This window comes from Carettochelys insculpta, chromosome 3 (assembly GCF_033958435.1).
Source record: "Carettochelys insculpta isolate YL-2023 chromosome 3, ASM3395843v1, whole genome shotgun sequence".
NCBI classification, from domain to species: Eukaryota; Metazoa; Chordata; order Testudines; family Carettochelyidae; genus Carettochelys; species Carettochelys insculpta.
Genome location: NC_134139.1, coordinates 191,620,544 through 191,764,722, shown reverse-complemented (window position 1 = coordinate 191,764,722; position 144,179 = coordinate 191,620,544).

Genomic DNA, 144,179 nt, shown 5'->3' with positions numbered 1-144,179 from the left:
GACGAGCTGAGCGGCGGCAAGCTGTGTCAATTTTGAAGTGCCGCAGCTGCCCACATGCTAATGAGGTGCTGAATATGTATTTCAGCTCTTCATTACTAAACTTCGAAATGGCCATTTGCCTGGCCATTGCAAAGTTTTTGGCTAGTGTAGACACGGCCCATATGGCCAAAAAGCCACAATTTCAGTTACATAAGTGGACATCATATGTTAAAAGTCCAATCTGGTTTACTGATGAAATGAAGGAAATAGTTAGACATATAAAACAGTACAGTACATAACCCTCCATCCCGCTGCCCAGGCTGGTGCCCGCACAGCCCCAGAGGGCTTGCCACCATTCTGCCCTGGAGGAGGCTGCAGCAACACACACCGCTGCCATAAGAGAGTAGGCGGCTATCCTCCAGGAGTGTCTTCTTCCTGATGGTGGGAAGTCTGGGGTGAGGGGACTGTGGCCCTCCAGTGCCTGCCTCCCTTGCCCCTCTGCTGCAAATCCCACCATGGCATCATCCGGACCCCCAAGGCAGACGGCCCTCTGCAGGATCACATGGTTGATCACCTGGACCACCTGTGTGAGGACGAGCATTGACATTTGGGCCTGTGTGGCTGGGAGCCCTTTGGCTCTCCATGCCCCATGCATCCCCTGCAGGGCCCCCAGTCCTCCTCCCCTGCAGGGCCCCCCAGCCCATGGGCCTGCTCCTTCCTTCCAGTGGTGGATGTGGGACCCTGGCCTGGCTTGTCTCCAGGAGGACAGCTCCAATGGTGGCCTTGCCAGCCCCGAATTGGTGTCCAGATGAATGGTGGCTATCCGGGGGTGGCCAGCTTCCACAGCACAATCCCCACGCATTTCTCAACTGGGAGCGTGGGCTACATGTGGGTGTCCATGTGTTGCAGGGTGGGTGTGAGCCACTGGCACAGCTCCATGAATGTCTTCTTTGACATTGGGTAGTTCTGGAGCCACCTTTCATCATCTCACTGGCCCAGTTCTGGCCTCTCCCACCAGTCCCTGCTGCTGGGGTGGCTCCAAAGGTGCTGTAGGGGTTGGGAGATGGGGTGCGGTGGTTGACCTGTGACCAGGGCCTGCAGGACGCCATTGGGGGGCAGAGTTTATGGGCTGTAGGGCTTCCACCATGGCCAGGATGACCACTGCCATCTGGGCCCTGGGGTCAGTGGAGGCTTCAGCCTCAAGCAGCTGCTGGGGCTCCATGCGCTGCAGCCTTTGTTCTGGGCAGAGTGTCTGTAATGCAGTCCACAGCTCTGCAGTGCTCTGTGTGTGCAGGGTGGGTGTGTTTGGGAGGGGCCCTTTAAGGGGCCATTGGCTGCCAGACCCAGCAGGGCTCGTCAGTCATGTGACCCCATGTGTGGTGTTTCCTGGCTTGTTCTTTCGAAAGGGCTTGCATTGCTGTGCGGCTGCTCCCTTTCAAAAGACTGAGGGCCTCTTTTGAAGTAGCAGACCGGTATGATGATCCACTTTGTGTGTGTGGCTTCATTCTTTCAATATCCATTATTTCTATTTAGATTTTTGAAGCTGTAGCTTTCGAGATTTGTGTGTAGTATAGACACAGCCCAACAAGTAATAGCATCTATTTTGAAATAGGTATTAGAAAAAAAAAGTGCTGTTAAGACAGAGAATAGAGAGTATTTTGAAATAACCCATAGTGTGTCCAATGGCTCTGTTTTGAAATAGTCTCTATGGCCACGCTTCTACACAGCATTTTGTAGTCTGGAAGAACGGCCGTCCAGACTCCAAATCACATGACATTATGCTAATGAGGTGCAGGGAATTTGCATCCGCACCTGATTAGCATATTTCGTTCCGTGTATTAGCATGCCACTTCCAAAGGAAGTGGCCTGTGTAGAAATGGCCTATGTGTGTAGATGCCATATTTTGAAATGCATTTTGTGTGCAGCAGTCTTATTTTGAAATAAGTTCTTCAGCAATAGCTCTGCCAGAATAGCTTATTTCAAAATAAGGTTGTCATGCAGAGATACCAATAGGGAGAAAATACTGTGTTCTAAAGACCTTTTTATTAAGTGGAGAAAGGCTTAACAAGAACCAGTGGCTGAAACCAGGACCAAGACACACATTCACATAAGAAATGAGTCTTAAATTGTAACACTCAGAATTATTGACCACTGCAACTAACTTCAAAGGGAAATGATGGCTTCTCTATCAATTGAAGCCTTTCAGGAAAATATGGGTTAGCCAAACACCAGTGATTGTGCTCAGTTCAGGAGTAACAATTCAGCAAAGAGGTTTAATTTTTGGAATAAACACTAAAATGGAACCTCTAATCAGATTACTTTGGTAATCAGAGACATCTTAGTCATTTTCATAAGAAGTTAGCATATGGGTGTTAACTTTGTTATTTTGTCTCAGTCACGATAATTGTGCATTCATCCGAGCAGAAAGGATTTCCGGAAAACACGTGTGCCTCAGAAATGCAGTTGTGCTTGCGCTAAAACAATATTCCTGGAAACAGATCTCATTTCAGGTTAATGGGTGCTAGGGCAAGGACACATCTCTAGTTGCTATGCAGCTAATTGTGTCATTTGAGACAGGATTTCATTTACAGCTACCAAAGAAACTAAATTATGGTGGAATACAAAAAAACAAACTTTGTATCTTTCAGTGAGGTCATCAGGTATACAGCAGAATTAAATTTATTGTCTTTTTTCCTGTGCTTTCAGACCCATTAATGTGGTACACAGTGCTTCAAAACTGGGCACTGAAAGCAACCTTTATAGGATCTATCTGGCATACTGTAGATGACGACCATTTTTATTATAACATATCATTTCTTTTTGAACAGTAGCTGTGGCCTTTGCTTAAGAAAAGATTAATTGCTGCCTCCTTTAAAACTGTTTTAATTTCATTCTCTTTCAAGAGGTATTGATAATGATTTGCATCACTTCTCCCACTTTAATAAGATTGGTCATCCATAAGGCAAGTATATATTTCTCAATTCACAGCTTTAGAACTGATAACCTCTGAAAATTAATCATCCATACAACACTGAACTGAACAGTGCTTTTAATCTCTAAAAAAGATCACCCGTCTATTAAACTTATGTGTAATAATGAATCTATACATAACAATATAATTTATAAGCTCCAAATTAGATCAATTATTCTTTAGAATGTATAAAAATAGAAAAATTGCTCATCAGATATAAAAAAAGCAAAAAGAGATATTGGCCAAAAGGGAATTTTTCTACCCCATTAAGGAAACAATTAGAATACTAGATTGGAAAAACCAGTGGATTAAGTTGGTGCAATCTTCTCTTCTTTTTACAATCACTCTTACTTACTTATATTGTGACCTTTGCTATTCTTGGAGAAAACTCTAGTTTTCCTCACACTGTTACAAATAAGGTATAATCTCATTAGCTGCATTGGAGTTAATCCAATTTTACATCAGTTTTCCTAAACTCAGCATTGGCTTTTGTAACAATTTACTTCATAAGAAATCAAAATGAGAATTTTAGCACATTGTCTAAACTGTGAGAAAGATAGGACTGTTTATAAAAAACTGAATCACAATAGATTTTTTAGGAAGAAAAGACATTTTACTCTGACAAATTTCAAATCTAACCAGTCTCCAAGATTTTATGTCAGAACAATGCTGTTCAAAGTTGAGCTTGTGAGTAACAAAATATGAAGGTGAAGTTATAAGCATAGAGTCCTAAGGTTGGAAGAGACCTCAGGAAGTCATAGAGTCCAGCCCCCTGCTCAAAGCAGGACCAACCCTAACTAAATCAACCCAGCCAGGACTTCTTGTCAAAACAGGATATAAATAGCTCTAGGGATGGCGATTCCATCACCTCTGTAAGTAACCCATTCCAGTGCTTCAGTACCCTCCTAGTGAAACAGATTTTCATAATATCCAACCTAGACCTCCCCCACATAACTTGAGACCATTTCTCCTTGTTCTGTCATATATGAGCACTGAGAACAGCCTCTTGTCATCCTTTTTGGAACCCCCCTTCAGATACTCGAAGGCTGCTATCAAATATCCCGTCACTCTTCTGCAGACTAAACAAGGCCAAATTCCTCAGCCTCTCCTCATAGGTTACGTGCTTCAACTCTATAATAATTTTCAGTGTCATTCACAGGACCCTCCCCAATGCATCCATGTCTTTTCTGTAGTGGGGCAGAGGAGTTGGGGGTTCAGATTTGGACACAGTACGCTACATAGGGCCTCAGCAATGCTGAATAAAGGGGAATGATCACTTCTCTAGATCTGCTTGAAATGCTCCTCCTAATGCACCTAATATAATATTAGTCTTCTTGACTACAAGGGCATACTGTTGATTCATACCCAGCTTCTCATCCACTCTAATTCCCAGGTTCTTTTTCAGAGAACCGGTGCTAACCCAGTTGGTCCCCAGCCTGAAACAGTGCTTGGGATTCTTCCATCTCAAGTGCAGGACTCCACACTCATCCTTGTTGGACCTAACCAGATTTCTTCTGGCCCAATCCTCCAATTTGTCTGCATCATGCTGGAGCCTATCCCTACCTTCCAACATATCTGCCTCTCCACCTAGCTTGGGGTCATCCACAAACTTGCTTATGGTGCAATCTGTCCCCTCATATAGGTCATTAATAAAGATGTTGACCAATACCAACTCTAGAGCCGATCTTTGGGGCACTCCACTTGAAACCGACTGCCAACCAGACATCAAGCCATTGATCACTACTCATTGGGCCCTATCATCTAGCCAGCTTTCTATCCACCTTACAGTCCATTTAGCCAATCCATACTTCCTTACCTTGAGAACAAGAATTATGTAGGAGACCATATCAAAAGCTTTGCTAAAATCAAGGTATATAGAACCTACTGACTTCCCCTATCCCAAGATCCAGTTACCTCATCATAGAAGGCAATCAGGTTGGTTAGGTATGATTTGCCTTTGGTAAAGCCATGTTGACCATTTCTGATCACTTTCCTCTCCTACTAGTGCTTCAGAATGGATTCTTTGAGGATCCCCTCCACGATTTTTCTGGGACTGAGGTGAAGATGACCCATCTGTAGTTTCCTGGATTGTCCTTCTTCAAAGATGGGCTTCACATTTGTATTTTTGCAGTCATCCAATATCTACAAATTTGCAAAGAGAATGGCTGAAGGTTCTGCAATGACATTTACTAACTCCCCTCAGCACTCTTGGATGCATTAAATCCAGCTCCCTGAATTTCTGTATGCCCAGCTTTTCTGAATTGCTCTTAAGCTGTTGTTTCTCCACTGAGGAATGCCCACCTCCTTCCCATTCTGTGTCACCTAGTGCAGCACTCTGGGAGCTGACCTTGTGTGTGAAGACAGAGGCAAAAAAAACATTGACCACTTCATTCTTTCTCACATTATTTGTTGCTAGATTATCTCCCTCATTCAGTTCCAAGCCAAATACCCTCTTATTCTTAACATACCTGTAGAAACCTTTGTTACCCTTCACAATTCACAACAGTTGCAATTCCAGTTGTGCTTTCGCCCTCCTGATTATACCCCTGTAATATTGAGCAACATAATCCCTAATCATCTGTCCAAATTTCCACATCTGTAGCCAGACAAAGTCTCCCCCTTACAAGCCAGCTTGCTCGCTGCCCCCCCCCCCCCACTGAGGAGCACACAGGGCATGGAAATGGCTGCTGACAGCACAGTCTTTGATGCCCTCATTGAGGCCCAGATATGCTAGCTTATCGTGACCCTGAGAAGCAGAAAGTACAGATGGAAGGCTAACAGGCCACTGTCAACAAGAGGGGGGGGACCCTCAGAAATCACCCCAGCTGGTATTGATCAATATGATGCACACACACAATCACCCAGAAGGGGACGTGCCCCGCCCACACAAAAGAATGTCCTGTACTCCTAAATTGCTTATCTCTTGTCTTACAAGTGCAAACTAAGTAGAAATGCCCTTGTAACAAACTGGCGTCACAAAGACAGACCAGTATGATCTGGCACCATAGATAAGAAAGAGAATACATAACCCAGAAGCGGTATAAAAGATGGGTCCAGCAGAACTCTAACTTTGAGTGCATTCCACCAACTACCTGCTGGTCGGGTCAGGTGATTGCCTCCCGAGGTCCACAGCTGGGGATGCCCAACCTCGTATTCGTCTTTCCGCGGAATTGAGTGACCGATCCGGCTTGGCTACGCTGGTATCGAGAGACGCAGAGAGGGTAAGATACACCCATGCTAGGTCTCTGACTTTTTTTTTGTGCACAGCTAAAGAATTAGAGCTCTGTAACTAGTGTCAAGATATCATTCTGTTAGATGGTAACAGATATCTTTGTATTGGATTGTAACGTAACTTGTTAACACCTGTACTTTGCTAGCATATAAGAAGTAAACAATAGCCTTTTGTAACCGCACACTTATAACTGTAGCTTAAATAAACTTGTAACTAGTTAAGCTCTGAGCCTAACCATTTTGTTAACCCTTTTGTCACTGCAACACAGCCGGCACAACAAAAGAACTTTAACCGTTTGGTTACCACAGCCTGGCCGTGGGTGAGAGCGCTAGGAGCTGCCTGCTCTAACAGTAAAAACTGGGTTGCTTAGGACCCAGGGGAGTACCTCACCGCACATTACCTGGCCACCGGCTAACAACATCTTGTAAACTTCCTTTTTGTGTTTGCCAAAGATTTTGGTGCCATGCCAAGTGGTTGCCTCCTATATTTGCTTTTCTTACAGTGCATCATGATGATTTGTCCCTGTGTCTTCAGTAAGGCATCTTTAAAATATTGCCAGCATTCCTGGACTCATTTCCCCTTCATGTATTCACATCAGGGGACCCTGCCCATCAGTTCTCTGAGGAAGTCAAAGTCTGCTTTTCTGAAGTCTAGGTTTACCATATTTCAACTTTCAAAAAAGAGGACAGCCCTGGGAGGGAGTGAATCTGTATGAGTATCTACCATAACACATTAATACAAGTGAGTACCTCACATCTCACCCTAGAGACAATGCCTGTAGCCAGCATTTTAATAAAGTCACTGAAGATCTTTTAACAAGGAAGAGAAATGAGAATTATTTACAGGTTAAGGTGGGTAAGCATATATGCAAGTAAGTTTCAGTTTGGCTGTGTCTACACTTCCCCCCCCTCCAAGTTCCAGAAGAGCATGATAATGAGTGGAGAAAAAAAAGTGGATTAAAATATCGCAGTCCCCATTAGTATATTCCTGCGAGATCTCATTTGCAGAAGAATGGTCTTCTGGAAGGAGGATTTTCCTCAAAAGAACAACCTTTTCCTTTCAAAAGAGCCCATCTACATGGCAGATTTGCTTTCAGAAGGGAATCTTCTGAAAGCAAGATCTTGTGGGAATATGCTAATGAGGCATGAGATATTTTACTCTGCACCTCATTTTCATCTTCTGTTCCACTAATTACCCCCTTCCAGAAGTTGGGGGTGACGTAGACATGGCCTGTATATTTCCAAATAAAGACAGAGTTTAGAAGTTTGTCAGCACTGAATGTCAGCACTGAATGTCTTTTATTGCTAACCCAGGTTGACCCTAGGGGTTTCTGTTTCTGTTTCATACCTCCAGCCCTTAAATATATATATATATATATATATATATATATATATATATAAAATCAGCTATTTTTATTTCTTTCTTCCAGGATTCAAGCAGATGGGATGAGGCCTTTTTCACAAAGCGTCTTTATGGATATTAAAAAGATATTAACAAAGTCTTTGTATTGTGGTGTCCCACAAAAGCCTATTTAGTTGTGACAGCTATATTGATGACATGGAGATGATCCCTCCTGACAGGTACACAATCCCTGGGGAAACATTTTTTCCAGTTGCAAAGCTAAAAAACTTGAATATTACCTTACAGCATCTCATAAAGATGTTGCCACTGAAATTAATTCATGCAGAATCATACAATCATTTCATAAAGTATAAACAATATTCATACTGGCTACATCTACACTAGCCCATGGCCATTTCGGAGATTTGGGCTAGTGTAGACATGACCCTTGTGTGGCAGACCACAGACTGCATGCAACAAGAGACTGATGGACAGCAAGTATTTTGGGAGCTGGATAAACAATTGTTTATTCCCCACCTAGGCTCATAGTGTATGCAGCCCTGCAGCCCAGGTGAACAGCTGGGCTCATTAGGAATCAGCCTGCAACAGGGGTTAATCAGGCATCTGTTGCCAGTCAGGCCTCCTGACTCACTTCCTGGGCAGAAGGAGAAGGGAGTTGAGTAGTGCACAAGGAGGAGAGGCTGAAGGTTCAGAGGAAGAGAGCGGCAGAGCCAGGTACAGAGGGAAGGTGCTGCAGGAAGTGGTGGGAGAAGTGGCCCAGGGAAAAGGCCGAGGAGTTTTTGGACAGAGGTAAATCCCCATCAGCTGCCCCTTATCTACAGTCCCTTGACTGGAGCCCAGAGTAGTGGGTAGGCCTGGGCTTCCCCCAGCCGTTCCCCTGGAAAGCTGTTCTACTGGAAGGACAGGAGTAACCCAAACCTGCACACAGGAATTTGGTCCCCCCGCCTCCACCTGCTGGGTCCTGCCTATGATGAAAATGCCTCATTAAGCAGAGACCCTCACCTCTGTGAAGACCCAAGGCAGCAAAAGGGCTTCTGTGAGCCTCTGAGGCACACACTAGAACCCCCCAGGAAGTGCAGAACCCTGAAGGGCTTGACTTGTCACAATTGTTATAAGTTCAGTATCCATTAACCATAGCAACATACAGGTGACATAGACTGGTTTCCAGCAATGAATGTTATAGTGCTCAGCTGAGGCCTAAAGCCTTGGCAAGGGATGGCTTCTGGTTTGTCAGCATCACAGATACAATAAGTTGGAGTTGTCATGGCTGAACAGCAAGTTTTGCCTGCTGGCCCTGCTCGCCACAGCGGGGCTGCCAGTGGAGCTCTTTGACCACTGGGTCTTCTTGCTCCTAACCCACAAGCTGCCAGATGTGGGGCTTTCTGACCCAGTGGGGCTCCCTCCCATAAGACCACTGGCAGGGCTCCACTCCCAGCCTGCTCTGCACTGCTGGAGCTCTCTGGTTCAGGGGGTCTCTGGTCCAGCTGGGCCACAGATGTTGTCAGACTAGCGAGTTTTGGACCAGCGAGTCTCTAATATAAATCTGTGTTCAGAAGCCATACCAGAGCTACAATTAAAAGCTATTATGAACACCCAGTTTTCAGTGTCAGTCCTGGACAGATGATGGTCTATATTCCCACTCCCATTGACACTCTTACATTACCTCTGTGAGGAGCTTAGTAGACTGTCTGAAGCAAAACTTTCTGTCCAAGACTTTCCAGGCAGCTTGAACCATGAGCAATTTGTCACTGGATCTGGATCTTCAGTGTTCCTGACCCAAATTTTGCAACTGGAGCAGTGTCCAGTCTATACTGAAAAACAGAAATGGGTGTGGTCTCACATGGGCTTCGGCTCCAGACACTGGAACTCCCTTCCCCTTCTCCCAGGGAAGACAGTGGGAGGAGGTAACTTCTGCTGACCTTTTCTCTTCCACTTAGCTTCCCACTCTGGCTACAGCAAACAGAAAAAAAACCCCACGCTTGCTTTGTCATAGTACCAGTCTTAAAACAGTAACACCACATGTTCTACATTATGATTCCTGGAGTGTAACTGTTTCTTAGAAATGTTCCAGGTGACTTAGGAGTCCAGAAGTGCACTTTTGGGAAGCCCATTATGAACTCAAATAATTATCAGAGCACTCACTCATACATTTTCACTTGCTTCTGATGGTGCATACTTGCAGCTTCCCAGCTGTGCGCTCGGGTTACCTTTTTGGTAAACGCTAGTCTGTTACTTTATCACTATTTCTCACGACTCGCTATTGTCCCTCACTCCAGCTCTCTTTTCACTTTTTTTTTTAGCTTTTCTAAGTGTTATGCAGATTTTTAAAGTACTGTATGCTCTGTTTTTTAGTTCTTCTGTTCTAAATATTATAATGGGATTATTATAACATTTTAGCATTTACAGTTTCTTTTCCTTTTTGTTTGTTTCCTTTTTTCTTTCTTTCATGTATGCTTTGCCTTTCTGTACCTTCTGCCTTTATGGATTTCAAATATAATGAGATAGCTCTATTATTAGATTGTTATATTGACCCCCTCAGACTAGACTTTACAGTTATTGACTCTGTCACATGACTGAAATATCAAATTTCCAAGATAGTCCAATTTTTGTTAGTATTACATTTTGACTGAATTCTTACTGGTATCAAAGCATTTGTTTTAAAGATATTTGTAATGATATTTCATCTTCCAAATTCTTTCATATAAGCTTCAACTCTTGTATTCCACTCATCTCCTTGGATAATATTAGAATACCACAGTTAGTCCAAACAGACACAGTCTCATTAAGGGACTGTTTTGCTTTCCCATTCAGTATGATCTTTTACTCTTTTACTTTGCATTAAACATGATTTTGGTGTTCAGCTCTCTGATCATTATTTCAGTAAAGATAACAATTGTGAAACTGGCAAGAAAAATAAAGCTCATGATGTCTACAAATTGCCAAATGAAAAGTCTTTGCCAGTTCCCACAAAACCTTTTTTCTCCCCTCTCCGGGAAATCCCTCAGCATCTCACCAATTTGAATAAATTCTGCTCTGTGCAAGTGCACTGCAAAAATTCTGAAGTCTAAGTTAAAATATTTCTATCCCTTTGAGTGATCTTGAACATACGGGACTAGATTGTGAGTTGGACCATATGCCCACGCAAGGGAATCAAGGAAAGAAAGAAATTCTCAAGGAGCCCTGTGTGGGATTTCTCAACGTTGGGTTTGTGCATGCATGATTAAGTGTGTGCTCTACATTCATTTATGCAGCCCCTGACGCAGGTGAAAGGGTAGCGGCATGAACTGGGTGGAATCTTGGATGTGCTACATTAGGCTGCTGGCTAAAGCAGGCAAGCCATCTTGTAGGAGGTCATGATTTGCTGATGAAATAAGCCATCTGCAAGTTACTAGTCCCTTATCCCCCAAGCAAAAACGAAGCAATAAGAGGACTGTTCCTCAGAGTCAGTATTCCCTGAATGCTTCTGCGACCACTCAGGAGAGATTCAAATGCAACTCAGCTGATTGGCAGAGCACCGAGTAAGATTTTGTTTCTACTGGTGCTGCACTTTCACACATGCCTCGGTACACATAAAAATTATTCCGTGCGTGGATATAAAAACATCTGCACGCAAATGGAAACAATTAGAAAGAACATTGCTCTGAGTGATGTTTCTGAGATACAGTTCCTTCATCAACTTGTTCCTGGGTTGATGAAGTTTACGCATGCCTCCTTGTTCATGACTAAAGGCACAATCTAGTCTCCAATGGAAAACAAAATAATTCATAAATTTCAGCATGGATGAAACATTTCAGCTAGCAATGACAAATATTTTTGAAAGTTTGATTTCACTTCTGAGCTTAGTTATGCACATTTAAAGCACCAAAAACTCAAATGTGTGCATCCTTTCAGAGCTAATAGCAGCTTCTGTTGCCATGCCACAGCTGATTTGGATTTCTGGGGCCTTCAAAAGGTTTAGTAAGACAGAGGAGCATGCCTAGAAGGCTTGCAGTGGAAGATTCCAATAAAAAGGTACTGTTTCACTGAGAAGTGCTAGATTTGGGCTGAATGCATCAGGTATTTTCATTAATTTATTTCAAAGGAGTGCATTAGGAACTCATTTCATAAGTGAAAAATATATTCAGCTACTCCTGAATCTAGTAGATTTTTATTACCAGATGGGACAATTCTGATGATCTAGTTTGACACCCTGCATTATGCAGACCACAGAATGTCATGTAGTTTCAATGTCTTCTGGGAAAACAAATGCACATGAGCATCTCACAAGTGTATTGACTCCTGAACTGTCTGCCTTTTGGATAGATGGCTTCCTGTATCTGTCAGCTAATTCAGATATCCAAAGGCACACTCTAGTAACCACCTTGCTAAAACTTTCACTGAAGCTCTCATCCTGTGTCTTGATTACTTTCTTTCCTCTGGTCTTGACAAATACAACCCATTCAGAAGCCTGTCTTTTTGACTATGTCACTGATCTCTTCGCATCCCTCCACTTGCTCTCTCTTCTCTATTGTATCAAATGTAAGCTATGTACTTTCACTTACACAACCCTTCACAGCCTCTCTTACCTGAGGTATGCTCTTGTCATTCATATTGACGCTCAACTCTGATTGTCTGGGCCCATGATATCCACCTCTGTTGCCAATTTAAATTTTTTTCGGATAAGCAACATAATGTTTTCTCCAAAATTGTCTGAAGCTCTGGAGATGCGCTCGAAAAACAGTTGCAGAGCTGCCTCGGTATTATCATTTGAATCCCTTTATAGCACACTAATTTGCCGGGATGCCCACAAAACCATCATAAAAGTTAGGTCACTGACTTGCTGAGACCTCTAGCTCTCATGTGGATCAACACTGTCTCATGATTTCCTTGTACTCCCCGATTGGTCTGTCAGAATCTATCTGCTCTGTATCATACTTAACTTACGAGCCAATTTGGGCAGATGCTTTCTTGTTCAGTGTTCGTATAGCATCTAGCACAATGCTGGTCCAGGTTTAGAGCTCCCAGGTGCTACAGTAATAAAAATAAATAATAATATAAAATGAATTTGAAATTCTTTGCTGGGCTTTTGATGCATAAAACAATAAGTGGATTTAAAAAAATCAATGTATTTTTGTTCTCTCAGAGCCATAATACAGGTAATATTCTTCATTTAAAACTATTCAGAATACAATTAAGTTCATTAAGTGATGTGAGTTAGAAACATTTTTGCCTCAATTAGAATGTCATGCCAACATAATTGAATTAAAACTGCTTCTAAAAATGGTGAGAAAGGAAGCAGCATTTTGTGACATCTGCACTTCCTGCTGAAGGGAAAGTCATGTCATATTTTGGTTTCTCTATCAAGGTGCTAAGAATCTTTCCTGTGATGTGTCATTGACAGAAATACCACCTGATGCTGGAGCTCTACTTCCCCCATATTATCTATATTTATTTCGATATCGATATCAATATATTAGTTAGAAATGGAGTTGTGGTTTTGGTTTCACTTAATTGACTTCTTTGCCATTACTCCTGATTTATCCTGGCATTAAGTAATAGTGTAAAGCACACAATATAATTGGGCTATAAGTAATTTGTGTTTACAATAGTTTTGAAAGAAGCTGGGTGAATAATTTCCTAACTTTTGCCATATTTTCTGTTTGTAAATTGTCCAGAGACTCTGTTTTGACTGTTAGTTTTTGCAATGGAGCACACTAGCCTAATAATGGAAAGGGAAGGGTTAAGCTTTCATTATGTGCTGAGGAAGCCATCAACTCTACTGGGCATGCTCCAAATGCACTAGTATAGAAGGGAGGAGTTCTGCTCAGTTGAGACTGACCACTGGAAAGGAAGTACACCTGTTACTGGCTGCAGCCAAGGACCAGCAAAAGTCTGAGGCTGTGGGACCCAGAAATAATGCAACTCAGGTAGACGGCACTGTACCCATGGAAAGCCTGCAGAGACTGGACTCTGGAACAACCAGAAATAGCACACACTGGCCCAGAGCCACTGGCGATGTCTAGTCCACAAAAACAGGTCCCCTGGTAGGAAGCAGCCTAAGGAGATTCGATAGTGGCCTTGTTAATGAACCATAATTTCGAGTCAGCATACTTTGGTTATTTACCCCAGAGGTCCAGTGCCAAATATGCCTGTCATTACCAGCTCCCTGAGTTGGGACCCCAGCCTGGACCCTCACACCCTTTTTTGAGCATGGCAGTTCCCCCTCTCCCCGCAACTAAGGCCACTAGGCCCGGCTGCCCCCTGGGCAGGGCAAACATTAAATTTGGCCTTTAGGCCTTACTGCTCTGCTAAAAGTGGGAAATCAGTTGTCTGTGGCCACTTGGCCTTACTACCCTACTAACAAGGGTGAATCAATAGACTCTGACCACTTACATGCTTCATATTGTCCCACCTTCATATTCAATTTTGCGCAAGGTTAAACTTCCTCCTGTCATAAAGTTGTCACATTTGTGTTTATTTTACCAAGTCCAATAGAATATTCTAGGTGTGAGAAATTGAATGTACAGATGAGGAGGCATGGGTTTTACATTTACTTTGAGTCATTGAACATGGGCAGCATCTTTTTCTAGCCACTATATGACAGAAGTAAATCTCAGAAAGCTATCATCCAGCATAGTCCATCAGGCTCTCAAATGGAACTTGCAAGGAAAATGCAAAAGAGAAAGACCTAGGACAATGTGGAGACAATCTACTGAGACTGAACGGCAACTGGGGTACTACTGGAGTCAGTTAGAAGTTTTGTCCCAAGACAGGATGAAGTGGGTGAGACTTGTAGATGACCTTTGCTTCACTTGGAGCACAAGTGTTTAAGTGGTAGTAGTAACATCTTCCCCTTTAATTCACTTACCCTGTTGCATAGAGATGTGGATGAGCACAGGGTTGGAGTTTAAGTCCATAATTTCTAAAAGGTCATTTATGAATTGTTTTCCTGAGTCTGAAGGTTCGTACTGGACATATCTCCACCAGATGCAATTATCAGAAAATTGGAGGTTGGAGGGTCTCTTTTACAAATTCCCACCTGTATCTATCTGACAAAGGTAAAGATATGTGGTGTAGGTAGTGCAGTCCCATTAGTATATGAGAAAAATTCTATTTACATTCATGTTGTAACTACTGATCTTTCCTCTTTTTATGCATGTTTCCTGTCCAAAATTACCTCAGACTCTCTTTCAGGTGGGAGCTTTTTCTCTGTCTTCTGTCCAACACAATACAAGGTTTATCTGGCCACTGAAATGTAGAATAGTTAAAACATAAGAGAAAGGTAAGTCATGGAAACATTTGCTAAAAAAATTATGAAGTTCTAAGTCTCACTTGTGGTTGATGTCAACAGACTCTTCAATCTCTTCCAGAATTTTGTTTCAGTGTTCTAACAAGTGAATGTTTGTGACACGCTTGTTTGCCCTGGACAACCTGTTGCACATGCTGCAGTATTAAAGTCACAATATTCCAATTTTGAGTTAGTCTAATCCTTGAAGCAAAGGTTAGGGTTTCGTAAATCAGAAGTACTAGTGTCATTTCCATGATTGTGTCTGCTATATTCTACTCTTGCAGTCCCCACAGAATGTTGTTCACCTACTTACTGGGGTAGACATTGCTTTTGTACCTTGATTGGAAGTTCCTTAGCATCCCTCTCCTCAGGAGACAAGATTTATATATGTAGTATATGATGACATATTATATATGCTATTGTATTTTAATACAATGTGCCCAAGTGGCATTAACTCTCATACAATAACACTTAACAATTCTGTAAAATATTTGTTAATTCCATGCGGTTTGGTCAGGACATTATAAGATACTACGGTAGAATACACATTAAACCACAAGTATTTGAAATGCACTGGAGAAAATTTTGCATTTCAAGGTCCAGAGAAAGCTACCAGGGCAGAGGGCATTCTAGATTTCACCTTGACAAGAAGGGAGGAACTGGATAAGAATCTGAAACTGAAAGGTAGATTGCATGAAAGTGATCATAAAATGACTGTTCATGATTCTAAGGAATGGTAGGAGGGAGACAATGAGAATAAAGTAGTTTGCACCAGAGCAAGCTACTCCACTGTTTAGGAAAGATAAAACGTCTGGCAAGACACCATCCTGGCTTAATCAGGAGATTTTCAGTGATCTGAAATCAAAAGGGAGTCCAAAACTAAGTGTAAATTAGGTCAAACTACAAAATATGAATCTAAACAGATAACAAGCCTGGCAAACAAAGCACAAAATGAGATTAAACTAGCTAGCGATATAAAGGGTAACAAGAAAACACTCTACAAATATATTAGAAGCAAGAGGAAGATCAAAGACAGTGTAGGCATGTTACTGAATATGGGTGGTGGTGGGGAGACAATAATGAGAAATGCAGAAATGAGTTTATTGTTTCAATTTTTCTCAAAAAAGGTTAGTAGCAATTGGATATCTAAATTTGGAACTCCAATGAAAATGAGTTAGGATCTGAGAATAACTTGTTCTTTCCCTTTTTTAAAATTTAGACAAGCTATATGTCTTCAAATCATCTGGGGTGACTGAGGACATATCCAAGCCATTGGTGGGTCTCTTCAAAGACTCATGGCAGATGCACATGATTCCAGAGGACTAGAAGAGGGTCAGTACATGAAGTAGAATAAGGACAACCAAGGGAATTAGAGACCAGTCAGCTTAACTTCTGTACCCAAAAAGAAAATTAAGCAATTAATCAGGCAATCAATATTTAAACACTAGAAGAGGTTAAAGGGGTAAATACCAGGGAGCAGAGCAATTTATATATATATATATATATATATATATATATATATATGGAGACTGAGAGAGAGAGAGAGATCATAACAAGCCTTCTGGATGGGGGTGAATTGCTAGATGTGGTACAGATGCATTTTACCAAGGATTTTGATACTTTCTTACATGACCAGCTCATAAAGAAGCTAGGGAAACATAATCTAGATGAGGTTGCTATAAAGTAGGTGCATAGCTGGTTGGAAAACCATTCCCAGAGAATAGTTATGGTTGGTTCAACCTCAAAGATAGAATGACAAATTATTTAAGATCTCACACAGCTCATCCTGGGTGCAGCTCTAATCAATATTTTTCATCAGTGATTTAGATAATGGCATGGATAGTACACTTATGAAGTCTGTGGATGACACTAAACTGGGAGGGGCTCACAAGTGTTTTAAAGTATTTGTATTTTTATTTCCCTCATTTGCATGCCTCTTTCAAAGGAGGAATGGAAGTGTAGACACAGCCTAGGGTTATATCTAGACAGCACAGCTATTTAAGAATGCATCAGTATCCCAAAATAGCTATTCCATGTCTTTGAAACACACCGATTATTTTGAAATAATTAGAATGCTATTTTGGCATCCCTGTGCTCCTTGTTGCAGGAAGATTAAGGGAAACTTTAAAATAGCACATTATTTCAACATGTGGTGCTATTTAGACAGCACCAAATGCCAAAATATCCTAATTCAAAATAAACTTGAAATAAGATACACAATTCGCATAGCATAGACATAGCCTAGAATATATGAAAAATGAAATGCTAGGACAGAAGTGCAGAGACATTGAACAGTCTTATATCTGTACCTCACTAAGTAGCCCCCTAGTCTATAAGTAGTTTCACTGAAGTCAGTGGGACTACTCATGAAATTAAAGTACTATTCAGAAAGTATGAGGATAGTAGAATCTGTTTCCAAAAATATTCATGATATTTAGGAGTCTCAGCAGGACTTGAAAACTGCAGTATTTCTGAAAAGATCATGCCTCCAATTTAAGCACTGAAAATATGGAATGTAAGTCATCAATGTCAACATTCTTGAATATGACTACTGATATTGAATTTCTCAATCTTTCAGTGCCAACCTGAGAGACCTCAAAAAGGGATGGTATAAAACCCCAGGAACTTGCATACCGGACCATATAAATGGTGCACGAAGCACAGTAATCCTGTTTTTAATGTTAGCCAGCATCTCAGCTTCAGGGAGAGTGTAGAGAACAGAGCAATTTCTGGGAGAGCCACACCAGTCTTCCCCTCCTGGCTTTTGGTAACCGTATTGATTGAACTCATCACACTGTACTAGTATCATATGAGAACTAAAAGGGTGCATCTACACTAGCCGACTAGTTTGAAGTAGCTGGCACAACATCGAAATAGCACACGTTGCATCTACATGCGCCATGTGTTATGTCGATGTTGAAATCAACATTAGGTGGCAAGATGTCAAAGTCTTTGGATGGGAATAGTGCCCTACTTCGATGTTCAGTGTCGAAGTAGGGCATATGTAGACGATCTGCATCCTGCTACGTCGAAATAGCGGGGTCGTCCATGGCAGCCATCAGTTCAGGGGTTGAGAGATGCTCTGTCCAGCCCCTGCGGGGCTCCATGGTCGCCGCGTATAGCAGCCCTTAGCCCAGAGCTTCTGGCTGCTGCTGCTGCTGCAGCTGGGGGTCCATGCTGTGTGCACAGGGTCTACAACCGGTTGTCATCTCTGTGGATCTCGTGCTGTGCAGGCCGAGTGTGTCTGGGAGGGACCCTTTACAGGAGCTGCTTGGGGCTTTGCTGGCCCCTTATTTCGACGGGAAGCGCTTGTGTGTGTGGATGCTCTGCATTTCCTCCCGGGGAGGCTCCTTTCGACGTTCTCCGTCACTACTTCGACATTGAATGTCAATGGTACAAGCCCAGGAGGATGTGCAGACGATACGCATTGAAGTAGCCTATTTTGATGTTCTTACGTCGAAATAGGCTACTTCGACGTAGTGTGCTAGTGTAGACATAGCCAAAGTGTTGGAAAGTTCATCAGTATTAATCTTCTTGTGTGTACACTAAAACTCAATCCAAAAAAAGATAGATGAGAGAGTTCTAATGAATACTCCTTCATTAGGAGAATTTAAAAATGCACTTTGTCTTCATGAAAATGAGTGATTAAACATATCCAGCTTTAGTCTGGAGCCAGGGAAAAATCTTTTAAAATCAATACTTTTGACGCATCCCAGTATTTATGGAAGACTAACAAGTTATAGTAGCAAAGATGTGTGTGATGGTTTTAACCGATCAGTTTCTGTGACTCAGAATAGTAGGAACACTTGTACCTACTATTTCAAATATTCTAGATGTGATGATGTAATATCACAAAGAAAGATTTCTTTTAACCAGCATGATTCTAGGTCCAGTAGACAAAAATGAAATTTTTAATTGTGTTTGAAGCTAATGCTGTTACCAAGACTTTTTTTTACCTCCTTTACTCGAGTGTGTGTTGGGGGGGAATCTTTTTGTCAGACCATAGCGGAATGAGGAAAATCCAAATGCATGCCTGGCGGGGGAGGGGGAGGATTCCCCGAAAATTCTCCTCTGCTGTTCTCTGCTTAACCATTGGCTGAGTAAAGGGAACGGGCCTGTTGATGTACTGCTGTGTGCCCCTTCTCATTGCTCATTGAGCACAGCTCAGCCTTTACAAACGACATGGCAGGAACCTCTCCCAGCACTCATTGCTGCTCACAGATGTTGGATTAAGGTTGATGTTGGCCAGGCCAGCAGGTGGATTGCATTTGAACTTCAAAGCTGAAGTCATTTGCCTTTGATGGTATTATGGATGTACCCTGAGCTGGTTCCAGTACCCCATGATAGCTGAGCTACAGCCACCTGTTATCTTGGTTTCTTACGTAGGTGGAAATGATTTTGAGGACTGCACAGCATTAAATTAGGAGACTGAGGGGTGTAGAGTTGATTGCACTTATGGCCTTGCCCTCAGTTGACTTGGTCAGTGATATTCAGAAGCTGAGTTTGGTAGGGGTGTGTTTGAGCCCGTGTGTGTTGACAGGGAAAGGCAGAAGGTGAACCATGAGGTAGCCAGAATAATTTTGAGAGCTGAGTGAGGGGACGTAAGCATGTACCAATAGTATCCAGTACAATGCCCTTGAGGTCATTATAAAGACAAAGCTCATATGTCAGGTGCTGGGACTGATGTTTGGCTCCATGACATTAAGGATGAGATCAGGTAGGAGATGGGTACCAGGCAGAGTGGGTAAGGGTACATCCATGCTAATAGCAGGTGCTCCCAGAGACCAGAATCCAATGTAGGTAAAGGCTCAAAGAGAGATCTCTTGGAGGTAAATGAGACCCAGAAGTCCACAAATGAAACTTGCATTCATGATGTGTGGGAGCTCTTTGTCTTTGTGAGCTGAAGTTCTGCCGAACCATACCTACACTTGTTGCCTTGGTCATTCCATGATTTTAATCTAGTAGGGAGGGCAGGGAGGCTAAATTTTTCACAGCTGAACTAAGGCTGCATAATAGACTGGAACCAATTAAATGAATGATATGTGAAATCTGGATTGGTCAAGTTAGTGCCCTCTCCTTAATTAAGATGTGTCCTGCTATTTAAACATATCCTATGTATCAAAACAAAAAGCAGTCAAGTAGCACTTTAAAGACTAGCAAAATAGTTTATTAGGTGAGCTTTCGTGGGACAGACCCACTTCTTCAGACCATATCCAGACCAGAACAGACTCAATATTTAAGACACAGAGAACCAAAAACAGTAAGCAAGGAGGACAAATCAGAAAAAGATAATCAAGGTGAGCAAATCAGAGAGTGGAGGGGTGGGGGGGAAGATCAAGAATTAGACTGAGTTAAGTATGCAGACGAGACACTATAGTGACTCAGAAAGTTTACATCCCGATTTAAACCATGTGTTAATATTCCGAATTTGAATATAAATGTCAATTTGTCCATTTCCCTTTCTACAAAGAAGCGATAATTTCTTTTCAGTAACACACATACCTTGAGGTCATTGACAGAATGGCCCATTCCATTAAAATGTTGACTAACTGGTTTGTGGATCTGGAGTGTTTTAAAGTCTGTTTTGTGCCCGTTGACCCTTTGTCTAAGGGAGTTAGAAGTCTGTCCAATATACAAAGCATCTGGGCATTGTTGACACATGATGGCATATATGATGTTAGTAAAGGAGCATGAGAAAGTGCCCGTGATTCTGTGAGTAACCTGGTTAGGTCCAGTGATGGTATTTCCAGAGAAGATATGTGGACAAAGCTGGCAGCGGGCTTTGTTGCAGGGAAAGGTTCCAGGACTGGTGTTCCTGGGCTGTTAGTAAGGATCCTCATGAGGTTGGGAGGTTGTCTGTAGCAGAGAACAGACATGTCACCCAGGGCCTTCTGGAGTGTAGCATCCTGATTAAGAATAGGTTGTAGGTCTTTAATAATTCGTTGCAGTGGTCTGAGTTGGGGGCTGTAAGTGATGACCAATGGTATTCTGTTCTTGGCTTATTTGGGCTGATCTTGGAGTTGCTGGTTTCTGGGTATGCATCTGGCCCTGTCGATTTGTTTTTTTAATTCTCCTGGTGGGTAATTCAGGTTTATGAATATTTGGTAAAGTTCTTGTAGTTTTTGGTCTCTGTCAGTTGGATCAGAGCAAATGCGATTATACCTAAGAGCTTGACTGTAAACAATGGATCTAGTCACGTGTGCAGGATGGAAACTAGAAGGGCGGAGATAAGTATAGCGATCAGCAGGTTTTCGGTACAGTGTGGTACTGATCAGGCCATCCTCAATTAGTACTGTAGTGTCCAGGAAATGTATCTCTTGCATGTTGTAATCGAGGCATAAGTTGATGGTGGGGTGTAGATTGTTAAAGTCTCTGTGGAATTCTTCTAGAGCCTCTGTACCATGGGTCCAAATCATAAAGATGTCATCAATGTATCTTAAGTAGAGGAGTGGTAATAGGGGACGAGAGCTGAGGAATCGTTGTTCCAGGTCAGCCAAAAATATATTAGCATATTGTGGGGCCATGCGGGTGCCCATAGCAGTTCCATTAATCTGGAGGTATAAATTGTCCCCAAAACGGAAATGATTGTGTGTGAGAAAAAAGTAACAGAGGTCAGACACCAGATTGGCTGTGGTGGCATCAGGGATGGTGTTCCTGATTGCTTGTAATCCGTCTTTATGTGGAATATTAGTGTACAGAGCCTCTACATCCATTGTGGCAAGGATGGCATTATCAGGAACTTTTCCGATGTTTTGTAATTTCCTCAGGAAGTCGGTGGTATCTCAGATATAGCTGGGAGCGTTAGTGGCATAGGGTTTGAGGAGGGAGTCCACATAACTGGATAGTCCGGTGGTAAGGGTGCCAATACCTGAAATGATAGGGTGTCCAGGGTTTCCAGGTTTGTGGATCCTATGTATGTGTCCATCATACATCTCCTTGTTCTGGTCAGTTAGGCAGTGTCTACATGAGCCCCCTCCTTTCAGAAGGGACATGATAATGAGGGAGTTTGAAATATGCTAATGAGGTGCTGCTATGAATATGCAGTGTTTCATTAGCATAATATTGGCCATAGCGATTCGAATGTGCTGCTTTCGAATCATGCACTGCCTGTGTAGCTGGGGGCCTTTTGAATCAATCCCCAGGACTTCAAAAGCCCCTTCTTACCATTTGTTTTTGGAAGAAGGGGCTTTCGAAGACTGGGCGGTCATTTCAAAAGGCCGCCAGATACACAGGAGGCACACGATTCGAAAATGGCACTTTCAAATTGCCATGACCACCATTATGCTAATGAAGCACTGCCTATTCATGGAAGCACTTCATTAGCATCTTTTGAACTCCCTCATTAACATGATCCTTCCGAAAGGAGGGGCTCGTGCAGACACAGCCATACAGGTAATAAACTTCAATTTGATCAGAAACGAATGCAGGAATTGGACATCTTTTTTAATGCTATCCATGGATACTTGTGATTACCTGCATCTTAATTGTAAGTTGTCCTGGGCTGACCAACAATGATCCAAGTACTGTATGAGAAGTTTGATGTACTTTCTGCAGCATGGATGTTGATGAAGGGTGATGTAAGGAGGTGCAGATGGCCCATCTTTGAGTGGGGAGAAAAACAATGGCTGAAAACTGAATGATGCTGGAGAAGTGAGGTGTTTGAAAATCTCATTGCCTGACCTCTCATTCTCTGTTTATCCATAGTACAGAGGCATCAGTGAAAATATTCTCTTTTCCTTAAATGAGTATTGGAGCAGGCCCCCAAGATTTACAGCAAAAGTTCAAAGCAAAAAGGCTCCCCTGAACACATATGGCACTGAGAGCACCCCTTTTTCCTGTGAGCACCAAAAATCCATTTTGCATCCTCCAAATCCATTTAAAGCCCTCCTCACTAGGTTAGCCAGCCTGTGTCTGAATATGGTCTTCCCCCTCCTTGAAAGGTGAACGCCATCTCTGCCTAGCAGTCCTTCCCGGAAAAGGAACCCATGGTCAAAGAAACCAAAGCCTTCCTGGCAACACCATCTATGCAACCAAGCATTCACCTCCAGGATACACCTGTCTCTGCCTGGGCCCCTACCTCTGACAGGCAGGATTGAAGAGAATACCACCTGTGCCCCAAACTTCCTGACCCGTGCCCCCAGAGCTCTGAAGTCACTCTTGACTGCTCAGCGTCACACCTTGCAGTATCATTAGTGCCCACATGGATGAGAAGCATGGGATAGTAGTCAGAGGGCCAGATAATCCTCGAAAATGCCTGTGTAACATCTTGGATACAGGCCCCTGGCAGGCAGCACACCTACCGAGAGGAAATGTCAGGGCGACAGATGGGCACCTCCGTCCCCCTCAGAAGAGAGTCTCCAACCACCACTACTCTACATTTCCTTCTTGCAGGGGTGGCAGTAGACTTCCCAGCCTTGGGGGTACAAGGCTTCTCCTCTTCTGTACGGGGTAATTCTTGGTCTCCTGAATCGAGTATAGCATAACGGTTTTCCAGTACCACGGTGGGAGGGTTCTGAGCAGGGGTGGGACACTGCCTGCTGTAAGAAGTAACCAGCTGCCAGTGTCCGCCCTGGCCCACGTCCTCCAGTGGTTTATCAGCCATCCTGTGCACTGGGACTGTTACCTCCGCAGTCTCCACCTGAAAACTATCCAGGAACTGCTCATGGACTCGGATACTCCTCAACCTGGCCACCTCCTCCTGTAGCTCCCCCACCCGCTGCCTGAGAGATTCCACCAGCAGGCACCTTCCACACTGAATATTCCCTTCAGCCTGGGTATCAGTAAGTGGGAACGGCAAGCGACAGTCCTTGCAGAACCACACCAGGATCTGGGTAGAAACATCCATGGTCAGGCAGTCTGTCTGGCTACAGGCACAAGTGGAGGAGACAGCAGTAGTACTGGCACCGGTGTTGCAGGTCTTCCTAACCATTATAGTCCTCTCTGTCACACTCCCTCCCAAACTCCCTCTTAAACTTCCCTGTCTGCTTCGCTCCCCTGGTCGCTCCTGCCTGTGGCTTTTAAGCCTGCCGGCCTCTCTCAGTCCCTCCCCCTATGAGTCACACAGGGGAAGACTGATCAAGGGAGCAAAAGGTCAGGCAGGCAGTCCCAGCTGCCACTGAAACTGAAACGGAAACGGAAACTTCCCCCACCCGGAATCAAAATGGCAGTTCAAATGCCAGCACTTAAAGCACACGCTCACTCACCCAGAGATCAGCACTCTCACCTGGTAGCTTCTTCAGGGCAGGCTCACTTGCTCTCCTCCCTCTTAAACTCCCCTGTCTGCAGCTCCCTGTCCGCTTCGCTCCATGCAAATGGCCATTTCGAAGATTAGCAATGAGGTGCTGAATTGAATATTCAGTGCCTCATTAGCATTAGGACACTTCCGGCCGCGGCATTTCGAAAGTGCTGCTTTTGAAAGCATGCGGCTCGGTGCAGCTACACAGGGGTCCTTTTTGAAAAGACCCCGATCATTTCAAAATCCCCTTATTCTCCTCCGCTGAGAGGAATAAGGGGATTTTGAAATGGGCGGGGTCCTTTTGAAAAGGACACCGAGTAGCCGCTCCGAGCTGTGCTCTTTCGAAAGTGGTGCTTTTGAAGTGCCGTGGCCGGAAGCGTCCTAATGCAAATAAGGCACTGAATATTCAGTTCAGCACCTCGTTACTAATCTTCGAAATGGCCATTTGCATGGCCATTTCAATTTTTGGCCAAGTGTGGCCACAGTCAAAGAGATATTCTGGAATAGCTTATTTCAAAATAAAGCCAGTACACACAAAGGCTATGGTTACACTGTGGTTTCTATTTTGGAACATTCCGTATGCTGAAATAGAAACCCCATGGCTAAACACCTTGAGATAGCAGATCTATTTTGAGCGCGGTATTTCATTCCTGCTACCCCACATTGTTAGGAAACTTCAGTGCTGTTTGGATGGCATCCAGTTCAAAATAAGTCATTTCAAGATACGGCTACAGTGTAGCCCTAGCCAAAATGTGTTTCAAAATAGCTCTTAGTTATTTCAAAATAGAGCATTTGCACAACATAGAGACTATTTTGAAATAGAGCCATTGGATGCACTATGTCTTTTTTCAAAATAAGCTCTATTCCTGTCTAAACAGCCCCTGTGTCAAAATAGGTGCTATTCCTATGGCAATGAGGTTTAAATATTTTGAAATATGCCAACCACTGTTTTGAAATTGTTTCAAAATAGTGGTTGTGCTGTGTCTATGTTGGGAAAGGTATTTTGAAATAATGACTGTTATTTCAAAATAACTTTGCTGTGATGACATAATTTTAATGTGAAACATAATGCTAACTACATTAACAGATAGGGATAGTGCAAGTTTTAATTTGTTAATTACTCTACAAGATACTGAAATGGTAAAAAACTAAATTTTCAGCTTAATTTATAAACAAGCTTTAAAAAGATATGACAGTGCATTCACTGGGAACATAATTTTGCCATATTGGGAAAGTGGGTATATACTAGTATATTTGAAGGACTGCAGACACAACAATTTAATATAGAAAACCATATAAACATGGATATAACTGAATTGAAAAATAATGCTACCATCCTAAACCAAGAGAAAGCACAGCTAGAGAATTTTAAAGGTGATTTGGAAGCAAAAGCCTCTTGTCAAATTAAAGAGTAAAAATTCAGTTAGAGACCCTATAGCATAGGAAAGCCTAGTAGAGCTTCTATAGTTAAAGGCTTGTCAGCATTTCCATGACAATCTATTATTTTCTGGTGACTGCAACTCACCTGAAATAGAGTTACTTTGAACCAAATCTTGGCATAAAAATTCTCAGCCACAGAGTAATATAATTTTAATAATTTTTAAAAATACAACTAAGGGTCAACATTAAATTCATAGCAAGTGAGTGTAGGAAACCAAGTCTTCAGTTGTAGATGATATAAAAGGAAATCTTTTATTCCTTCTACATTTTAACCCTGTTTGCAAGTAATTAAGGTATTATAAAAAATACAGAAAATATTGTGTAACAAAGCAGGTACCAGTCTGTTCTCTATTGGCGGAGGAGTGAGTGTGCAAGAAAGAGAGTCTACCCAATAAATTAATAAGGTATACACTGGTATCCTATTTTTATCTTTACACATTGGTAGTAAGGTACCCAGCCCACTTTATTGTAAGAACTGTAGTAAATAAGTTAGACCGTGGAGCAATCAGCAGTCTGGAATACGGACCAAATGCAAAAGGTGGAGGGAATAGACGAACGGGGAAGTTAGGACAATGGGAGGCTTTGATAATCAAAAAACCAAAAATATTTAGTAACAGAGAGTAAGCCGTGCTAGTCTATACACTATCAAAACAAAAAGCAGTCAAGTAGCACTTTAAAGACTAGCAAAATAGTTTATTATGTGAGCTTTCGTGGGACAGACCCACTTCTTCCGACCATATCCAGACCAGAACAGACTCAATATTTAAGACACAGAGAACCAAAAACAGTAAGCAAGGAGGACAAATCAGAAAAAGATAATCAAGGTGAGCAAATCAGAGAGTGGAGGGGTGGGAGGGAAGATCAAGAATTAGATTGAGTCAAGTATGCAGACTAGCCCCTGAGTCACTATAGGGGCTCGTCTGCGTACTTGTCTCAATCTAATTCTTGATCTTCCCCCTCACTCCTCCACTCTCTGATTTGCTCACCTTGATTATCTTTTTCTGATTTGTCCTCCTTGCTTACTGTTCTTGGTTCTCTGTGTCTTAAATATTGAGTCTGTTCTGGTCTGGATATGGTCTGAAGAAGTGGGTCTGTCCCACGAAAGCTCACCTAATAAACTATTTTGCTAGTCTTTAAAGTGCTACTTGACTCCCTTTTGTTTCAAAAATATTTAGTGTAAGCTGTGATTTCAGATCACCACCTGCCTATCCAGGGTCATATGGGAATGTTGTTGAGGTAGAGATGTCTTTTGAGGACAGAATTGAAGAATAGTAATGACTTCAGAGTTTTTTTTTTTTTTTAAGGTAAGTCTGCTAATGTATAAGATATAGTGCTGGAGAACAAACAAAGGAGCTTGTTGAAAAGCACTAGAAAAGCGTTCCCCTTTTCTGGTGGATAACCCATTTATTCAAAATCAAAAACTCAGTGCCTCTTCTCACTTTACAGGAACATTATAAATAAACTTTGGGCAGCATTATCTGTATATATGCAAACAAACTTCTTTGTCTCAGTGGCTATGTCTAGATTACAGCGATTTGTCAACAGAAGTTTCTGTTGAAAGATATCTTCTGACAAAACTTCTGTTGACAGATCACAGCCAAATTGCCAACCTGATAGCAAGAGTGATCTGTTCTGTCGACAGAGAGCAGCTGGACTACTCGGCCACTTTCTCGATAAAATGGCCAACCAGAAGCACAGCAGACAGAGCTGCCTGTTGTCCTGGAAGCCCTGTCTATTGACAGAGGGCCCCCTGGAATGCCCAGACCGGCTTTCTGTCGACAGATCTCTGACAGATGCATTATGCCTCATGGGGAGCTGGATAAGAATGTCAACAAAAGTCCTGCTTTCTGTCGATTTAATGTCAACAGAAAGCCTTGGGAATCTTGGATGCACCCTGAGTTCAGTCGACAAAACCTCTACTGTAGACATAGACAGTGATTGGTTGAACAAGAAGTGGGAATGAGTGGACTTGTGGGCTCTAAAGTTTCATATTGTTTTGTTTTCGATTGCAACTATTTAAAAATTCTCCATTTGTAATTTGCACTTTCATGATGATGAGATTGCATTACAATACTTGCATGAGATAAATTAAAATACTGTTTCTTTTGTTTATCCTTTTTAGTATTCAAATATTTCTAATTAAGATAATCATGTAAAATGAACATTGTACACTTTATATTCCATGTTCTAACTGAAATAAATATATTTGAAAATATAGAAAACCATCCAAAATCATAAATAGTACATTTAAGTTGGTATTATATTATTGTGTTACAGCGAGATTAAAACTGATTAATCACAACTGATTTTTTTAAATCTAGTTAGTATGCTTTGCATTAATCTCTTGAGTTAACTGAGATTAAATGACAGCCTTAATATAGGTTTAAAAAGAATTTTTACAACAAAAGTATAAAACTGAAAACAGCAAAATATATGTGATACTTTCCCCATTATCACGTTTCAATAAGAAAGAAATTGGAGAAAGCATGCAGGCTGACATAAATTAACTAAAGCACTTTGTCTAAATCAAATAACATTAAAGTACACAATTAAAATGAAAGAAATTGCTTTTCCCTCCCAATTTGCATTGTCTGTAATTAAGATTGTCAAGGTTTCCCTATTGGAAATTTAACAGTGTCAGGAACCCAATGCAAAATACTTCAGAGTGAGGGCAAAACTCCCTCTTTTCTGCTCTTGGGGCTGATCTTCTCCCAACCCACAGGTCATATGGCTTTTGCAAAGCAGCTGCCCGGATTATTCACCCTCAGTGGCATCTGAGTCAAACAAAGTAGATCTTTGTCCACAAAAGCTTATGCTCCAATATATCTGTTAGTCTAAAAGATGCCACAGAACTTCTCGTTGTTTTTGCAGGTACAGACTAACACCACTAAAAAATTAATGAACCACGATTCAGAGCCCATCCAAAATCATGAGATTGGCTTCAAAACTGTGAGGTTTTAAAACAGTAAATATTTTGTGTTTTTGTTATTATTTGTCTTAGGGATTTTGCAGCTTTAGGTTGAACTCAGATCACATTTACAAGTTTTCTTCAGAAATATGAGGACAGGAAACAGTGAAAGCTGTGGTTCTCCGATAATCACAGGATTCCAGGAGTTGGGGCTTTAAGAACAATTACAACTATTGTGAGAATCAAGGGTGTTGGTAGCATTGTTGTGTATACGAATGAAAGATCTTGTTGCGCGTGTTCAGGGAAATTTGAAAAAGAGATGGAGAGTAAATGTAAACAAAGCAGAGAAACACAGGCAGACTGTTTCAGAGAGCAGAAGAGGAGTCTCCGCCAGGAGGAGTGGTGATATTACATGAAAGCAGAGTTTAAAGTAAGGGTCTACGTCTACAAGAGAGGCTTTTCTTGGCAAAACTGGGTTTTTGTTGGGAAAAACCACAGACCATCTACATGCAAAATGTACTTTGTCGACAGTTTGACAAAACCCAGCACATCCATCAGCAGCATTACACCTCTCCCCGTTCAGGTATAAGGCCTCTCTTGAGAGTGTTCTGTTGACAAAACAGTCTTGTAGACACTCCAGGGCCCTTTTATCAACAGACAGGGATTCTGGTTCACTGGGCAGCCCTGTTTGGAGAGCTGCCCATCAGCTGTTGTGTGGAGAGAGGCCCAGGCAGTCTGGCCACTCTCTGTTGACAGAGTGGATTGCTCTTATGATCTGTTTTTATGTGGTAGGTGCAATCTGTCGACAGAAGTTTTGCCGGGAAATCCCTTCCAACAGTGACTGCAGTTGACAGAGGCTTCTTGTGTAGATGCAGCCATGAAAGATGGTTCCCACTTCACAACCATGCTTGGAATTATTCACATCAGCACTACAAAGGCTGGCAGGATATACCCCGATTCTTAGGGACTGAATGGTGGCAGGACACTTTCAAGACTCCAACCCCCCAACAACCCTTTTCACTCATTTGTTTCATTTTAAGCAGGGGCTGTGTCCACTACCAGATTTATGCTGAAGATTCACATTGGAGAACAACAGGGAGACGAGTTTATTGCTCCTCTGCTTGTTCCAGAAAGACCAGGCACAATTTGGCTTGCCATGAATATGTGCATTTGTGACTTCTCATCTCACATACTTCTCTTTAGCAAGGAACACAGCTGTTTTCTTCTTGTGAGGGAGAGGAGGAGGTTAAATTTTAGTGAAAAAAGAGGTACTTGGGCTTGGATTACTTTTGCAAAGCCTGTGGAGAGGTGTTTATTATATTTTGGGCCACACTGGATTTGTTCATTTCTCTGTGTAACTATTGGAGAGGTAGCAGAGAACTGTGCTCTGTTATTTCAAAAGACAGAAAGAACCCACTCTGAGTGGGGCATACTAAGCATTATCTTTATTAAATATTGATTTTAAAATCTTTAAGTCACTAAAAGCTTGAAGTCTATGATTAAATTACTTGTTAATCTAGAACGAACTTGTTCTGCTGTAAACAGAATCAGTTCAGATAATCTCAGGAGGTTTTCTGTGTTATGTGTAAACTAAAAAGGCCACATATATTTACCCTCAGATACTGGAAAAGCTGCGGAATATGCAATATTTGTGTGAAGATTTACCACTCTCAGGGACATTTTATAGAAAATAGCAACCTTTCTAAACACAATTTGAACTGACCTATAGAACTCTGAAGCAAAATAAATTTCTTTCCTTAACTCTATATAAAAATGTCATTTTTATAGGGTAGATTATATAGGCTTTTATGTAGCATATGTAATTTATATAGAATGCGCTGTAGGCAAATGGTTTCTTTCAGCAGAAAATCTTTAGTTTTCCTTCTTAGAAGGGTGAAAGAAAAAGACAACTTAAATGTTGTTGGACAAAAATCATTAGGTGAACACTTAAAATTTTGTTTGAGAAATACCACTGACTTGCCTGATATGATATGTAGTTTGGGTGGCATATGCCTTCAGTGGGTTTCTTGGACAAAGTACATTTCCTATGATGCACCATATTCTGTCTTCTACTGAGATGCTGTGATACAATTATGTTGTCACTGGAGGTGTTGGCTTACTGGGGAACATAGCTCTACAGAAGAATTTGGGCATGAGGCAGATGAACTGTAACTCCTGTGAGATATTGCTGTGACACTTCAGGATTGACTACTTTTGCGTGTTGTCTGGCATTTTTCAGTTTTCACCTGTTCTATTTTTAACAAAGTATATATATATTTTGTATTGAGCTGTTTTTTTTTTAAATCATGTTTAATCAAAACTTTAATTTTCCACTGAAATAGGTCTATGATGCAATTTTTTATCTGGCTTTTATGGAACTACTCTTTCAGTACTGTTGAATTTTGTATACTGACATAACAAACAGGACTATTGAAAGCATAAAAGATGTAGGGTAGGCTGTCCAAATGGTGGCAGAGATCCTTCATTTCCTTATGTCTGCAATAGTGCAAATTAATACTGCCCTCTCTATGGCTACGTCTACACTACAGTGATCTGTCGACAGAAGTTACTGTCTGAAGATATCTTACGACAAAACATCTGTTGACAAACTGCAGCCACACATGAAAGCAGCTCACTCTGTCAATTCAGTCTGTCAGCAGGGAGCAGCTGGACTGCTCTGCTGCTCTCTTGACAGAAAGGCCAACTGGAAGCACAGCAGACAGGTCTGCCCGGTGTCATGGAAGCCTGGTCTTTCAACAGAGGACCCTGAAGTGCCCACATGTCTTTTCTGTTGACAGATTCTGTCAAGAAAGACATTCTGCCTCATGGGGGAGAGGCAAAAGGCTGTCAACAAAAGTGCCGAGTTCTGTCTACAGAATTCTCTTTTAATGTGGATGCTCTGCAAGTTTTGTTGACAAAACCCCAGTTTTATCAATAAAACTCTCTAGTGTAGACTTAGCTGACAGTTCCACCTTTCACACCATGCCTGTGACAGTCAGAAGTCAGGCAAATCATAATTCCAGTGGCCATAATATTGGAGAATTTGTGGCATCTCTACTTGGTTCTGGTGGATCCCATGAGATCCATGTTTGATGATGTAGTCACCCCCTCCTTCCACATAGGTTACTGGAAGTGTTTCAACAATCTATTGCAATTTAATATTTATCTTGACTGAGGAAGCAACAGTCTGTGTGAAATTATAATCCTGTTCAAAAGAAGATATTTAAATTCAATGAGGATATTTGAGGTGTTTTCCTTGTGCATGATTTGTTTGTAGAATCAGAGGATTAATTCTATAACTGACTAGAAAATAAATTAATCGAAATCATAACATCTTATGTTAAGTGGACAAAGACAAGGAGCCAAGTAACACAAATAGCCATGCTAAATGAAACACAACTGTATGCAAATACCAGGGATATGCATAAGTACTAAGGTCAAGGATTTAAACAGAGGCAACCATGAGAAAGTATTATTCAGGATTAGTGAAGATTTTGGTATCTGTGGGATTTTGTACATGTATCACAATTAGTATAAAAGAAGACAATTAAAATAACTTTGCTGTCCATAAGATTTGTATTATTAAATCATTATCTCCTTTGCCATGGTTTTACATCTTGGATACATATGTCTCATTTGATTCAATACAGATCTAAGACAATAACAACCTAAATTTAGCTTTAAATCTTTGCAGGCCAAAACAAATATGTAAAACACAATGCAAACAGAAACAAAGTTTCAATCACGTGTGTTGAATGGTAGGTCTCTAAATACTTATACCAATGCAGGAAAAAATAAAGTGCTGTGTACTTGCAGCTCTTACTGACTGCTGTAGGAGTAGGGGTTGTTCAGATTATCTGAATATCAGGCTACTTCTTTTTAGAACACATGATTAGTATTGGTCTAAGCTTCTGGTAGTGCAGAGATCCAAAGTGTTTGGTTGTTATGTTTGGCCTTATATGCCTGCCCAGACATTTGACTTGTTCTATTACCTCAGACATTAAAGAATCATAGAATCCTGTGACTGGAAGAGGTCTCAAGAGATCATCTGGCCCAGTCCCCTGCATTTGTGGCAGCATTAAGCATTAGCTATATCCTGCTGTGTGCATGGGAAATTTAACCCCTTTGGATGTGCACAGAAAGTCATGACCCTCCTCCATCTCCAGTCCCAGGAGGAGACTGCTTATATCTTTATTACATGTTGAAGCTCTCTCATCCAGCACCTTCAGGACCTGACTGGTGCTGAAAAAGAGACTTTACTGGACCACAGGAGATTAATATTGTCTGGCAGTATTACCAACTCTTCCTCTGCTTACTAAGCTCTTAGGAGACATTTGAGGTAAATTATAGCAAAATAACAGCACAGAACACAGAGAGCCAGGACTGGTGGCTGTAAACAAACTTTATGGGACCATGGGAAACTTGGCCACACCCACGGTAAGTGGTTGTTCAGCTATCTAAAATCATGCTGGATGTTACCAGATGAAAGAGTGCCTGAGTAGTGAGGTTCAACCTGTAGAATGTAAATTATTTGGAGTAGCAACCATGGAATGGCTTCTTAGCTGGTGTAAATCAATTTATCTTCATTGACATCATAAGTAGGCATCCTTCAGTCTGCATAGACTATGGACCGCGCCCTTTAAAGTTTCAATTGAGGACTTCATTTACAGCGTCTATTGTGACTATAAAGACCCACACAAGAGTGACAGTCCTTGCTGCATCTCTTGCAGATGTAGTGGGTGTCTGGCAAGTCCTTATTGTGCTTTCTGTGCGCTCGTTTCTCCTCTGCTAGCTGTCTGATCTTCAACTCGCCCTTCTGAAGGCCCTTGTGTAAACCCCTGCCTCCATCTGCTGCGGTCGTCTGCTAGATCTTCCCAGTTGTCCAGCTCCATGTCTACCTCTCTCAGGTCTCTCTTGCAGACATCTTTGTAATGCGACTGGGGGCGTCCAGGAGGTCTTTTTCCAGAGGCTAGCTCACCATACAGGATGTCTTTTGGAATCCTTCCATCGTTCATCCTGTGGACGTGGCCAAGCCAGCGGAGTTGACACTGCCTGAGGAGGGTGTGCATGGTTGGGATTCCAGCTTGCTTGAGGATGGTGGTGTTGGTCACTCTGTCCTTCCATGATATTCCAAGGATGCGCCTGAGGCAGCGCAAGTGGAAGACATTCAGCCTCTTTTCCTGGCGGGCATACAGGGTCCAAGTCTCACTGCCATAAAGGAGGGTGCTGAGGATGCAGACTCTGTAGACTTGCATTTTGGTGTGAGTGTACACCTTGTTGTTATTCCACACTCTCTTGCTGAATCTGGACAGAGTTGTGGCCGCTTTTCTGATCCTCCTATTTAGCTCAGTGTCCAACGACAGGGTGTCAGTGATGGTGGACCCTAGGTAAACGAACTCGTGGACAACCTCTAACGTATAGTTGTCAATGCTGACTGATGGGGATCCAGCAACATCCTGACCGAGTACGTTTGTCTTCTTTAGGCTGATGGTAAGCCCAAAGTCCTTGCACGCTTTGGAGAACTGATCCAGCAGTTTTTGAAGCTGGTCTTCTGTGTGAGACACTACACGCGAAAGGTCCCTGACATCATAAGACCTGTAATGATTTACACTCTCTTGCCAGTTTGCAAAATTTTTATTGTAAGTCTCACCATATTTGCTGTCTTAAACCTCATCTCCTGGAGATAAGTGATTAGTTGAGAAACTGAGTTAACACATTAGAAAAAAATAATGTTTCAAACTTCATGGTTTCAGTGAAAATCTTGGAAACATGACAAGAGCATACTGTAAAATTCAGAAACCAGAAGGTTTTTTATATATATATATTTAATCTCATTTTTAAGACAGTCTGATTTGGGGATCCTCATTCATGAATTCTGAACGCTTAGGATTACTAATTATGTTCATATTAGGAAAAAAGACTGAGATTCTAAGATTCACATATTTCAGCATTTAGATAACAACAATAAAAATCCTTCTTTTGTTTATTATTATTTTTATTATTATCATCATTATTATTATTATTTAAAAATCAGCAGGACACAGTTGACGTCAATTTAACTAGTGACCCTGAAGCTGAGTAGCAAGAATGCAAATAGAATTTTGTCACACCACAGGAGATGTGTGGCTAGGCAAGAGACAATTTCTACCCCTCCACCCTCTCCACACACCCCCTTTCCGGAATGTGAGGTTGACAGTCTAGTGACACATGCTGTTGTGTTTTCTTTGAGGATGAAGACTCCAGGATGGCATATTTGACTACACGGTCTGAGAGCATTCACTCATTTTTATTAAGTAAGATATATTGACTTTCACAGCCATAAACAAGTGGAAATAAGGCAAGGAATTGTCTATTGGTGTAGAAGCTGAATTCTTCATTCTTTCACCTGTGGCAGAGCTCTTTTTCACTTACCTGAGGGGACAGGTGTTCCTGTTGTTTCTGCTTTAATAAGGTAAGAGTAGATGGAGGCATGTTGTTTCTGCACGATTACAAGGAGAAAAAATTGCTAGTTGCTGCATTTTAAGTGTAAAATATATTAAAAGGTAAAAATAATAAACCCATAAATATTATTGTTGTGCTTGATGAAGTGAGGTACTGGAACGTGCCCATAAGAATAAATTAGTTTTGTTGAAAAACTATTGTACAGTCTTACAGAGAATCAAAACTTTACATCAAGTTCTATAAAGGGGGACTCTGAAACAGGAGGATTTTAAAACCACTCGAGATTATTGGTACCTATACCATTCTGTCAAGAATAAGATTAAAAAATCTTCATGGTTGTTCTCAGTTTGGCTCTGAAGAAGAGGATAATGAAGTACCCCACAACCTGTTACAAAAATATGATACATAGGGCTTGATGAAAATATTTTATCAATTTTTGTGTATGGAAAAAATGTCTTTTTTGTGAAACTGAAATATTTGTGAAGAAAAATCTCTTTTCATCAGCCTTTGGGTTTTTGTTAAACCATAAATTCTGAAAATACTACAAAACTAAAAATAATGAAGACCCCCATAACTCTGTTAAAAATGTGTTAAAATCATTTTAGAGTTTTTCCCCTACAGGAAAAACAGAAATTCCTGACCAGCTGTAATGAAACCTGTAGAAAGTTTTTTGACACAGCCAGAACCAACCAGCAGTGCTCAAGAGGTATAGTCTCTGCTGATATAATTCTATTGGTATCCATGGAGTAATCCCAAAACAGAATTTGACTCCAAGTATTTATGAGGGTAGTAAATGGAAATATTTTCACTAATTTCCTTTAATGTGGGATTGGTCTTTATTTATTTATTTATTTATTTAGTATTGCATAGTAACTAGAGGCAAGAATTGAACAAGAATTGAAAAGTTTATAATCAAAGTACATAGGACATGCAAAATGTGGAAGAAAAGATGTTTTACTACCTTCATTTTGCAGATAAGAAATTAGTAGATTTCCTCAAAATCACACTCTGTCAGAGTCTGGAATTGAATCCAGATTACTTGAGTCTCAGCCTTAATCTCAAAACCATCCTTTCCCCATAAAGAAAGGTTCAAGCCTTTAATTATTTAGTGCCAGAGACAAGCAGGAAGCAATGTTGATTAGTTATAATTCAGACCCTGAATGAAGCAGAGTTCTACCAGTCATGGTTGCTGGGTGATTACTGAACACAGTATTGATGTGAGCTGGTTCCACTCTGCACTAAAGTGCAATAAAATGATTCTGACCTACAGCTATTTATACATTACTCAAAAATTGTGTCATCCAGTCTCACATGCTGTAGGATTTAGGAGTGTGTCAGCCTAGTAAAGAAGTCCATGAATATATAGTTCCTTGAACTTATTCTCCAAATGTGGAGAAGCAACAGATTTTCAGTCATCTATAGAACCCAAGTAAAAGAGAGCAAAATACAACGGTAGCTGGGACTAGCACTTAATACAAATAGCTGTGGGTCATGGTCATAAGAGAATAGTTAGAAACATACTCCCAAATACTTCACAGTCTTTTAATGTCTATTACACATTATAACTAGGTGTATATTTTCTGTATATGTGGGGAGGAAAATCCTGTTTTGTGCATGAGTGACTTGTTATCTGGAAAGCTCATTTCTGTACTGCTAGGCATTCTGCATTTCAGTGAAATTTGCAGTTATGAATACACACCAAACAGACAACTCTTGAAAACAGCAAAACATGCCATTCTGTTAAAGGTCTCAAGTGCTGTATAATTCACAGACACAAATCAGTAGATAGCACAGCAGAAGCAGTGTACATCACCCTGTGACATATTCACTGTATATTCTGAATGGCACACAGATAGGGCATGCTACAAACCCACAGAACACTACTGAAAAATAAAAGGGTAATTTACATGGTGAGTCAAAGCTGGAAACCAGTCTGAGGATTCCATTCTCCACATCCCAGAGTTGACAAAATACGGAGGGGTCTCCAGTCACCTCTCTTCTGTTCCAACTTTCATTTAATTTTCAGGTCTAGTACTTTGTGCTTCCAAAATTATGGTCAGCATAAAAGATAATTTCTTATCATGAAAAGATCTTAGCTTTTGAAATCATAAAGTCATAAATCATAAAGTAAAATATCTATTTCATATATAAGGCATGTTGGCTTTAATAATCCTGTAAATCCCATAATATAAGAACTAGGGGACACCAAATGAAATTAATGGGCAGAAGATTTAAAACAAATAAAAGGAAATTCTTCTTCACACAGTGCACAGTCAAAATGTGGAATGTCTTGCCATAGGAAGTTGTGAAGCCTAGGACTATAACAGGACTTTAAAAAGATCTAGATAAATGTATGGAGGTTAAGTCTGTTAATGGCTATTAGACAGGATGGGTAAGAAATGATGTCCCTACCTCTGTTTGTCAGAAGCCTTTGCGGCACCTGGTATTGGCCGCTGTCAGCAAACAGGACACTGGGCTAGATGGACTTTTGGTCTGACCCAGTATGGTCGTTGTTATGTTCTTAAGCTACCAACTAACTGTATGGAAAGTCTTCTATAATTCACACATGAATTATAGGATTTCCTCTTCTTGTTTTCCCCCCAGTCAGTGCCATTGCAATCTCTCATTAAGGCCTTTATGAACATTTCATTGTATTTTCCCAGGCACATTTTCCTCTTGCTACAGGGGTTTCTTTTGGCTTCTCGAGATTCTCCCTTGGACCTTGCTGTGGTTACAGGTAGATCTCTACTATAGCGCTCGACATGCTGACTGTAGTGTGGACTAAGTCACTGGGCACTTGTAACAAAAAATAAGGTCTAAAAGTATGTAGCTATGAACTTTACTGATCATGGGTGAGATCCTCACCATGGCCGCTTAATGTGGGGTAAAAGGACATGAGCAGACTAAAGGGGCTCTAAAAGCCTCAAGCCAGTTGGGCTATACCTACACTGCAGTGATCTTTTGAAAGATGTCCTTCCAGAAGATCTCTTCAGAAAAAAACATCTTTCGAAAGCGCATGTCCACACACAAAAAAAGCAGATCAAAAGATCGATGGGGCCATGAGGACTGCTCTTTCAAAAAACAGGGGCTGCAGAGCATCTACACATGCTTTTTTTCTAAAGAAGCTTTCAAAAGGAGGTGCTCTTCCTGATCTGTGAGCAGAAGAGGGCTTCTGGAAGAAGAGCTGCATTCTTTCCATTTCTGATCTAAAGATTGCATTTTGTGTGTAGACACGCCATGTGTTCTTTTGTAAAAGGGCTGGATTTTCAAAAAGAACTTGCTAGTGTAGCTGCAGCCTTGGGGAAAGATTCCCTGATACAGGCATTGTAGAAGACACTTGCAAGGTTCCCCTTTGAGAAAACCTTTGAAATCCTTCATGGAGCAGATATACTGGTAGCAGGGTGTATGGGACTTCAGCACACCATACTCTGTGGATTTCAAGCTACACCACAGCTTGTTAGGCATCCTGGAGAGGCTTCCATAACAGGAAGATATAAGTTTCATGAAGGCTCTTCAGGCCCCTGAAACTGTTTAGGTTCAGAAGTAAGAAAAGGTGGCTTCAAAACATGTCTGTTTTGTATGGTTATCCACATATTACTGCAACCCACCCTGGACCCCCAGAACTAGAGACCATGAGTGCTATTGAACAGAAGGAGACTGAGAAGAAGTGAGACTACGCAGAAAATAATTACACAGTTTAGACTTAGATTGCTGGATTCTGTTTTCGCACAGTTGCTCTGTTCACTCTATTGGTGTGCCATTGGGCTGTGCTGCAGTATACAGGAAAATATTTAGGTGCTTTGGGGAGCTTTTTTGCATTGGACATAGTCTAGGATCTTTTCCGGCTATTGAAAAGTAATTTTGCCTCTTAGTTCACTCCTTAGTGTGGCACCCTGGATACTATTTCTTCTTGATTTTCAATTAATGTCTTCAAACCCCCTTTGACTGCATTCAATCTCCACACTGATGTGAGGATAAAAGAACAAAGCAAGCTGTGTCGAGGTTTAGTGTGGGATTTTCCTCTGGCAAATCACTGGATTTTGTCCTTCGACTTGTAGTTTAAATCACAGAAGTTCTTGGTGTTGAACATCCAATTGCAGACATTATTTTGCTTGTAGCATTTTATCTTGTGGGGGATCGTTTAAAAATGGAAATTTGCCCTTTATAGCAAATTCTTCCCTCTTTCCCCTTCTCCACCCCAGCAGGGATATCTGATCCACAAATAAGCTGTTATTCTGGTGTTATTTCTTCCCATGTTTCTGTTTTCAACAGTGTAATTGCCTTAGGTGTCTATCTGTGGAGCTCAGGTTCTGTGTTTGATCATTTAGATATCTTCACATTACCATTTGCAAAGAGGTCAATGTGGTATGTAAATTGTATACTTGTTTTCTGTGAAGAATCATTTCTCCTTAGCCTCATTCTCTTTAATAGAATTTAGAATCCTGGGTCAGGGGGCTCCAGGGTGGTTTGATCTGAAGGGTTTGTGTTCAATGTGGCTCTCTAGAGTGCTGCGGAAAATCACTATGATTAGTCCATGGGAAGCCATGCTTAGTTTTTTGTTCATTTTTCTGGTTTCATTTCTGCCCCGTGAACATTTGTCCTTCATGTATCAGAGGAAATGCTCTTTTGAGGAAGATTTTTTTTTCAGCCAAGACTGTGGTCCATAAGAACTGGATTCCATAGCATTTTGCCTTGGATTAAGACTTTTGATCAACCTCATCTATTTATTTGTACAGCTCTTTTTTTGTAATATCACTTGATCAGCCCAGTACAATACTAAAGATGGTAGTGCAGGGACACAAGGGCTACATCTACACGTGCACCCAACTTCGAAATAGCTTATTTCGATGTTGCGACATCGAAATAGGCTATTTCGATGAATAACGTCTACACGTCCTCCAGGGCTGGCAACGTCGATGTTCAACTTCGACGTTGCTCAGCCCAACATCGAAATAGGCACAGCGAGGGAACGTCTACACGCCAAAGTAGCACACATCGAAATAAGGGAGCCAGGCACAGCTGCAGACAGGGTCACGGGGCGGACTCAACAGCAAGTCGCTCCCTTAAAGGGCCCCTCCCAGACACACTTTCATTAAACAGTGCAAGATACACAGAGCCAACAACTAGTTGCAGACCCTGTATATGCAGCACGGACCCCCAGCTGCAGCAGCAGCAGCCAGAAGCCCTGGGCTAAGGGCTGCTGCCCACGGTGACCACAGAGCCCCGCAAGGGCTGGAGAGAGAGTATCTCTCAACCCCCCAGCTGATGGCCGCCATGGAGGACCCCGCTATTTCGATGTTGCGGGACGCGGATCGTCTACACGTCCCTACTTCGATGTTGAACGTCGAAGTAGGGCGCTATTCCCATCCCCTCATGGGGTTAGCGACTTCGACGTCTCGCCGCCTAACGTCGATTTCAACTTCGAAATAGCGCCCAACACGTGTAGACGTGACGGGCGCTATTTCGAAGTTACTGCCGCTACTTCGAAGTAGCGTGCACGTGTAGACGCAGCTAAGATGAGCTATAGCGTTCGAGTTCAATTAAACAGCAGAGACAACCACTTGTTACCTCAGGGAGGTTTAAGACCTTCATTAACTGTTGTTGATGAGTGTCAGAAGACAGAGCTCTGATTTTGTGCTAGAATCTAGAGGTCTGTTATTTCACTGAACCCTACAAAATATATATTAGATATTAGAACACTGTTGAATGTTCAGTACTTTCAAGTAAATGCAGAAGAACCGCCATACTGGGTGAGACCAAAGGTCCATCTGATTCAGTATCCTTTCTTCTGACAGGAGCCAATGCCTGGTGTCCCAAGAAATGAACAGAACAGGTAATCATGAAGTGATCCCTCTTCTGTCACCCATTCCAGCTTCTGACAAACAGAAGTTTGGGACATCAATCCTCCCCATACTGGCTAATAGACAATGATGGACCTACCCTCCATGAATTTATCTAGCTCTCTTTTGAACCTGTTAAAGTTTTGGTCTTCACAATATCCTCTAACAATTAGGTGTCAGATAAGGTAATCTGCTGAAGTTAAAAAAGTCAAAGGACCCAATCTAGTAACAAGCCAAATGACCTGAATCCTCAGTAATTTCTATGCAGAGTTACTGCATAGGAAGCATTGAGCCCTTCACAATATGAGAGCCAAAGGAAGATGCTGGAGAATTCATTTTGATGGTTTGTCTTTGCTGTGTAAGCCACGCTGCCACAAAGTGACTCTTCCTACCCATTAGTGGCTGAACCACATAGAAGTTCACGACTCAACCACAGACTTCAAGTCCTTTAGCTTTTATAATAAAGTGACAATCCGCACAACTAACAAATCCTTTATAGCATCACATCAGAAGTATAATATTGATTGACCTATGATTCATTCAGATTGAAATTGTGTTACCAGTTTGTTCCAGCAAAACTATTTGAAAATGAACTGCAAACAAACATGTAATAATTTATGTGTATTAAGACAGCAAAGTAGGTGAGTGTAAGGGTCCCATTATAGTAGGTCTTATTCATATACCTAGTAAGAAATGTTTCTGCTTTGAAGAGCTTTCAATTTAAACACATAAAGGATAGAGGAAGTTGCTCTCTTATTCCCATTTCACAAACGGTGAAATGAGACAGCGCGTGTAAGTAACTTGAATAGGGTCACAAAGGAAGATTAGGGCAGAACCAAGAACTGAATTTAAGACCCTACTCACAAAATCATCCTTTCTGTCATTCAAAGAACATATTTTCTTCCCTGAATACCTGCTAGTCTAAACATGAATTAATTCAATCCGACCAGTCCTCAAAACTACAACTTGGGTATTTAATTAGCATGCACATTTTTCTTTAGTATTAGAAATAAAACAAGCATAAAGTATTTCCTATGAGTATTACATTAGGGAATCAGTACAATTAATCAGTGGATAGACCTGTCTAAATCACTTATAGTCCCAGTTGTCTGAGCAGGTACCAGTTTTTAATATATTTGTCAATGCAATATTTTATGAGGTAAGGAAGAATGGCAATAAAGATATAAATTAGTCACAGAGGTAATGGATTCTTTGATTTAAAAGACCTCCAAGACTTCCTCAAAAAAATCCATTAATTTAGCCCCAAGTGGTAGGGCTTGGGCTTAAGTCTTTAACTCATCTTTGAGGGAACCATAGTGGCATGCGTAGCTAGGCACCTGCCAGTCCTGGGAACATTTTCCTGATTTTCTTTGTTATTGTCCACATCGTGTCTGTGACTTTTAATAAAATCACCCATATCATCATTTAAGACTTACTTATGAGCCATGCAGAGGGGTGTAGCTAGGGTGACCATCCATCCTGTATTAGGCAGAATGGTCCCTTATTTGGAATACCAAAAAAGGCGTCTCTACTTATTTTTTAAAAGAAACTAATTGTCCCATATTCGGGCCTTCCCCGCATTGACCTTTTCTGCCAGCAGCTGTGCAGGTGCAGCTCCTGGCCAGAGTCACTTCCATGAGTCTCAGGGAAGTGTGGGAGCATGGGTGGCTGCCGCATCCCTGCCACTTCCCCAAGACTCTGCGGGAGGGCCGGCGGCTGCTGCTTCCTGGGGGATCTGGGGCAGGCCAGCAGCTGCTGCTTCACCCAGGCTCTGGGGAAGGGCTGGTGGCTGTGGTTTCCCTGGAGCTCCAAAGGACAGTTGGGGACATGCTGCTTCCCTGGGGCTCCTGGGGAAAGCCAGTGGCTGCTGCCTCCTTCCCAGCTCGCTGGGGCTTGATGGAGCCAGGAGGAACTGCACCTCCCCTAATATCTCTCTGTCTGGTATTTGGGACAGGGAGATACGGTTGCCCTAGGTGGCAGAATGTGGTTTTATCCTGAGTGTCCAGGTGGGACCAAGTTGCAATGAAGACCCGTAACAAATACAAAATAAATATTGCAAACTAAGAAACAAAATGTAGAGCTGGTAATTATTCTGGTCATTTGCATATTTACAAATGAAGGGTATGATTGGAGAAGATAATTAATCAATATTGCTCTGTTGCTTCAGATTAGAGATGGTTACAAATATGTGATTTAGTAGTGTGTTTTTTTGTTTATTCTGTACTGAAGATAAATGATTTAACTTTAAAATTAGGCACCAGTCTGGAAACAGATGGGGTTTGAAATTAACAACAAAATTAACTTCCAGCATGGAATGGCAGCATGTCTTCAGTCTATCTAATTTTTGCAGGATGATTGTTAATAATAATAAATTAAGTTCTAAATAAATACAAAATAAGAACATTTTCACAAGCACTATGCCATTGTATCAGAACTTTCCCTTTTTGTCTTCTATGATGAAAGCTTTGTGGATCAGGCACTTTTGATATCTGTGGATTGTACACTATTGAGACCATTGCTGTTATTTAACACAAAATACTTGTAAAATATTTTGGAGGGTTTTTTACAGGCATTGGGCTGCAGACTGAGGAGGAGAAAGGTGGAGATTATTTCATATTTGAGGCTTTGCAGGCTCAGCTCTTTACATGACTCATTGAATGTCCTATCTTTGTTTGGACTAGTTTGAAGGAGTATGGAGGGCTAGAGGCACACAGAATGAAGGTGGTTTTGGAAGGAATCCTGTCTTTTGACTACAGCTCCTGGAACCCACCTGGTTCCATCTGGATAATGGCCAGCTCCCATTCTGCAAAGTACGTGTTCGTGGGTTTAGATCTACCACTGTCATTTGCCCCAAGAGCTCATTGGTATTCATCATGTCATCGGGTTAAGGAAATGTCTGTTTGATGTAGGCTTGCCAGGTGTTCAGTTGTAGGCTGGAATGCCCAGTTGAAAAGGGACCCTGATGTCTCTGGTGACCAGTGTTGACCAGGCCATTAGAAGTCTGGTCAGCAGAGCAGAGAGGCTACAGCAGGCTTCCTGCCTGCCACCTGCATTGCTCCTGGAAGTGGTGGCATGTCCCCACTCTGGGTCCTACTCTAGTGGCAACCAGTAAGCTCCATACCAGGGGTGTGCAATCATTTTGATGGTGGGAGCACTCCAAGAATTAGGAAAGTGGTCAAGGGTTGCACTCTTCCACAATATTAATGGAGAAGTTGCAGGGTCCAGGATGGATGTTGGGTGAAGGAGGCCTTGTGACTATAGGGCAGGGGACTGGGGTACAGAGTGGGATGAAGTGTCTGGGTGGAAGTGTGGGTACAGACGAGGATTCTGGTATGGAGGAGGGGCATAGGCAGGATTGGGTTCGGTAGGGGTTGTGACCTGGGGAAAGAGATGCAGACTAGGGTACAGAGTCTGGGAGGCGGTTGTGACCTGGTGAAGTTTGTAGGGTGTGGGGGCAGGGGTGACATATATATATATATATAAAATAGAACTGGAAGGGACCTTGAGAGGACATGATTTCAGTTGTGACTGGGGTATGGGACTGGGGTGCAGGGACTGGGAGGGGCATAGAGACAGAGCAAGGGTGGGGCCTTGTAGGAGGGCAGAGCATGGGCATGGCAGTAGTGTTCTGTTTTGTGTGACTAGAAAGTTAGCAACCCGAGTTTGATGGAGCAAAGTTAGACAGTCTTTGGAGCCATGCGAAGAGTGTCACTAGTTTGTTTTCTGTGTGCACAGGCTGATATTCATAAATGCTTCAAACCACTGGTTCAATACACACTTCACACAGGTTGAAGGCTTGACGGAAGCATCTTGTGCTGCTCCAGTTTTTGCATGAGCTTCGGCCCAAATAAAAATCCTGAAGAAAATAAATGATTTCCTGAAGCTATGTCACTGGTCTCCTGGAGAGGACTGTATGAGAACTCTAGCTATTTTTCAACACTAATAACTGCCAGTTTTTTTTTCCTTTTTTTTTAAAGGAATCTAGTGGCATTAGTATCTTCAGCACATACCACCCAAGCTACAAAATCCTTTAACAGACTTACAACTTGTGGAAAGAAGAAGTAAAACAATGGACCGTGGAAATACAAGAACTACAAAAACATGCTCCCTCACCACTATTGAAAGAAAATATTTCTGAAGTGTTATAACAAAGGCAAGCAATGGATCAAAACAAGTATTTTTGAAGAAGAACAACATACTGAAGGAAATATCCCTAGTGCTATATCAAAGCAAAAGGCTGCCTGAATCACCAAAGAATAGCTTCAGCCTTTAATTTATTTTCCAGTCATCTTAAAAAAACAAAAGTCCATAGGACTTTCCACACACAGCAGTTTGTTTGAAAGATTTAACAGCTGGATCTGCAATATGAAAATAACCAAAAAGCTGAATACTCCTGGGTAGCTGCAAGACAACAGAATCTTTTTTGAAAAAAAAATAATGATAAAAAGCAACTTTTAATCAGAAGAAAATTACGATACTTTGGTATTTTCCATGACAGAGAAGAAACAAGTTATCAGCTGTCACTTTAGATGAGGTGAAATACAATTGCATTAACTTTTTTACCATGTTTAGAATACACATTTCCCCAAAAAGTTACTGTGGAGAAACCGGTAGTTTTCTACTGCTACTGGATCCCTGTGTGGAGCACTTTCTGAATCATATGCTCACTATTATCACAGTCTAAAACCTATCTAGTCCTGCACTCGAACGACCTGATTGGTGCTGAACCAAAAATTTGCAGAACTATGGGAGGTCAATATTGGCTAGCAGCATTACCAAGACTTCCACTGCTTACTGGACTCATAGAAGGCTTTGGGGTAAATTAAATCTAAATAACAGCACAGAATACTGACAGACAGGCCTGGTGGCTGTAAACAAACTTTATGGGACCACAGGAAGTTTGTCCACACTCATGATAAGTGGACTTCCAGTTAACTAAAATCATGTCAGACCAGAGATGTAGCCAGACAAAAGTGCCAGACTAGAGAGGTTAAACCTGCATTTATATTACAGTCATGCCTAAAGCCCCCTTGCTATTGTATATAATTGTTTAATATTTGTATTGTTGTGGCACCGCGTCTGTCAGAACTCTCTTGATCTAGGTACTGTTCAAACCTGATCTCTGCCCCGAAGACCTTACAGGCCCAGTAATCCCATGGTACCAGTCACCATAGTAAGAGACAGTTCTAATCTGAGCTCTGTCACTAACTGGTGTGCAGCCTTGAGCAAGTCACCTCATCTCTCTGCAGCATTTCTCCAGCTGTAAATCGAGATGGTAATAATACTCCATCTACCTCATAGGATGTTAGGAGGATTAACTCGTTCATGCTTGTCAGTGCTTTGAGCCTTTAACACTGCATAAATGTAGTGTGGTGTTATTATATGGGTATTATTAGCAACAGCAGTGACAGTAGTTAACGACAGACGGAAAACAGCAATTTTCTTCCCTGATCCATAGCATGGATCTCAAATTGGTTTACATTCCACAGCAGAATGGAACTTGTCTCAAAGGAGAGAGAATTATTTAGTGGAGGAACTCGGGACTTGCTATGCGACTCCATACACTAGTGCCCAAACCACTAGCTTACACAGTCTCTCTGATTCTATCCCTTAACATTTCATCCTGAACCACAGAGCTGTCCTGACAAAATTGTCATGGAAACAGATAGATTTTCACAAAATAACACTTTGTCACTGCTACATCATGGTAAATCAGATCTTACAATGCAATATAATCTGAAGAAATGCACATGTCACATGGCATAAAACGCTAAACAAAAATTGATCTTTTTAAGTGGTCTTGCAGTCACTGTGGTGGTTTTGACATGCCTTTCTTCACAGAAGGGAGATCTTCAACTCCAGTCCACTCAGGATTCACTAGTATAATTGACACACTTGACAAAAAGATATGGACAGGTTGAATCTTTCCAATCCAGAAGTTTCTCATCCAGCAAACTCCATAATCCAGCAAGATATTAGTTAGCTGGATGACCACATACTAGCTGCATGGCTAATCTTGTCTCCAGTTTACCAGTGCTGCACAAATTTGTGCTTGTCAGACAAAGTGAGGAACTAGAGAAAGGAGATGTGGGGGAGCCCTCCTGCTTCCAGTCACTATTCTCTATTTACTTCAATAATTATATGGAAAATTAAATATAATTGATTGTACCCAATTAGTATTGAAAGACCTTTGGTACTTGTGCATCACTACACAGGAAAATCTGAGGTGGAAATTAGCTCCCTGTTCATTGCAATAGACATATATATTAATGTTGAATTTGAGAGCAGTATTATTTATGCACTAATATGAAATTTACATTCTAAATGCTGGGGGGTGTCATTTCACAGAGCAATCAAATTACACTCCTTGCTAAAATACTGGCACGCTGGTATCAGCGACTGCTACTTTGCCTTCTCTGACTTCTCTCACTTTTTTCAGTGATGTTGTGAATGAAAAAAGGAGGCCACTGCTGCTGCTGTTTTCACAAGCACTGTTTTTCTCTTCCCTTGAAAGCAAGCAGACTGTCTGGGTCATCTTATGGCACAAAAAACCCTGGAACTTTTAATTGCTGCTGAAGCACTTGTTCCAAAGGTCACCAAACAATATGAGTTAGAATTACGGATCGTAGAGCAGGGTGCAGCAATTTGTTGATGTACCAGATGTCTGATCCATAGAAAATAAGGCAAAAACGGGATAAACTTAATGGGAGAGGTCAGAAAAAAGCTAACCAGCCATCCATAAAACAGGTGTTCGTGAAACAACTGGAAAGAAATCATTACAACGTCTCCTCTGTGTCCTACAAAATGTGACGAGTGTTATTATTGAGTATGCACAAACTATGCCTAATAGATGGGTGAGAAATGAGCCCAGTCTCCCAGCTTGCACTTGAGGAGGCAATGGAAAACTCCTGCTATGTTGAAATAATCTGCAACACTTTGTAGTGAATGATTGAATGGAAATGAGGACTTGCTCAGTGGTGGGGAAATGAACATACTGTGTATGACAAATGATAGAGCTGAAGATATTTTTACAAACATGATATTTCAAAGAAAGGTGAACTCAATGCTCTGTCTCCTCTTTTGGGGATTTACAGTGTCTTCCACTACTGCTGTCTGAGCACCTTTCATATAAACTGAATAGAAATACTTAAGTCCCTGGTCAACTTCCTGGAGTCTCTTCTTCTCCTGTGTTTTGGGGTAAAAACCCAGTTTGAGGTATTTTTATTGATATAGTTTTTCATTTGCTTTGGATGAGTGACATGTTTGTAACTTACAGGGCTTTTATTTTTTCAAATTTTAGGGGAAAGATTTGGGTGGGTGGGTGGTGTCAGTTTGGATAAGTCATTTTTTCCCTAAAATGCAACGGTTCATACGGTTGGCCCCTCTGCATTTAGGAGCCTCTGACTGTTACTGTGTGCTGCAATCTGGCTCCAGAGACTACAACTCCCATGAGGCTGTGGAAAGAAAAGGGGGCTTTTAACTAGGCTAGAAAAAGAAGATGATGCTGAAGAGTTGAGGCTGATTGAACTAGAGTGCCCATCTGTCCCATATTAGGCAGAACGGTGCCATATTTGGAACACCAAAGAGGCTTCCCTACTTATTTTTTAAAAGGGACTAATTGTCCCGTATTTTGTGTATTTGCGCCCCTCCCCACTGACCTTTTCCACTAGCGCCCCTGCAGCTTCCCTAGGGCTCTGGGGGAGGGCTGGTGGCTGCTGCTTTCCTGGGACTCTGGGGGAGGGCTGGCAGCTGTGGCTTCCCTGGGGTTCTGGGGGAAGGCTGGCGGCAGCAGCTTTCCTGGGGCTCCCAGGGAGTGCTGGCAACTGCTGCCTCCTTCCCAGTTTCCTGGGGCTTGGTGGAGCCAGGAGTAACCTCCCTTCCTCCCGATATCACCCTGTCCCAAATATGGTCGCTCTAGACTGAACAGACTACTTCAAGGCAGGTGTGAAGTTTTCTCCCAGAGAGGAACTGATTTGGGGAGCTTCAGCCTGCTTATGAGAGACCCTACAGGGAAGGAACTTGATCTGTGTCTGTTAACATGCTTCAGAGGCCAGCTCCAGGTCAGAGGGGCTGATCAGTTTGTTGCCTTGCCTGGACTGACACACAGAACCCTCACCAAGCTGTCTGGAATTCAGTGAACAACAGCTGCATGCCAATGTGAGTAAGTAACCGAAACTTTGATCATTAAAAAGTGTACACTCTGGGGTGGGATAACTGATGGCAGTATATATGCTAGTTATAGGTTTCATTTATTTCTCTGTATGTTGTTAATTGATTTTATTCATATTTAGCCTGTACCCCTATTTCCTTAAGTTTTTAAGTAAAGATGTGTGTCAATCCTAATGTGGTCTATTAGATATGTATTTTTTACAATTGCTGTTTGGGAGTTAAACCCAGATGAAAATAGGAATAAGTTTCCTGGAGATTTCAAAAGGCACACGGTTCAGTGTGTACAAGGGCCAGCCAGGTGGAGACACCACCATTTTACAAAGCTGGGGTGGAAAGGGAATTCCCAACTATCCAACATCACCACGAGGACACCCAGGATCTCCTTTAATATTGAACCCATCAGGCACGCAGGCACACAAGTGAGTACTGCCTGCTCCTGAGTAACTCAGGGAGGAAAGAAAAGGGGTTACAATACCGAGATAAAGGTTTTGCAACATTTCCTAAAGAAGTTGTTCCATAGCTGGATTGCTCTACCTAGAACACTTCATCCTTATCAGATGCACTTCATCTGGGGCTTTGTGAACTGCATTTTGTATAGGGAGAAAATCTCTATTCAAATAAAACTCCAATCTGCCTGGAACTCTACACAAGTCTTAATTCAAATTCAGTCTGTACTTTTAACAGGAAAGGCAACAAAATCTTTAATATCTCTTCAGTCCAGTGAGTCAGCTTTGTTCAGAACTGCACCATACACACTATCTACCCTTGCTACATGGACTGAGGCACAGTCTACACCTATGCTTAAGAAGAAGTAAGTTATATCACTCGGGACTGTGTGTGTGGTGAGGTGTTGCAGACTTCCCCTGCCCTAGAAGTGGAGGAACCCCCCAAGAAGCCTCAGTGGGTGGAGCCAGAGCACCCTTGCCGTGCCCCCAGAGATGGATATACCAGGCAGGAAGTGACAGAAGTGGGGTATGGAGCTCATTAAAAGGGTGTCCTCTGAGCCAAACAAAGGACCCCAGCTGTGGTCCTGAGAGCAGGAGCCGAATAGCCTGTGCCAGACCTGCAGACTGGCCAGACCAGTCAGCCAGCTGCCCGGACCTGACCTCAGAGGCATGTCCAAGCCTCCCACTTGCCCACTTCCCAGAGGGCCCCAATCTACTTGAACCCCCTGACCTGCTGCAGGCTCACTACCAGGAAGGCCCTTTCCTGCCCGAGTCTCTGGATCTGCCACCTGCCTGCTAACCAGAGGATGTGGACCTGTTGGAGTCTCTGGACCTGCTGCCCACCTTCCACCTGGAAGATGTGGACCTGTGCAACCTCCTGGATGACCCTTAGTGGGATCCCACACTGATGGAGGTGTAGGTAGGAATTAGCCCAGGGGCACCCCACCACTGCCAACGTCAGTGTGTTGTGGCCTGGATTCCCACTGACTGGCAGCTAGCAATGTCTGCTGTTAGGGCCCCAGGCTGGGGCACAGTGGAGTGGGTGGGCTGGAGCTCCCCTACCCCACCCCACAGAGTGGCAGCCTTTCACCTCTCCAGAGTAAGCTATTTACTCACTGTCTGCTCAGCCCTGCTGCAAGGAGCTGAACCTTGTAATGGCTGCTGTCCGCCCTGCCCCATGGTGAGGTACTCACTTACTGCTTGCCTGCTCAGCCCAGTTAAAGAGAAACTGAGCCCCATAGTGACCACTGCCCTACCCTGAAACAGGTAGCTCCTAGACTGCAGCAAGGTGTTGTGGCCTTCCCCTGCTCCAGAGGGGGCAAAACCCTAGCATAGACCTCTACAGTGTGAAAAACTCACACACACCCAAAGTGACAGAGATCACATCAACGCAATACAGTGTTTAGACCACACATTCAGCTTCTGCCCCTCAGAAAGGTGGAGTACTGAAGTCGACAGGAGAATGCTCTGCCATCCACTTATCACGTCTTTGCTAGACCTGCGAAATCATCAGCACTGCACTGATCGCAGCAGTGCCGATTAGTGTGAGCTCAGAAGGTCTATACACGGGAAATGTGTATTAAAATACCAGCTACGTGGGAAGTTTCATCAACGTCTTTCTTCCTGCACAGGGATTTTCCAGATTACTTGATTGCCAGCGCTAATGCTGGCAGGATGCACATTGATTTCTTTAATGTTAATGAGCCCTTGATTAGGATCTCAGAACCGCAATAACAAGACAAAGATTTTTATTTTATTTTCTCATTGATTAGTGAATTAATTAAAAACATCTACATGGAATTCTCTGGAGCTGTAAATGGGCAATGGTGATTGTTTTTCCCACATTGTGGGAACATTTTCTGCATTAAGTATCCGTTCAATGTTGTTTTCTAAAATAAAGCAATTAATTCACAATTAAATTGGTAAGCAGATATCTATATGTATGTGGGAAAAGAGAGAGTCCCCACCATAGTAAATAAACAGGTCTGCAAAATCCCCAGTAATGGACTGATTTTTAGAGATAAGCAACTGCAATTCCCATTGATTTCTTTGTTCCTACCAGGTATTTACTATCTCTAAAAATCAGGCTATACAGTATCAAAGTCTACAGAGTCAAGTCCATAGCTGGTGTAAACTGATATTACTGAATCAGAGTTAAAAAAGTTATGTCAGTGTACAGCAACTAAGGATCTTGCACATATCTTTGCTTGTAATTGATCCAGGAACACTTTCTTTTTTGGCTGGCTGACTTGAGAGGTTTTGCTCATGTTCCCTTGGCAACAGGCTGCACGTGCCAAATTAACCAACTGTAGATTGAAGAAAAAAGTTGCAGATTGAAGGGAACCCATAAAGTCTAATTTTTTTCTTGTTAAGAGATGAGCCATGCCTGTAATAATTTCATGTGGGAGAACCAAAATAAAACTACATAACTGCTCTGAAAAATTGGCCGGTTGTTTTTGCTATTTTGAAGTGAGATGGTGTATCAGCAGGTGCTAATCTTGCACAGGTAGCTGGCACCTTACCATGACAGGGCTGATTTGACTGTGACATGAAAAAAAAAACGAAGCACCTAAATGAATTTTTATAAAATAATTGAAGACAATGAAAATGAGTGATGGAAAGTCAGCAGCACAGTAAGTTATTTTAAGGGATTTGCTGGAATATTTTAAAGAACATTGTGTTCTCTACACTTGTTCAGGTAAGTGCAACTTTTTCTCTCATTGGTTTGACCATCCATGACAAGAATTCCTTACAACATTTAAAACTTTCCATTTTTCTCAAATTATATTATGTGAAACTATGTTGGTTTTGGTGCAGGCACTGTGGACATTTAAACACATATTGAGTATACAAGAAATTTTCAGCCTTGAAAGGAAATAATTTTTAGTAGGCCTCAAGTCCTCCTGCTTTCTAAAACCACCATAAGCAGATAATAAGGGAAACAAGGACTCATACTGGAAAGGTTAGCTTTTTAAGCTTGCCAATGAATTGTTGAGGCAGAATTTGATTTGTGATTGCACAGTTTCAAGGACGAACAATAGGAGATGACAGACTTGACTCTCCATTGCCTACAGTTGGTGTTGTCATTCATACAAATGCAGTGTGGGCACAGAACACCACCAAATGTTTGCTAGCATTTTGCATTCAGTTTGCATTGATATAAGTTATGATACAAGTTTAACTCAACATTGAATCAGACATGAAGTTTTACATATCTAAGTCACCAGCTAAGCAATATATCTGACTGTGATAGTGGTTACAGATAATGATAGATATTTGTAACTGTGGAATTACATAGAGATTACCCCAAAAGTCGAAGGGTTTTTTCTGTGACTTTTATGTTTCAAGTTTTTGTTACAATTTTGTTTTGTCATTTTTCATTTCCTAAACAGCACCAATTAGATATGAAAAATGCCCATGTATTTTATGAAAAAAATATTTGCTAGACAGTTGTGAGAGCTTCCATGATCATACTGTCTAAGGGCTCAGTTTGACTCCACTTGGAGTAAGGAAAAACTATTTGTAGGACCAAGCATATGCGAGGAGAAGCTATTTCTAGGGCCAGGCAGATGTGGGATTCAACTGTAAAAACAAACTAGGGCCCTGATCTTGGAAAGGCTTATTTCTGAACATGCTTATTTCATATACTTCAGGTATCCTTATGAGATCATGTAACTAATCTCCCTGTGTAAAATTAAGCTCTTGCATAAATCTTTTCAAGGTCAGGCCTAAACTGTGCTTCTAAAAATCCAGAGTAATCATAACGGTTGGGCAAAATGCAAAAGGGGGTGAGGTTGGTTTGGACAACTGGTCAGAATATTCAAATGATTATCCAGATATTCTCTGAATTCTCTGTACCTCCTGAGTGTATAAAATTAAATAAGTAAACCTCACAAAACAGCCCTTCTTGTGAAATGCTTGTCATGCCACTTATGGAATAACGTACAGAGCTGTAGAACAATAATAAATTAAAAATACATAAATGGAACTTTGAAAAGTCATAATTCAGATTTGGTCTGAGGTTCCATTTCACTTACCAATTATTATTATTACTAGTCATATTTTCCATCATAACGTTCCATCGTTGGCAGGTGCCCTTTATACTGGCAAGAAATTACTTACATCCAAAGGCCCTGGAATGGTCATTATAATGGGAAGAGCTTACATTAATGTTTTTGTAATAGAGAACATCCATCTTAATATATTCGTATTGCTTAGTTAGAAATGAGTACTGATGGGACAGTAAAGATGAAACATTCTAATATATTATATGTCTTTAGTACATTACAGACTATGATATAATAACAGTAGTGATTGCTAAAAGAAAAAAGCTAATGTGAAAAAATAAACTTGTTCACATGAGATGATAGATGTCTCTATTTGGCAAGTAGAGGGAACAGCAAATCATTTTTGATTGCAATTGGAGGAATTTTATACTAGTTTTTTATTAATGTTACAATCTTTGTCACCAGTTAGAATAACTGTATAACATTGTCTCTCCTTAGGAATATCAGTTCATATACATGGAGAGAGAGTGAGAGAGAGACAGTGAGGAGAAACACATATACAAGAAGAATGCACTTCCTGTATAAGAAATTATGAATCTCATATGTTCATTATCATCTTGATTATATCTAGATGCCCATACCTGAACTGGGGCCCATTTTTGTGCAAAAACCCCACAATTTTGCAAATATCTGCCCTTCCTTCAATCTCTTGTGATATTAAAAGATCCATTTTGTGCTCTTCAACCACGTCATCAGGATGGACAAAACTTACTTCGTAAACCATGCTCTCAAAATGACAAATATAGGGTGCATGTGCTGACCCTGCTGGCATGCCACATGTCCTACCCACACAAGAGATTTATGAGTGTGTAGGACTGAGCCAGGTCTGGGAGCTTCATTATAAGATGTCTGGTGAAACACGATCAACCATCTGGGAGGGTGCGATGTGTAGCTGAGGTTGATTTTTTAGATTTCTTTTACCATAGTAACTCCTGCTGTCAGACAGGGTGCCAGCTCATGCCATCTTAATTGAGCATTGTCAAATATAGAGGTAAAACTAGTCTGGCTCACTTGTGTGTTGCTATTCTTAAAATAAGTAGTAGGATTGCAAAAATATGGTCAATGTTTAGACTTTACGGAATGCTTGTCAATTTCTGCATGCATTAATCCCACTTCTAATATCTGTATCCTTTGATACATGGTAATATTTAAGTATTTTATCTGTGCCAGTGAATCACCAGGCAAGAAATGAGCATTAATGGTCTTGGAATGCTAGATTCCAACAGAATGTGTTATCTTCTGTCCATCAACACTAGATGAACCACTGTGGAACACCAGAGGACAAAAGACTTTGTTGATTGCTCACCCAGGAACAGCAGACGTGTATCTCAGTTCCTCCTAACAGCTGTATTGGCAAATCAAAGCAGAAAAATAGAAGGGATAAAAAGCCCTAACTCGGAAAAACTGTATCTTTTATGCTGCTTAGATTCTGAGGGTTAAGGGACAAAGCATAAGCCAAAATTCCCTACTGTTTAGCCTAGGCTAGTCTAAAGGGCAGAGTTTGGTTAACATAGAAGCTTCTGTTACTTTTTGAAACTTAAGTCTGGAACACTTTTGCATGCAGAAATGTCTATGTGGTTTAACTTTGTAAATACCTTTCCCATTCTGCATGAGATCAACAATGTAATTAAGGTAAAGGACAAGTCTGGAGTAATCTGAATATGATTGTGATTTTTAGTGTGGGGGACCATGAATAACAAAGACAGGCTTGTTATTATTATCTATATCTATCAGAATCTGTCTGTCAGTGTTATGTTCATTCAAGAATCCCTCTTAAATGGTAAGAGAACAAACACAACATTTATGTCGCTTCCTCTTACCCTAACTTAAACCAAGATCAGGGTTTGATTAGGCCTGGAAAATGGGAAATGCTGGAAATCCCAAGATTTCCCAGAACATGGAAAGGGAGGAGGCAGAAGGAGGAGGGAGGAGAAGGGGAGGGCCACAGACAGGAGGGACATGATACTGAGAATGGCCACTGGGGGTGGTGGCATCACCAAGAGAGAATCCATCAGGGCTGGGACTCTGCCATCTTGCCTGCCACAAAGACTGGGTGAGTAACTCCCCTGCACCAAACCCAGAACCTGTCCCCCATACAGCCTACAGAAGTGGTGTCCAATGGGAAATGAAAGATCGCCACACTTATGGTTGTTGTCCTTCTATATTTGCCAAAGCCCTCTCACCACCAGGCTCCCCAGGTCCCCCTGTAAATAAATGCCCTCCCCCCCAGAGCCAGGCTCCCCCAGTCTCTCTCCAGTAAATGTCCTCCCACTCCGACAGAGACAGGCACCCCCAGCCACTGGTTCTGAATAAATGCCTGTGACTCACCAGAGCTGTTGGAGCCACCACTGGAGCTGCTGGGGCTAGAGCAGTGGCTGGGGCTGTCAGGGTTGGAGCCAGAGGAGCAGCTGGAGCTGCTGGGGCCCCTGCTGCAGGGGTGGCCAGGGCCACCCAGGCATGGGGTATGTGCACAGGATGGCGGCACTCGCATGCTGCTCTAGGAGGAGTAGCATTTAAAGACCCCAAGAGCAACACATGGCTCCAGAGCCAGAATTGCCTCACCGCAGTATCCTGTTCACCATGTGTGGCGAGTGGCAAACATACTGGACACCATGGGCCTACAGGCTGCAGAGGTGGCTGCTGGATAGAGGACAGCCCACAGACAACCTGCAGGCAATGGAAAGTGATGCTGGAGGCCAAGTGTAGCCCCCAGAACTTTGCCCCTCTCAGACAGCCTGCAGGCCATGGACAAGTTACTTGGAGGGGCGGACAGCCTTTCCCAGACAAACTGCAGGAGGCAGGGGGCTGTAAGAGGGGTGTGCAGTCCTCCCCAGCCAGCCAGCCATAAGGGCAGTTAGAGGGGGCAGCCCCTCAGAGCCTGCCTCCCCAGCCTTTAGGCTGAATGGGGGCCACTGGAGGTTAGGAGCAGTCCCCATGGCCTCACCCCTACTTCAACAGCCTACAGGCCCTGGTGGGGTGGAAAGGTCTGCAGGAGGGTAGGGGAGCCCCCAGGGCCTGGTTTCCGCCAACATGCTGTAGGCCTCAGATGGCCCTGGAGATGGGGGGCAGCCCCTAGAGCCTGCCCAGCCCCTGAAGCACCCTAGGAAACAGGCTTCAGAATGGAGGAGGATGCTGGAGGCTTGGAGATAACTCCCAAAGCACTGCCACCCAGACAAGTGCAGAGGGGCTTTCAGATGGAAGCTGGGGTCAGCCCACAGAAGGCCTGCACAAGAGGGCATCCACTATCCCAATTAAAGACCCCCTGGAGAAGCTGCACACTGAGGTTCTGGGGGCTGCCCCAGAGTGCTTCCTCTCCCCCACGGATTGAAGATGGGGGTGCAGCTGGAATCCGGGGCCAGTCCAGAAAGCCCCAGACCCCACCCAAAAACCATTCCGACACAGATCCCTCCCACCTAGCAGGAGTCACTGGACAGGAAACAGCAACGAAGGGTCCTGTGGCACCTTATGGACTAACAGAAAAGTTTTGAACATGAGCTTTCGTGATCACAGACTCACTTCAGCAGATGCTGCATCTGATGAAGTGAGTCTGTGCTCATGAAAGCTCATGCTCAAAACTTTTCTGTTCGTCTATAAGGTGCCACAGGACTCTTCATTGCTGTTACAGATCCAGACTAACACCGCTACCCCTCCGATACTAGACAGGAAACGCAGCCCGAGCCCCCTGCGAAGGAGCCACTGAACAGGGACACTGCCTTGGCTCCCGGGGAGGAGCTGCCACTGTAGCAGCAACACCCACACCACCACAGGTGGCCCTGGTAACCCCACACACTCTGAGCCCCCATCCTGAGACTCCGTCCTAACTTCTGTACCTCCCATCTGTCCTGACTTCTGAAACCTCATCTCTGCCAGGAGCCCCCCACCAACCCACTTCCATAAACCACCCACCTGCTGCCCCTCCTCAGCACTGAACCCTCACTCCAGCCTTCATTCTTCTTCATTTTTGAAAACCAATATCATGGACAAAAGCAAATACATTTTTCATTTATTTTCAAATAATTCAGTTAAAGAGCCAAGCAAGGCCATGTTCATCTGCTAGCATGTTATATGTGTGACAAGATAAAGGAATAGCGGGGGGACTGTCTGTGACTTCATATTAAGGCTCTTATATGGCTTGGCGAGTTTGCACTTTCTTCAGCCCCTACAGAACAGGTTGCCCCCTCCATTTATAGTCTGTATTTTCAGACACAGTTTTGGAATCCCAAATTTCAAACTAAATTTCATTGTTATCTGCAGTAGTATGGGCCATGCATTTTGCAGTGATTCTAGGAATACCCTTCCCAGCTCTGTGTGGCTCAGAAGCTTGTCTCACTCACCAAGAGAAGTTGGTCCAATAAAAGATATTACCTCACCCACCAGGTCAAATTAAATTTCAGACTGTTTCATTTGGTTTCAGTGAGAAATGACGAATCAGGCCAGAGTTATTACAGATTACGCCCCATTTCACAACAGGCAAGAAGAATATAGAAGAACCTGGGCTGCATTTTGTGTTTGGAAGGAAATATAAAACTGATGCCTTATGTCATTTAAAAGCTAAAGTCCTGTACATCTCTACTAAAAAACCAAATGGAATCCCCCAATAGCTGCGTCTACACGTGCACGCTACTTCGAAGTAGCGGCAGTAACTTCGAAATAGCGCCTGTCGCGGCTACACGTGTTGGGCGCTATTTCGAAGTTGAAATCGACGTTAGGCGGCGAGACGTCGAAGTCGCTAACCCCATGAGGGGATGGGAATAGCGCCCTACTTCGACGTTCAACATCGAAGTAGGGACGTGTAGACGATCCGCGTCCCACAACATCGAAATAGCGGGGTCCGCCATGGCGGCCATCAGCTGGGGGGTTGAGAGATACTCTCTCTCCAGCCCTTGCGGGGCTCTGTGGTCACCGTGTGCAGCAGCCCTTAGCCCAGGGCTTCTGGCTGCTGCTGCTGCAGCTGGGGGTCCGTGCTGCATATACAGGGTCTGCAACTAGTTGTTGGCTCTGTGTATCTTGCACTGTTTAATGAAAGTGTGTCTGGGAGGGGCCCTTTAAGGGAGCGACTTGCTGTTGAGTCCGCCCCGTGACCCTGTCTGCAGCTGTGCCTGGCTCCCTTATTTCGATGTGTGCTACTTTGGCGTGTAGACGTTCCCTCGCTGCGCCTATTTCGATGTTGGGCTGAGCAACGTCGAAGTTGAACATCGACGTTGCCGGCCCTGGAGGACGTGTAGACGTTATTCATCGAAATAGGCTATTTCGATGTCGCTACTTCGAAATTAGCTATTTCGATGTAGCGTGCACGTGTAGATGTAGCCAATATGTCCCAGCACATTTCATTCTAGAGACGTTTTAAGATGCTATCTGTGTTACTTGGGTGCTCATATACTATGGGACTGCCTGTAAGTACATACCTAAAAATATATTTAACTTTTAGAGGAAGCTGCTCTTTTTCACTTTTTCATTGTTTGAGGAAACCCTCTATTTTGCTGATGTAAGTAATTCTCTGAGACAGAGCAGGAGTAGTTTCATCATAATTAGGAAGACAAATCCATGATGAGATTCAGTCCAAAGGTCTTTTAAATCTCCACATAATAACTTTGCCAGATAGTTGAAGTCAGCATAACAGCCCAAGTAGTCCAGCCTGTAGGAATCTGTCATTTCTGCCCAGATTATTGCAGTAATAATACAAAAGTGGCATTATGCATGGAAATTAATTTTATCACATTGCAATATATGTTCTGATTCAGCAGCACTCTTCTCTACAATGTAATAAAGCAGGCAGAAGTGTAAATCATTTAGTAGAATATAAGGATAACGAGAGAAAGGACAAACCAATGTGCACGGTGGATAAGAATGACATCAATGTTTCCTCCTTTGACAGATTAAATTTAGTAAAATATTGGAACTCAAAGTTATCGTAAGCGTGATATGATCTCAGAGGGAAAAATGATTTTCTGAAACTGCAGGAAAGAGGTCAGCATGTTATTAGCAGTTTAGAGCTAACCATTGTCCTATAAAAGGAAGAGCATTTAAAGCAAGAGGATTGACTATTTCCTTTTAAAAGACTCATTGTCAGTTCTTGTTATTAATGTTAATTTAAAAATACTTTATTTGCTTAAAAAATTCAGAGAATATAGCTTCACTCCTCATTCTACTCTGTTCAGATCTCCTATGTAGTTAATAAAAGTAAGTTTCAATGCATTATGTTAATGAAAGAAATTCTAATGAGATCATAGGGGTCTATTTAAGACGGCCAACCCCTACAGACCTTACGCGACTAAAGACTTCATTGAGGGCAAGATTGTGGGTACAAGTGATTTAGAAGGCTAAGACCCATTTTTCAAATGTAATTTATGTACTTAAGGAATGCAGCATGTTTTAAAAATGGCTTCTAAGTCACATAAGCAAATGAAGTTAGCTGGTGTGTTTAAAGCACAGCCTTAGGTAGAGGGAGATGAGGGACTGACAGACATGCTGGCCCCTGGGCAAGGCTGGGGGGACCGTCTCTGTGCTCTGAGCCTCAGGCAGAAAGGGTGGGGCTGGGGGCAGCTTCTAGAGTGCAGTGACCGGAGAGCACCATGCCTCCCATATCCCCTGTCACTGCAGCTAGCCCTCAGAGCCCCCCCTGGAACACATCATGTGGGGCTCCAGTAGGAATTTAAAGGGTCTCCAGCCACCGACACTGCTGCAATAACGGCAGCAGCCAGGGTCCCTGGGACCTGTTGAATGGCTGGAGAGTTGCCCCCTTTGCCTCCCCTGCCCAATTGCATTGGCGGAGAAGAACATACACTGAAGTACTGGAACTTGGGAATCACCAGATAGTGCTGTGTCTTGGAGATTCAAGGCCCCAGTCCAGGATAAAGACTGTATTTTATAACAGGCAGACAGTCCCTAGATCAAAGAATTCATTTCCTAGGCTTACGATAAACTGCATCAGGTAGCTGAGAGGAGCAAATGAGCACTCTCAGTGTTGTGGGGGTGGGTTCACCACAGTAGTAAATGAGTTCCTCATGCATTGGGCAATGAGACAGTAGTATTTAGTAGATGTCATGGCAGAGCCAAGTCTTCAGGAGCTTTGTGAAGGAAAGGAAAGTGAGGATTTACTGTTTTTGATATTGATGCCATTTCTGCATTGGCCAGAGGGCTGCTCTGTTGGCTTGTTATCCTGGTTTCTAGGGAAGGGAATCTCTTCCCACAGAGGGCCAGCTTCCGTTCCGTTGCCCATGCTCAGCAGTGTTCTCCTCAAGCATTCCTACTGAGTTCAATGTGCAGCTATCCAAGAAGTAAGTTACTATTCAACGTGATGGTTCTCGAAGTGGGGGGTCGGAAGAGAATTAGACCTAAAGTATTTTAGGGAGGAGTTTCCATGTGGTCTAAAAAAAGGAAAAGCAATGTCCTGTTGAGTCAGCTCCCTCCAGCCACAGGTTTGAACTGTTTGCTACTGATTCATCTGCTGCTTAGCTAAAGTTGACCTTATGGCTCTATGCGATGAAAAAATTGATAATGTGATTTATTTGCTATCCCTAACGGTATTAAACAAGTATAAATGCAATACAGGTGAAGTATAAGTACAACTAAACAAGCATACTGAAGAAAAAATGAAGATGGAATTATAACAAGAGGTGTTAGATCAATTTCCTGGAGATTTTTCAACTGCTATCAAATTGCAAGATCAGAGAAGTCAGGTAAAATATTACAGGATAGAATGGGAATTGAAGCATGGAAGTTAGAAATAACCTACGTATTATATGTAGGCTTTTAAAATATGTATAAAGAACACTAAAACATGCTGACTGTTAGCTATGCACGCCATGCATCTGTTTCCCTACCAGACACTAAGCTCAGCAGAGCAGAATTTTGAATCTGAGAATGCAAACCAGCAGTTCTGCCTATCTTGTGTTTAAACCAGTGTCTGGGTATCTGTTAAAAGCACAGCTCCGCTCTGAAAAGTGATTGTCTTAGGTACTGACATGGTTCCCATCACTATAACATACGTATGTCACATGTGCTTTAATGTATTTATTCTTGGTACACTTCTACTATGTGGTATTCTTATCCTCATTTTACAAACTGGAGCTTATGACACAGGGAGTGACATCTTGGCTCAGCTGACATCAGTGGCAAAGCTGATCACTTCAGTGAGGTCAGGATTTCTTTCATCCAGAGAAACAAAGACCTGGATTCACAAAGGACGTTAGGCTTTTTGGCACTCAGTGACATGTAACACTTTACTTTCAGGTACCTAGGAAATCACAGGAACAATACTAGGATCCACAAATTCAGAGTTAGGTGCCTGGCTTCCTTATACAATAAAGGGAGAAGAAAAGGCACCTAAAATGAGATCCAAAAGAGCCACCACACTTGGATGGGAGCCCACTAAGCTTGCTTTGGGAGATGCTGATGAACAGTTCTGTCCTCCAACAAAACAAAGGAACACAAATGTAGCCCTTTAAAGACTAATATTCTCCGTCATGCCCCTTTCACAGATACAGGTGTCAGGCTGCATGGAAGGTCCTATCTCTTCTAACTCTCCACTAGAATTATAAAGAGTCTTTGGGCCAAGAGAGAGTGGGAATGGCTCTGTAGCTAGGGCACTCAGGTGCAAGGTTTAAAGTCCAACCCCACTTCTTCAATGTCTATTTAATTATGTATTTACAACAACTTCAACAGGGCAGGGAACTGGACTTTCCAGTCTTGTAGGGCTGTTTCCCAACTCTACCTCTTTACTATTCAGCCTGGCCCATAGCTTGGTAGAAGATCCCTGTTCAAAATGTTTCTTCCATGCTAGGGTCAGAAGGAAGTGAACCTGAGCTTCCCATTTCCCTGGCAAGTCCTCTAACCCCATCAGACCAGCCACTCCAAATACGGTAGGTGTTTTCCCATGTGAGTTCCCACAATTCACAGAGTGCTTTGGGGCTTAGGTAGAAGATAGCTGCCCATAAACCTAGAGTGAGGCAGCTGTGCACATGCCCAGAAATGGAAATCTAATTACTAAAGGAGTGTAGGCACTGGCAGGGCTCATTGGGAGTTTTATGCATCATATTGGAACCTAAAACTGTGCAATTAGTGGTTAAGGGACTCCCACCCAAAATGATTCGCCTAAGGTCACACAGGAGGTCAGTGGCAGAGCACACATGTGAACATGGATGTCCTGAGAACTATCAGAGTGCTCCACCATTCTTAAAAGTGAAAACTGGCACAATGAGGTGCCATAGTTCTTATGACTCAGTGGCATAGACTGTTTGTGCCATTAACACATAAAAGGAAGTTTGTTTTTTTTTCATACTGCTGTTCATGGAAAACCAGCAACCATCAGATTGTATTTCTATGCCCTACATTATGGAATGCCACCATTAATAATTTATGGTGGGATGGTGTCCTTGGCCTCTGTTTGCCAGAAATTGGGAATGGGCAATATGGGATGATTACCTGTTCTGTTCATTCCCTCAGAAACATCTGGCACTGGCTAATATTGGACAGGACTCTTGGCTAGATGGACCATTGGCCTGACCCACTATGGCCATTCTTATGTTCTTCTGATTATGCAGGTGGGCCGAATTGGAAGTGAATGAGCCTGTGGGTATTTTTACACTCATTGATGCTGCAGTGATCAATCCACTGGGGATCAACTTAGCAAATCTAGAGAAGACTCACTAAATTAAACACAGATTGCTCTCCCATCCACTCGTGTTCTCCTCTGGAATGAGAAACATAGGATGATATGAGAGTTGCTCCCATTAACCCAGTATGATATGTATACTGCAATATGTTGACTTAAGCTATGTTGAATCCTGCTATGTTACTTATGTATCTGGATTTGCATGACTTATCTTGACTTAACACTGTAGCATAAACCCACCCTGTGAAGAATCCAGCAATTTCTTAGAGAGCTGTAACAATGACTAATATTGCGTCACCTGTTTTTGCAGTGCTATTGGGAGTGAGAAGTTATGAAAAACCTCTTGTAGTAACCATGAACTAAATTGCGCAGCATGGTCACAACCCACAGTAAGGAGCTCCACATTGCTGTCCTGCCTGAGGAATGTCCCATGGAAGGAACTATGACACATTCCCTGTTCTCCTTTTGCTCCAGGAATATCTCTGCAGCCGGTGTTAACTCAGCTTTGCTGACAAGTCCTTTGGGAAAGAATGGAGGAGAGAGGAAGTACTGAGTGACACTGGAGAGGAGGATACTTTTGGGAATCTCCCAAACATATGTGGACACTCGAAAAGTACCAGCCCTCTCAGCCATCATCCCAAGAAGATAAGAATGATCTTGGTGCAACAACTGTTGGGAAAAATGGGCTATGTGGTGAAGAAGAGAGACAGGCTAAGACATGGCTGTGGAATGAGAGCTATGAAAGCTCATCTGGTTCAGATAATCATCACGGGCCAAATGGCTTGTTGTTGTAAATTTGCATTGTTTATTGAAATCAGTGGAGCTGAGGGTGAGGCCTCCAAGCCATTGGGAGCAGTAAAGTAAAACTTAAATCTTGAACTTTTGCAATTTATCGATTGCTAGCTGAAATCTATTTTTATTACAATACTCAATATTTTTGGTTATGAGAAAGATAGGACAAGTTCTTACCTACAGTACTAACAATACAAATACTCCAGCAATAATTTGCATTCATGGAGAGAAAATTAAACAAAAAGTCACCTTTGCATAATTATGGAGCTCTAGCCTTCCTAGTTCACTAGCTAGAGCAACTTTCCTCTTTCTTTCAGTTGCTTCTTTGTCAAAATTCTATCAATGGGAATTGAGGAAGTAGGTCTTAGTCATGAAAGCTCATTACCTAATAATAAATGTGTTAGTCTTCAAGGTGCCACAGGAGTGGTTGTTATTCATGGAGGTACAGACTATCATGGCTACCCCTCTTAATGTATCGATAGGACAGTTCAACTGAGCCATTGGAACAGCCACTCTTGAAATTGGAGACACAATGAATGCATTTCTGTCATTCTGTAATGCACAAAAGTTTACAAAGTGCAGTTCACACACCAAATGCTCAGTTTAAGACTGCATTCTAATAAGGGTTCATGAATCATGAAGGCAACACAATGGGAACATTTGAAATGGTGCTTGCATCTGGTGTAAGACTTAAAATGTAATGGATTTTTATGTAATTAGCATCAGCTATTTATCACACTGAGTTATACCAATGTAGTAGCTGAATATAAAAATAAATACAATTATGATGTGCATAAATTGCTCATTTCTTGCAATGCTATGTTTAATTTAAAAAAAAAAAAGGCAGTGCCTAAATGGGCTAACCAAACTGTCAGAGAGAATATGAAAGAATGTATGTGCTCTTTTAAAATTTTTCTTTTGTCATTTACAAGATGATGGGCTACTTCTGTGCTAGCTTTGAGGGGATATAATGCCTGTGCATCCATAATGTAGCATGTCAAGGCCATTTTTAAAACATATGGAACATGTTCAGCTTGTCTAGGGAGTCTCGCTAAATGATTCCTTCCTTTCATTCTCTATAGACAGCCTACAATTCGTCCATTAAGGCACAACACTGGCTGTCAGGATGTCTGGTTTTCACTTCTTGCTCTGACTTTGACTAAGTTAAAGGGCTCTTCAATTTAGCAAACTAAGGGACATAAAACAGCCAATGCCTGAAAATGAAAGACAGAGAAATTCAAATGAAAACCAAAATATAATTTTAGCAGGGGTTTGATAAATCATTAAAACAATTGATCAGGGCAGTGGTGGAGTCTAAATCTCTCGGTGTCTTCAAATCAAGACTAAGTGTCTTTCTAGAAGATGTCCAAGTCACATTATTGGGTAAGTGACTTTTAATTTGTAAGGTTATAGAATGAAATTCTGTGCCCCATGTTATACCAAAGGTCAGACTAGATGCTCTGTCACTTTTTGACTTAAAGTCTATGAATTTATGACTTCTTGTGGGAAGGGAAGTTACTGATCCTCTCTCTGCATAAGCAACAACTACATTGGGTGTTCTGGAGCTGGAGCACTAATGGAAAAAAATAATAGTAGGGCAGCACTCACTAGCCACAGCTGTTTGGCAGTGCTCCTAATTGCCTCATTGGAGGCTCCACTAAACACCAGTTTGGTGGCTAGGAAAGGAGCTTGGAGGTGGTCTGAGAGCAGCAAGCAGGGGGAGCCTTAAAGAGGGGGCAGACCAGGGCAGTTGCAGGATGAGTGTGGGGTCTTGTGAAAGGAGGCAGAGCAGGGATGGGGCATTAGGAGACCATATGGAACAGGGGCAAGACTTGAGACAGAGCAGGAACAGACTGCCCCTTGGGGAAAGAAAAACTGAGTGCCTGCGGTGCCTTGTTTTTCATCTCTGAATGAAAAAATAGTATATTGGGAAGCTTAATTTAATTCATAATGTTTATGACTCCAATCTGACTTCTTCATGCGTGTATTTGAGGGTGGAATTTGGCACGTAGGTTTTCAGTTAATTTAACATAATTCTTTTCTTGGGCGAGCTGGAACAAATGAAGTTGCAAAGACAACATGCTCAGGCCCCAATGGAGTAAACACCTTGCTCTGCTTTTCAGTGAGCACCTCCGACTGACATCAATAGTGACAGTGACTGAATACTACAGGAGCTATTTCCTTCCTGATCTCCTCAACTGCAGAAACCTTACGATTGTTCTCACTGACCTACAGTAAAGGACTAGGATTCCTTTGGGAGGGATTTATCACTAACTACCTAACACTCTGGGCCTTACAGGAATACCTTGAAAAGAATCTAGCATATGATTTCATTAATCTCTTCATCTCTCCCACTGGAGATTGGATTTTGTTTGCTTGCATCTTTATGTAGTCTACTATGCATTGATATTTTTAGCAATGTCTTAGACGAGTTTGTGGTGACTGTCTGTTGTGATCCACAGGTCTCAAACCTGCATCTACAGGATCAGTCACAGTCCAGTGCTCCATCTGGCAGCCTGCTGATGCATGATCAACAGGGACCCAGGAAGCCCAGACCCACTGTGATTCTCCCCCCCTGCAATCCTATGAGAAAAGACCCAGAGCACCTGACTGGCCTCTTTGCCCTGTTATAGTCAGATAAAGAAATGGGACAACTGGGACCCACCTTGTTCTGGACCCCTAAGAATAGGAATTCTAACCCTAGGATTGAAAACCCTACCCACTGCAATCCTACCTCTTGCTCCAAGTGCCCTGGCCATTGAATGCGTAAGAGGGAGACCCCTTACCATAGAAACTTCAACTCTAGTTCTATGTGCCCTAGTCATAGGACCCACTAAACTTAGGGTGGAGAGAACTACCCCAGGAGCCCTTTCTACACATGTCCTAACCATGGGAATCCCAGCACTAGGCCAGGGAGCCATACCCATAGGAACTGTAAGCTGAGCTCCAAGTGCCCTACCCACAGGAAGCCTATCCCTACAGTGTGGAGCTCTATCCATAAGAACCACAATCTATAGGAACCCTAATATTGTCTCCAAGTGACCCATCCATTGGAACTCTAACCCTAGCTCTGAGTGCCCAACCAATAAGAGATGTAATCCTTGGGGTTGAAACCCTAGCCCCAAGTATCCTTCCCATAGGAATGCTAGCCCTAGGTCAGGGACCCCTACACATATGTATCCTTATCCTATGACAGGGAGCCCTAGCCAGAGGAATCCTTCCCCAACTCAAAGTTCCCTATTTATGGGAACTCTAAACCTAGCCCCAGTTGCCCTACTCATAGAAACCCTAACCCTAGCAGCAAGTGACATACGCACTGGAACCCCAACCTGAGGATATTGAGCCCTGCACATAGGAATCCAAATCCTGTCTCCAAGTACCCTTTCTAGAGAAACCATAACCTTAAGTCCAAGTACCCTACCAACAGGAACCCTAACCCTACCTCTGAGTGCCATACCCATAGAAACCTTAACCCTAGCTCCCATGGTCCTGCTCATAAGACCCCAAACTCTAGGGTGGGGATCCCTAACTTAGGGACTAATGCTAGCTCAAAGTGCCCTACCTATAGGAATCCTAAGGCTAACTAGAAGAGCCCTACTCATAGGAACCTAAACCTTAGGCTGGAGAGACCTAACTATGGGAACGCAACCACTAGGGTGGGAAGTCCTACCCATAGGAATCCTAATCATATGTCCAAGTGCCCCAAACATAGGAACTCTAACCATAGCATCAAATCCCCTACCCATAGAACCCTAACCCTAGATCAAAGTGTCCTGCCTGATGAACCCCAATCCTTGCACAGGGACCCCTACCCATAATAACATGGTAGTTCTGGCAGACAGGTCCTGTTCCTTGTTTTTCTCATTCTGTAGCTTGTGTCTGTTCCTGCTCAAGCCATGTCTGGTCCCTGGATTATCCTGACATATGCTCTCCGGATTCACTCTAAGGCAGCCACCTTTCAACAACGCCGTCTTTAGCACTATGTTTGGAGAACACGCCTGCACAGGGAAGTAAGAGCTCCTCTGAAGCTCCCATATAGACTTCCAAGACGTGGGGATTAGACATGCAGAACAATGTGGCAACCACTCCAGAGCAGATAGATGAGGAATGGGCAGAACCTTGGCTCCCCCCCAGCAATAATCAAACCAGCATCTGAGCATGCTAGAGATTACTACTGTCTTGGGCCGGACAATAACTTTCCCCCTGGAACAAGAAGGAAACAAGGTAGGAGCGATGGCCCAAAGGAAAGTCTCATAGACAAAGTGCCTGCCAAAGCTACTCCAGCCCTAAGGCTGTGCCTAAAGACAAGCTCTAATGGTGAGTTTTGCTATTTCCAGATGGTGATGCTGTTGAAGGATCTTTTTCTTTCAGTGATTTGTAATAATTGAGGAAGGGGCTAGTTGATGGAAAACACATGGAAAAAGCTCAGACACCATGGTGACATGGTGATGGTACCTTATAAAAGCTTAACTAGCTAGATGGCGTGTGGAGTGGCAGAGCTCTTCCATTCTGATCTGGGCCATATCCATCCTAACTGTGACTTTATCTGGCTGATGCTGAAATGTGCTCTGTGTGTGTGTGTGTGTGAGAGAGAGAGAGAATGTGGGAGGTGTTTCTTGTGCTGTGCACACTGCTCACTTAATGTACCTGTGCAACGGTGGCATACCCAGGATGGGACAGGTAAGGGATCCTTGAATTTGGGTGAGCTTGCAATGCCAGGGCGGTAAGAAGGGAGGAAGCTGCCACTCCCACCCATCCAGCTGGCTCTTGCGGATGGGCTGAGGTAGATGCTGTGGCCAGAGGTTCCAGTAAACACCTGGAGCCCCATAAATGTGTGCTCAATGCACGCCACCCACTTTGCCACTCTCCACCTGTCTCGTTCCCCACTCTGCTCATCAGGTGCTCTTGCTGGGGATAGGTATCGTGGGCTGATCCTTCTGAGACTGCAGACTGCTCCTACTGGGGAGTGAGGTGGAGGCACAGGGACATGTCTTGCTCTGCCCAGCACTCCAGCCAATGAGGGGGATCAAGTTCATCCTGCTCTGTTTGTCCCATGCTCCAGCTGTGGAGCAGAATCAGTCTTACTCTGTTCCACCTGCCAGACACTCCTGCCAGGGAGTGGAATTGGGGTGCAGAGGCTTGCAAGCTCCAAACTCCACTTCCTGGGAGGAACACCAGGTGAGTAGAGTCGGACAAGCCCTGATCTCTATCCTGGACCTAGCTAGAGCACCAGCAGAGAAGGTGGGAGCAGATCCAGGGCTGGCCGTGGCTGGGGAAGGTGGGCCTGGATAATAATTTGCAGGCTGCAGAATACAGGAGTCTGGACAAATAAAATGCACTGTGCTTCTGCTTTATGAAACATGACACTCCAGGATCATGTGACTCACAGCCAGCGAATACATTAATTAGGTCAAACTAAACTTTCCTCTCTCCCCCAGCAATCTCCTTTCCTCCCAGGAAGCTGTGCAGAGCAGAGTTCAATGCTTTTTGTTGGCACACAGAATTAGAGCAGCTCTCTTGTCATAGATACTTTCCTCGCTGGTTTTTGCAGTTGTTGCCATAGTAGCAGGGTGGTGACTTTTTTGACCCAAGAGAGAGAGACAAAGAGATGGTAAAGTCTGAGTAGCTCTCTGCCTGGGGTTTGATTGATCTGCTCCCTGTTGGAATTAATGCTTCCACTTATTAGCTTTGTCTGTTGAATTAAAACTTTGAGACCTGATGATCCTAAATTGATTCCAGTTGAATGCAAGGCACAATTAAAAAGATGACAAGGGGCTTGACAGAAATAAAAGAAGAGCTACAATGAAAACAGCAGCTGAACTTAAACCTGAGAAGACCATACACATCACATGATGGATCTAGGGAAATTACTGTGGGAATGTTCTCTTTTTCTCCCCTCTCTACACCAAATATGCTTAAAGGAATATTGTGGGGAGAAAAAAAATGTAGGTCCACATCCAGAGCCACCCTGCACAGCTTTAGAAACTCCAAATACAAGAGGAACAATATGTTTGTATTGCACAGAGCAAGCCAGCGACAGAGGAGGCTCACTCATGGCTGCATACTGCAATGAGGAAGGCTGCTGTGGAATCTGGAAGAAGGGCAGGAGGTGTGCTGGGACATGGTGAAGGCACAGTCAAGAGAGCAGCATTCCACAGTCATAGATGTTAATGCCAGAAGACAGCTTCCGATCATATATTCTGACCTGCATAGCACTGGCCATTACATTTCACCCAGCTGCTTGTGCAATGAGTCCAGTAACTTGCATTTGGCTAAATCATAACTTCTAGAAAGGCATCCAATTTAGATTTAAAGATGGCACAAGGTGGAGAACCCACTACTTTCCTTGGTAGTTTTGTTCAATGGTTAATAACCTTTGCTGTTCAAAATGTCTAATTTTTTATTTCCATTTAACTGGGTTTAGCTTCCCCCACTGGTCCTTTCCTTTGCCTTCTCTGCTCGGTCAAAGAGCCTCAGTACCTGGTATTTTCTCCCCAGGAAGGTACTTATGCTCTATAATCGAGTTGCCTCAGATTCCAAAAGATTTTTCTGTGGATCAGTGGCCCTGACCCAATAAAGGTTCCCCACCCCTGCTCTACAGTTACCTGGGTCATTCCTCTCCTGTTTTGTGAATGTTTGCATAACATCCATGCTCTTTCAGAAGCCTGTATAAATAGCAGCAGTGAGTTTCTAGTGCCTCTCATCTGTCTGCAGAAGGGGCCTACAGGCCACACCACCAACGCAGGATTCTTATCCCTCAGTGCTCTGACTTTTGCAGCTAAATCAAAACCCATTTATTTCAGTGAGAGTTCTTCCATTGACTTCAGCAGGCTTTGACTTGTGCTTTGTGTGCATATCACTGAATTGCACAGCTTGTTTATTCAATTTGTGCAGTGATTTCTGGGAACTGGTGTACATGTGCATGAATGTGTGTGTGTTTCTGTAGGGTTAATCGTCTACTGGATAGAGACAAGATGTATATATTATTTTTAGTAAGGCTTTTACTATGGCCCTGCATCACATTCTCATAAGTAAACTGGGAAAATGTGGCCTAGATGAAATTGCTATAAGATGGCGAGCGCAACTGGTTAACAGATATTATTCAGTCAGCAATTACCAAGGGCTTGCTATCAAACAATGAGGCCATATTTATTAGGGACCCACATTCAGTGTTCCCTCTATTTTTTCCATCCATGTGCAGAATAAATTTTGTTATGTGCACTGAGGCACGTGCAGCTGTACCCCACCAACAGAAACACAGGCTGCTCGTTATGAGCTCTGTGGGTGCTCTGCTAATGAGATGAGTGGCACTTGAATCTCTCCTGGGTGGCCACTCAAGTGCTCAGCCTACAGGGAACACTGCTCACAGGGATCTGTCTTGGGTCAGGTAAAAGTCAATATTTTCATGAATGACTTTGATAATGGAGTGGAGAATATGCTTATAAAACTAGCGGATGACATCAATCTGGAAGGGTTGCAAGCACTTTGGAGGATAAAATTAGAATTCCAAATAGCTGTGATAAATTGGACAATTGGTCTGAAATCAGCAAGATGAAATTCATTGAAGACAAGTGTGAAGTGCGACACATACAAATGAAAAATCCAATGCACAACTACAAATCAGTAATAACTGTCCCTGTAATAATTGTCTTGGTGGTAGCACTGCCAAAAAGGATCTAGGAGTTAGAGTGGATCGCAAATTGCATATGAATCAACTATGCAAGTCAGTGGCCAGAGGGCTAGTATTATTTTGTGGCATATTAACAAGAATGTTGGTAGATAAGATGGGCTGAATGATCTTTCCCATCTAATAACACATGAGGGAAAAGGATTTCAGGAGCAGACAGTATTTGTGCAGGCACAGCTGGTGTTGGCAGACAGACCCGTTTGCCAAAGTGATGGCTGGTTTCAGGTTACAATTCACCTGGTAGGAAGGTTACACGTAATGGTCATGGGAGGTAATGGTCCCACTCTGCTTGGCTCTGGAGAGGCCTCAGCCAGAATATTTAGTCCAGTTCTGGGTTCCTCACTTTAAGAAAGATGTGGACAAATTGGATGCAGCCCAGATGATAGTAACAAAATCTATAGCATGCATAGAGAAGCTGATCTCTGACAAAAGGTTAAATAATTGGGTTTGTTTGGTGTTTACAAGAGCATACTGGGAGCTGGAGGAGGTAGGAAGGGTCTAATCAGAGTCTTCAAATGTGTGAAGGGCTGTTATAAAGAGGGAATTGATCAAATGCTCTCCCTGTCTACTGTAAGTAGGACAAGAAGTAATTGTCTTAATCTGAAGAGGGACAGTTAGAGATAATTAAGCTCTGGAACTGGCTTCAAAGGGAGGATTTTAAATCCCTGTCACTGGCAGCTTTTAAGAACAGGTTATACGTCCACCTGTCGAAGATTGTCCAATATACATCATCCTGTCTCAGCACAGGGCACTGGACTAGCTGATCTTTCAAGGTCACTTCCATTTCTATACTTATATCTGTGTTTACATAGGCACCAACTGTGCCTCTAGCCACGGAGTGCTGGAGCCTCTTGTGGTGCCTCACGCTCCACCTCCATTCTACTCCTTCCCCAAAGCCCCCATTCAGTTTCTTCCTGGCCCTGATCACTACTTTCCCCAACCCCCTTCCAGCTTCTTGACTCTGTGGGCCAGCACCGTGCCAAGGCAATGTAAAGGTGCTGACAGGCAGTTTTCACTTGTACAACAAACCTGAATCTGGCCATGATTTCCATTTCTAGGTGGTGCTCTGAGACACCCCCTGCCTCAGACATCTCACCTTTCCCAGTCCCTGAAACACTCCCTAACTGACATCTCCTTTCGGAGCCTAGAGCGACTGCAGCTATGCCAGGTGGGTGTAAACTCATTGGATCAGAGTCTGTCTCTTGATAAGTATCAGAGAGGTAGCCGAGGTAGTCTGTATCTTCAAAAACAAGAAGTCCTGTGGGCAAAGACCCACTTCATCAGATGCATGAGTTGCAGGGTGGGGTTCAGAGGAGGATTTAAGACCCCCCTCTGTAAATCCTCCTCTGAACCCCCCGTCACTCATGCATCTGATGAAGCGGGTCTTTGCCCACGAAAGCTTATGCTCCAAAATATCTGTTAGTCTATAAGGTGCCACAGGACTTCTAGTTGTCTCTTTATAGTTTGTACAACACGTATTATTACCAGGGCCCCAAGAAACTGCTACAATCATAATAAGTAATCTTCTGGTTCTGAATTGCTGCTGGTTTCTGTCTCTTCAGTGCCTCTTGGCTGGTGCAAAAAAAGATCGATCTGATCAGAAAATCTGACCCAGAGTACTAGCTATTCTATACCTGAATAAATGGATCTCGGGAGGTTCTGAGACTATTTCAGGCAAAGATGAAAGGAATCAGCCATTATTATCAATACCCAAATTTCATCTCCTGCCCCTGATATTTTGTTCCCTTCTTTAATTTTCTTTCTATAGATTCTGCACTTTCACAATAACTTGTGTTCTGTACAGCTTTGCTGTAAGTGCTGAGGTCTCCTTTCTCCCACTCTACACTCTTGTAATCTGCCACTTCAAGCAGAACCAGGGTCTGTGGTGCCAATGCAGCACACATGGAAATGAAAGACTTGTGATTTCTCTCACCCAGGCTTTTTAGCTGAAGTCCATCTGCTCACCAGCATCTATTTCAGAATGCACAGCACTTCTTTCGTCTTTCCTAACAGTCAGAGAATGGCTTGAAATATTCAAATAGAACTTTGGAACTGAACCTTAACTCTTTGTTAAATACAAGGGTTTGTCTCTTTACCTTAAGCTAAAGAGGAGCTGCAAAGGAAAGAAATGGCTATTATCATTATCACACTGAGGGCTAAATTTTCAGTGACAAGCAAACATTTACCTTTATTACTGACTCCCACTGATAACGTCCACAGATCTAAAGTCAAGACCCATGCAAGACTTTGAATATGTCACCTCTGTAGATACCCATTATGCTGTTTGAATAAGAAAATTATATATAATTTTTTGAGCAGAACTCCTCATTGCACGTATTGGGTAATTCTGTTTAAAAACTCCGTGCAGTACAGCAGAATATTTAGAAAGGTTAAAGGGTTAATCACACTCAGCCTAAGTTATTTCTTTGTTTAGCAAAGATATTTTGTATGATGTTTTATCTACAGCTTAATGTGAATTCAAAAATTGGCTGCAGACTATTACTTGGAGTTAGAGGTGCTAGTCAAAGTGCATGCATTTAAACTGAAAACAGGCAGAGCCATGGAAACACTGTTTCTGATGATCACGTCGATCTTACCAGTCTATTGTAGTGCCACAGTGAACATTTTACAGCGCTCATCCAGAAAAAAAAAAGATAATTGGCATTACACAAAGCAGCTGCTAGACACATTCATTTGCTGTCACTTTCATTTCCAATTGCCCTGGGTGCTGTCATATTTTGCTGCTTTTAAAAAATTGTATCTATTGTGTGTCTTCCTTTGCTGGGTTTCTCAGAAGAGATGTAAAACCAGAAGTCCCAAGAGCTTGTGTTTCTGGAAGGTCTTTTAAACCTATATTTCCAGGTGCAACCTTATCCTGCTGCCATTGAGGTTCACAGAAAAACTGCTACCAGTCTAAAGGTTTCTCAGGCACATCTGGAAAGAGCCTGCAACCAGAATATTCTATGCACCCAAATTCTGAAAACCAGCTTCTTTAAGATGTCTTGAGCGGGGCACCAGATGATCAAGGCATCCAAAATCACTAGTCATTTTGAGACTCTTGGCCTTGTTGCGTAATGTCAGACAGCTGAATAAAAATAGGCTAACCTGCTGAAGTAACAATGACCTTCAGCAGCTATGGATTTCTATAGTTGCTGTAGGGATTTGCACTCTTAAGAAGGCCACTTATGTAGTTGATTGAATGTATCTTTTGCATCCATTCAGTCAGTTTAATCAAGACTCTGATCATCACACTAATTTGGTTAGTTCCACGTGGACTTGGACAGACAAAAGAAAATAAAATCACAAACATTTTTTAACATTCTCCATCCAAATGTTCTTTTAACTAAAGTGTTCCAGACAGCTCTCCTACTGTGCCACATGCTAAATCAGTGATCCAAGCATGGAGTTTGAATTTCCAGCCACAATGAACAGATAGAGACCAAGGAACTGCATAGTTCATGATGGCTGCTTGGCTCTGAGTATTGCATCCCATGCAGAATACTTCACCAGAGCTTCTTTCTTTTTCTTCAAGGTAGTAAACAATTTCAAACTCACCTAACTCATTCTTAATTGTAATCCTCCTGGGTTAGGGTCCAATATTTCTTTATCCACCATTTATACTGACTCACCCTGTCCATGCACAGTGCCTCTTTGACTGTCTAATCTTTCCCTCTTACCTTGGGTCCCAGCTAAATCTCACTAACATCAATGGAAAAATGTCCAATGATTGCATCAGTTCTCATATCCTCTGTAGACAAAACAAATTTTCTTTATGCTCCTAATTGAACAATTGAGGCTTACTGCGTTTACATTATGGCTGCCAAAAATGTGACAGTGGAATTATGTAACATGATATGAACTGCTCTTTTATTCTGTTAGAACCATTTTTTCTATGTTCTTCTATGTTAAATGCAAACTGACAACGCAATGACTTGGTTACCATTGATGCCTGACTGACAAAGAAGAGGAGACACATTGCACACAAATAATATTCGGCCTTTGAGGATCATTACAGGAAAGTTTTTGAAGAGAATGTTTTGCATAAGTTACCACTTCTAAAAGGATTTTCTTCTCATGTTACTGTCATGCAAGACATTGTCCAAGTCATCCACTTCATGGCTACCTAATTCACAGTGTCCTGTGCTCTATATGAATGCACATTAACATGGCACCATTGTCCAAAGGGTTGAAAAAAGGTTCTTAGTTCTCAATAACAGTATAGATTACATAGGATCAGATACAGAACAGCAATATCGAGAAGTATGGATTTGATTCTTAAAGACTTCCTTTCTCTCCATATGGCTACGTCTACATGTGTGTGCTACATTGAAATAGCTTATTTCGATATAGCAACATCAAAATAGGCTATTTCGATAAATAACGTCTATACATCCTCCAGGGCTGGTGCCGTCGACGTTCAACGTCGACGTTGGGCAGCACCACTTCGAAGTAGGAGCTGCGGGGGAGCGTCTACACGCCCAAGTAGCACACATCGAAATAAGGGTGCCAGGAACAGCTGCAGAGAGGGTCACAGGGCGGACTAGCACTTCCGGGGCAACAGCTAGCGGCTCCCTTAAAGGGCCCCTCCCAGACACACTCAGCCTGCACAGCACGCGGTCTGCAGAGCCATAGGCACGCACACCTCGGTGACGCAGTTATGGATCCCCAGCAGCAGCAGCAGCAGCAGCAGCAGCAGCAGCCAGAGGTCCACCCAGCTGCCCCTGCAGGAGCAGTGCTTGCCCTGCTCCATGCCATGCAGGAGGCAGCTGATCACCTTCTAGCCACAGAATAGGAGCTGCCCCCAGGGGAGGAGGAAGCAACCCCAGACCCTGCAGCCCCCCGCCTCCCCCCCACTGCACAATCCGCCAGCTGTGGAGCTACCCCAGGAGCACCGACTGGTGGGAGCGGCTGGTGCTCGGCGAGTGAGATGACGACCGCTGGCTCCAGAACTTTCGTATGAGCCGGCAGACATTTCTGGAGCTCTGCCAGTGGCTCACCCCGGCACTGAGGCACCAGGACACTGCCATGCGGCGTGCCCTCAGCATGGAGAAATGGGTCAGCATCGCTGTCTGGAAGCTGGTCACTCCAGACAGCTACCAATCCGTGGGCCAGCAGTTTGGCGTCGGCAAGGCCACCATTGGGGCTGTTGTCATGGAGGTAAGAGGACCCATGGGGAGAGGTGAGGCAGCGCTGGGGGTGGAGGGGAGCCCTGCAGGGGAGAGGAGCCCTGGGGAGGGGAGGGGAGGGGACCCCTGTCAGGGGAGGGCCAGACACACCCTGCACACCCCTCACTGGTGCTCTCCCATGTCCTTCCCCTGCAGGTCGTCCGCGCCATCAACGCCCTGCTCCTCCACAGGCTCGTGCAGCTTGGGGACCCGGATGCCGCCATTGCAGGCTTTGCCACCCTGGTCTTCCCCAGTTGCTTCGGGGCTCTGGATGGGACCCATATCCCCATCCGTGCCCCGGAGCACAGTGGAGAACGCTTCTTAAACAGGAAGGGCTACCACTCAGTGGTCCTCCAGGCCTTGGTGGACAGCCGGGGCCGCTTCCTGGACATATATGTTGGCTGGCCTGGCAGCACCCATGACGCCCGGGTGTTCCGGAATTCTGGCCTGTGCTGCCGGCTGGAGGCAGGGACCTACATCCCCCAGTGGGAGATCCCTGTGGGGGACACCACCATGCCCCTCTGTGTCATCGCAGACACATGCTCCCTGTAAAAGGGGCAAGTGACAGGGGTGGCCCCAGATCGGCTGGCCACATCCCGGGCCTGGGCTTAACCATGCCGCAGCTCCTTAACCTTACTCCTGACATGGTCAGGAGTGTGAGCAGGGTGACCCCGGGTGGCCAGGCCCTCGGCCAGCCGAGCGAACGCATCTGCGTTCCGCCTCTTGCTCCCCATTACCTGGAGCACCTCCTCCTCGCTCCATAGCCCCAGCAGGTCCCAAAGCTCGGCCTCCGTCCAGAAGGGGCCCCGCTGCCTCTTCCTGGGCTGGCTGCCAGTCTGGGAGCCATGGCTCCCCTTGGGGGGCGTGCCTTGGGATCGCTTGAGGGGCTGGCAGGTGGCCATCGCAGTCGGGGGGTGTCTCTGGGCTGCTGTGAGACGTGCAGGCTGGCCGCGTGGCTGTGCTGCTGCCTGCACACTCTCTCAGCTTCCTGCACAGGAAGGCAGGGGGCGGGGAGCTTTAAGGGGCCACTGCACGTGGCGCCCATTGAGCTCAGGGGCTGGAGAGAGCGTCTCTCAACCCCTCAGCTGATGGCCGCCATGGTGGACCCCACTATTTCGATGTTGCGGGATGCGCATCGGCTACACAGGCCCTACTTTGATGTTCAACATCGAAGTAGGGCGCTATTCCCATCTCCTGATGGGGATAGCAACTTCGATGTCTCGCCGCCTTACGTCGACGTCAACTTCAAAATAGTGCCCGCCACGTGTAGTCATGGCGGGCACTATTTCGAAGTTGGCGTGGCTACATCGAAGTAGCCGGCACGTGTAAATGCAGCTTATAAGGGACATTTCTGACTCTTTACCTTTCAATTACTGTGCCAGACTAGTGAAATTCAATCCATATTATTAATTATTATTATTATTATTATTGCCCCCGTTCAAAAGAGTAAACTGAGCCAGAAAACTGAGCAACTGTAGCTACCTGTGAGCTTCTGATGGATTTAGTCATTTATTTCCCAGTTAAGTAAAAACAAAAGAAGAACTAGTATGTCACAGGGAGAAATAAGTCAATCATATTTTATTTGTTGCAGTTGTAGGACTCTCTTGGCATCTGCTTGCAAGCAACCTTTTCACCTCTTTCACCAGACATTAACACCAACTGCTGCCATGCTCTTCGCATAATTTGATTACTCTTATAGCACCTTTTTTTCCTGTCAAACCATGTAGCCTGCTCTGAAACCTTGGTGACTGACTCCATGAGGAGAATCTTAGAGTACTGCAGCTTAGAATTCCAGCGTGTTAGCTTTTACTCAACAAGTCCATGCCAATGGACCTGGGGACACATTTCAAAGTGATATTGGGATAAACAGCTTTATGCAAGGTCTGTTGGTGTAAATGAGTGCATGTTGTACACTGATAGGGAACGAGACTGGGGCATGAAAAGCAATCATGAGGAAAATGTAAAAGAAAGCCCTTTTGCATGTTGTTTATCTTTGTCAAAAGTCAATTCGCCCATCTCTGCAGCATGTCAATTTCACTGTAGTACTGAAACATAAACTGACTGATGGTGAATGACACCATCCTTTTGACTTGTAGTTGATACCAACATTTATGTGACCTTTGAGTTTGGGTTTTAGTATCACACCATAGAATCATAGGGAGCAAAAGGTCAGGCAGGCAGTCCCAGATGCCACTGCCACTGCCACTGTCACTGAAACTGAAACTGAAACTGAAACTCCCCCCACCTGGAATCAAAATGGCAGTTCAAATGCCAGCAGTTAAAGCACACGCTCACTCACCCAGAGATCAGCACTCTCACCTGGTAGCTTCTTCAGTGGCAGGCTCACTTGCTCTCCTGCCTCTTGAAGCAGCTCCCTGTCCCCTCTTCCTTTCCATCTTCTGGGGGGGAAACTGCTGGCCCCCCCCCCTCATCCAGCAGCTGCTGCATCCTCACCACCCAGGAAAGGTAAGGGGCTTTCTTAAAGTGGCGGTTGGGCTCCCTCCACAGCCTCCTCCTGTGGAGTGGCTTGGGGAGGGGTGAGTTTGGGCAGGGCCCCTCTTCACCGGGGCTCCAGAGGGGTGGCTGCATAGCCAGGGGTGGGGTGTTAGGGTGTGGACCCTGCCCCACCCCTGCAGCCACCCCCTCCCTTACTGCCCCCCCCCATCTAGCTGCCGCTGGGGGCCCCCTGCCCCACCTGGGCCCCCTTCTAACCAGTTGCCCCTTCCTTCCTCTCCTGGTTTCTTGAGGCTCTGCAGCAGCTGCTGTGGGCCCACCCCTCAGGTTCATGTGGGCACACCCCCCATTAGCCCCCCCCCTTCCCCCCAGGTTGGCTGTGCCACCCCTCCTTCCCCCCCAATGTGCCTACGCCCCTCCCCACCCTTTTTCTTTGTTCCACCTGAGCCCCCCCGCCCACACACACACACACACACACACACACACACAGTTTGATCCTTCACATCCCAGTGCAGAAACAGGAGCCATCTTACCATCTTGTGCTGGGAGTAGTGGCCATTTTTGCTTTCTCCTTACCCTGACCTCACTCCCCTCGCCCTGCCCTTCCCCCATCTGACTGGGTCCTCAGCCCGGCCAGTGGGGGAGGGGCAGCCACGCCTCACCCCTTCCTTCCCCTCCACTCTCCTCCCCCTCTCCCGTTCTTTCTTAAAGGCCACCACCCCCAATAAACTTCTCCCATCTTAAAACCCACCAGCATGACCCCCACACCCACTGGAGGGTCATCCAGTGACCCCCTCCTCCCTCCGCCTTCCACTGTCACCCCTCCCACCCCTGAAACAGCGGCCCACTCGTCCAGGGCCGCCCACAACTCTGCTGCCATGTTGGCTGAGGGCGCGGGCTCCGGGGCTCCTACCACTTCCGCCGCAGCGTCCTCCAGCAACCCGGCCCCGAACCCACCCCCCCAAAAGGGCAGGAGGGGCCGGGGGAAAAGAAAGAACAAGAGCCCTGCCCGGAAGGCTAAACCACCCCATGGCAGGGACTCTCCCCCAGGCTGCCCAAACACTCGCTGCAGCCTCCCCTTCTTCCCTTCCCCCTGCTCCCTCCACCACTCCTGGGGGCCCTGACATCTTGGCCCCCAGGTCGTATACCCAGGCGGCGGCTGCCGCCCTGCACCCTGCTCCTTCCGCCTCCGCCAGGACTACCATCCCCGACAGTCACGGCCCCCTCCCCGCGCTCACCAGGAGGCACGGGGTCCGCTGCCTCCTGGTGGCTGCCTCGCCCCACGTGGAGACCTACGTGCGGGCGTTGGCACGGGTGGTGGGGCCCGCGGCCGTGGTGGTGGCCTCCCGGATGTTTGGGAAGATCATTTTCTTCCTGGCTTTGGAGGCCACTGCCCAGGAGGCGGTAGAGAGGGGCCTGGCAGTTGGGGGCGTGCACGTGCCCCTGGAGCTGCTGGAAGACCTGGGCGTGTGGGTGGTGTTCTCATCTGTCCCACCCTTCCTTCTCAACTCTGCCCTTCTGCCTTTCCTCACTGCCCTGGGCTGGCCTTTGAGGGTCCTGAGTCCCCTCCCCCTAGGCTGCAAAGACCCCGCCCTACGGCACATGCTCTCTTTCTGCCGGCAGGCCCGAGTCCAACTGCTGCCGGTGGCAGCACAGGGTGGGGTGGCCCAGGAGGGGACTATACTGGTGCCCTATCAAGGGGCCCAGTACCGGGTGTTCTACACGCTGGGGGAGGCCCGGTGCTTTGGGTGCCGGGCGGCGGGGCATGTTCGGAGGGATTGCCCCCTGGCCCAGCACGAAGAGGAGCCCGGGACCTCCTCCGACCTGGGGGGCGTCAGCCACGAGACCGGTGGCGCCCCGACCGTGACAGGCCCTGGGACCGCCCCTCCTCCTCTCGACCCGGACGGATCCATCACCGCTTGGGCGTCGGAGGGCGCCCGGCAGCATGGTGCCGGGCAAGAAGAAGCGGGTGCCAGCGCCCGAGCGGGCACAAGAGCCGGGCCTGCGGAGGAGAGGGAGGCAGGGCCCGCGGCAGGACCAGAAGAGGGCCCACCCCAGGGTGGGTTGCCCCTCTCCCTTGCCGCCCCACCCCCCTCCTACCTCCCTCCCTCCTTGTCGGCCCTATACCCTGGCCCCTCCTCCTCTACCGCCCAGCCCGCCTCCTTGGAGGGCTGGGTACTGGTGGGGGCGGGGGGGAAGGAAGAAAGGGAGTGCGCGTGTCTGGCACCCCACCCCGTCGGAGGACGGGGAGGAGGTGCTGCGCAAGGCACCCAAGAGATCTGTTATCCCCGGTCCACCCGCCGAACCCCCGGCTACCAACCATCTGCCAGGGGTGACAGAGGCCGTCATGGCGGTGACCGAGGAAAATAATACCCTCTCGGCCCCGGAGCCAGAGCCCAAGGAGGCCGAGACGGCCCTTCCTGCGCCCGCGCCCTCCTCCGACACCCCTCCGGCTGCTACACAGGCAGCTGCTGTGGAGAGCCTGGAGGAGGTGGGCCCCGGCCTCGCCCTCCTCTCGCAGGAGGTCGAGGCCTTGGGCCTCACCCCAGTGGCCCTGGATATAGAAGGCTTGCTATCAGAGGCCTGTGGGCCGCCTATTAACTCTCCACCACCCCTCCCACCAGTGATCCCTCAACTGCCACCTCCTTCTGCCCTGAGACGTCCCAAGAAGTGACCCCTCCCTCAACTAGGGACGACCCCCCGTGGAGGTTGGCCAGCCTGTGGACGCCCCAGGGGAATCAGAGTTTCCCTTGCACCCCCCTTTGCCCCCAGGACCGAAAACCCTGACACCCACCCCCCCGACCTGCCGGCGCCCCCTGCCGAGAGTGCTGGCACCTCGTCCTCCCCCCCCCGCCAGTGCCCGAGGAAGCCCCCCCTCTGGAGACCCCCTTGGTCCATATTTCCACCCTTGCTCCCACCTTGGCCTCACTGCTTGCCTCCCTCACCATACCTTCTCCCAGCCAATGCCCTGCTCCAGAACCCTCAATCCCCCCCCAACCCTCCCCTTCTTCCTGTCCCCCCCACTCCCTCCCTTCCCTCCCTCCCACGACCCCTCCCTTCCCCCACTGATCTCTACCTCCCCTGCCCCCATCCCTCCTCCTCTTTTCTACCCCTGCCCACTCATACCTACCCCCAAGGCTGTAACCCTTCAGGAGGCCTCTCTTGTATTGCCCTCTCCCAGCACTTCCGGGGCTGCTCTCCCTCTGCCGCTCTCATCCCTCCCAAACTCAGACCCCAGTCCCTACCCCAATCTTTTCTCTGGCCGTGGGGCCCAAAAGAACACGAGGCCGACGGGTTCCCGAGACCCTGAGGCCTCGGCACCCCATGCAGTGGCGGGTGAGATGCGCCAGTTCTTGGAGGATGTCCGCGGCTCCAAGAACAAGGTTGCTCTCGCCCTCCAGCGCTGGGGGGACTTTCGCTCTGTCCTAGAGTCCATGAGGGCCCTTCTGAAGGAGGGCAAGGGGACCGGGAAGAGGGACGCTGCGGTTTACCAATGGGCCCGCGGCTTCCATGACGCCCTCGTCACCTTTGGGGTTGCTCACGGGTTGCTGCGTGGCCCCACGGGAACTGTCGGTGCTCCCTCTGGTGAGGATCCTCCCCAGCCCTCCAAATGGCGCCGATCATCATTGCCACTTTAAATGTCAGGGGCTGCGGGTCAGGTCTCCGCAGGTGCTGAGTGCTCTCCTTCCTCCGAGAGGTGGGGAACTCGGTCACCTTTCTACAGGAGACCCATACTACTCCGGCTGCCGAAGCCAAATGGTGGCTGGAGTGGGGAGATGGGGTCCACTTTAGTCACCTCTCGGCCCACCAGGCCAGGGTCGCGACCCTGTTCTCCGCAGACCTGCAGCACGAGGTGTTGGGGAGCGTCAAGGTTGTGCCGGGCCACCTACTGTATCTCCGGGTGCGGGTGGAGGGGCTGCCTCTCCACCTTGTCAACGTCTATGCCCCGACACTCAGCCCGGAGAGAACACCCTTCTTCTGGCAGGCGGCGGCCTTCCTCGACGCCATTGATCCTCGCGAGTGCCTGGTCTTCGGCGGGGACTTCAACTGCACCTTCGAGGAGCGGGACCGCACAGGGACCGAGCAGTGCCAGGCCGCTGCGGACGTCCTCAGGGAGCTCATTAACCTTCGCTCCCTGGTGGACGTCTGGCGCAGCCACCACCCGGACAAGGACGCTGGTTTCACCTACGTCCGGGTGGTGGGCCATAAATCTGCACACTCCCAGTTGGACCGCATTTACATCTCATGGCACCATCTCTCCCGGGCCCACGCCTCCTGTGTGCGGCCGGCCCCCTTCTCGGACCACCATCTGGAGGCCGTGAAGGCCTCCCTCTCACCGGGGAAGCGGGGGGTCGGCCTACTGGCATTTTAACAGCCTGCTGGAGGATGTGGGCTTTGTGGCGTCCTTCCGGGAGTTCTGGCTGGCCTGGCGCGAGCAGCGGCGCACCTTTCCCTCGGCACGGCGGTGGTGGGATCTGGGAAAGGTGTGCGCGTGGCTCTTCTGCCGCGACTATACTCGGGGGGGCCAGCCGGCGGCGGGATGCATTGATAGGGCAGCTGGAACAGGAGGTCTTTGAGCTGGAGAGGCGTTTAGCCGCCAGCCCCGGAGATCCATCCCTCTGCGGCACGTACCAGGAGAAGCGGGACGAGCTCAGGGCCCTCAACACCCTCCGGGCACAGGCGGCCTTGGTGGGGTCGCGAATCCAACTCCTCCGGGAGATGGACCGCGGCTCCCGCTTCTTCTACGCCCTGGAGAAAAAGAGGGGTGCCAAAAAACATACCCTCTGCCTTCTTGCGGAGGATGGCACCCCTCTTACGGATCCGGTGGAGATGCGCGAGAGGGCTCGCGCCTTCTACGCCATCCTTTTCTCCCCGGATCCGACCGACGCTGACGTCTGCAGGGTGCTCTGGGACCAACTCCCTTTGATCAGCATGGGCGACCGGGACCGGCTAGATCTTCCTTTCACTCTGGCCGAGCTCTCGGAAGCCCTCCGTCTCATGCCCACCAATAAATCCCCGGGCATGGACAGGCTGACCGTGGAGTTTTACCGCGCGTTTTGGGACGTCCTCGGCCCAGACCTGCTCAGCGTCTGCGCTGAGGCCTTGCAAAGCGGGGTCCTCCCCCTGTCGTGCAGGCGTGCTGTCCTCACCCTGCTGCCCAAGAAGGGGGACCCCCGCGATCTCAGGACCTGGCGTCCCATCTCGCTCCTCAGCACGGACTACAAGATCATTGCTAAAGCCATCTCCCGTTGCTTGGGGTCTGTGCTGCAGGACGTGGTCCACCCCGACCAGACCTACACCGTCCCGGGCCGCACCATCCTCCACAATCTGTCCTTGGTCCGGGATCTCTTAGAGCTTGGGTGTAGGGACGGCCTGTTGTTCGCCCTCCTGTCCTTGGACCAGGAGAAGGCGTTCGACAGGGTGGACCATGGGTATCTCCTGGGCACCCTGCAGGCCTTCAGCTTCGGACCCCGCTTTGTCAGGTTTCTCCGGGTGCTGTACGCTGCCTCGGAGTGCATGGTCAAGCTCAACTGGACCCTGACCGCTCCGGTCAGCTTCGGACGGGGAGTACGACAAGGCTGCCTGCTCTCAGGACAGCTCTATGCCCTGGCCATCGAGCCCTTCCTCTGCCTCCTTCGTCGAAGGTTGACGGGGTTGATGCTTCCAGAGGCAGGGCTACGGCTGGTCCTCTCGGCATATGCTGACGACGTGCTTCTCGTGGTTCAGGACCTGGGAGACCTGGCGCGTCTGGAGGCTTGCCAAGCTATCTACTCAGCAGCCTCCTCCGCCCGGGTCAACTGGGTCAAGAACTCTGGCCTGGTGGTCGGGACTGGATGGCAGACAAGCCGCCTCCCACCCGCACTTCAGGCCATCCGGTGGAGCGCGGGTCCGCTGCTCTATCTGGGCGTCTTTCTATCTGCCACACATCCCTCTCCGCCGGAAAACTGGCAGGGCTTAGACAGCAGGGTCGCTGAGTGGCTGCGGAGATGGACAGGTCTGCTCCAGTGTCAAGTCAAGAGTCAGATAATTGACACAAGATTTTTGCATCACTTCAAAGGTGTAGAAATTTCATTTGCACCTATTTTACACTGCCAGAGTGCTGTAAAGGGGCTTTAGTGAAAGTAAATATTAGCCCTCTCTAGATCTGAAGAGCTTTCATGAATTAGGCCAAAGGTGAAAACTCCCAATTTTAGCCAGTAAACCCAGCAAAACAAAGCCTCAGCTGTTGTTAAAACTGACACCAGCAGAACTTCAGATTTACACAGTGGAGGATCTAGACCACAATTTCTGTGATGAGAACTAACTGAACTAGTCAGAGGTCTTTGGCCCATGAAAGTTAAAAATTAACATCAGTGCTCATTGACTTCAATACTCAGCAGCTTGAGGGTTTGCCCCTAGTTTTTAATATCTTTCCCCTTGAAGGGAACTTTTTTTCCTTTTCCCATTTGATTCACTTGGTATCAGAGTTTTGTTGTTGGTTGGGTTTTTTTTTTTTTTAAACAGAAGATGACATTTGTTTTTCTCAATAGCTAACAGATTTTTATTCACTTATTATTCTTGTGAACTTTCAATTCCTAGTCCTTATGGAATGAGCTGCCACTCATATTTTTAAATGATACTGTATAATAGATTCATTCTCTGCTGGTCTGTGTCTTACGCTGCTTGGTGCACCATAAGAGTACAGTTCATTCTTGTAGCTACATGCCATTTAACTTTCACAAAAATCCTTGTTCCCTAGTTTCCTTAAGTGAGAATTTTTTTTTTCTGCCTCTTCCCAAAAAATATTGAAGACTTGTTCCAGAGACACTATGGAAGAGTTTATAATGAGCATGAGGTGTCAGGATGAAGGCTACTCTTTTAAACAGAAATAACCAGATAGTTTGGATTTCTGATTAACAGACTAAAAGTGTGCATATCCGTTGTAGGTTCACTATCCTGGTCAGTGTCATTTTGATGTGACTCCCTTCGTACTTTTAATATTATCTGTTAGTCATATAATAAATATCTGTGTGATTGTGAAAATAAAGCACTGTGGCTACCCATGCTGGTTATATAATCCACCTCCTCTTGGGTGGTGCTGGTTGATTTATAGGCAATAACTACTACTGATTGATGTTCCCAGCTTCTGTTCTCTACAGGGCAAATTTTGATATAGATATTGTGCCTGATATCATCACATCTATAACAACAAATGTGTTCTACCTTGTGGTTATGTGGCGTATACTCAGTACTTAGAGCATAAGAGCAGCAGTTATAGAATGATTACATGGTTATTTGTGTCTTGCAGTCTATAAAGTGCACAGAAAAAGATACTATAAGGTAATTAACCCTAACCATTTTATTTGTATAATAAAAGAAATGAAGCAGTGGGCAAAATAATGGCACTTGGAGAATTAGAGAAAAGCAAGAAATATCAAGAAAAAATATCAGACTGTTAAATTGGGCTAAAATGTGACAATTTTTCATCAGAGACTTTGTTTTGAGTTTCATTTCCCTCCCAGGTTTCCCCTTTCTCGATGAGACTACCAGTGGCCTGCAGCAGCCTTTAGATGGTGAGGGATAGGGCAAATCTCTTCAATTCCTTTCTCCATTTAGAAGTGGCAATACTGGAATGTGGCTAGCCCATGACTTATATGATATGTAAGTATCTGAAAAATATGACGGTTAAGAGTAACAAGTAACTATAGCTGAACTACATACAGATAACAAGCAGTCCTATAGCATCTTAAAGATTACCAATTTTTATTTAAGGTGCTATGCTATGGGACTGCTTGGTTTCTGTGAACCTACTAATGTTCTTAACCTACAGCTACCCCTCTGAGACTACATGCAGATGATAAATATGTAGTTTCCATTATGAAAGAGCAGTGTATTTAGTAAGTGTTTGGATGTCTTCTTTCCAAATCCCATGCTAATCTGAGTTCAATGTAAAGGCTATTGCTGAGGGTGCAGTAAATAGCACCATTATGATAATAATTCTATTTTTAGTAGCTGGTATCTCATGTCTTCTTGTCCTCATTGATTTTACAGGTCTAGCTGTGTTGTATGTAAAGACTTGCATTTTTCCTCTTACTTTGAATTTGATTCTTTTTTCCCCCATCAATGCTGCTGGAAGCCAACCCTATGGCTGTAGGATGAGAAGAGTGACAGAAAGGCAGAAGGGTGATAGCTATTGGAAAAGATAAAAAAGTAGTAGGGAGAGCCAAGGAGAAAGATAGGAAAAAGATAAGAGGCATTTTTTGCTGTTGACTTCAGTAGGATTTGGATCTGGCCCTAATTCATACTAGATTCACCACATTGAGTCTGCAGCATTCTCAGTCTTTCTGGATCATGGAGTAAATTGCTAACAGCAGTCTTTGGATTGAAACCCATTCCCCAAGCAGTTGGAGTTTTTGAGCTATTACCATATTAGGCTTCAGAACTGGCTAATTATACTGATGTTAATTTATTTGAATGCTGACCAAATTGCCTGATTTTTGGAAACAGTGCACTGTAAAGCAAGTCTTCCACTATATTCTTCTCACTCAACATCATTTTATGGGTATGAAAAGCCTACAATGCACTCCCCCTCCCCAGTTTTGCATGTCTTCAATGGCCACTTTTATTGTGGGGAACTGTGTGGCCCACCTCATTGAAGTAATACAAGTCACATACCCTCCTCCATTGTCTACTGGAGCAAAAACTGGAATGGGAAAGCCTGGAAGTTTGTGGAAGACAAGGGTAGACAGTTTTGTTTCATAGTTCTCTCCCCTCTTGGAATCACCAGAGATCGCAGATGCCCTGTAGTGTGAATTTCACATAGTAAAAGGCTTGCAGATGGGACAATAATTGACAGTAACAGCCACAGCACATTTCTGAGCAGAATTCAGCAACAAAGCTACTGAGGTCCTATGCAATTCCTATTGCAGTCAACGAGCTTTAGATTAGGCCCTTGTTGCTAATTCAGCCAGCTGCATCTGTCTTCCCAGCCATGGTCCCTGCATCAAAGAGATCTTGGGTGTCAGCTCCATAACTAATGATGACCCAAAGGCAATGAAATAATATTTAATAAGACACTTACAGCTAGAATCCTCACTTAATCAAAATTCTTTTGGAAGTAAATGGGAATCTAGCTCCTGATAGACTATGTTTAAGCACAAGTAGTCCTATTACCTTTAGTATGTGTATCTGTAACTGACTGGTTGTTGTATTGATTTCAGGGGGACTACAGGTGCTTAAAGATATATGTGTGGCTAAGTGCTTTGCTGGCTCAAGATTGAGTTAGGGTTAAGGATGGCAACCAAAAATAAAAATTATTAAAAAATTGTAATTACAAGAGTAACACATATGCTGCACTAAAGGTACAGGTATGTGGCATGCCACTGGCAGGGGCAGCATTACCATACATCCATGGCTACTGCTGGTATTTGGAGCCTTCTTTCCTGTCTGGCCGGGGTTGCCAAACAACACCAAATGTCCAGAGCAGACATTGATGTGCGTAAGGGACCCAAGTGGTCTGCTTCTGTAACAGTATAACCAATATGGTTTCTCTATAGCCATATTGAGAGGCCTAGAGCTCATCTGCAGCCAGAAGAAAGAGCAGCGGCCATAGCCGTGAAACTACAGGTCACATACTCACATTCTATGTACATTTCAGTACAATAGTGTCACATCAGGCTGTTAAGAAGAAGACCACAGCCTCATGCCACCCACTGTTACCAGATAAGCAGATCGCAAGATGGGTAAAGAAAACTTAGCTAACAGCATTTCATCTGGCAAGCAATGACTTATCAATAGCTGAAGTTGTGGAATCAACATTCTATGATGATTGTCTTCACTTTTCTGATGTTTTCTGTGTAATTTCTGCCTGGTTTGTAATTGGTCCTGTCTGCTGTATAATTAATATTGTTAGGTGTAAATCAGTTAAGGTGGTGGGTTATGATTGGGTAGGTAATTCTATTACAGTATGTTATGATTGGCGAGTAAAATTATACTAAAATCATTGGTCAAGGTATAGTTAAGCAGGACTCAAGTTACATTACTTAAACTGGGGTCCAAGAAGGAAAGGCAGGAAGAACTGAACATCAGTCGGGAAAAGGAAGGAAAGAATATCAAGTAGGAAAGGAAGGACTCAAAGCCCAAAACCCCAAGGGTTATTCACATAACTTGAGGGTTCGCTGTACCTGCCCAGCTCTCTACACACCCAAACAGTGTACGCTGCTATTTTTGGTGCCTTCCTTGGGGGTTGAGTCCTTCCTTTCCTGATTGATGTTCTTTCCTTTCTTTTTCTGATTGATAACTTGAATTTTCACACAAGTGGCTGGGAGATGCGAATCAGGCTGGTCAATTTCTGGGGCCCTGCAAGCAGCAGGGAGCTGGGAACCAAGCAGCAGCCTGACTCCTGGTTCCCCTCCCCTTGCAGAGCCAGGAAACTGAGCATGGCAGCAGCCTTGGTCAGTTTCCTGGCTCCAGCTAGTGAAGGGGAATGAGGGGCAGCCTGGTTCCTGGATCTCCTCCATGCCTTGGAGCCAGGAAAATAACCAGGGCTGCTGCCCTGCTCAGTCTCCTAGCTCTGCAAGTGGAGGGGAGCCTTCAGCTAGGCTGCCACCTGGTTCCCAGCCACCAACCACTCTGGGGAATGGGAAACCACTCATGCTGGGGTGGCAGTCAAGAGTCAAGCTACTGCCCCTACCAGGAGCACTTTCCCCACATCCTGTCTGGGCCAGCAGCCAGACTCATGGCTGCTGCCCTGGCTAGAAACTGCTCCTGTTGGGGTGCAGCCAAGAGTCAGGCTGCTGCCCCTGATAGGAGTGGTTTCCCTCTCCTGAAAGGAGCAACAGTTGTGTTAACCTGAGACACACACAACTTGGTTGTGCATGTCTCGAGGGTTTACTATACAGAGCGCAAGGGTTCAGATGTGGCTTTACAGGACTCGCTCATTGTACACTGCTAATTATACCCAAGCTAGGGAAGTGTGCAGTGTATTCACCCGCCATTCTGAGGACTGTGCAGCACAGACATACCCTCAGATCAGGGGTGAGCAATTTTTTTAAGCTGAGCCCTACTTTGCTTCCCTGCAATTAGCATCCATCCTCACAAACCTGCCTAATGTAATCCAAACTGATGGAAACTTTGGTTATGTAAAAACTTTATTAAACGTTATATAAATGGGAATACACATATATGAAAACAGTAATCTATTTCAACATTTTTAATGAGCTGGATGTGCCTGACATTCAGCAGCCAATTATGCTGCAAAGTGGGTGGCAAGCGCTTTCTGGGGCAGAGGGATGAAATTTCATAAAGGGGGTGCAACATAACTGGTTACCTTTTGCGGCTTCGGTGAGCAATATATGCCATAAGCTAGGGTACAGCAATAGTATATACATACCTGTGTAATTTTTATTGAAATATATAACATTTTAGTTTGACTTCCTCCTGAGAATAATGAATCTCTGATGCACCAGTAATATTTACTTGCCTGTTTTTTTTTTGTTTGTTTTTTTTTTACAGCAACAAAGATCCTAAACATTTCCATATGCACTTATGCTTTGTGTCTGGGCCTGTATTTTATCACTGAATGGCTGTAGAACACTACTTATGGAAACAGCCTCCTTGAGATTGTTTTTGAGGGAAATTTCTGCTAGCACCTTCCCCTTTCCCCATGTTCTTCATATATCACGTTCATTGTAACATCCCTTCAGACGAGAGCTCATTATCTTCAAAGTCTAATCAATGTATATAATTGCAAACCAAACAATGATGAGTTACCTGATTGTCTAACTAAACCCAGTTCCCCCTAATGTAAATGTACTCAGAGTACTTAGGTAACTTATATTAGAGGGGGCACCCGAGCAGAACTGCTGTGTTTGAGTGCTATTATTGCAGCCCTGTTTCTATCCGTGAGGTAAATAATTCAGCCATTTCAATTTGTTTTTGGCTGAGTAAAGGTGGCATAGAAGCTCTAGAACCAGATGCTAGCTTTTTTGGTATTTTTCATCTCCTGCAAAATTTAGGTTCAGCTCTTTTCAACTCATAGGCCGTGTCTGCACATTCCCCTCCCTTTTGGAAGGAGCATGTGAATGAGGCACTTTGTAACAGGTTAATGAGGTGCTAACATGCATATTCGGCACCTCATTAGAATAATAGCAGCCAGGTGCATTTTGAAAGTGCTGCTTTCGAAATGAAGACTGGCTGTATAGACGCAGGGGGTTCGAAATAAGTGCTGCATTTCAAAATGTCCTTATTCCCAAAACTAATTGGAAATAATGGAATTTCAAAGTGTGGTGCTTATTGTGAAGTTCCCACACCTATACAGCCACTCTGCATTTCAAAAGCAGCACTTTGGAAACGTGTCTGGCCGCCATTATGCTAATGAGGTGCCAAATATGCATGTCAGTACCTCATTAACATGCCCTTTCCAAAAGGTAGGGGAACATGTAGACACAGCCGTAGAGCAGCAGAGTATCCTTTGTACCAATTTGGGATACTTTATTCGTACACAGTCAATGGAAAAAGCCCACTCCTTTATGATACCACCACTTGACAAGCTATTCCACTCTACAGTGCAGTCCTTTTTAATAACTAAAACAAAAGTTAGCCTGATACAAAAAGTTGCAGCTCTGTTGACTTCAGTAGCACGTCATCCATTTACACCTCTAGAAAATTCAGCTCATCTAAATTTAATAGCAGCTCTTTGCTCATTTCTTCAGGCTTCTTCTTGTGCTTACTTGTTGTATTTCCTGAGATATACATGACTATGGATTCTTGGCCAGCTTTTTAAAGACTTCTGACAACTGTAATTATTTTCACCTAAAAGCATGAGGGTCCTTTGAAAGAAGCCGAAAGAAAACCAGAGAGTTTGCACTGTAATTTAGTGCATATAAAACTGTGGCCATAAATATTTGTGGGCAGCAGGGCCAACAGTCAGAAGAGGCCCCAGGGCTAGGTGGTAGGGGGAGCTGGCTTTGCGCCCCGAGAAGGAATAGGGGCAATGGCAGATGAGTCAGGGCTTAAACAGAAGGGTCCTTGTGCTCCTTCTCCCCTCTCTCCTCAGAGCCACATGGAGTGGCGCAGCAGTGCTGCTACAGAATTTCAAAGGTACCTGGAGCTCCGGCTGCTACCTCTCTCAACATAGCAGTGGTTAGTGACCAGAGTTCTGGCCCTTTTGAAACGCCAGGCTCTGGGGCAATTGTCCCTATTGATGTGCCTACTTATGACACAAAATTGGAGACCTGGCTGTCTTAGCTAATACTGAGCAGCTGACAGTCACACGCTCCACCTTTCAATGATTCCAGTAGGATAAAGATTCCATAAAGCACTTAAGCTGTAGCTTACATTTTTAGTTGTTTTGTTAGCTTTTGTTTAGCTTTCTCAGGCCAGAAATGATCATTGATCGTTAGTCTAACCTCCAGCTGTGTGATTTCTGTTTATGCATAACTTTAGCTTTTAGATTGTTTACTTCTTTTTTTGTTAGCTAGAAGGAGGCAGGTTTTTTTTTTTGCTATTTATGTATTTGAACATATTCTAATTAACTTCCATTAGTTATAATGAAGTACAATAGATACATTTTGTTTACAGCACATGCATTGACTTACAGGTGGAATTAATATTGCTATACAGAGCACTTCTCCAGGAATGGATCACATTCAACTGTATCTGTATCAGCTTATATGGCTTTTTGGATCACTGAAAAACCTCAATTACTAAACAAATTTCCCCTATACCTAATTCTTCTTTCAGATTTACTTTAGGGGTCAATGTATCTCCTTTACTCAAGCTGACTAGTAAATCCAATTTAAATCCATGAGATTATGGGTGTAGAAAGATACTTTTCATCATAGTTTAGAAAGCCACAATTAGGTCCTAAGAATTTTTTATATATATGTAACTTAAGCAGCACATGAACAGATAAGAGGAAACCCAGGGTACAAATTGAATGAACAATTATATAATCATGATTCAGCAAGTTAGGGAACCTATAAAAACCACACTGCTGAGCTGCAAATTGGACTTCTGCAAATTGGACCAGGCACCCGCCACATGACTTCCTTGGGGCTGTCTGTGCAGTCATTCCAGGGTTCCCATCCGCTGAAGAGATGTAAGATCAGTGCTTCTTGCCATAGAGAGCTTGTAAATTTACTTTGGGGTGCTGATTGCCTCAAATAAATGTTTTTCAACTAGCCTTGGTGTCAGGTGCTTTCTTTTCACTTGTGAACCTTGATCCTGTTTTCCATCCTTCTTGGACATGTATTTTGGGGAAGAAGGGGCCTCTGGAAGGAGGACTTCCTTCCTGAAGCCCCCCTGGGGGCCATGCTTCTATGCAGCATTTTGGAGTCCGGAAGAATGGTCTTCTGGACTTCAAATCACATGACATTATGCTAATGAGGCCAGGGAATTTGCATCCATGCCTCATTAGCATATTTCGCTCCATGTATTAGCATGTCACTTCCGAAGGAAGTGGCCTGTGTAGAAACGGCCTATGTGTTTTCATTTGTCCAAATACAAAGTTCTACATTTAGAACAGAGAATGCAGGCCATATTACACAATAGAGGATTCTGTCTTTGTAAGCAAAGACTGTGAAGGCATGACTGGGTAATAAGTTGGACATGATGAGCTTACAGTGAGAAAAGAGTTAACAAGATCCTTGGATGTATAAGCGAGAATTTCAAGAAGGGGATTGCTTCTGCATAGGGCAATTCTATCTATAAGGCAAATAAGGCAGAACTCTGAATTTTTGCTTAGAGCAGCAGGTATCCTTGAATAGCCTGTCCCTCTATATTTGACTCTGTCATGTCTGCTGCTGGAATACTATGGTTAGTCCAGGTAGCCACAATTCTGGAAGCATATTGGTAAATTGGAGAAGGTTCAAGAAGAGCTATGAGAGCTAGAAAATATAATTTATAGTCATAGACTCAAGGAGTTCTATGTATGTAGTTAAGTAAAGAGAAATTTCAGGGGTGACTTGATCACAGGCTAAAATACCTACAGGGGAAGAAATAGCTGGTAATACTTTCTTCAGTATAGTAGAGAAAGGTAAAACACACTTTGCATCAACCAATTTTTGATCCACTCTGGTGGGTTTTTTTTGTCAAACATATCATGATGTCAAATTCACCTCTGCATAGAAAAGCAGCAAAGAAAACCCTTTGTTTCACCAGAGTACAAGCTAGGCATTCACAATTGGAATGAAACAAAGTGCTGTAGTCCCTGTGAAAAAGTTTATGGTATAATGGAACCAGAGGATCTGCATACATGTGATTCTTCGACAACCAATGTGGCCATCCAGTGGTGCCTGGGAAATCCATCCCCTTTTCTCCAGCATAGGCAGCTGCTCAGCCAGCTACCTTTTTATTCAGCCCCAATGAGGAGCTCTTATTATTCGGAGAACTTTGTGCTGACTCCTGTCACCTATGTGAATTTCATCCCTAACCGCATATATTTTTCTACCCATGACCAACTTGGTCTCTTTCTGTTTGGACCCATGGAACCTATGCAAAGCTAGGTTGTTTTCATGTTGCTCACTGACATATGCAACTTTGGGCAGAAAATGTTAGTCATATTTGCCCTCCCTCTGTGACTTCTTTTTATGCCTAGGGTAGCTGTAAAAGATCCCTTTCATTAGCAACACCTGTAAGAGACACTATGAATTCCATAATTATTCAGGGCTGCCCATAATATTTAGGAGAGGCCACTTATAATTCCTTATAGGCTTTGTATTTTAAAGCTCACTTGCCAACACTATCTCATGTTGTTGGGAAAGGTTTTCACATTCATGTTTGCCTCCATTTGGGTTTTTGCAAAAAAGTGAGAATGTTAGATGTTTTTAAAAGGCATGCAGAAGGGTTTGCACCTGTTACAGATGGGTAATATCTGCATGCAATTATACACACATTAACTGAAGGTTGTGCTGACGCTCACATGAGCACTTTAGGCCTTTCAAAGCAAATCCTGGCAGACTATGCAGTACATCAATATATACTAACATAATTGGGCCCAAACTGGCAACTGGCAGAATTCCAGTGAGAGCAAGGGATTTATATCAATAGACAATTTGGCCCTTATGCATCTCTGTGACAGGAGAGTGGTGTCCATGCCACCATTGGGTATAAAAATGCAAAGCCAATTCTGATTCTTTAGTATGCATGGCACCTTGTTCATCCTCATTTTATCTTATTTCCTGAGTTACACCAACTTTTTTTTTTGTCTTCCATCATGCTCCTGTGCATTTTAACTAGCCTGTCCTCTGGAATTAAGTAATCATATTTCTCTTTTGCTAGTGAAAATGGTTTGTTCACTAAAACTGCAACCTTGTAATTCAAAGAATCGTACAAAGATGGTGTTGATCACTCTGTTCTGAAACTGGCTAGCTCTGACCTCAGGTATTTTCTGTTGTATAGCATCTTTCAGACTATGATCAGGAAAGTAATACCTTAGGGACACGGCTCTGACTTGACCAGTAACTAAGGAATTAAGTGTTCTTCAGCTTTCTGTTTTGGAGTCATTCTTTATTGTATTTTATACCATAGTAACCACAGATGAGGAATATCCAAAAGAATCAGTCGATTTATGTTTGTCTAAATTTCCTTTCTTTTTCAGAGCCTTGGTTTTCCATCAGTTCTTTCTTGGATTTGCTTATTAACAATGTATTGATTTTGACCTTGATAATGAAAAAGAAGAATCATATTTGATTTAATCCTTAAATAAATGTTTAAAACTAAAATAACATAGAATTCCTAAATCATTGCTTTGGCAGCAGTGACCCATCCATAAGGATCAGAACCACAATGCAAACATATAACAGTACTTTAGTGGTGCTGTTCATCTGGATAATGTTTAGTATTACCAGGCTCCAGCAAAATTAAGCATATGACTAACGTCAAACTTGACAGTAGTCCTGTTAAAGTAAACAGGACAATGCGCATAATTAAAGTTAGGCAAATGCTTAAGTATGTTGCTGAACTGGCATTATCTTAACAATCAATATACGTTTTCTTGATTAATCTTTTGAGATAATGTCTTGGGCCTCATCTATGCATACAAATTTTACTTGCGTAAATCAGTCGGTTAGGCTATGTGTGATCATTTTTAATGGACATAGCTATCACGGTTTGTAAAACTCAGACTAATATAAACCCTTTTATATTAATATACGTGCACCAACACTAGAAGGTTTTGTCAGGATAGCAATAGAACTAGACAGGCAAAACTCTCTTAAAGTGGACCAGGCCATAAAGTAAATTGATAGTTACTCCTGACTTTATTTCATCCACTGAAAAGAAATAGTAACCTCTCTTTTTAATGCAGAACTAATTTCCTTGCAAAGTATCTGAAACTATTATGTATTCCCTCTAGCATTCAGGAGATACTTAGTTGACTAGTTGAGCTAGCTGAAATATGCCTTTTTATTTGGTTTGGTTTAGTTTTGGTTTTCAATAGTATTTGTTTAAAGCTTGTGGGAGAAAGATTTTTTTTCAAAAAAAATTAAATGGAACGTTTTTCAAAACGATGCTTCTAAGACAAAACTCCAAAACTTTTTCCAACAAACTGAACTGAAATTTTAAAACATTTACCAGAAAATGAATATTTTTATGAAACATTGCCACATCTACATGTGCCCCTCCCTTTCAGAAGGAGCATGTAAGTGAAACAGGTCAAAAATTCTAAGGCGGCACTGATATGAATATTTAGCACCTCATTTGTATAATAGTAGCCACCCGCAGCATCGAAAGTGCTGCTTTCGAATTGCAAACAAGCCGTGTAGAGGGAAGCCCCAATTTTTATGGGAAGGTACTCCTCCACACCAGCGGCTGGAACCGGAATGCCGCAGCTTTCATCCAGTAGTCAGTGGGACTAACCACCCAGAGCCACCCCCGTGCACGGCTGACTAAGTAAGGTCAAAGGTTAAGGAGCTGCAGCAGGCGTACACCTGGGCCCAGGATGCAGCCAGCCTCTCGGGAGCAGTTCCCACCGGCTGCCACCACTATAGGGCACTCGATTGGCTACTGGGGCCAAAGGATGCAACCAAGCTGGAGGCCGTGTTGGCCATATGGCACCTGAGGCAAAGCCCCAGGTGGTGTCCAACGACCACTCAGGAGCCACGGATAGGACCCGTGGCCAGGAGCAGGAAATGGCCTCAGACAGGAAGCGGGCTCCGGTGATTGCCTCCTCACACTAAGCCTGTGGCTACAGCACTCCCACCATGTCCCTACTTCTCTGTGGTCCTTTCCCCATCCCAGCGCTGCTGGGGACCCTGGACCCAGGGTAGTAGTGGCTCCTGAAGCTGGTGTGTGTCATAGCCCCTCACCCCTGTGGAAGAATGATACCCCCAACCCTCCAGGTTCAGGTGCCTCCACCCCCTGCCACCACACTATACCTAGTACCCGCCCCCCCACCACACACATTCATGTTGTTGTCCAAAGAAGTTTAGTTTTGAGAGTTAAGTTTATTTACAGCTACACCAGTGTCCCATAAGATAAGGGGATGGGGGAGGAGTCTGGGGGGTTGTGGTGGAGGGTGTCTGGGGGAGGGTCATTGGGACCCCCTGGCAAGGGCATCCCTGACCTGCACCCTGTCCAGTGCGCCTGTCCCAGATGGTCAGAGCCGGCCTTATCTGTTGGCGGCCCACCCCTGCAGAAATTGCTCATGCTTTCTCTCCACAATATTGTGGAGAGCACAGCATGCCCCACCACTGCAGTCATGTTCTGGAGACTGACTTCCAGGTGCATGATGAGGCACCAAAAGCACCAATTTGAGTGGCTGAAGGCCTGCCACATCGTGCTCCAGGCCTGGCTCAGGTGCTCATTGAACTGCTCCTGGGTGGGATCAATTTGTCCTGTGGAGTGCCACGTGAGCTTTGGGTGCAACACGTAGGCAGCATCAGCCGCAATGCAGGGGGCATGGTGGTATCCCCGACGGAGAGCTCCCATGGGTGGATGTAGGTCCTCTCCTGCATCCTGTGGCTGAGCCAGGAGTTCTGGAAAACATGGGAATCTTGGGCTTGCCCACACAGACATCCATGAACCACCCCTTGGTGTCCATGAGGGCCTGGAGTACCACAGGGTGGTACCCTTTTCTATAGATGTATCGCCCCACGCTATGGTCTGGGGCCTGGATGGGGATATGGGTCCCATCCAAGGCCCTGAAGTAATTAGGGAAGCCCAGACAAGCAAACCCCTCAATGATGGCATCAAGGTCCCTGACGTGGACAACCCTCTTCAGGAGGATAGCATTGTTTGCCTGGATGATCTGCATGGAAAGGAGGGTGTGTGCACTTCTGAGTGTGTGGCAGGGTTCTCCAGAGTCCCCTATCCTTGGTCCCCCACTAACCATGCCCCTTCCCCCTCTCCTGGCTCCACCAGGAACCCTCCCCATGCCCTCCAGGGACCCTGTCACCAGTCCCTGATGTTCCCCCTTGCTTAAGAGTCCCCTCCTCCATCCCCATGGTGTGTGTGTGACCCTAGCATCACTTACTTCCAGTAGGATGGCCCTGACGGTGGCCTTGCCCACCGCAAACTGGTGGCTGACTGAGCGATGGCTGTCTGGGGTGGCCAGCTTCTATATGGCAATCGCAGCTCTTTTCTCCTGAGGGAACATGGGCCAAATCCACATGTCCTTGTGCTGAAGGGCAGGTGCCCTCCAGTGACGTAGCTCCAGGAATGTCTCCTTCCTCATCTGGAGTTTCTGGAGCCATTGCTCATCATCCCACTCACACACCACCACCTGGTCCCACCACTCGGTGCTGGTGGGGTAGCACCAAAAGCACTGGATGGCACAGGGGATGGGGTGCAGATGGTGCCCCATAGCAAGGGCCTGCAGGACCATGGTGGGAAGGGTCAGCTACTGGAGGAGGTAGAGGACAGTGAGGATGATTGTGGCCAGCAGTCTGACCTGGTCGTTGGTGGCATCCCCATCAGGGACCTGAAGGGGATCCATGGATGTCTGCAGGATCCTGACTTCACTCTGGGCACAAGGTCTGCAGTGCTGTGTCTTTCAGAGCAGACCTTGGCATGTGCAGGGCAAGGGAGTGGCTGTAAGGGAGCGGCTGGCTACAGGGCCCAGAAGGGCTTGTCCATCATGCAACCCCATCTGCGGTGTTTCCTGGCTTGTTCTTTTGAAAGAGTGCCCATTTCTGTATGGACGCTCTCTTTCGAAAGAGCACCTTGATCTCTCAAAAAGATGACTCTGAAGATTGATCCACTTTTGGCTGTATGCTCACTCTTTCGATATGTGATCTTTCAAAAGATGTCTTCTGGATGATTACCTTTCAAAAACTGAATGTAGTTTAGATGCAGCCATGCATACAATGAAAACATCATGTCTGCCTTTGAGAACTTATAATGCGACACTGATAATTATACAATAACTGCCCTAACTTGTACTTGTGTTCCACCCCAACCCTTCCCAGGCCTGTCATGATCCAGGATCCTCTATCTCAGCTGTGCCAAACACTGCTACAATGCATTTGAGTGGTGGGGCCTGATCACTGCAGAGGCCCTGAGCCGAATTTACCCAGGATACAATATTTGAAGTCATTGTTTTTGATCCTTTTTTTTCTTAATTGTATTATTTTCTTGATAGCCATCATGTAATTTAAGTGTCTACCAATTCAGTTCTCTCCTATCACATTAAAATAATTTAAGCTGCGTCTACACTAGAGCACTACTTCAAAAGAGCATCTTTCGAAAGACAGTGATTGAAAGACACTCTTTCGAAGCATAGCATCTATGCACAGGCTGGGGCTGGTGCCGTTGATGAGCGATGTCAAAAGGACCCTACAGCACATCAAAAGAGGACGCCCAGGACGTTGAAGGAAAGCATCTACGCTTACCAGCAGACTCTTTCAAACGAAAAGACCAGGAAAGGCTGCGGACGGTGTTGCAGGGCAGAAAAGCTCTTCTGGGGCTGCAGCAAACTGCTCCTTTAAAGGGCCCCTCCCAAACATACTCGGCCTGCACAGCACAAGGCCTGCAGAGTTGCCACAAGCGCGCAGACACTGTGACTGCAGGAAAGACCATGGAGCAGCAGCAACTCAACACCCTGCTGGCTGCCACCAGAAGAGTGGGTGCACTGCTAGCTGCAGCCCTGACAGAGGAGCCCCCCCGCAAGGGCAGAAGGGAACACCCCAGATGATCGGGTCCTCCGGCCCCCCTGCCCCATGTGCTTTGCCAGCTCTGGAGCCACCCCACCAGCTCCGAATGGTGGGAGCAACTGGTTATGGGGGAGTGGGACAATGAACAGTAGCTCCAGAATTTCTGGATGCGGCAGCAGACCTGTCTGGAGATCTGCCAGTGGCTGACCCCGACCCTGAGACACCAGGACACCTGGATGTGGCGCGTCCTGCCTGTGGAGAAGAGGGTCGCACTAGCTGTCAGGAAGCTGCCCATTCCAAACAGCTAGCCCTCTGTTGGATATCAATTTGATGTGGGCAAGGCCACAGTTGGGGACATCATGAGGGAGATGAAGAGGCCCAAGCACACACCCACTGTGGGGTGGGGGCCCAGGTTGGGGGGCCGTAGTGGGGCTGGGAGATCTGGGCAAACCCCACACATCATCACAGGTGCCTATGTCCCCTCCCTGCAGGTGGGCCATGCAATAAACACCATGCTCCTCCAGAGGTTGTCTGCATCGTGGACCTGGATGTGGCCATCCTGGGCTTCGGCACACAGGGGTTCCTGAACTGCTTCAGAGATTGCAATGGGACCCACATACCTATCAGCACTCCAGAGCACAGTAGAAGACAATTCATAAACCGAAAGGGCTACCTTTCTGTGGTCCTGCAGGCCATAGTGGACAGCTGGGGTCAGTTCCAGGAGATATATGTGGGCTGACCCAGCTGCACCCATGATACGTTGATCTTCCACACCTTGGGCCTATGCTGCCAGCTAGAGGTAGTGAAATACACTGTGTCCCTCTGCCTGGTGGCCTATGCTGCTCACCCGCTCCACCCCTGGCTCATGTGACCCTATATGGGCTACCTCACCCCCAGCCAGGAGCGCTTCAATGGCCAGCTCAGCCACACCTTCCAAGTGGTTGAGTGCAACTGTAGCCTTTTGAAGGGGTGGTGGTGCTGCCTCCTCACCTGCCTAGACGTGGCATCCTCAATGTCTCCCTGCTGGTGAGCGCCTTCTGCACGCCACATAATATTGTAGAGAGCAAGGGGGAGGCTATTGTGTAGGGGTGGGCGGTCAATGCCAGCATGGGCTACCCCCAGCCAGCTGCTGCCCCTAGCTGCCAGGCCCAACATGGAGCAATCTCGGTCTGGGAGGCCCTGGACCAGTACTTCAACCAGGGGCCCCAGTGAGCACTTCCCCAGCCACACCGGTGGGCCTCCCACACCCCCCGCAAGCTCCGGCACACTCTCCCCCACCCCCCACCCCACTGAACACATGGCACACAGTGGTTTGGGAAAAATAAAACAGTGTAGTAAAAACTACAAAAATTATGAGTAATACTTTTTTTTTTTTCTAAAGAACAGTAGGACTAACTATTTACTGGGTGGGCGGGGGCGGCTAACTATATACAGGTGTCCCAAGTGGTGGGCCTTCTGTCCAGAGCAGAGGTGGACGGCTACGACGCTCACCAGTTCTGGGTCCCACACCCTCCCTCTTGCTCAGGGTCCTCGGAGAAGCTGGGCAGCAGGGGTCAGAGAGGACAGGGAGGTAAGGCTGCCATCCCAGGGCCATGGTCTGGCTGGGCCCTGGCAGGCCGGGGTTTGCCAGGGGCATGGGGGACCCCCGATCTTGTATAGTGCACCTGCCCCATGTACCTGAGGATTCACCACTGAGGTTGGGGGATGGCCATCTGGCAGATGCCTGGATGGAGGTGTGGAAGGGGAGGTCTATCACGAGATTCCCCCTCCTCACTGGACCACTCTGCTGCATTGGTGCCCCTGGTGGTTCAGGGCTGGCTGACGGTCCCAGCCTCTGTTCATCAACTGGCTGGGGCTCCTCTGCTGTGGTGTTGATGGCCAGTGGGGAGGAGGTGTCCCATGGGCCCAGAATGACCCTGAGCTCCTGGTAATAGGGGCAAGTGGTGGGGGTGGCCCCCAACCAGCTGGCCAAGTCTTGAGCCCAGGTGTAATCCTGCCGCAACTCCTTCATCTTACTCCTGGCATGGTCAGGAGTGTGGGCTGGATTGCCCTGGGCAGTCAGGCACTTGGGCAGCTGGGTGAAGGTGGCCACATTCCGGTGCTTGCTCCCATGACCTGGAGAAACTCCTTCTCATTCCAGAGCACCAGCAGGTCCTGGAGCTCGGCCTCACTCCAGGAGGAGCCATGCTTCTTCTCCCCCCACCAGACCCTCAAGAGCCCGGGTGTTGGTTGGAGGGGGAGCCCTGAGATTGCTCCCATGCCTTGGCTGCTCTCCGTCTCCATCAGGGGGCTGCTGAGGGTCGCTCTGAGGAGTGCAGGGGCACCACATGTGATGGCTGCTGCCTGCACGCTCTCAGCTTCCTGCCATGGGGTTCCCTGTTCTGTGTGGCTTTAAGAGCCACTGTGCACACAGACCATAGAGCCCTGAAGGGGCTGGGCAGCACATCTTCATGTCCCAACTGATTGCTGCCGTGGCAGACCCCACTTTTTCAAACTAGCATGACGCAGAGCATCTATACATATCCTCTTTTGACATTAGATGTTGAAGTAGTGCCCTGTTCCTATTTTCTGGTTGGAATAGAGGTTTCAACCTCTGTGTCACCTAGGCTACATCTACACGTGAAGCCAACATCGAAATAGGCTATTTCGATGAATAACGTCTACACGTCCTCCAGGGCTGGCAACGTCGATGTTCAACTTCGACGTTGCGCGGCACCACATCGAAATAGGCGCCGCGAGGGTATGTCTACACGCCAAAGTAGCACACATCGAAATAAGGGTGCCAGGCACAGCTGCAGACAGGATCACAGGGTGGACTCAACAGCAAGCCGCTCCCTTAAAGGGCCCCTCCCAGACACAGTTGCACTAAACAACACAAGATACGCAGAGCCGACAACTGGTTGCAGACCCTGTGCCTGCAGCATGGATCCCCAGCTGCGGCAGCAGCAGCCAGAAGCCCTGGGCTAAGGGCTGCTGCCCACGGTGACCATAGAGCCCCGCAGGGGCTGGAGAGAGAGCATCTCTCAACCCCCCAGCTGATGGCCGCCATGGAGGACCCGGCAATTTCGACGTTGCGGGACGCGGATCGTCTACATGGTCCCTACTTCGACGTTGAACGTCGAAGTAGGGCGCTATTCCGATCCCCTCATGAGGTTAGCGACTTCGACGTCTCACCGCCTAACGTCGAAGTTAACTTCGAAATAGCGCCTGACGTGTGTAGCCGCGACGGGCGCTATTTCGAAGTTAGTGCCGCTACTTCGAAGTAGCGTGCACGTGTAGACACAGCTCTAATGTTGATTTCAACTTTAAAGTAGCGCAGGACGTATGTAGACATGACGTGCGCTACTTTGCTGTGGAGCCTGCTCTTTTGATGTAGCAGGCTAGCACAGATGAGGCTTTACAGATGAGATACAGGTTACCTAGTGTTTTTTTTTTTCTACACAAGAGGAAAACAGAAGCTGGTGACAACACTGGAAGTAAACTCCTCTCTGGATTTCTAACCACATTAACTCTGGCAAAGTTCCTATTCAAGTTCACTTCTCAATAAGATTCAATTTTTAGATTTTAAACTTTTATTGCAGCTGGTTGGAAAATTGCTGATGAAAAGCGGATGCGTCCTACAATGGCTGTAGTCTATCTGCACCCACTAGTAGCAAATATCCCCATTGGGTGGTGATGGGATTCTTTGTTGGAAGAGCTCTGACTTAGTATGGAGAATTCTGTCTCAGATATTTGGCTGGTTGGCCTTGGTGGAATATGCATGATATAACTGCGGCTTGGGCATGGAGAACTTGTTGGTATCAACTAGTATAAATGGTGGATCCCTCATAACTTGACATTGTTGAATCAGTTGAGGACTCCAGTAATTCAGCCAGCAATTGTGGGGCTATGACAGGGTGGGTGGGTGAGGTTCTGTGGCTTGCAATGTGCAGATCAGACTAGATGACCATGATGATCCCTTCTGCCCTTAAACTCTGAGTCTATGAGACCTGCTTTTTGGCTGCTCTTGGGCTCCCGACCCCAGTTCTGATCCATGTCTCTGCTCTCCGGCTGCTATTGCTCTGACTACTAGAATGGCTGTCCACACTAGAAGGCTAAGAGGGCTTTGTTTGCGGAGATGGTGTCACTCAAGCAGAAAAAAAAATCCTTCTGTATGTGTGAGCTGCATCTAAATCAGGGGAACCTGCAGCTGCTGACCACCCTGGTGCTCAAAACTCCTAGTCCTCTTCCCTGGCCAGATGCCAGTATATAAAGCTACAATCTGCTTAACAGTGTTTGCTCTAAGTTTCTGGAAGCATGCATGGGATAACTTTTATTATGGGCACCCATGTGGAGCAGATGTACCAGAGAACAAGTTGTTCCTCACATGGACAGTGGGTGGTGAAGTGAACTGAGGGGTTGGGGTGCAGGCGCGGCTCAGGGCTGGGGCAGAGGGTTGGGGTGCAGTCTGAGGGCTCTAGCTGGGGGGTGCAGGCTTTCAGTGGGGCTAGGCATGAAAGGTTCGGGGTGTAGGCTGCCCTGAGTAGAGAGGACTGTCCCCACACCTCTCTCATTACAGCAGCTTGGGGCCAGGTGAGAAGCACCTCTCAAGGGCCCCTTGCAACTCCAGAGGGGAACAGCTGGGGGAGGGGCACCATTTCCCCAGTCAGGGCAGTTCTAGGCTACGCTGGGTGAGGGCCAGGGAAAGGGTGCCTTTCCCACAGCAGCAGCAGCTCTGGGTTGGGCATTATGGCATGGGGCAAGGTGCCTCACAGTCCCAGCAACAAACTGCCATGGCTGGGGGTAAGGGACCCTCCCCCAGCCCCATTATGGAGCTTCCACAGCTAGAGGGCAGGGGAGGAGCCATGGCTCAGCCTCAGCATGGACCTGCCACAGCCAGGAAGGAAATGCACTCCCTTCCCTGGCCTCAGCACAGACCTGCTGCAGCTGAAGGTCAGATGTGCCCCTCACTCTGGCCCCAGCATTGCACTCTACCTGAGGCCTTGTATGTGGTTTGTCGGGGAGCAGCTGTGCAGCTTAGATGGAATTTAGTTGCCTTCAACCACTCTGAATGCGAGATTCTTTCATAAATCCCTGTTCCTAGCAGGTTTTCAGGAGCTCATGTTAATGCTGCCTACCTGTCACCTTCTGCCTCAGAGGTAGCTGCACTTCAGTAGAAGATAAAAAGATTCTTCTTTCACAAATCTGATTCAAAACTCAGTGAAGTCAATGAAGTCGACAGACTCCTAGTGAACATTAGTGCAGATCCTATAGCCATTGTTATGGTAATGAAAATTATGAGATGAGATCAGACCTTCCCAAGCGATATGTTGTAAAAGAAGAGCTTACTGCAGAGGTCAATCTAGGCAACATATTTAGCAGCTTTTGGAAAGTCTCTTAGTTATGTCTGGGATGACCCTTGGTTATGTCAGGCCAGCCAGGAAAGCAAAAGGTTCTGGAGTTTAGACACCTCTGCGGAGGTGCTTCTTTGTAAAACACAAACATGAGTGTACATTTTCAAATTTTTAACCATCAGTTAACTTCCATTTCAAAACAATACTGTATTAAGTCAAAAACTTTCGAACGCTTTTTGTTTAGAAGATGTATCTTCTCCCAGCTCTAATCCACTAGACCCCACAACTCCCTTCCCAGAGCTGAGATAGTACCTACAAGTTCTGCTGGGATCTCTCTCTCTCTCCACAAAGTTAGTAACAAAGTGACATTATAAGAATTCTAAGCCTAACCGTGTCCTTTAAGTGGCTTGTCATAAGATGCCAGAACATGTTAGACGTGATGGGCCTAATATTTATTTATCTTTTTAAAATATAGGGATGGGATGCACAGCTCCTGCCCACTAACCTATAAATTATCTGTTAGATAACTAGGATTTTCAAGTGCCAAAATGCCTGGAAACATGTCTAAAGTTGCCCCCTCCCCAACCAAAACCTGAAATGGTGACCCTGCTTTTAAATACTTTCAGGAATAACCAGTGCCCAAATTACAGCTGGGTCAAACTCAAATTTCCGTATAGTAGGGCACTGCTCATTTCTACCCTTGCTACACCCACAAGCCAGCTAGAGATCTCTGGGATGGTCCAGTCACCAGGGCTGCTTATTTATAGCAGACTCTTCCACCACAATCAAACTACGAATGGTTTCAGTATTACAGCTTCAGGGACTGCCAACTCCTGCAGCCAGCAGAGAGCATCTCCCACACATTTTAATTCTCAGGTTTCTCTCTCCTCTCCTTCCCTTGTCTTCTTTCCAGCTCCTGGCTAATGAGGCCAGCAGCTGTTCCCATTTGCCAATCAGGCCTGAGCATACTTAGGCGGCTCCAATTCCCTTTTCTGATGGTAGCTGCTGTCACAGAAGCTTGGCTCAGATTTCCTGAGTTAGAGCCTGTCACATTTAGTTTTGTTGAATTATAGCATTTAAAAATTTGATTTGGGGCTGAACGAGGACAAAACCAAATATTTTTGAAACCCCTGTTAAATATAAATTTTTCACAAAGTTTGGAAAGTTTCCTTTAAAAATTAACATTTGCATTTTAAAAAAATTATTTAATTTGTATTATTTTTATGTTGTCTCATGACAATGTATTTCAAAGATGATTTCCCATAGGTAATTTTGTCAAAATCAGTAGCTTGAGGAGGGGAGAAATAAATTTTGGCTAAATGGCATTTTCTAATAGAAAACAGTTTCAATTTTTTTTAACTAGCTACAATGCAAAGACAAACAACAAATGATGAGAGCCCAATGAATAACAGTAAAATAAATGTGTATTTACAAAAAGTGTTGCAAATCACCAGTCGTACTGCCAAAAATCATAATTGTTGTCATTATTGTTCTCATTTGACAGCTGCCATCTTGGCTAACTCAATAAAGATTAAACTGCAGACCCCCAGAGCTAAAAGCACGCATTACTCCACATTGAGCTAAAGCTCTGACTGATATTGTTATAGACTCATATATCTTTGGATGTGGCACAGGGGGAATCCTATAACACCCTCATCAATGAGTAATGCTACTTCCCAAACTTTCATTTGTGGCAGTGTCTCAAAGTATGAAATGTTTTAGCACAGGAAATGAATAATCATCCCGAAACCTGAGAAAAATCCTTGCAGAACTTAGCTGTGAAAGTGTCTTCTCATTCATATCTGAATGATTTTTGAAAATCTGGAGTATTACGTACAGTTCTGGGACCCTCAGTATAGAAAGGATGTGGATGCATTGGAGACGGTCCAGTGAAGGTCAACAAAAATGATTAGGGGGCTAGAGCACATGACCTACGAGGAGAGGCTGAGGGATTTGGGCTTATTTAGTTTGCGGAAGAGAAGAGTGAGGGGCAATTTGATAGCAGCCTTCATATTCCTGAAGGGGGACTAAAGAGGATGGAATGCGGCTGTTCTCAGTAGTGATGGATGGCAGAACAAGGAGTAATGGTTTCAAGTTACAAAGAGGGAGGTGTATGTTGGGTATTAGGAAAAACAATCTAACCAGGAGTGTGGTGAAATGGGTTACCTAGGAGGCGTTGGAATCTCCATACCTAGAGGTTTTTAAGTCCCAGGTTGACAAAGCCCTGGCTGGGATGATTTATTTAGGGTTGATGCTACTTTAGGTAGGAGGCTGGAATCAATGACCTCCTAAGGTCCCTTCCAGCCCTAGGATTCTATGATTCTATGAACTGAACTAAAAGCCCCTTTGTGCTGAGCTTTGAAGTGCTTATTATTACAGCTCTGCAGTCAACAGTTTTTTCCATCAGAGAGATATTAGGGAGCTTTTCCTTCACCTTTCCCCTGGGTTTGTCAAACAGATAGAACGAAGACCAAAGTCGAAAGTGCAGGCAATGCATTGTCTATTGGGGTTATCTTCCAGCAACTATGCATCCTATAACTAATGCTGCAGAGCCTTGTTTCTCAGCGGAAGTAAATGGTGTGAGGATTCTAGGGGAGGTGCTGGCCACGTGCTCCTGTCCCACTTCCTCTCCTCGCCTTCCCTGGCTGTACCCAACCCCCTCCCTACACACACTCAGCTCATGTGCCTATTCCTCCCATGCCCTGCCCTCTCCCCTCCCTGCACTGTGCCTTTTCACCCTGCTTTACCTCCACTCACAGCTTCTGATGAGTGTGGTGACAGTCCTGCCTGTCCCCAGGAGCATTAGCGGTGCTCTCCAGCCATGTCACTCTAGGGGAGAAATGGGATTGTTGGAAGCCGTGTGGTGGTGTTGGTGCATAGGGGGGTAGATATGGGGGTGCATATGACTCCCTGTGCACCCTTTCCCCACCACATTGCCTCTGTTTCCAAGTGCCTTTTCCCAGCTCTGATGCCACACAGACCTCACCTATATCCATTTTCACAGCTCTGATACTGCAGAGTGCTATTTCCCAGGGCACGTCTGCACAGAGCTGTTCTCCCAGCAGCTTCATGCTAATGAACAGTCCTGCAATTACAAATGGTTGCTCATTAGCATAATCACTTGGCTAATTAGCATAGCCACATGAGATCTTGCTGCTGGCAGAAGCTGCTGCTAGCAGTAAAGAGGTCATGTGGATGTGCCTCTGCCAGCAAAACCCTCTTCTGTTGCCAGCCCTGTATGTCTGAAATTTTTAAAATAAATTATATTAAATCATTCATAAGGGGCTGGCGATAGAGGGTTTTTTGCTGGCAGAGGCACATGCACACAGCCTGTATACTTTCAGCAGCAGCATCTTGCATGGCTATGCTAATTAGCCGTGTGATTATGCCAATGAGCAGCCATTTGCAATTGCGCGACTACTCATTAGTATGGAGCTTCCGGGAGAACAGTTCCATGTAGACATGCTCCCCTTGTCCCATCCTCACCTTGTTAATAGGCATAAGTGTACCTTCATGCCCACAGTCCCAACCCTTCCAACTTAGGGACATGTTCTGTTTTGAGTCTGAGGTCTTCATCCCACCTTGTTTGTACCTCATGAGAGGTGTAAGCAGTGAGGTTGTGCTATGATCAGGGACAGGCATTTCTTGTATCTTTTAGTGGTTTATACTTTCTCTCAAATCTCTCTGGGCCTCTCCCATCTTGTTGCTTGACCTTGTTTTGAGACAGGGTTTGAGGTAGTCAAGTACTACTTTCATTGCTCTTCTCTTTTTTCCCATTGTTCTAACAAACTCACTTGGCTAGGCAAAAGCACCACGGTGTCTTTGTCCTTTGTTTAAACATAGTAGTATAAAATGTAAGAGTATCAAAAAGTCAACCCCAAAACTGAATCCCAGTCTAAAAAAGATACCTGTATACAAACGAGACTTTTCAAGGTTTCAAAAAACTGTTTTTCCTCTCAAATTAAGACACAATCCCACCCCTTTCACAACCATTGACAAATTTTGGAAACCAAAAGTCTGACAAAAATGGATTGGTCAATCAAAATGTATTGACAATTTCAATGTTTAATTTCAGTTTTTACATTTTTGGACATTATTTTAATATAATTGGATTTGCATTTTAAACTAAAGAATCCATTTTGATCTGGAAAATGAACTTTGTCATTTAGAAAATAGGATAGTCTCAGAGAGGTAGCTGTGTTAGTCTGTATCTTCACAAAATAAAACAGATCTGAAGAAGTGGGTCCATCCCAGTAAAGCTCATAATTTAATAAACAATACGGTTAGTCTTTATGGTGCTACAGGACTGCTTTTTATATTGTCAAAATAGGATGTTTCAACAAGTTCAAAACTTTATTTCTAAATGGGAAATATTTCAAAGCCAATATTTTTCTGCTTAAGGTTTTGATTTTAATGAACTGGCATTTTCTGATGAAAAAACGTTTTGTTGAAAAATTCTCTACTAATTCTACTCACCATCTAAATAAAAAAGAACCTCACAGGAAAGGAAAACTGGGGTTGGTAGCATGGATGCTCTGGCTTCCAAACACCCACTCTTGTGACACCTTGTCAACCTATGCTCCCAGGGACTACAGATCCAAGGAAGGCTACATTGTACACTGAACATAGTAAAAACTATCAAATGAGAAAATTGGGATCTCATCCAGAGTGCGAGTAACTTGCCAAGGTCATGCAGGAGGTCTGTGGCAGTCAAATGCTTTCATCCTAGTTCAGTGCTCTAACCAGAAGACCATCCAAAATATTTGTCATTCCCTTTAGCCAAGTATTTCTTATATCAAATTCACAGTTCTTTGTTGTCAACTTCACACTCTGTTGCTCTTTGAGTTGTGGTGAATTTACGGTTCAGGTAACATTTGAACAAACATTCACTTATTTCAAAGAGTTTGCCCGATATTATGCTGGAAAATAAATTGCTGTGGAAATCAAATAACTGTACATGCCAATAACAGAATTTAAGGAAAGTTTCACGAGCCAAAACTGTAGCAATGAAGAAATAAATCACCAATTAAAAACTCAAACTCATAGAAGTGTACAAAATTATAACTACATCATATGTTTCCTACACACAGTGTTTTGTGGAACCAAAGATCCATTTACAGTCCCCCTTTCCTACCCATCTGCTCAGCGAGACACATGCACATAGCTATCTTGACCCCAGATCCAGGTTCTCTGTGCACGTGTGTTAAGGCAGATCTTCCTTTGTCTTGTGGGTGTACTGTGCAAGACATAATCAAACTCCTACTATTTGTATAACTCAGATAGTACACCAATACTAACTACGTATGGCTAAACATGCATACAAAGTAGATAAAACTATATGCTTATTTACAGCCCACAAATTTGGATTACAGTTGATGTAAAATGAGAGCAAAATTTAGTCTAATATATTAAAAGTACAGTGTTTCCAATTCTCCAAAATGGCTAAAAGGAAAGGGTTGTCAGAGGTTGATCATGGGAGATTTCATACATAAAGAATCAGTTTTGCAAAATCAGAACCAGGGAGTGCTGAGCTCCAATCTCTACTTTTCTGAAGCTCCCAAAGCTAAATGAGCACTGGGAGACTTTATTTGATTTTTCAGTACCTATGTTTGCAGAAAGGGCATGAGAACTTATTTTACAAAACTCTTTGTTGTTCAGTTTCTTGTTTTGGAAAACTAACGCCAGGATTGTTTCATATTTTGGTTGTGTTTAGCTGAACCCTCATCTCAACTTAAAACTTTGTATCACTAGTAAGGCGTTATGGGGGAGATGAGTTTTAATTCCAGAATTCTGAGGGTGTTATTCAGATCCACACCTACATAGAGCCATAGGCTGCACCTACACTTGTGTTCCTCTTTTGAAAGCGGCATGCAAATTAGAGAAATTGAAAATGCAAATGAGGTGCAGATTTACATATCCAGTGCCACATTTGCATATTCTCCTTTCAAAAGAAGAAAAGCACTGTAGACACATTTCTTTTAAAAGTAAAGTCCATCTTCTTCCCTTTTTCATGGGAAGAAGGGTTCTTTTGAAGATGGGGTTTACTTTTGAAAGAGCCACATCTACACTGCTTTTCTTCTTTTGAAAGAAGCTCTTTTGAAATGAAAATATGCAAATGAGGCACTGGATATGTAAATCTGCACCTGATTTGCATTTTTGATTTCCCTCATTTGCATGCCTCTTTCGAAAGAGGAATGCAAGTGTAGATGCAGCCATAGCGATTAGAAATCAGACCAGATAAACTAATTACTACCTTTGTCTGCCACTGTAGAATTGTTCCTTCACTTGGGAAGGAACCATATTCCCTTTCAAACACTATAGCTGACATCAGTTGCAACTGCTACTGAGTCAATTACATATTAAACTTCATTGAGGGCAAAGTGTACCCCATCACTTAACTAGAAACGTCATGGAAAATAATGGAAAGATAATGGGGTTCAAAGTTAACTGTCTACCATCCAATCACCAGTATGAGGGTCCCTTAAGTTACCAAAGAGCCCCATGTTTGCCTTCTACTGTGTTCATGATAACACATTTACCAGAGGCCTGTGTTAATAGATTCTAACTGGTGCCAATTCCCTTCGTTCATTGCCCGCCTTTTATAGCCATTGATAATGTTCTGAGCTCATAATTTCTCATTCTGTAGTTGCTAGATAAACTCCCAACAGCTTTCGCTACTGTATTTGCATACAAATGTGTGATTTAGAAAGACAGTTTTATCCCATTAGACGTACTTGCCTTGCCTGCAATTGTTTTATGTTTTAATCTACTAATCATAAGGGGATGCTAAAGCAACAGGAGCACCGGGTTTTTCTGAGGTATATTACATTAGTTGTACCTGTGGTATAGTGGTACAATACTTGGCTTATTGAGTTAGGAACCCTTTATTGTTAAGTTTCAATGAGAATATAGTTCTACTGGGTATGAAGACTGCTATGGAGAATTCAAAATATTTTTAATATTATGTACAAGCATAACTACCTCCACCCAACACCCCACACTATTCCCACATAACTCTGTTAAGGGACTATTAAAAATCCATTAAGCTGGTTAGTTTGTGTGAGCTTTCAGGGAATCCTGCTGCAAGTTTTGCTATTTCAACACTTATCAAATTATGTAAGACAAAACAATCTCTGAGCTAAGAGACTTTACTGGAATGGCTTCACTGAGAGATATCTGGGGTGGTTTTGGAGGCTGGTGGGTGGGTTATAATAGCAACCGTGTAATTGTATTTTGCTTTATGGATTGTTTTAAAAGGAAATTGCTATTTCTGTCCCCTAAGAACACGTGTTAGAATTATCAAATTGTAAGAAAGAGAGGATGGTTTCATGCTGTAGGCAATGCTGGAGTGAGTCAGGAAATCTGCATTTAGTTCTTACATTGGAAATTCACCTTGGCCAAGATAGGTAGGATCTGCTACAGGAGATGCAGAACACTTGCAATAAATGTAAATTTTAGCTGATCCTGCAATACTGTTGCTCAGGGCCTCTGAAAACGCAAGCTCTTTAAACTTCTGTGCTTTGGTTCCCATCTGTAAAATAGGGATCATAATACTTACTTCCCCTATTTTGATAGTGAGCACTTCAAAGCAGAGGGAGTCCATTACTTTGCATTTGTACAGTGCTTAGTGCAGTTTGAGCCCAAATTCACTTTAGTCTTCTAGGATAATTAATGATAAAAGAATAAATCTTAACAACAGTAATAATGAAGGAATATGCCTCTATGGAAAATCACTTTTCTGGCATCATTGGTATTTGTCACAAAGTCTTCCATTAAACTAACTGAACATTCATTTCATCAGCATATACAGCTACATTTATTCTGCCTGCCACTGAGCCTTGCATTCACACATCAGTTTCCTCCTTGGCAATCACTGCCTTTGTATTACGAAAGGAATTGCATAAAGACCCATTGTAAGACATTTTCAGGACCAATTGGTTCCTCAGTATGAGATCTAGTTTTTGAGATGTTTACTATTTCTGGGACTGCACCAATTTACTATAGGGGATTTAGGATATTTCACTGGAATAGTCTACACTGGCATGGTTTTTTAAAGGCACAGTGCCAGCAATTCCTATCTTTAGATTGCCAGCAAATCATTCTTTTTAAAATCTGAATAGTTTTAATGATTTCATTGATTGTAGTCTTGTAACACCTTAAAAACTAACACATTTATTTATTAGCCAATGCACTTCTGTGAGTAAAACCCACTTCAGATTGTTCAGAATTCTTCAGAATCTGATCAAGTGGGTCTTACCCACAAAAGCTATTTCCTAACAGGTACATTTGTAAGTCTTTGAGGTGCTATAGGACTGCTTCATTTTACTGGGTTCATATCCTCGGTTCAGATCTGACTGAGTTACAACCTGCCAAAGCCCATTATTTTCTGCCTGGAGCTTTCCAGAGACTGACTACTAAAATCCATTGGCATTCTGTGAGCTCTGTGCATGTTCTGCCCTGCCTCTCATATCAACATGCCACACTCAGCATGGGACTCATGCAAAATGGAGCCTGTGATGAGTTCCCCATGGACTGTCACCTAGAACAGGTGTACCACTGAGCTCTCGGACCCACCAGCCTGGGTTCTGTCTCTCACTGTGCTGGTGTGACAAGCTGCAGACATGCTCCAGTCTTCCATAGGAAAGCACCCAGCAGCAGCCAAGTTAGCTCCCAGCTCCCCAGTCACACACTCCCTCTGGAGTATAAAAGCAAAAATATACCATGTTGCACTTCAGAGAGAACTATACAGTGTAAGTTTATAGAGTTAACCCCTGACCTGCATGTGGAGAGGAATATGTAACAGCCATTGCCCCTTGAGCTTTCTAGTAGTTTCACTCCAAACTTGATGGTTTCTATTAAAACATGATATAAATGTATTAACTACTAAAGACAGGTTTTAAGTGATTAGAAGGATAGCAAACAGATCACAGTGGATTACCTAGAAAATAAACAAAACATAAACTAAGCTTGATATACAAGTTAGTTTGGGTGTGAATAGCAGATTCTCATTCTAATCGATGGAACAAACAGACCTTTAGACTCCTAAGGCACAAACTCCGTTAGCTGTGGGTTTCTCAGGTCTTCAGACAGAGGCCAGAAATCACTTAGTCTGGATCTACTTTGTCTTTGTTCCTCAGGTGTTTCCAGGACTCTTCTTTTGTGGGAAATGAAGAACCACTGATGACGTCACTCCCTGGCTTATACCTCTGAAGATGTCACTCGTTGGCATATGGTGGGAATCCTTTATTTCAAAACTTGGTTATCAGACTGGTTTATGGGACACTACTGATAACCCATATGAAGTCCAGAGTTACAAGTCCTTGCAGTGTTATACTCTGCTTACAGTAGACCAAAATGCCCACAGAATGGTTGAGCCATTCTATAGTCCATTGTCTTTGCTGATTAGCCATCAGCCCTGACTGGCTTCTCAGTGTTGCACCTGAAAGTCTGGATGTGGATATTTTCCAGAGTCAGTCCATTCAAAATACAGATTCATAGTCCGTATTCATAACTTCAGATACCAAAATGATAGATGCACACAAATAGGATAATTATAATCAGCAAATCATAACTTTTCAATGACACATCGTATGAATTATTTTGTTCAACATGCATAATTATGTATGTCATAAGCCTACCATGATAATAACAACCTGTAGCATGTGTGGAGCAGTGCCACAGAGCCTTCTTGAGCTGCTTCTTCCATGGTTTGGAAAGCATTTTCATCTAGAGGAATGTGAGGTAGACTAAGAACAACTGTGTCATGAATTCAAATCTTGTTCCTTTTGCTCACTGTTTTTAATAATTTCTGTACTTTTTACATTTTTTATTGTTGGACAAAGCTTCATGGCCTTCTGAGAAATTAGTAAAACTGGAAACAGACCCCAGATCTCTAAAATGCGGATCCAAAATTTAGCCACACTCTCTCTCAGGAAGAATCTGCCTATTTAAGTCTTTGTCTGCTGACAAGGATTTCCATACAACACTCTTGAATTCCCCTTCCTCTCCTCTCCCTACATGGTCATCTAGTTACATGCAATGTTGCCAATTTAGTTGTTTTTCAGCACTCTCCCCCACCTTCTTCCGAAATTTCAACACCATCTCTCATTTCACATTTTGGGGACAAATACAAATGAGTTGTCTATAGAATGGGGCTGGTCATGCATCTGTAGTGCCCAGAGGCACTGGGGCCTCATACGAGGGTGAGTGAAGTCTGGCCTCTACAGCCTTGGTGGAGAGCCCCATGATCTTTAGCTCATGCAGTAGAGCACAGGGCTTTAGCCCCTATGATCACAGGTTCAATCCCTGGTGTTGGCAACCTAGGTCTGTCAGTGTCACACATATGTGACCCATGAAACTAATATATGATCACCTAATAAAAGGGACATATTTCTAAAGTCACAAATGACAGCAAGGGCAACACAAAGCCCACGCACAAGGAGGCAGCATTAACAGAATCTCACAAGTCACTTGAATTCCAGTGTACTCTGACTTTTTAATGTTTGGCTTTGCAAACTTGATAGCATAATTCTGTGTAATTAGTGTATGGATCGCCACACCCTCCTTGCACTCAATATAATAGCAATCTTTAGTATCTCTTCAGGCAGATTTTTACAGGTTGGAGGTTAGAAGGATTTTCTTAACCATTATTAGAGATTAGAATGTTCAGCATAAGGAGATGAAGAGACTGCAGGTGACTAACATCACAGAAGGACTAACATAGAGGAAAACACTGCTGTTTGCAACAGGTTGCATAAAATGACTTAGGAGTCCTTTTCAGGCTCTTTTTTTTTTCTTCATGGTTCAATGAAAGCCTTTTATTTCCCCCTCTTGATATTATTTAGAAAGGAAAATAAGCGAATGTTATGAGGATGGTCTCAGTCATTTTCTCTTTCTTGTGAACAGCTAAGCTGAACTGCCTTGTGCTGTGATCCCAGTATATTTCAGACACCACTGTAATGCATTTAGCTGGGTCAATACCTAGATAATGGACAAGATTCCTCAGAAAACGCTGCAGTAATTCTGACGATGTCAGTACACAAACAATGCCCCAGAAAGATCCTGGAGGACATTGCCTTTCAGAGGAAATGTAGAATCAAGGATCTGGCCACTTATACTAGTAATTAGGAAGCCAGAACACTTTTCATAATGGGAGTAGGATTTCTACACAAATTTCAATTTGGCTAATTGCATTCTGCATCCCTAAGATCCTCCTACAAATTTAGCTGATGGCATTCTTCATTCCCTGCCCTGCAGCAAGCTGTTGTGTGCTCCTGCTCTGCGCTATTAAACAGCTGCTGTGGTTCACCCAATAGGCATCTACACTGCAAATGATGATGATAATATATCATTATGGTCCTCATCTTGAAAACACTTAAGCCTGTGAATAACTTGAGCAGCTCTAATGAGACTAATGGGTGTCAGCACTGAGTCAGTGAGGCCCCTTATATGTAAAGTTATGTTGGTGTTTGAATTTTTAATCCTACTATACAGTTGCTAAGATTGCAAAAGTGGAATTTTCTGTGGAACAGGGGAATAGGCACTCGAATTCCAGTAGGATTCAAAGGGGGGACGAAGTGGTCTTGTGGCTAGTGAACTGGAATGGGATATGGAGACGTGAACCCTATTCCTTCAACTGCTACTGACCAGCTGTCTCATCTTTGGAAAGTTACCTTCCCACGTTGAGCCTTTCCCCATCTGTAAAATAGGTCTAGTGATATTGATTTCAAGAGCTTTGAGACCAATGGATGTAAAGCACTATGCCAGAGCTGCTGTGTGATTATTATTGCTATAACTCAAGTGTCTTAGGAGCCTTTGAAAAATCCCAGCTCATGTCAATACAGATTTCCCCAGTGCAAAAAGCAAGGGTTTGATGGTGAAAACCAAGCTAGTTCTTAAACAGAAATACAAAATGCGATAATATATGTATATCTGCTTCTTAGGAATACTGGAATGGCCATACTAAGCTGGAGAAAGCAGAGAAAGATATAACACAAGGCACTGACTGGAAGTTAAAGCTAGACCAGTTCAGACTGGAAATAAAGCATGCACTGTTAACAGTGAGAGTAATTACCCACTGGAACAATTTAACTATTGTTGTGGATGACTGACAATTTTGAAATCAAGATGAGGTGTTTTTCTGAAAGGTCTACTCTAAGAATTAGTTCCACAGAAATTGTATGGTCTGTACTGGACAGAGGATCAGACAACAGTAAACCCTTGAAATACTGGTGGCTAGAACCAGATAGCTTATAAAAAATGTGTGAGAAACTCTGCAATGAAATACATGCAATCAAGTTGCGTGTGTCTCAGGTTAACACAGCTGCTGCCCATGACAGGAGTGGGAAATTTCTCCTGTCAGGGACAGCAGCGGGAAACTTCTCCTGTCAAGGACAGCAGCTGCAAGTCAGGTGGCCATCCCTGACAGTATCAGGAAAACCACTCCTGTCAGGGGCAGCAGCCTGCCTCTTGCTGTCCCTGACAGGAACGGTTTCATGGTCTCTGGATTGGTGGGGAGCTGAAAACCAGGTGGCAGCCTGGCTCCCAGCTCTGCTCTGCTTGCAGAGACAGGAAACTGAGCAGGGCAGAAGCCCTGGTTAGTTTCCTGGCTCCAAGGAGCAGAGGGGAGCCAGGAGTCGGGAGCCAGGCTGCCCCTTGTTCCTGGCTCCTCTGCACTGGCTGGAGCCAGGAAACTGAACAAGGCTGCTGCCCTGCTCAATTTCCCCTCTCTGCAAGTGGAGGCGATCCAGGAGCCAGGCTGCTACCAGATTCCCAGCTCCCTGCCGCTTGCAGGACTGAGGAAACTGACTGGAACAGCTGGTCAGTTTCCCGGGTCCTGCTAGTAGCAAGCAGCCAGGAGACAGGAACCAGGCTGTCCCCTGGTTCCTGGCTCTGCCACTCTGGCAGCCAGGAAACTGACCAGTCCTGCTGGGCTGGTCAGGTTCCCAGCTCCTGCAAACCCAGGGGAGCCAGGAACGAGGCTGCAACCTGGTTCCCATCTTCCCTTGACTTCCACGAAAATTTGAGTTACATGGGGGTGGTGGTGGTGGGGTTGTAGGAACAGAACCCCCATGTAAGGGTTTACTGTAGTTGAGTACAATGATCCTGTCTGGCTTTGAAATCAATGCACCCACGGTCTATCTACTGTAATAGCTCATCACTGTTGGTGGCTAGAACCAGATAGCTTATAAAAAATGCGTGAGAAACTCTGCAATGTAGGATCACCTACTCCCAGTGAAATTTCCTTCTAATCCCTAATACCTAGAGATTGTCTGAAGCCCTAAATTGATTCCACCAATCCTGTTTATTTTATCTATTATTTATATCATTCATTTTAATATTTACAATCATAACTCTTGACATTCCTGTGATCCTGATGTATGTCTATGTCTAAACTACGAACCTTATAGCAGATACCACAGTACCACTGCCACTGTGCCACTTTGAGGTCACCTGAGTAGCCATTTTAAGTCAGTCTGAGAAAATCCTGCTTCTGGCATAATTAAAGCACTCCCAATGAGTAGCAATAGCTATGTCACTGGGAGAGAATCTTCCACGGACATATCTGTAAACACCAGGGCTATGTATACACACGAGGGTTTTTCTGGAAAAACTGAGCTTTTGTCGGAGAAACCTGCAGCGTGTCCACATACTAAATGTGCTTTCTTGACAGTTTGCCGACAGAACTTGGCACATCTGACAGCAGCATTATACCGCTGCGCGTTCAGGTATAATGCCTTACTTGACAGTGTCCTATTTACAAAACAACCCTGTAGACACTCCAGGTCCTTTTAGCGACAGACAGGGCTTCTGGTTCACCAGGCAGCCCTATCTGCAGAGGTTTTGGTCATTCATTCTGTTGAGACAGGGCCGGGGAGTCTGACTGCTTTCTGTTGACAGAGAAGATTGCTCTTTCAATCTGTTTTTATGTGTTGACACAATTTGTCCACAGAAGTTTTGCTTGGAAATCCCTTTCGACAGTCACTTCCGTCAACAGATGCTTCTCATGAAGACGTAGGCCAGTGGTTTTGGCAGTGAAATTTATGTCAGTCAGTGAGGCATTTTTATTGCACCCGTCACCAACAAAAATTCTGTCAAAGAAAGTGTTATTGTCGACAAAGCCTAAGCCTCTTATGGCAGTGAATTCCATGGGATAACAGTACATTGTGCAAATATATGTCTTTGTCTCTCTTTTTGATTGGTTACCTTTCAATTTCATTGACTATCCCTTGCAGGTGTGTTTTGATAGTTATGGGTAAAATCCAGTTCTGCAGCTACCTTCTCTATGGAGTTCAGTAGTGTGTCTGCTTCTCTTTCATCTCCTTGAAAAGGAAAACAATTCCAGTTGTACCCAGTAAAGGTAACATAGATCACAACTACTACTGCACATCTTTTGATGTTTGTTAAAACATTACATCCAATTATAAAACTTGGTGTTTGGGTGTAGTATTGAAGTACAGTGAGTCTGTGGCCTCATCTTTTTCTCTATTGCACCTTTGATCGTATCATGAAATCCTCACCTAATTTTGTTGAATTTGGTAGTCTTCATACAAGAGACAGCCAAGATTTGAAGAATGAAATAATATTTTTCATTTATTTAACACATTTCGGCTACGTCTACACGTGAAGCCTACATCGAAATAGCTTATTTCGATGTTGCGACATCGAAATAGGCTATTTCGATGAATAACGTCTACACGTCCTCCAAGGCCGGCAACGTCGATGTTCAACTTCGACGTTGCTCAGCCCAACGTCGAAATAGGCGCAGCGAGGGAACGTCTACACGTCAAAGTAGCACACATCGAAATAGGGATGCCAGGCACAGCTGCAGACAGGGTCAACGGGCGGACTAGCGCTTCCAGGGCAACAGCTAGCCGCTCCCTTAAAGGGCCCCTCCCACATACACTCAGCCTGCACAGCACGCGGTCTGAGGAGCCATATAGGCACACAGACCCCGGGCGCCGCAGTCATGGACCCCCAGCAGCAGCAGCAGCAGCAGCAGCAGCTAGAGGTCCACCCAGCCCTCCCGGCAGGAGCAGGGCTTGCCCTGGCCCATGCCATGTGGGAGGCAGCTGAGTACCTCCTTGCCCCAGGGGAGGAGATGCCCCCAGGGCAGCAGGGCTCAACCCCTACCCCTGCAGCACAACGCTCCACCCCCCGCCTCACATGCCGGCGGCTGTGGAGCTACCCCACCAGCACCGACTGGTGGGAGCAGCTGGTGCTTGGGGAGTGGGATGACGACCACTGGCTCAGGAACTTCAGGATGAGCCGGCAGACATTCCTGGAGCTGTGCCAGTGGCTCACCCCCGCACTCAGGCACCGGGACACCGCCATGCGGCGTGCCCTCCCTGTGGAGAAACGGGTAGGCATCGCTGTCTGGAAGCTGGCCACTCCGGACAGCTACCGATCCGTGGGGCAGCAGTTTGGTGTTGGAAAGGCCACCATCGGGGCTCTCTTCATGGAGGTAAGAGAACCCACAGGGGGAGGCCAGGGCAGGGCAGGGGGGCCAGATCAGGGCAGGGGGGCCAGGGCAGGGCAGGGCAGGGGGGCCAGAGCAGGGCAGGGGGGCCAGGGCAGAGCAGGGGGGCCAGGGCAGGGCAGGGCAGGGGGGCCAGGGCAGGGCAGGGGGGCCAGGGCAGAGCAGGGGGGCCAGGGCAGGGCAGGGCAGGGGGGCCAGGGCAGGGCAGGCCAGGCCAGGGCAGGGCAGGGCAGGGCAGGGGGGCCAGGGCAGGGCAGGGCCACGCACACCCTGCTCACCCCTCACTGGGGCTGTCCCATGTGCTTTCTCTGCAGGTCGTGCGTGCCATCAACGCCATGCTCCTGCACAGGCTCATGAGGCTGGGGGACCGACATGCCACTGTCGCCGCCTTTGCCACCCTGGGCTTCCCCAACTGCTTCGGGGCTCTGGATGGGACTCACATCCCCATCCGCGCCCCGCAGCACAGTGGAGGACGATACCTCAATCGGAAGGGCTACCATTCTGTCGTCCTGCAGGCCTTGGTGGACAGCCGGGGACATTTCCAGGACATTTACGTGGGCTGGCCTGGCAGCACCCACGACGCCCGGGTTTTTCGGAACTCGGGCCTGTGCCGCCGGCTGGAGGCGGGGACCTACATCCCCCAGCGGGAGATCCCTCTGGGGGACACCACCATGCCCTTCTGCATCATCGCAGATGCGGCATACCCCCTCCGGCCATGGCTCATGCACCCCTACATGGGCCATCTCTCCGCTAGCCAGGAGCGCTTCAACGATTGCCTGAACCGTGCGCGCCAGGTGGTGGAGCGCCCATTTGGCCGCCTCAAGGGACGCTGGCGATATCTCCTGACCCACCTGGATGCGGGCCCCAACAACATCCCCCAGATTGTGGGTGCCTGCTGCGCCCTGCACAACCTCATGGAGAGCAAGGGGGAGACCTTTCTGCAGGGCTGGGCCGCGGAGGCCGGCAGGGCACATGTGCAGCCACCTGCTGCCCCCAGTCGGCAGGTGGACCCAGAGGGGACCTGGGTCCGGGAGGCCCTGCGGGCCCACTTCGACCAACAGGCCGCGGGGTGAACTCTGCCCAGGCCCCCTACTGCCCGCCCCTTCCTCCCCCACACTCCTGCCCCAACGCCCACACCATGGAGCACCTCACCGCCCCCCCCCACTTGTCCCGGACAAATGACAGCACGAACTTGTGGCTGAAATTAAACTTATTTTTTGTCTTTCAGAAACTTTTTTTTTTTTTGGTCAATAAATATGTCAAACACAAACCAAAAAATAGGGACAAACGTTCCACAAAAGCAATATGTGCACAAATAAAACAATACAACAAAGCAAACAACTGTGCGCCATCAAAAAAGAAAACCAGGAAGGAGAACGGGGAGAACTATTTACATGGGGGGGACGGGGCAAACGGGGGCACCAAAAAAAAAGAGTCCAACTATATACAACAAGGGGGGGGCCACGTCCCGGGCCCCTCGCCCCTATAGCCCAGCACTGGGCGTGCCCGGCCGGGAGCCCCGCCGTGCCTGCAGTCTGGTCCGCGGCTGGGTGGGAGCGGGCTGGACCGGAAGGTATCGGTGCCGGCGAGTCTCAGGTGGCTCCAGGGGTCCCTCGGCGCTCTGGCCCTCGCGGGTGGGTGGTGGGGCGACGGCGGACGGCCCAGCGACGGCCGGAGCAGCTGGTGGTGGGGCTGCAGGAGCGGGCAGGGCGGGCGATGGGTTGGCCGGCGCGGCATGGGGGGCCAGGTAGTCGACAAGCCAGTTAAATGTCTGCATATAGGCCCCCCATGCCTCCTGGCGCCAGGCCAGCGCCCGCTCCTGCAGCTGGAGGTACTGCTCCGAGACCTCCAGCTGCCGGCGGAGGATGGCCTGCAGCTGGGGGTCCGTCGCCGTCGCCGGTAGTAGGCGCGGGGTCCGCCGTCTAGCCCTCCGCGGGGCCGGTCGTTCCTCGGCCAAGGGGCTGCCCTGGAGCGATGGTCCCGGAGGGCTCTCCGGGACAACTGAGGCCTCGCTGGCGCTCTCTTCCAGTCCTTCGGATGGTGCAGGTGCAGGTGCAGGACACAGCAGAGGAGGGGGGAAAGAAGAATGGAGACAGGTGTTAGTGTGGGCCCCGAGCCGTGGCCTCTGTCCCCCGCACCCTGTGCTGCAGGTTCCCCATCCCCGTCCCTGGGACATGCTGCTGTGATGGATGGGGTTCAGGGGTCCCCCTGCCCTGCACCCTGTCCCCTGGTGGGAGCGACTCTCACTTCACCCCGCAGGGTCTGAGAGCAGGAGAGCTTTCTTAGGCCACAGATAGCCAGTTTCTGGCAGGAGTGACAGCACCAGCTGTCGGAAGAGACAGTCCTTCCAACCCGTCGTGGGGAGAAGACCCCAAGGGGGGCCCCTCTGGGATGCAGCTTTCCCCCTCCTCTGGCTGGCTGCCTAGCAGCTCTCCCTTCCCATAGCCTCTACCTGTGGCCCCCGCCCTCGCCCCCCAATTCCAAGCCAGCTCGGCTCCTCCCTCCTGTTTGGTCAGGGCAGAGGTGTCACCTGCCAGCTGTAGCGCCAGGATCCTCCTTTGGCCCTGGGAGCTCTTCAGCTCTTGTGGCTCATATGTAGCCTGAGTCTCCCTTTGGCACTCCCCTCACTCCATCACATGCTGCTGCTGCAGGGTGTCCCACCCCCTCCGCCCGGGGGCCCCTCGAGGTTCCGCTCCCCCCTGGCCCGGGGATGGGGCATGGCACTGTCATGCAGGGTGGGGGGGGGGCAGGGGCTGATGGCTGCAGTGCTGTGAGGGCAATGGCCCTGGTGTCCTTGGGGCCATGGCCATGTGAGCGTGTGGGGGGCCCTGGACACATCTCTGTTACCCCCGCCCCTCAAGCCCAGGGGTGTCCACCAGAGAGGGATACCTACCTGTGGGTCCGCTCCCACGGTCCAGAGATCCCTGGGGGTTGGAGGCCCTGCTGCTGCTCCGGGATGGCAGGAGGAGGATCTGCAGGCTGGATTCTGCGGAGGAGGAGCCCCCCTCCTCCTCCTGCCGCGATGTCCCGGGGATGGCCTCCGGGGGGGGGCCCCCGGGGTGCGGGGCTTGCCTCCGGGGCGGACTCTGGCTGCAGGGCCTGCTGGGGCTCGTCAGCCGAGGTGTCAAGGGTGGCCGGAGGGGAGGAGGTGTGCCGGGAGCCCAGGATGTCCCTGAGCTCCCTGTAAAAGGGGCAAGTGACGGGGGCGGCCCCAGATCGGCTGGCCGCATCCCGGGCCCGGGCATAACCCTGCCGCAGCTCCTTCACCTTACTCCTCACATGATCCGGAGTGCGGGCAGGGTGACCCTGGGCAGCCAGGCCGTCGGCCAGCCGAGTGAACGCATCCGTGTTCCGCCTCTTGCTCCCCATTACCTGGAGCACCTCCTCCTCGCTCCAGAGCCCCAGCAGGTCCCGCAGCTGGGCCTCCGTCCAGGAGGGGCCCCACTGCCGCTTCCCAGACTGGGTGGCCCTCTGGCTGGGCTGGCTGCCCTGGCTCCCCTTGGGGGGGTCCCCTGGGGGCGCTGGGGGGGGGCTGCTGGCTTGCCATCGCCGCTGGCTGGCTGGGTGGCTGAGGGCTGTGCAGGCTCGCCGCTTGTGCAGGCTGCAGCCTGCACATTGCCTCAGCTTTCTGCAGAGTCAGGGAGTGGGAGGGGACCTTTAAGGGGCCGCTCCACGTGGCCACCAGTGAGCTGAGGGGCTGGAGAGAGCGTCTCTCAACCCCCCAGCTGATGGCCGCCATGGAGGACCCGGCAATTTCGACGTTGCGGGATGCGGATCGTCTACACTGTCCCTACTTCGACGTTGAACGTCGAAGTAGGGCGCTATTCCTATCTCCTCATGGCTGCGTCTACACGTGCACGCTACTTCGAAGTAGCGGCAGTAACTTCGAAATAGCGCCCGTCATGTCTACACGTGTTGGGCGCTATTTCGAAGTTGAAATCGACGTTAGGCGGCGAGACGTCGAAGTCGCTAACCCCATGAGCGGATGGGAATAGCGCCCTACTTCGACGTTCAACATCGAAGTAGGGACGTGTAGACGATCCGCGTCCCGCAACATCGAAATAGCGGGGTCCTCCATGGCGGCCATCAGCTGGGGGGTTGAGAGATACTCTCTCTCCAGCCCTTGCGGGGCTCTGTGGTCACCGTGGGCAGCAGCCCTTAGCCCAGGGCTTCTGGCTGCTGCTGCTGCAGCTGGGGGTCCGTGCTGCATATACAGGGTCTGCAACTAGTTGTTGGCTCTGTGTATCTTGCACTGTTTAATGAAAGTGTGTCTGGGAGGGGCCCTTTAAGGGAGCGACTTGCTGTTGAGTCCGCCCCGTGACCCTGTCTGCAGCTGTGCCTGGCTCCCTTATTTCGATGTGTGCTACTTTGGCGTGTAGACGTTCCCTCGCTGTGCCTATTTCGATGTTGGGCTGAGCAACGTCGAAGTTGAACATCGACGTTGCCAGCCCTGGAGGACGTGTAGACGTTATTCATCGAAATAGCCTATTTCGATGTCGCAACATCGAAATAAGCTATTTCGAAGTTGGGTGCACGTGTAGACGTAGCCCATGAGTTTAGCAACTTCGACGTCTCGCCGCCTAATGTCGAAGTTAACTTCGAAATAGCGCCCGACGCGTGTAGCCGCGATGGGCGCTATTTCGAAGTTAGTGCCGCTACTTCGAAGTAGCGTGCATGTGTAGACACAGCTTTCATGAGTCAGAATAAAGGAATCACCTTCGGCGACATTTCACCTACAACTGAGGTGCAGCAACTGCCTCAGTGGAACGCTGGAGTGGTTAGTACATAAATCCTACACAACACACTATGGCAGGAGTTAGAGATTACCCTTATTCAACTGAAACTGCAGAGAGAATTTTTGATAGGAAAAATGTAGTGATCAGAGCTGTGCTGAGAAATTCCACCAGAAGGTGGGTTGGTTTTTTGGCCAGAATTTTCCAAGATTGTTTCTTTTTCTGGCATTGTGTTTCTTTGGAGACTTCTTAACTTTTGAAGCGTGTGTCAGCATTAGGCATCCTGGACCAGCCAGGCATGCAAGCCTCAGGGTTTTCAGGGTGTGCAGCCCTGCTAGACATTTGACCCTGCTGGGTTTGGGAACCCCAGAGCTTTCAGCATGTGTTATTGGGGAGGCCAGCCTGGTAACTGTCTCTGAGCTGAGAACCCTGGAGCTTTCCCTTTCAAAGGGAGCACTGTAATGAGGGTTTGGCATGTAGGGCAGCATAATCAGGGGCTGTGGTGCATTGTAAGGCTACCTCCTGCCATCTCTCCAGATTGTCTGTGGATGGTCACTGCCCCATTTCCTGGAAACTCATGAGGTTAACCCTCTCCCCCATGCTGTAGGCCTCTGCCCACTGTCCCACACACCTGGTGTTGGGCTTTCTAGTCCCATCCTGCTGCTGACTCCATGTGCATCAGGCCAGCCTCAGCCACAGCCCTTTGGTAGTTTGGTGTCTGCTCTTACTGTATTTTTTTTGTTAAGCTTATTATTGTATTTTTTAAAGCTCATTATTTCAAGATGAGTTTGCCATGCTAAAAGTTGTAATTTTAAAATAAGTAGTAGAATTATTTTGTCATTTATTATATGTCCATTTAGTTATATGGCTTGTTAAGAATCACATTTATTGATTGATATTTTTAATGATCTATGTTGAATAGTAACAGAGAGGTAGCCATCTTAGTCTGTACTCCAACAAAACAAAGTAGAGGAAATGTAGCACTTTAAAGACTAACAAAATGATTTATTTAGTGATGAGCTTTTGTGGGACAGACCCACTGAATAAATCATTTTGTTAGCCTTTAAAGTGAAACACTTCTGCTGCTTTGTGTAATTATCTATGTAAAATATGTTTCTAATATTATTAAAATATATTTTATTTTACTACTATACTAATTAATATTTTTGTGCAGTAAGGATAAATAAAAATTAGTAAATTAAGGCCATTTTTTAAATTTGAGGAGAGGTGATGGATAAGTAATATTTTGCCTCTGTGCCAAAATACCTAGTTATGACCAAGTTCAAAGGTTTGGTGTTTTGTTTTGAACCAGAACAAAACCAAACTTCCAAATGTTGGAATCCTTCATAAAACAGAATTACATTTCTTTGCACAGCTGCGGTAATGCTGTGAAGGGGAGAAATGATGTTACAGGCAGGTGAAGACTAGATGCATTGTCAGAGCTGTGCAAACAATATCCTGTCTGTAGCAAGTGCAGCTAGTGTTTCAGTGTCATTAATACCTAATTCATATACACATTTTAAAAGGGAGGGGTGGATCTCACACCCCACAAAGCAGTATACATCTATCCAATAGACTACTTAAGTTTATTCTTCTCTCATCTCCTCTCAGAATTATGAGCTTTGCAAAGCCTTTTTGTGTCAGCTGGAAGATCCTTCTATTTACCATACCTCACATAAAAGCTGATTGCTTCTGTAAAGTGTCTGATCTTTGTACGTGAGAAACAGAAGAAATTTCATTTGAATTTCTTAAAATTCTTTTATCCAATTTCTGGATAAACAAATAGGTGAGGTAATCATTTCCTGGGTTATATCATTCATGTTGTCTCTTCTGCACAGCCAAAATCCAGAGCTCCTTTCCTTTAATACCATGTTTTCTCATAGGCCAAAGAAAACAATATTGGGACATGTCCCTTTAGCTTTATAATTATGCTGGACAGAACTGGACACTTCCTGAAAAAAGCTGACCAGTAATTAAGTGTAATTAAATCATACCATACTTAATACACTCCAGCTGACAAGGGCAAAATCAACCAAAACAGGCACAACCCTGGGGAGAGGGGTCAAATGTGGCCCAGCAGGCTCAGCCCTCCCTCCTGCACCTTCCTAGATCTAGAACTGTGCTTGGAGAAAAAAAACACTATATTCTGGGAAAAATGAGTTGCTGGAGCTTCTGTCCTTGCCATATGGCCTTGGGGGCAAAGTTTGCAAAAGAGAACCAGCTGGATATTTCAGCCAATAAGAGCACAAGCGGCCACAGCAGAGACTTTTGGCTCTTTGATTATCTGGAGAACCTCCTCTGCTTTTGAATGGACTTTCTCTGGCCTGGACTTATGGGCAGTGTACGCCAACCCTCCCCCACCCTCTCCACCACATCCTTTTTCACACTCCCTTCAGCTCAGCCTCACTCTACCCTCTATCCCTCTTGCTCTCTTCTCCTCTAACTTTGCTCCCTTTGCCTACTTATTTTATCTTTTCTTTCCATTTATCTCCCCCAATCTAAATCCACCAGCAAACAAAGTAATTGAATAAGTGACGAACTATCAGGATATTTGCTGCTATCACTTTCCTCACTCTGGAGAAGTGTTATACCTGCTTTCCTCACCTTTAGTCAGTCTTGCCCACTAGTACTGTGAGCTTGTACGGCTGTGGCTGTAGCCATGTCCCCTGGTGGAATTTCAGGCTGCCTGATACAGCCACAGGTCTCCAAGGAGGAAGTTGTCTCTGTTTCTGGTGTTCACTGAGTTGGGCTCCAGCCCACTAATTATGACTTCTTGAGAGGCTGGTGGTGGTGGTGGTGGTGGTTGGATGGGCTTAATCCTCAATTGTCCTAAATGAAAGCAAACCTAACTCAATTATGGGCCACCAACTGGTCTTCCCATGGGACATTCTTGCCCATTCCTTGAAGCCTGCTTTGTAGATCATCTCTTCTTCTGGCATTGTTCATATCTTTGGGTCCAATTGCTCCACCCACATGGCTGCTCCAGTCATCAGAATTGTTTTTCTCTTCCTTCTGCAGCCAAAACTCTCTTTAGGCAGAACTTCATCTTCCTTGCCAACCAGTCTTTCCTGAATTACCACTCCTCTTCCTTCATATATGCTATGTCTACACTAGCCAAAAACTTTGAAATGGCCATGCAAATGGCGATTTCAAAGTTTACTAATGAAGCGCTGAAATACATATTCAGCGCCTCATTAGCATGCGGGAGGGCACAGCCCTTCGAAATTGACGCGGCTTGCAGCCGCGCAGCTTGTCCAGACGGGGCTCCTTTTCAAAAGGACCCCGCCTACTTCAAAGTTCCCTTATTCCTATGAGCAGATGGGGATAAGGGGACTTCGAAGTAGGCAGGGTCCTTTCAAAAAGGAGCCCCGTCTGGATGAGCCACACGGTGGACAGTCATGTCAATTTCAAGGTGCCGTGGCCACCTGCATGCTAATGAGGTGCTGAATATGTATTTCAGCGCTTCATTAGTAAACTTAGAATGGCCATTTGCATGGCCATTTCGAAGTTTTTGGCTAGTGTAGACATAGCCACAATGTTTTAGGCTGAAGCATAACCCCACCAATTTTACTCTTTATGCATTTGTGCCACTACACTCCTTAAGAAAATGTAGCAGAGCTCTTTTATGCTACTCTATTTCCTGAAAATGAAAGAAACCACTCCTAATACAATCTGTAAGTGAAACATCTTCATAAAAAGTCTTTCTTTCCTAAAACACTGCTTGCATTCCCATAGGAGGTGATCAAGTATTTCTTATACTTCCAGGACTTCTTGTTGTTCTCTATGGCTATGTCTACACTAGCCCCAAACTTCAAAATGGCCATGCAAATAGCCATTTCGAAGTTTACTAATGAAGCGCTGAAATACATATTCAGTACCTCATTAGCATGTGGGGGGCCACGGCACTTCGAAATTGATGCGGCTCACCGCCGTGTGGCTTGTCCAGACGGGCCTCCTTTTTGAAAGGACCCTGCCTACTTTGAAGTCCCCTTATTCCCATCTGCTCATAGGAATAATGGGACATTGAAGTAGGTGGGGTCCTTTTGAAAAGGAGCCCCGTCTGGATGAGCTGCGCGGCAGTGAGCCACGTCAATTTCGAAGTGCCGTGGCCGCCAGCGTGCTAATGAGCCACTGAATATCTATTTCAGTGCTTCATTAGTAAACTTTGAAATGGCCATTTGCATGGCCATTTCGAAGTTTGGGGATAGTGTAGACACAGCCTATGTGTTACACAGCTAACATTTGAGTCTATTCAATAAATATAAATTATTATTTAAACCCCTGTGGTCAGACACAGTCTAAATATGAGCACTTCACTGGTCCTGTAATTATCCTGGAATATCTTCTTTCCTCCTTGCTCCTTATTTGTCGCCTTTTCTTTTTCAAATCTCTTTTGAACTAACTTTTTAAATTCCAGCTTACTCAAAGGAATTTATGTATGAATTTTGTTCATTTTAGAAACATTTTTCACTTCCTTATCTGCCATTTCATTGAGAGGGGTGCCAACAAGTGCTGGGATCTATACGAATGTTATGTTCATGGCCAAACATACTAACACAGTTGTCAAAAATGATATTTCATTTATTAGACCACTCATGCTTTCTGAAGTACCCATTTTAATTGCCATTAATCCTTATAATATATCAAAAAAGATAACTGCTGTTGTATGTCATAAGCCCTTTGTCACGTTCAGTGCTATCATTATTCCCATCAATTCAACCATCAAAATGGCTACAAAATTAGATATTATTTTAGATTTTTCCACTCTGCTCTCAAGAATGTAAGGCCATGTCTACACTTGGCCAAAATTTCAAAAGGGCCATACTAATGGCCAACTTGCAGAATACTAATGAGGCACTGAAATGAATATTCAGTGCCTCATTAGCATGCTGCCGGCCACGGCACTTCAAAAGTGCCATATTTTGATTGAACGCAGCTCACCTACATGGGGTCTTTTTTGAAAGGATCCCGCAAACATCAGCTGATAGGAATAAAGGGAGTTTGACCTTTGAAGGGTCCTTTCGAAAAGGGCCCATGTAGATGAGCTGCACACAATCGAAACACAGCACTTCTGAAGTGCCTTGGCTCGCAGTGTGCTAATGAGTTGCTGAATATTTATTTCAGTGCCTCATTAGTATTCTCTGATTTGGCCATTAGCATGGCCCTTTTGAAATTTTGGCCAAGTGTAGACATGGCCCAAATTTCTTTTCTCATTCCACCCTCTCTTGCTCTGTCACTATATGGCTGTGTCTACACGTGCCCCAAACTTCGAAATGGCCATGCAAATGGCCATTTCGAAGTTTACTACTGAAGCGCTGAAATGCATATTCAGCGCTTCATTAGCATGCGGGCGGCAGCCGTGCTTCGAAATTGACGCTCCTTGCCGCGGTGCGGCGCGTCCAGACGGGGCTCCTTTTCGAAAGGATGCTGCCTACTTCGAAGTCCCCTTATTCCCATGAGCTCATGCACATGGCCATTTCTAAGTTTACTAATGAAGCGCTGAAATGCATATTCAGCGCTTCATTAGCATGCGGGCGGCAGCCGCGCTTCGAAATTGCCGCGCCTTGCCGCCGCGCGGCGCGTCCAGACGGGGCTCCTTTTCGAAAGGACGCCGCCTACTTCGAAGTCCCTAGGGGACTTCGAAGTAGGCGGCGTCCTTTCGAAAAGGAGCCCCGTCTGGACGCGCCGCGCGGCGGCAAGGCGCGGCAATTTCGAAGCGCGGCTGCCGCCCGCATGCTAATGAAGCGCTGAATATGCATTTCAGCGCTTCATTAGTAAACTTAGAAATGGCCATTTGCATGGCCATTTCAAAGTTTGGGGCACGTGTAGACACAGCCTATAGCTGACAATGGTGATTCCATTTACCTTACACGAAGTTGTAAAACTTCATCCTTTATCTAGGCCAACTCTTTTTTCCTCTTTATTTTATGATGTAATTCTGTATCCATAACTGAACTGACTTGGGCTTTCTCCTCTTATTCCACTTCAGGACTTGTCACTGGCTGCAAATAGAGTGAAGCAGGGCAAGCTGGGCTCATGGGCTCTCATTAACATCTTCTCTTCTGGTGATCTTCTCTGCTCCATTACCAAGCTCACTGGGGCAGGGTGCATCTTTTACTACTGTGTGCAGGACCTAACAAAACAGGACATCACTCTTAGTTGGCCATTAGTCTGTACTCTAATAAATATATTTAATAATCATACAAATGAGGAGACAGATTTGTGTATTGTATCTAACTCTGAAATTTCTAATTTTTGAATGCTTGAGATGGCAAATTTTTTCATGTAGTTTTTGGTATGACATATAGAATCTGTGAAATTATGAATGCAAGACTTCAGGCAAATGGGGCACAAATAGGAGCTGAGAGTGCCGCATGAAAACAAACATCCTCTCTAGTAGTTTGGATTGGGCCCAGAAGAGGCTTTTGATACAAGATGGACTGGAATGCTCAGAGTGTGATGCCACTTCAATCTGTTTCTGTTGTTGTCTTTATCTGTAACACTAAATCATCCAGAGAGTTCACCTGGGACCAAGGCTTCATTATGCTAGGGCATTGCAGTGGAAGGGAAGGGGCAGTTTCTGTCTCAAAGAGCTTATAAATCTTCCTCTCTCTCTGTCTTTCTCTCTTTCTCTTTCTCTTTCTCTCTCTCTCATACTCTCGAATGTGCCTTAAACTTTGTCACCCCCTGATGCTATGTAAATGTTTAATGATAATAAATTACACTCCGGCATTGCTTTCTGAGTGGTGACACAACATGGGAAGCAGCAGTTACCGATATTAAGCCACTGAACTCAATTGGTGTAGAGTGAGGCACCAGGGGTTGCTTCCAATGGTGGGAGAGGTCTTCAGATCTCATTGGGCAGCTACTGCCCGCCTCAAGCTGGGCAACCCCCAGCCAAGTAGGTGCTGCCTCGCCATGGTCCACTTGCTCCACTGGGTGTGTGGGGTTTAGGGAATCACCGACAGGTGGATTGTTAACCTTACACCAGGCAAAGCAAACAAGCAACAAAATAATCCAGCCTTCAGGCTGGGCACATGGAATGTAAGGACCATGACTGCGGGCCTTACAGAAGACCTACAGAGCATTAGTAACCCCCGGAAGACAGCAATCATTAACAACGAGCTGAGAAGACTGTGGATGGACATCGTGGCCCTCCAGGAAACAAGGCTATCATCCTCTGGATGTCTCAGGGAGAAGGACTTTTCCTTTTTCTGGCATGGGGAGCCTCCAGAAGAGACCAGGGAACACGGTGTTGGCTTTGCAATCAGAAACAGCCTAGTTGGCTCAGTCATACCACCAAATGTGGGGACTGAGAGAATGCTGAAAATCCAGCTTCAAACAACAGTGGGCATGGTCAACATCTTCAGCGTCTATGCACCTACTTTAACTTCTTCTCAGGAAGTTAAGGACAAGTTCTATGATGAACTTAGCATTGCCATCAGTGAGGTACCTTCCCGTGAGCCGCTATTCATCCTTGGCGACTTCAATGCCAGAGTTGGCAGCGACCACCACAGCTGGCCATCCTGTCTGGGACAGTTTGGTACAGGGAAGATGAATGAAAACATACAGCGCCTCCTTGAACTCTGCTCCCAACATGACCGCTGCATAACCAATACCTTCTTCAATGTCAAACCCCAGCACAAAGTTTCGTGGCGACACCCAAGATTGAAACATTGGCACCAGCTTGACCTCGTACTCACCAAATGCAGCCGTTTAGGTAATGTCAGGGTGACATGTAGCTACCACAGCACAGACTGTGACACTGACCATTTGCTCGTGTGTAGTAAGGTGCACATCCAGCCGCAAAGATTCTTTCATTCCAAAAAGGAAGGGAGGCCGCGCATTGACACTGGCAAGACTCGTGACCCTTCAAAAGTATGCGAGTTTGTCCAAGCACTTGAAGAGGCCTTGCCCCACCCAGACAACACTGATATCAGCAAGAGATGGGAGCAACTATGGGACACTATCTATAATACTGCGATATCTACCTTTGGGAAAAAGACAGTCAGGTCTGCTGATTGGTTTGAAGCCCACACTGAAGTGTTGACACCCCTGATTGAGAAGAAGAGACAGGCACTGGCTGCATACAGGTCCTCTCCCAGTTAGGTGAACCTGCAGGCGCTCCGGTCTGCTCAGAGTCAAGTGCAGCAAGTTGCTCAGTGGTGTGCCAACGATTACTGGCTCCAACTCTGCTCCAAGATTCAGCAGGCCGCGGACACTGGTAACATGCGAGAAATGTACAATGGGATCAAGCAGGCCATCGGTCCACCACAAAGAAAGACTGCCCCACTTAAGTCGGCCACAGACGAGGTCTTGAAGGACAGAACCAAGCAGATGGAATGCTGGCTGGAACACTACTTACAGTTGTACGCCAGAGAGACCGTAGTTACAGAGAGAGCCCTGAATGCCATCGAGCCTTTGCCCACCATGATTGAACTTGATGCTGAGCCCACCTTGGAGGAACTCAGCAACGCACTAAAAGCACTCTCTTCTGGAAAAGCCCCAGGGAAAGACAGTATTCCCTCAGAAATCCTTAAATGCGCCAACGGTACCCTAGTTTCAGAGCTGCATGGAATACTTTGCCAGTGCTGGAGAGAAGGCAGCGTACCACAAGATATGAGGGATGCTAACATCGTGACTGTCTACAAGAACAAGGGTGACAGAAGCGATTGTAACAACTATCGCGGCATCTCCCTTCTCAGTACCATGGGGAAGCTATTTGCATGTGTTGTTCTGAAGAGGCTCAATGTTCTTGCGGAGAGTCTACCCTGAGTCTCAGTGTGGGTTCAGAGCTGAACGGTCCGCCATAGACATGGTTTTCTCTGTTAGGCAACTACAAGAAAAGTGCAGGGAGCAGAACAAACCTCTGTATGTTGCCTTCATTGACCTGACCAAGGCATTTGACCTCGTCAGCCGAAAAGGTCTGTTTGCGATTCTGGCTAAGATCGACTGTCCCCCAACTCTGCTCAGCATTATTAGGGCCTTCCATGAAGGCATGAAGGGGGCCGTCGTATATGACGGATCCACATCCGAACCCTTTGAGATTCTCAGCAGAGTGAAGCAGGGTGTGTGCTGGCTCCAACACTGTTTGGCATCTTCTTTGCAGTTTTGCTCAAATATGCCTTCGGAACTGCTACAGAGGGCATCTCTCTCCGCATGAGAACGGATGGCAACCTCTTCAAACTGTCGAGGCTTAGAGCAAAGACCAGGGTGCTTACGAAGAGTCTAAGGGAGTTCCTTTTTGCTGACGATGCAGCTATTGCTGCTCACACTCAGCAGGAACTGCAGTCACTCATAACTCACTTTGTGGATGCATGTATGGAATTTGGCCTCACAATCAGCTTAAAGAAGACCCAGGTGATGGGCCAAAACGTGGGTAACGAGCCATCTACCAATGTGCTAGACTACTAACTGGAAGTCGTCCATGAGTTCGTGTACCTAGGCTCGACGATCTCGGACAACTTGTCACTTGATAACGAGATCAACAAGCGCATTGGAAAAGCCGCCACAACGTTCTCCAGGCTGACAAAGAGAGTATGGGGTAACAATAAGCTCACTGTACACACCAAGGTGCAGGTCTACACAGCCTGTGTTTTGAGCACACTGCTGTACGCCGGTGAAACATGGACTTTGCACTCAAAACAAGAGCAGCGGCTCAACACATTCCACATGCGCTGCCTTAGGCGCATACTCGGTATCTCATGGCAGGACAAGGTCCCCAATAGCGCAGTGCTTGAGAGGGCAGGCACCACCTCCATGTTCACCCTTCTCAAACAGAGGCGTATGCACTGGCTGGGCCATGTATCACACATGACGGATGGCCGAATACCGAAGGACCTCCTCTTCGGTGAACTGGCATCTGGAAAGAGGCAGAAAGGGCGACCTAAATTGCACTACAAGGATATGTGCAAGCATGACCTCAGCTCTCTCTCTATCAGTGTGAACACCTGGCATCCGCTTGCCTCAGACAGGCATGCCTGGAAACCGGGAGTAAAGGAAGCTCTTCTTATGTATGAAACTACCTTGGTGAAGGAAGCGGAAGACAGGAGAGCCCTCAGGAAGATCCCTACCTGTGATACCAGAGCAACATCTGCCTATTGCTGCTCACAGTGCCGAAAGGACTGCTACTCCCCCATTGGATTGCACAGCCACAGAAGACGCTGCTCGAATCAGTCCAACTGGGGCGCAAACCTATGATCCCTCGGGATCGAAGGATGCCTACTACTACCATTGAAAGGGAGTGAGAGGAAGACCTGGCAGAGCAGGGGCTGATCAGAGCCCGCTGACCCAATTAGCCCCATCCCATTTCACCTGCAGCCAGTGTCAGGCTTGGAAGCAGGATAAAAGGAAGGAAGCTAGCCCAGTTTGGGGCTGACTTGCAAGGAAGCAGGAGCTGGCTTGGATACCCACAGGGCCTGAGCTGGAGCTGCCAAAGGTCAGCTGCAGGAGGACATAGCCTCCAAACCCCCCGCCCCCAGACTCGCAGGGGGAGAACCCCCAAAAACCAACCCCTAAGGATAGGGACATTAGACTCTCAGAACCACACCCCAAACTAAAGCTACAGACTCTGGTGGGTCAGCTGGAGTCCTACACAGTGGCCCCTAGGTGTTGTGGGGCACTAAGCCACCCTACCACTAGTTGGACCCAATTACACAGGCATTCTCTATGCCATACAATTTCAGAAGTCTAAAGTATGAATTAAATCTCCTTTAAATGTCTTTTCATAATTATTGATAAAAGCCCCTGTTTGCTCCAGTTTGAATGTAGTTAGGCTTCGGGGGTTAAGTCTGTTCTGTTTTAAAAGAAGAAAAAAACAGAGGATTTGATTGTTCATGACATTTTGTTCAGAATCAATCACTGTCAGCTCAGGTTAGACTGATTTACTATGAGCCTGCCATAGAAAAGATTTGCCACAAATGCCAAGGCTCTGAGCTATTTCCACTGTGCTGAACATAATGATGGATTTATCATTGCAATCAAGATGGTAAAACAGCATGGTCCCCAGAGTAGAGCACCAGGCAAATTGATCACAACAGCCCTGAAGTTATATAAGGGCTTTGTTTATCTGGTCTCAGTCTGCTGGAATAGTAATCCAACTTAAAATAAAACACTCTGATCTTTACAGAAGTTTGGATAGGTTTTATCGCCCCAAAAAACATATGTAACAGAATAATATTTACCAAGGAGCAAAATAACTACCCATTTAAAAAAGTATGCAATAATATCCAGTTCACCATAGTCTTAAGTGGTGAGAAATACTATTATTATCATGGACAGCAACCACTAACTTTACAGCATCTTCTCAATCTATAAAGGATTATACTGTAATAGTTTAGGAAGAAAGTGACTCATGTGGTAACCAAAACATTTGCTTTTAATGCATTACCTTTTCATTACAGCCATTTTTCCTAATTCAATCAAGAGATGATAACAGGAAGTTCTTCCAGACCCTGCAGTGAAATATTGTCCCTTTTGTGATTATGCAGCAGCAGATGGACTTTTGCACCAAGGTGACAATACTCAACCTCTAGCTTGCCTTTTTCGGCAATAGATCTCAAAGCACTTTGCAAAGGAGTGTAAATGTCTTTATCAATTTCATAGATGAGGACACAGAGCCACAGATCTTGGTGTGTTTACACTACAGCTGGCATGGAGCCTTGGGCTAGTTTAGCAAGCTCCAGCATACCCTTTCCCATGGTGTGAGAGCCGTTGCTTAGCCTGATTGTCAGCTGGTGTTGTAATGTCATTGATTAACAAGCTAATGAAAACCTAGCAATCACAAGTTTGTCTACCCTGGCTAAGAGGCTCATTCATATGGGCAGGGTAGACAAACCCAAATACAGAGGAAGTGATTTGCCCAAAGTGACTCAAGAATTCAGGGGAACAGCTAGGAACTAAACATAGGCTTCCTATTAGTCCAGTGTCCAATCTGGTTGCCAAAGCTCCATCCAGGGAGCAGCCACCTCTTCAGAAGTGTTTCTCCCATTATCTCATGCCTTCCAGAGAGATCCCTGCTGAACCCAGTACTCTTGAGTAAAGGGGTGAGTTGAGCTGTGGAAGCAACCTCTGCCTCATGTAGGGAATCCTAAAGGGGTGATTCAAAGGGAAGGCATTACTGGCAGCTGGAGTGGTACCACATTACCTGTGGACCTCTTTACAGGTTGTCCCCTGCCCACAGTGTATCTTGGGGGGCTCCTGGCATCTGAAGGCCATATCCTTGTTTTTTTAATTATTTTCTTGGTGTCAGAAAGCAGAAACCTACAAGGAGGGATAGGTCAGTGGCTAGAGCATTGACTGGCTAAACCCACAGTTGTAAGCTCAGTTCTCAAGGTGGCCCTTGAAGGAGCTAGAGCCAATATATCTAATTTAAAAAAAAAAAGAGTATGGTGCTTGGTCCTGCCAAGGGAACTGGACTCAGTGACCTCCTGAGGTCCCTTCCAGTTCTGTGAGCTGTGTATCTCCACATACCATTTCTTATATTACACCTTGGCTCTGGCAGAATCCAGACTACACTGGAAAGCTTACTACCCTGGCCCCTTCACAACATGGTATTTCAGCAGATTGAAAAAATCTGGCCCTTCGATCACTCAGAACTTATTTGAGTGAACTCTTGTCATTGATCATATGCCTAGGTAATGCCTGAGTAACAATGGAGTGAGGACCTCAGGCTTTGGCACATAGATTAAAGGACCAGTCATATTTCTTCAACCCTGTTGCAACTCACTGTCCCTCAAAGATACCAGGAAACTGGTATAAAAAGAAAGGGAAGACCTCACATGAACTCACTGTACTTTTTGCTGGATATCCATCCATCTAGGACTGCAGCTATTCCAGATATGATTTCTGCCTCTGGGAATCTCAATGCCTGATGTATAAACTGGAGCAAGGGCATTGTGGGTGAAGAGTATCTTCTCAACAACAGCCAAGATGAGCCCCGAATACATCCTGTGCTTTATCCTGATTCTGTTACAAAATATGGGATTTGTTATGTCTTCAGAAGATGAATAAATTAGAGCTATTTTGGACCAAAATCAGAGAGAATCCCAAAATTGAGGAGGGTCACATAATGATCAGTGGATTCCTAAAGCATGACATTTGGTTAGTTCTGTGCTGCACAGCAAACTAACAAAGCTGGGACAGATCCTTTCCTCGATCACCCATGTCCTTTACATTGCTTCAGCACTGCTCACAGGCATCCTAGTGCTGGGATCATCAGCCCTGCCCTTTCATTCCCACGTCAAGTATTTGTGCTGGGATGGGCAGAATGGGCCTGTGGTGCTACTGCATGCCAGTTGTTCTCTGCTGGAGTAATGGTCCTGAGCAACGGTAAAGAATTCTGGGATAGCATAGAACAGATTCTGTTTCAGCCAGCACTCTCCAGCTATGTCTTCACTACAGAGATCTTTCAAAAGAAGCCCTTCTTTTAAGATCCCTTCTGAAAGAACTTCTTTCAAAAGAGTGCATCCACTCAAAAAAGCGGATCAAAAGAGTGATCTCCTCATTCGAAAGAGACCATCCGCACGGCCCCCACTCTTTCAAAAGAAAGGACCAGGGATCGAAAAATCAGGCACCACGAGCTCTGCTCTTTGAAAAAAGGGCCCACAGAGCATCTACACATTTTTTTTCAAAAGAAGCTTTCGAAAGAAGGTGCCCTTCCTGAAACGAGAGTGGAAGAGTGTTTTTGAAAGAAGGACCATGTTCTTTTAATTTACTTTTCACAGACTGCTTTTTGTGTGTAGACACTCCATGGGATCTTTCAAACGAACCACCATCTTTTGAAAAATCTTTTGATGAACTTGCTAGTGTAGATGCAGCCTCCAGGTGCTGCCAGCAGTTGATAGGCATAGACGGAAAAGCCATTTCGCAATCATTACGTTGTACTTCTCCTTCACTCTCTAGCTCCTCCTGCTGCTGCTGTTATTCTGCTGTTTCTTTCTGTCTCCTATTTCTCTTTCCACCTGTAGCTGTCCTTCTCTGCTTGGAGGTTAATAGGATGTAGCTCTCCAGTGATCTTGGGTCAAACTGTTTGGCCATCCCTGTTCTAGAAGCCATACAATGAGTGAACAAGCTCTTGATACTACCATTTGTGGGTCAATCCAATTTTGTATTAAGTTCAGGAAGGTCAACATGCTCTCTAAATTTGATAAATAGCCCATTCCTCAAACTGCTAATGGAGATCATAGACAAGGTGAAAGATCTAGGCCTGTTCATAGACACAAACCGGTATTACAGTTTAAAGGAGTTAACTGTTAGAGTCTCTCTCTTTAACATCATTTCTGTGACAATGTGGTGCTCAGGAAGGAAAACCATCTCTTCTATGCTTCTCTATCACTTACTGCTGCTTCCCTTTGCTCCATGGTGTTGAGATTGACAATTCTGGTCTCATTGATAAGGATTTTCCTTAAGGTTTATCTTGGGTGCCTACAGTTCTTCACTCAAGTTGGTATGCCTGGGAACACTCCTTGTGGAAGTCTGGATGTTGGTATCCAGAAAACGTAACCCATATATACACATGCCCTGAATAGCTGAAGTTTCCTTATCATTCTGTCGGAAATGAGGTGCTGGTGGTGATTTCCTAGATCTCTTATTGTGATGACATCTTTTTGTCTAATGTTTTCGTAGAGCTCCAGTTCATGCAGCTGCATATTAACACCAGGATTACATCTGAACAGCAAAATCTCCATTTTGATATGGTGCTGAATGATTTTGATTTCTATATGCTGTTGAATTTAGTGACTGCTGTGGATGCCTTTCCTATCTCTGATGTCTTTTCTTTCTTGAGGTCTATTGACTAATATGTTGCTATGCTGCTAGCTAAACTATTCTAATTCAATATTTCTGCTTGGCATCTGGGTGTCAGTGATGTTTTGTCATAATTCTAAGCCATGCTTGGCCTGCTATTTTTATACCTTATTTATAGATATATATTATCTTAGCGAGCGCAACAACCAGAGCGGAGTTCCATTACTTTATGGCTGTGTCTACACTAGCAAATTATTTCAAAATATTTTTTGAAAGAAGGGGTCTCTTTCAAAAGATCGTGCAGAGCATCAACACCCAAAAAGCCTTCTTTCAAAATTAAATGAAAATAATGCAGCACTCCTTTCACAAGTGCTCTTCACTCCCATTTCAGGAAAAGCGCCTTCTTTCGAAAGCTTCTTTCTGAAGAGAACGTGTGTAGATGTTCCGCAGGGCCCTTCTTTTGCAAGACCAGCCCTCATGGCACCTGATTTTTTGATCCCTGGCCCATTCGTTCGAAAGAGCTGGGGCTGTGTGGATGGTCTGTTTGGAAAGAGCCGATCAGTCTTTTGATACGCTTTTTTGTGTGTGGACGGACTCTTTTGAAAGAAGTTCTTTTGGAAAAGATCATCCAGAAAGGCTTCTTTGGAAAGGTCTCTGTAATATAGACATAGCCTATGTTGCAGAGAAAGTCCTTTGCAGTGTAATACAATACAGAATGACTGAGACAGCAGGTTTAAAGCTGAAAGACAAACTGGCTGCATTCTGGTTCTGGAAACGCTCCGCAGATCATCATAAAAGGCTATAAATAATAACTTCCCTTTTCATCAATTTAATTGTGTTATAAATAGAGACCTTCATTGTGGAATATTCCTCAGTCCTGTGGGATCTCATCTAAAGTAATCAGCATCATCAAAGCCACCTACAGATGTGTGAAGCCCTCTGCAAACTGAAAGTGAACAACACATGGTTACATATGAACACTGACATGAAAGACAGGCTGAACTTTATCATTGCTATTGTTTGGTATTTCCATAGACTGGATAATGAAGAAGTGTACTAACAACAAAAAGACTGGGTAAGACATCAATTATCCAGGAAACCTAGATGTTACTGATAATACTGCACCTTCGAATGACATCCCTGAGAAGCTGCAGATAAGGATAGAGTCTGCTTGGGCTTTACACATTCATTTCTGTGCATCTCAGTTAGAAAAGAACATGCAACAAATGATGTGTTTGACCACTTTCTCTGTGCATGGACATTGCAAGCAAACTGTTGTGTTTTCATTTGTAGTCACCATTCCAATATATTCTATTAATATTTGTTCAAGTCTCCTCTATGGATTGGTCATAAACAGTTGAAATTTGAGCTGTATTGCTTAAATCTCTGTGACTCAGTTTCCCCATGAGGACAGTGATGCCTTGCAAAGTGCTTGGATATCTTCTACTGAAGAGCATTATATAAGAGCTGGGTGTTATTATTACTATTAATCAATGGGATGGGACAGATAAGAAAGACGGCTTTGTTTCTCTGTTGTGACTGGACAGGCATACAACAATTTCTGACATGAAAATATATGTGTGTGGATGCAGAATAAAGTTTCTCTGTTTACTTATCCATGCATCTTTGAAATTTGCTTTCTGCAAACATATTGCTAGTATAATTCAACCACTTAAAGGTTGAGGGGATTGAGGGAAGAAAATCCACAGGGTTTAGATGTGAATACATTTAAAATGTAGAGGAGTATTTGTGAACACTTTATTTACATTATTCATCCAGCTCTGGTTTTCAGTTAAGCGAAAAACATTCAGACATTATGTTGGACCTTATTCAATATGGATGTGATTATTTTTGCGCATGCGTGTATTGGTAAAGTGGCTTTTAAAGAAAATTGATGTGATTCAACTAGAGGCTGTGTGAAGAGGATGAAGGATGATAGTATAACACATAGTTTTACAAGTGTTTAAACTAATTCAGAGGTAAAATTACCAGGTTTATTCTTCTAGAAACAAGAGATCTAGAAACTACTTATTAAGATACTGGTGTTTTCCGTATTACATATCATAGCATATTTGACACTCATCCATCATTCATACTGCCTCCCACCCGCACTGTACTGCTCCTGTCCTCTGCCTTACTTCTATGCAGTCATGGCTGAATCAAAATATATATCTCTACACTAGGCTTGCTCAAAAATTCTCAGTCAGAACTGTTATTTTGAAGGATGATTATGTTTTCAAGAATTTTTTTTTGGTTTGTTTGTTTGTTTTTTGTTGGAAGACAATGTTTGACATTCCCCATCCCCCACATATTGTGAATACTTTTGTAATGTCTCATCAGAGTTGTAGTTTGGTTGCTTCATGTTTCCACTTTCCTAATGACCAAGCTCTTCAATCTTACATCATTGAGCAGGGCAGTGATGCAATTACCATAAAGTTTTGTGTATCCTCACCAAAAACAATGAACCATGGGAGATTTAATCCTTGCTGCTAGAGAAGAACGAGAACCTGTGTCACCTGTACTACACTTCTCATAAGGCACCATGACACTATTTCAGAATCAATATATTTCAAAATTTCAGCAGAAATATTTCACATTTCATTTTTTACCAAACCCTCAAAAGTGTTCATAGTGGTGAAAAAAATATTTTCAAGACAACTCTAACTGACACACATACATGTCTACCATTCCATACCCTCAAACATAATTTACCACATACAACATACTACATGCAAACCACATACACTAAGGCAAATTCTTGGAATTATATGGTAGGTAAAGAAAATAAAGTTAGCATCACAATTTATGGATAATTTCCTCGTCACTGCTCTCCATTTATCTTCATTATATGTGGTCTGAATTCTCTCCTATGCACACTGGCAGTGGGGTTGAATTCTGATGAGACTATAATTGATGTAACGCTGGGCAGAATATTGCCTTAAGGATTTAGCAGAAAAATAACAGTTGCCCAAAACTTTTTCTGGAATCAGGAGTGTTGAGTCACTTGATTAAACATGGGCATTTTGGCAGTTTCCTGACAGATTGCCTAGTCCAGGCAATTAGTTTATTTTCCACAAGGATAAAACACAATAGAAAAAATATTGAATACTCTCCATGCTAAAAAAGTTGCTTATACTATTTTGAAATTCCATTCTTGCATGTTGGGAGCTGAATCTCAATAATCTTGAACTGAATTCAGATTGACCTTGAAACTCACAAACTAAATTGCACAATGATGTGACAATGAATAAACAGAAGAAAGTGTTCACAAAGGCAGCAACAAGCCCAGAATGTACTTAGAGCAAACTAATAAAAACAAAATAGCATTGCTTCGTAGACTGGTCTTTTAATTTTGTGTAGGCTTCTGAAAACCAAGCCTGACATAGGGCAAATAAAGAACTAAAGATTATTTAGCATTTAGCAGTCATCTGTAAAACTTTGGGCAATTTTATCTTTGGGCATATTTGCTGTATTCTTTCAACTTCATTACAATGACCATCTAAAGACAATATGATAATTAGGCTTGTTCAAGGGTGAAAATATAATTGATTATCACTTACTGATGATTGAACCCTCAAAGTAATCTCTTAAATATAAATGCATAACTTAATCCATTTTTATTGAGCAAAGCACTTAAGTATAGACTTAAGTCCCATTAAAGTCAAATATGCACACACCTAAAGTGATTGAATACATTGTTGAATAGACCTGGCCTGCTAAACTGGGAGCTAAGCTATTACTGGTTATTTCT